At 39.0% G+C, this 144,179-nt stretch overlaps 2 protein-coding genes across 2 annotated transcripts; one reads left to right on the top strand and one right to left on the bottom strand.

The window, feature by feature from the left end:
• The first annotated feature begins 6,026 nt into the window (after nucleotides 1-6,026).
• LOC140237132 (uncharacterized) lies at nucleotides 6,027-46,174 on the top strand. The gene is made up of 3 exons (XM_072317078.1): nucleotides 6,027-6,550; nucleotides 21,581-21,956; nucleotides 45,149-46,174. Exons 1-3 carry the CDS (start codon nucleotides 6,027-6,029, stop codon nucleotides 46,172-46,174), a joined length of 1,926 nt encoding a protein of 641 aa, XP_072173179.1.
• A 15,987-nt stretch (nucleotides 46,175-62,161) lies between these two features.
• Nucleotides 62,162-143,824, bottom strand: LOC140237122 (protein sel-1 homolog 1-like). Its single transcript, XM_072317068.1, has 18 exons — nucleotides 143,758-143,824; nucleotides 139,633-140,763; nucleotides 138,227-138,286; nucleotides 137,502-137,562; nucleotides 136,783-136,945; nucleotides 134,385-134,498; nucleotides 131,142-131,223; nucleotides 129,604-129,758; nucleotides 128,764-128,820; nucleotides 128,145-128,213; nucleotides 127,093-127,233; nucleotides 126,144-126,231; nucleotides 124,951-125,099; nucleotides 123,211-123,376; nucleotides 117,696-117,770; nucleotides 115,836-116,008; nucleotides 94,306-94,428; nucleotides 62,162-62,629 (listed from the first exon to the last, which is right to left on the bottom strand). Exons 1-18 carry the CDS (start codon nucleotides 143,822-143,824, stop codon nucleotides 62,495-62,497), a joined length of 3,009 nt encoding a protein of 1,002 aa, XP_072173169.1. The 3' UTR covers nucleotides 62,162-62,494.
• Nucleotides 143,825-144,179: the final 355 nt, after the last annotated feature.

The raw sequence follows: 144,179 nt of genomic DNA, 5'->3' as shown, positions 1-144,179 counted from the left end.
TCTCCAAGTGCAGCCACCGACGGAACGGGGTCCTTTATAACGCACAGCAGTAGTGTACCAATTCTTACCGGCCGGTTTAGCGCATGCTCAAAAACAAAAGCAGCGACAGGAAGACTGACGAAAATGCAGTAATAAGAAAATGCAGCCGCACAATTCTTTTGGCAAACATTACAAACAATGAACCGAAGTTAATAGGTGATACGATGACAGAACGCTTTAGATACATGCAGTGAACACGTTCAAAACGAACTGACCAAACGCAGAAACAAACGGTATACATACTGAATATCAAAATGGGACATCAATAACTATGCTATGCGGCATGAGAGAATATGCAAGAGCTGCTATCGTACTTCTGTAGGGAATATCTGTATAATAATCACTGCATTGGGCTCGGAATTTCAACCCTATCCGTGTTGGGAGCTTGAAGATCAGGTCTACATCCCAACCAGGTTGACGTCAATATTTTTTCTTTGGGATTACACGATTATGATATTATATACTCCAACACAAATGATACAGAACCGAAATAACGTACCGAGTCGTTTGTAAAGTTTTCGTTGCCGAAATGATGGTCATCCTCCATGATGTCATGATGAAAAATAAGATTAACATGATCAATAATGCTTTTATCCAGTCATAATGATTTAACGTGGAGTGAAAAAGAGTGAGATGTTAGGGTATTAGATAATGATTCATTTAAATAATGATGAATAAATAAATAGATAAATAAATCGAGTTTGTTTGTTTGTTTGTTTGTTTGTTTGGTTTATTTTTGCATTTTCTTTCTCCGAATACAACTGCAAATGAAAACAGAATGATACAGATAACATACAAATCAATAAAAAAAAAATATCATTTGGGTAACAACATTAGTCTGAAGTGACATATGAATCAAAATAACTGTATCTATTAACAAAGGAGAAATCAATAAAGGGGACCATCATCATAAGCAGAGCTTGACGTGGATGAGGCCCTATCTGAATATGTGATACCAATATAATACAGCACCAATCATATATGTACTCATAAAACTCTTAATCTTAATACACGAAACACATTTTGCTAGAGAAAAAAGAAAAAAAAAAGAAAAGAAAAATAGTGACTTGGCGCTTTAAAACAAGAAAAAAAAAACAGCACGCTGCACCATTGACTACTGCATGGTATAGTAGACAATAAAAGTGTACGTGTGTGCGCGTGACAGTGCGTCGTGTGTGCAGGTGACAGTGCAAGAGAGAATAAAGGCTGTAGCATGCCTATTCTGGGGGTAAGGTATATGGGCTTTACTGAATGTATGCAATATCATTATCAAAGAAGGGAACGGGAGGGAATGGAAAAAATCGAAAAAAAAAAACATTTTGCATGGATCAGGGCTGACTGAGACTTAAGAAAAAAAATACATTGATCAAAGACTACTAACTGGAAACATATTTCAATAATAAATACTTTTTTAAATGAGCTTTAAAGGAAAAAAAGTGAAGTACACTGCTTTAATTGATCAGGTAGGTTATTCCAAACATCGGGACCGTAATGTCTAATTGATTTCTGAGCTAAGACAGTTTTGGGGTTTACAAGGTGAAAGTCTGTCGAACGGCGAGTTGGATATGTGTGTATATTCGAATTTAAGTGAAAATATTATGAAATAAAGAGGGAAGTTGATTTTGAGTTAAATAATTACGTTCAGTGACTTTGACAGTGATTTTGAGTTAAATAATTATGTTCAGTGACTTGAAATGTCTGTCATTTTTAACCATCAAATATCAGTGAATCAAATTAATTTGAGGTCAGAGAGGAGCTGTTTTTGGCTCCATGAAGATCTTACCGCGTAGGTGGGTGAAAATCTGTCGGCACCTGAGGGCAAGACACCTTTACCCCTGCACGACAAGGAATGGTGATTGGCATAAATCAATGGATAACTGGGTCGTTGTTCCTCAACAAAGCCAACCGCTCAAAAGATTTATACCAGCAATGCCCGCGGGGAAGATGATCATGGTTAAAGAACTTCGACTGGTGAGACCAGAGGTATGGAAGGAGATATTACAGTGGAGTATTGTCAGCTTCCTAGTGTGTACATGAAATACAACAGTGTGATTATACGGTTACAGTTCGTCATTTCGAAGTTTCGTTGATCCATAAATGAAAAAAAAAATCCTTATTCCGAAGGCTTGTTGATCCGAAAATGAAGCAAAATTCGTCATTTCAAAGGTTCATTAATCCGAAATGAAAAAAAAAAAAGGTTCGTAATTCCGACGGTTCGTTTGAATGCCTCCTGTTCGTTTTTGGTTTAATGAACCTTCGGAATAATAAACTTTATTTTATTTTCGGATAAACGAACTCCCAGTAGAAGGAACATTATTTTATTTTTGGATTAACGTACCTTCGCAACGACGAACCCTATTTCTTACTCGGATTAACGAACATACAGATAGAGGCACAACCTTTCTTCTTTTTTTTTCATTTTCGGATTAACAAACTTTCCGAATAAACGAACATTACCAGTTTCGCCACATTTATAAAGCCGAAATTTGGGTTACATAACTCCATATAATATATAAATGTTAATCGACATGACTTTATCTCGTCGATATAGTGAACAACTACAACTGGCATATTGATGAGGGAGAAAGATTTGCGGTGACACCATGTGTATGTAGTCCTTAACCGGATCGTTGTTTGGCAGGAGAGCCTAGAAAGAGGAGAAATGAAGAGGGAAGCGACATATGGGGGTTGTGAGGAGGACAACAAGTGAAGAGTGGGGGACAGTAATGGGCTAGAAGTTGAAGTTGCACTAGTGGAGACGGTAGAGAAAGGAACAGAGAGAGTGGTAAGGAAGAATAGTGTGAGAATCAAGTAAGATGTTCGGACATCGTTAGAAGGGGAAAGATGAAATAGAAGGGAAGAGGAAGAGGAAGGAGTTGAATGTTGTAGAATCATGGAGATGGGGGAGAGAAGTGAAGATTCATGAAACCAAGAGAAGAACGAAGTCGGCGAACAGTGTGGCTATGGAATGCGGAATCAATGGAGAAAGAACGAATAATCCCTCGAAGGAAGGGTAAGAGGAGAAATGAGAATATGTTGAGAGAAGGGAGAGAGAGAGAGAGAGGGGGGGGGGACAAAGAAAAGAAGAAGAAAAAGAACAAATTGAAATTCAAGACGTTAATTAGAGGGAGCTAGTGTGGATCCTAGAAATAAATGCTGCGGAGGAGAAAAAATTTTAAAATGGAGAGGAAAATTGATGACAGTTAAATCCTGAAAAGGTTCTTGTGGGAGAAATGCAAAAATGAGAAATTAGAATAAGGTTAAAATGTAGACCTGAGGAGAGAAGACAAGAGAAATAAGCTGTAAAGAGATGTGTAAATTAATACAAATGGCATATTGATATTCTTCATTGTTCGAACTGAAGACGGAAAACTGAAAACAATATAGGAAATACAAGTGGTACAACAATAAAGGTGATATTCAAAGGTGTTTTGTTTTATTATTAAGGAACGTTTATGAGCTATTCAAATTGAACTTCTATGAGATGCGTAAAGATGGGCTGAGAGTGTTATCTCTGACCACTTAGCCTGACCGAAGATACTAATTCAGTTTTGTGATTGACTACCTGTTACAGGTGGCCGGCTAACTGCCCTCTTTCAGTCGTTTGGTTAGTCTTTCAGTCGCGATGGTCTTCATAAGTTCATGAATTAGTTCGCCTGCCGTAAAAGTAATAATGAAATAGCATCATATCAAAATTAATAAACGTGTTATGTGATAACAATCTCCACGTCGCAACTTTTGGTTTGTCATCACGACATTGTACTCTGTGTATGAGCCTAGAGAAAAACACGTCATCATGTTTTCCACCGAGAATGGACTAAGGAAAAGGCAATGATTATTTTCCCTTATTGATATAGATTACTCGCACGGGTTAAAAATACGCTAAATGGAAGATCTTAAAACGATTTCATACGGTGCAAATAGAAATCAATTGGTACCATTTCCTTTCGACAATGTGCATTAAAATCATTGCACTCTCAATGTATGACAATAATGACGTATTGAGGAGTATAGATTCTGTCTTGACGTCCGTTAGAAATGTCAGGACACAGATAAAGAGTCAAATAAATGAGAAGCGAGAATGAGGACAGCTTATTATTTCTCTTGGTTAGTAAGAACAAAATCGCCTCCGAAAGGTTCCTCTTAAAACCTGTAAAATGCGGCTAATTATGCAACAGATCGTCTTTCGACATATATACCTTCCGATGAGAAGTGATAGCTGTTTTGGGGAGTTCGTTATTTGAAAGGCGCTTGAGGCTCCAACCTCAATCCATCTCTGGATTCGTTTTATTTTATGTTTTCAGATAATTCAGACAGTGATTCTAACAAACTTTCTATTCATCCGATGCACCTGCCACCTTTATGCCCAGAACGAATCAACACAGTTGTTAAATTTGTCAATTGTTCAAGGAGCCTTGACACCATGTCTATCATATCCCTAATCTTCAGTTATTTGCAGCATTTAACTCTGTTTTCATTTTCAGATATAAATGCAACCCGGCAATTAAATGGATTCGAGACAACACCTGCTCTTCCTGCTTTGGGATAATTTGACGCAATAGCTCGGTTCATAGTAAGTTGAACCTGCCGAGTATGAACGTAATTCAACGGAACAGACAAACCTGATAATTGTGTCAAAGGAATAATCTATCAAGATGCGGTGTAACTATCCCAGAGAATTGGCTTAGGCGATGAAACGGGATCCACCCTCATAATACGGCTCGTGCACTTTGATATTATATGCTGCCTCTGGTCAAATATGAACTATATTCCATAAGAGCCTACAAAACAACAACAACAACAACAACAATTAACAACAACAACAACAACAACAACAACACACAAAAGACCCCAATGCCGAAAATGATCTTTTCTTCTCCAATTACCTCGTTTTCCAATTTGCGGGTTCATAGATAGTGACAAATGAATCAATTAAAGTATCAAATCAATGTAGCGGTAATAAATTGGCTTTCAATATGATACATTATACTTCTTACAGTAGTTTTCCGTATGATCATCTTTAAATTTGGTACGGAGTATACAAAGCGTTCTTTTTCTTTTTCATGTTAACCATATTCAGACAAGATGCTGTCGTATGTGTCAATATGATGATATGGGAATGGTTAATATTCGCTACTCTAAAAATCTTCTTTGTGTTGTGCACGGACCAGCTATATTACGTACTCGAATTGCATCAACATGAATGAGAAATCCATAATTGTGAAACTATAGTTATGCAGTGGCTATTCAAGATGTGTAAGTCTTTATTTAAAAGGTATTCTTCAAATGCAGGAAACAGCAGAACTATTAAGATTAAACCATACTTTTACTAGAACTCCACACAAACCACAGGCAAAGTAGGCACTTGTGCCATAACATTAGCGCATCAATTTAGAAGTTATTACTTAATCAAATGTTAACAATTTGAAATAAAATAAAAAGAGTATCGTTGTGTAGAAAGATCCCCTTTAACATAATATTCCACTGTGCTGACGCACGTAACGTAAATCACAACTAATGATTAACCTCACAGTAAAACAAAAAGGGAGATAAACATCAACGAGTCATATTTCAGCGAGAGAAGGAACGGAATCAGGGAGAATGATATGTAGCAAGATGGACGAGCCGATACCATAAATATTCATTATTTTGTTTCAGTGTTGTCTGTATAGTGATCTCCCTCTTCTCACACACAAGCACACACACAGACACAGACACACACCCACGCATGCATCATCACACACAAACAATACACACATACAACCACACACCCCAACTCTTCCTCATCTTCACTCAGTCGCTAACTCTGAAGTTGTCGGGAGTTCGCGACGCGCGCAAAATTAGAGGAAGCTTGTTAGTATCGGGCCAGGCGTCAAGGGGAAAGGACGCGCGTGAAACACTCTGGGATTCAGTGCAGCATAGACTAGCAATCAGCAAGCGTCTGTGTTCTCTTTGATGGATGGTGGAGGAGCAGGCTAACAGTTAAAATGGCTCATGGATCATCGACAACCGCCTCGCCTGTCTACCCATCGGGCATCGCCACGCCAGGGGGACGCTTCATCTCGTCCGATTACATCGTCTATGCGAACTCGACCGCGCAGGTCGTAGCAGACGATGGCGGCAACGAAACGCGGTGCTTCTCTGGATCTGGGGAGTGCGTGTGGTTGTTCTACGGTCATTACAGCGACCTGACGCAGCTGGCCAGCGTCCATACCATCTTCGTGGCCCTTTTTCTCCTCATCATGGCCTTCGGGATGGCCGGCAACGCCATGGTCATCGGAGTCGTGTGGTCACACCGATCGATGAGGACGCCCACCAACTTCTACATCGTGAGTCTCGCCGTCAGCGACCTCCTCGTCATCACCTTCGTCATGCCACTCAAGCTTGTCGAATACGGCGCGGACATTGACTACTCAATATTCAACACGGTCCTGTGTTCCTTCACGGCCTTCGTCATGCCCGCTTTCATATTCACCAGCATTTGGACCCTGGTGGCGATATCCGTTGATCGGTAAGATACGATCCCCTGATCGACGGCTTTCAACAGGTTTTACAAAAATCGTCAATTTCTTTGTTTGTAATTTCCGTTCGGAACTCCCCCTTTTTTAGTTTACGTCATTTAAATACCTTTCGCACAGCTGAACTTTTGATTATCCTTTGATGAATTACCTCCAATAGATTCCTTTTTTTCGGCCTCTTTCACATTTTTGTTTTTTTACAAACGCTTCTCGTCCGCAGCTTTATGTGTCCTTTAAAAGATTGCATGGGATAAAGATTACTCGTCTTCATCCTTATTTTGTGAGCTTTTGTTTTTCTTGTCTTTTTCTTGTGCTAAAGTTATGTGCCAAATGCTATGTCTTTGCAAAAAACACAAGTTTGAAACCTTATTTCCAAGAACTCTCGCTGCAATGTATTAAGACACTGCATATAGGATCATGGTGTGCTATAATATTAAGACCAGAGATCCTACACCCTGCTAAGACTAGCAGAAATAGCATACTTCGGAGACAACCGGTTAATATCCAGTCGGTGGTGGGGTGGGGGGGGGGGGGTGGGACTTACTATCCTCTTAGCTGGTAGAACTCTTTGGCATCGCACAATAGCGTGATGAAATTTCACCCCGAGATGGCATTCAGGATGATGCACGCCTGTGTCCAATTTCAGCTAAAATCAATTTTGTCAGCATCTGTGAGAAATAGAGGATGTTTTTATCCAGTGTTTTCGGTAGCGTACACAGTCCCACCGATGTCTAAGAGAAAGGGTGAGAGAAAGAGAGAGAGAGAGGGGGGGGGGGGGTGGGTCGGTGGAGGTGTGGGGAGACCGGTCCTGTCTTACCTCTCTACAACATGAAGTCCCACAATTACATTGTTGGAATTTCATGCACCACGTGATCAGCTATTCTTTTGAAGATGAATAGGTACATTCCTGGTCCAATTCCCCTACGATGTTTATATCATCATGATTGTTACAATCCATGACACAGTTACAGTAATATTTTACATGAAATGTAAATTGGCATTGGTATTAAGATGCATTCACCGCTTTGTTGTTTTTTTTTCTTTCCTTTCTTTTTTTGATATGCCATCACGAACCTTTGTTTTTTTTTTATAAAGTGAAAGCGATGTTTTTCCTCAGGATCCAGAGTAATGTCTAATTTTTCATGGAGTCATAGGAGTAGAAATAAGGAGTGTACTGTGGGATGCGCTTTAAAGGAAAAAGCCTATGTTTCGAGTTCTGCTATGCCATTGAATAGAGAGGACTCCGAGTCATTCTTCTCTTTGGAGATGTACAAGAAACACACACACACACACCAAAAAAAAAAAAAAAAACAAAAAAACAAATGAAAAAAAAAAACAACAACAAATAGCTGCTCAGGTGAAAGTCGAAAGTTAGTTTGATAAAAGTAAGGACCTATACGATGTAGCTCCATGATAAAAGCATACACGAGCCTGCAAATAGTTAGCCAGCCGGAGTGCACCCCGGGGAGTACGCGGGCGCACTGCCGTGGCGGATTTTCATTCCAGTCCTGAACAGTAACATCTGTGTGCGTGTTCTAATTCTCCACTGCACGGTCTCTCCCTGTTCTGCGAAGGTTAAACAGGACTCTCGTTATCAGTTAAATCATTATCATTAGTACCACCATCCTTATCCAATATAATAACTATTACCGAGATTATTATACATAATCATCGTTAAGTAAGCTTTTGATTGATGACCAATGAGATGTTCCATTACTTTGTCTTCAGAAGTGTAAGTTGGCATAACCAAAAATGACTCGATTACGATTAAGGGAGATCAGTGCTTTCGGTCTACAAGAAATAGGGTCTATACTTTCGGTATGATGTGCTAGTCAGACTATCATAGTAATAATCTGTGGAACAGCACTATAAACGGCAGCACATACAACTTGAAAAATTCATCTTGAATGCGACCACTCGCCGGACCAGCTGTACACACAAGAAGAGATCTGACGTACTGACATTTAATATTGGCCGCAACTGATTCCGGCAAAACAGACATATTTTTTTCTCTTTTTATTTTATGAGGAACTTTATTTTCTATAGAACTTCACATTTTACATCATACACAGATCTACCAAATGCACGCTACAAAATTATTTTGACAAAAAACAACAAGAGTACATCAATGTCACCAATTGAAATAGTTTTTATTCTTCTCAATCTACTGCCATGAAATATTGTCTGATTGCAATTTAAACTGTTATAAAATCTGAATTCTGCTGTCAAATCTTTTATCTTAGTGGATATTGAAAAGCAATAAGTTTCTTCATTATTTTCTTTGGCATAATTCCAATCAACAATAAATTGAGCATAATTCAGAGTAAAGTTTACTGTATTTCATCTTTTTTGGTAATTATATCATATCCAGTGACAATTACTTTTTCATAATTACGCATGAGATCAGTTTCCAGTACATTTTAATTCTCTTGCATGTCAGAAATAAATGACATGTAATTTCTTTACGATTACAGGACCGGACTATCATTCAAACTTTCCTATTTGAACAAATTTCTTTACGGGAGAATGACACAGATAATTAGTCTTTAGAAGGATTCAAATCACACCTCGCCGAGACCATGGTAACTCATTAACCAAAGATTAGTTCTAGCATCAGAAATACATAGAATTATACCAGCAAAATCAGCAATCCGTGAAAATCTCACAATACGTTTTACAGAATTTCTCGATGTTTTGGAACACCACATGATACTTTTAGACCAGAATTGTCTGTCTGTATGCAACACTCTCGAGAAAGGACTTGACACTTAGCATTTTTTGATGGATTTTGATTGTACCTGTCATGTCTCCAAGAGCTCAATGCAACCCTCAATAACACTGCAAAACTGAATTATAAAGAAGGAGATAGAGGGGGAGGGTGGGGAGGAAGAAAGAGACCAACAGATATGTGTACAGGCAGCAGCTGATGGTTTTCTCTGCGTTGTTGTCTCTGAGTTTTGGATACTTGGTAGTTGATGTCAATTCGAATAACATTATCACAACAAAAATCACTTCCTCTAAAGGTCAGTCTCAGCCATCTTTCATAAAGACTTTACGAATAACAGAAAACAAGTCTGATGACATTTCAGTCATAATGCAGTTAAGACAATAAATGATTGAATTCATAAAAAAAAAAAAATCCACGCATGGACACACGCACACGCATACGCAGAAAATTGATATTACGGAAACATCATCTTGTTCCTTCAAAGCCCAGGTAAGTCACGAATGCTGTGACTCCGACAGCGCTGTACTCCATTTTCCACAGTGTAGTAAAGCGACGACAAGTCTGTTGTTTGGATGTGACAGACTTCATTAGACCCGATATGGGATGGAGATTGATGTATATTGGCGTTACGGTGACTGGATCTCAACAAGTGTTTGAGCACCGTGGCAGAGTAAGCAAGGCTCTGGATTTTTAAACCGGAAATCATGGGATCATTTTCCCCGGCCATGCACATTCTTGGACAATGTCTTTCGTGATAAAAGCAGCACTAAATGCGATTATGGCAGGACCTTTGGCAAAAAGGTAAAAGACAAAGAGTTTATACCATAAAAACCCCTCAAAACTCTTTTGTTCAAATAACTTTTACGTTTTGCTTTCCAATCATGGCTCTTTCCTAAAGAAGCGATGTTACAAAGAGAACTCATTTTTTTTTTCTGCATCAGGAGTGTCACCGTGTGACAGACATCGGAAGACTCCATCGTTGTTATTATCATTATCGAGATTTTTGTATAATTTTCCGTCACTTCTGTTAATGTATTCAAGTCGAATGCGATACAAGAAGTATCGCTGACATTCATATCGAGCCCAAATCGCCCCGAAGCTCATCTGACCACCTCCTCATCGGATCTTCTTTAGCCTGATGGAGAATGCCCACAACCCATTTCAAGGCATTCGTCATTGTATTCTTTGCCAACTCGTTTGTTGTCAGGGAAAGTAATTTCAGGAAATTCAGAGTGGGGAGGTTTTACGATGAATGCATTAAGCACCAAAATATATATTGCATATAACGATACCGAATCTTGTCAGAGTAAATTACCAATTCGCTCTTCCTTCACTGTCTTGATCAGCAACGAACATAGAACGTGTAGAACGCCCACAGAATTACCCAGATTCATCCTGTATTTCACTTCATGCTAACAGTGACTAGGCCTACTGTCAAATTTGATCACATACAAAAGACGCACCAAACATATATCCCAGACAGGATGAGATAGAGAAGAGGGGGTGATTTTAGGAATTGTTGGAAATAAGATACCCATTTGTGTAATCTTTGGATTTGTGCGTGGCATTATTACATTATTCAATAACGCCGTAAGAAGAAAAGAAAAGAAAGGGAAGAAATACATCAGTCGTTCTCTTATCAGTTCAAATTATTGACGTTACTTTTGATTAAAAAAAATAAGGGTAAAATCCAATGATTGTGCATCTTTTCTATAACATCCTTATTTTCTAGACGTGATGTTCCTTTATATTCAGGCAAACAAACAAACAAACACACTAATTTCTCCCCACAAGTCTACATTATATTACAAGGAGCTGCGTGAATACTTTGGCAGATTAAAAAAAAAAAAAGAAAGAAAATTCGGCTCCCAAAGAATTCCACAGCGGAGCCATCGTCACCACCCCGAAGCGCTTATTACGTCAGAACCATTCTCCGTTTTCCATCTTGTCCGCACTGAACGGACAACACCACCAAGTATCCAAATTAACAGCAATTTATTTTGCACGAGCAAAGTGAATCGATCGGCCGCATGGTGTCTATAGTCTGATATCCCAGAAGGCATGGCATATCCTCTCCCTTATTTCTTTCTTCATCCGAAAGAAATATCCTTCAGGTTTGCTAACAAAAATGGACAATTAAGTCTCGAATTTGGACACCTGTCGCTGTTCTTCCCTTTACTCCTTGACAAGCTGCAGATGAACATGATTTCCAGTAAAATAGAGAGCACCGACGTGTTTTCATCTCTTATCAAGAAATACACAAGTCCTTCATCTGGAGCCACGTAAAAAGATAAGACATCGTTGACGGCAGCGAATATGCCGTGATCAAATTACAAAGCTCGTGAAACTTCAATACAAACAGGTAACACATTACATTATGTTATACATGGGTCCTTCATACGTTTTGACGTATATCTCTAAACCATTTACCGACACAGTGTATAAAAGCTGTGAGCATATTGCCGTCTCACAAAAGCCCCTTATTCAGTCAATGATGGGGTTGTAAGGTCTACGGAAAACAAGGATGATGGACGACGACTCCAGTGGAGAAGAGTGATGCTCTTATCAATAAAAACCAAAGGTGCTATAAATGAGAACAGGAGAGTTCGGTAAAATTTTGCCATTTTGTCATGGTGACAAAACAATAGTAGTGGCTGTTAATTGGGTCGTAAATATTAGCAATACTTAATATCCGTGGCACACAGACACTTTTTTATCTAAAAGCCGATGGGATGCGTGCCGTCAGAAGATGTGCAAAGCATGAAATTTGAACTTCGGAAGGGAAAATAGCCTGTCGTGTTTAATGCGATTACACGCAGTATCACTTGGTTTGGCGAGATGTTTTCGTATTTTTGTTTTCGTTTCGTGCTTCCATTCAAAATCGGAAACAGAATACGGGAGGAAAAAAAATGAGATCACGTTAAATTGGATGGGATCTATTCTAACCCATGCAATATGTAGGTATTAAGAATTACCGGTATGCCGCTTTTTCATGATTTTTTTTTTCGTGTAATGTATTGTGAACATGTCAAAATTCTCTGTGGACAGCCTGGTCACTTTAGAAAAGTGCTATGCTATGATGTTCGCCATATGGCATATAGCATAAAGATAATGGATTGAAATGTTGCCAGGAAAGATGTCACCCGTTTAGCTGTTTTTGGAAAATTACTTGTCGGAAAGGTTATGGAGTCAGTCACTAGGCTGTTTGTACAAGTAGCATTTTCTTTAATTCGGAAGAACATTTACCCAGAGGTCGAAGATTCGGGTGTCTATATGAACACAATGTGACCAAAATGAAAGAAAAACAACAACTAAAAAGCATATTAATCATTTATGGCATGTCATTCACGAAAAGACAGTGCAAGGCACCTTATATCCCGTTTAATTTATCCGCACCTTGTGAATATTTTTGTATCAACTTCGATCAAGATGTAATCTCTCTCGGTTGAAAATAAAGTATTGTTCAGAGGTGAGTCATCAGATTGAATGGCAACAGCATATATTTCCCACTAGAATGATCAGGCTGACTGCCGTTGAATCTATTTTCCTGTCATACAAGTCCTAACAGCAAGCATTGTACTATTCACGAACATGGCAAAGCATTTAAAAATGATTACGAGTATATATTTTATGTAAATATAGATATACATGCATTTATGTATGTATGTATGTATGTATGTATACTCATATGACATTATTGTTACAAGTATTAGCACTATTGCTGTTAGCAATTTGCAAGATTTAACTTAAAGGACCATGTAAATGTGAGTCACGCCCAAAAGTTGTCAAGCTGATCTTTTAACGAACAAAATCAATAACAACAACAGCAACAAAATCTTTTCAAGGGACCATGTTCCACTGCGTGTATAGACCGATTCGGTTTCGATGCCGTTTTTTTTTTTTTTTTTTTTTTTTTTTATAATGCTAATGTCTATATCAGTCATAACTGGGGGCCTTCGGTATGCATAACAATAGTTAGTTTATGCACTGACAGAGCAATGCACCTGACTCATTACATAACCTATTGAATCATTTTTTTCTTCTTATGTTGGAAGCACCCCAGTGATGGCTGGCATAAGTTACATTGTTTCAAAACCGGATTGGTCTACGTACAAATGGGCTACCCTCCGTATGTTTTTTTTTTTCTTTACTGACCTTTATGTATGAAATGTGATGATTTTTTAGTACGGAAATAAAACAAATAAACAAAAATACATCCTCTCATGGGATCAAGCTCATTTCGCTACGCAAACTAGAGAGGGCGCGAAAATGATTGACTATAGGAATAATGTGCACATCGTTCAAAGCTGAGATCGCGCATCAAGAAAGGAGCATTCTAGTTGTTAAAAATTTGGTTTGTTACAAACATTCTTTGTGAGATACTTCATCTGCACACACACACTCAAAGGCTTCAGTCTTACAGGGTCCGGCTACTTTATTCATCATTATTTTCGTTAACGCTTGAAGTCATTTGGTACATTTTCATCGACTTTCAATATCAAAGATATACACTAAAAAAAAAAACAACTTGACAAATGATTCTTGTCGGCAAACGGAATTGAGTTAAATTCTAACGCCCCAATCAATTTGTTACTTGAGTATCAATACAGGTAGTTGAATCAATTTAGGGGAATTTCATGTGAGATATGACTTCTATCCTAACTATCGACACAGCTCGCTTTAAATGTCAAAGAACACCTAATGCTGCAATTAATCACAATTGTGTCTCAGAGCTCAGTTTCCTGACAACTCCATCATTTCACCCCGCCGCCAAGGGGAGAATACATGACAGTAGCAAAATGTCAGCACAATACCTAGATATCCATTTACATGCCAAATTGTCCTTATAGTTACGCCCGATCGATTATGTGAATCATAGAGTTTATGAAATTAATATGACAAAAACAATAAGTAAATCAAACCGCATGGGATCACTCGATGTAAGAAGAATCCTGTCTAGGATGCATCAGGCTAAAATCACGACTTGCACGACAGCGAACGAGTCTGTTTATTGATTTTATATTGTGATCTTTGAAGTGAAGACCAAGATTTCTTAAGATGAATTCCTGTGGACATTTAAGAAAAAATCTAAACAATGAAGGGAGATCTGATTAATTCGGACTCACACGCGCAGACGATCTACCACGGATATGAATATATTCCGCTTCGGCGCGCGCACCACGGAGGCGCTATATTTTCATGGTCGCATAACGCCAGTCAACACGGCCGCATATTGGCGGGACAGCTTCGAAAACAATCATCCGACAAGTTCGGTATTGCAAATTGATACCTACTCACAGACAATGAGGAGTGAAAAAAAAACACATCGCCAGCTTTGCTGGTGATAGATCGATTTCTTTTTTTTTTTAAATTGCAATTCGGAAACACTTCCATTGAGTGCTTTACCATCCCGGGCTGGGGTGGTGTTTGGGGAGGGCGTTTGACGTTTAAGAAGAGTAATCATTGTTGTTGAAAGCGTTGACAGTCAGCTGCAAGAAGTGACACGGATTTCATTGATGCTTTCTGTTCTGCAGATCGCGTTAAACGGAGGGTCTACTTATTGGCCCACTTGCAGAAAAAGCATAAAGCAGAGGAGCGATGAACAACAAGCTCTTATTACGCAGGCCTGATCATAATCTAGACACATGCTCAACAAAATCGTGGGTTACATGGAGCAATTTTCTATGTGTCGATGTTACTTCTTTTGTATGTAAACAATGTACAAAGACTGCAGATCCCTTGATATCTATTTGACTGTTTGGCAAAGGTTACCTGAATCCTAATTCCATCGAAACAGAATATTATTTTCGAAGAAGTCAGATTGATCTAACGCTAAAGCCGCCACGAAATTATAGCCTTTATGCAAGCTTCACGAGTTACTAATCAATTTAGTATCACCAGTTTACTAAATCAAAATACTATAAGTGCAGATTATTGAATGATAAAAGGAAATAGCCTAAAAGAAAGAGTATTCTTAGATAAACTGAAAAACGGCTCAATAAGTCATTTGAATTATTGGTCAATAGTAGACAGCAGTGGTCCAGGCCATCGTCACGCATTACAATTATTCGTTAAGTTGAAGTTTGAAATTCAAGCCATGGAAATAGATTCCGCGTCATATGAAATATATTGGTGATTACAATCATAATTGACTGATGTAGAGAACGCATATAGATTCATTTGGCTCTCATGGTATACCAGATGCATGGGCCATTTGTGCGAATGTTTGTCATTGCCATAGTAAGTGTAATTATGCAACTATGTACCTCACGATAATGCCTGTCTATGAAGGTGAAACATTTCTCAGCAAGTCTTGTTTTTAATGATGCTACCTAATTTATGCTGATCAATCATGCTGTGAGAGTATTTTGACTTCATATTTTGCGCACGATTATTCAGTATTTCCCGCTTCATTCATCTAACATTCAGTCATTATTTTGCTAATCGAAGAGTATTTGCTAATGTGACAAAAGGGAGTGCGAACCTACTGATACTTAATAGCATAACATGTACTGCAGCAGATGTAAATGAAGTACTGAAACCCTTTTTAAAACCAGATATTTACAGGGATTTAATTCAATAAAGGTTCTCAGATATAGTTTCTAAGTAATGCCAGGAAAGTACAGGCACGCATTTAGCCTGCGCAAAAAAAAAAAAAAAAAATGCAAAAACTTGAGCGACAGCTGAGAGGGGTCTTGCAAGCGATAAGTTTTTGTCAAATGGTGGATCGTACTTTTTGTTTTGTTTTGTTTTGTTTTGTTTTCGATATGTGGACAAGGAGTTCATGCCCGTTGGAATATTTATGAGCAACCATCTCTTAAACTCAAATCTCCAATTTTCTCGTGACTTGCCGGCTCTGTTTGGGGATTTGTGATTAGGTACGATGATGAAGATTTCAGGTAGGCAATCGGGCATAATTCTCGTCTTCTTATTTCCCATCTAGTTTTCAGCTCTACTTTTTTTTCTTCTTTGATGACCAAAGTACTCCGTATACATTCGGAAGATTGCCAGCCAAGCTATACGAAAGCAAACACAAAGCTGATGAAAAGTGACGTGCGTATAAGTGCCTGCTTGATTGAAGTACATCAATCGAGGCGCCCGTCACTGGAAGGTGATGTCAGAGGTAAGGTGGCGGGTGAATCCAGGCGGTGCAAGCCAGATTATGGTAGATAACCGATGACCTTGGCGGCGGATAGGACAAATTGCCTCGCTCATGTATTCTAAAGACGGTGTGGAAGAGCGAATGATGTTGTTACCTCCTCGAACGGACACGTGCGCTTTATCATTGTGAATATGCAGCATACCAGTGTTTCGGGGGGAAAGGTGGATTGTGGAGCTCGGGTGAAATCCGACACGAAATTGATGCTGGCAATGTACCGCGGCGCTCGTCCGCAGAGAATGCTTCTCACCCGAGGGCTTGGCATCTGTGATACGACCGTGTTTTGACAGATCAGAACTTTATTACCCTCTTATGAAATCGAGTTACACTCATTTCTTGGTGTCCCAAGCATACTTCGCCGGGTTGTTGAGGGTTAACAATGTTGAATTACCATGAAGCCGACGAGATAAGCTGTCTAGAAGCCACCAATGATCATGTCCCTCCAGTCTAAAAATGTCTGGAGACGATGTGATACGAAACCTGAATGCGCTGTGACTCGGACGAAAAGACGCAGACACATTAGAATCTATATAACTCTTTCTATCACCATCTTACAGAACAACAATGATCAAAGCTTGAACCCCCCCCCCCCCTTTCACAAGCAAGAATGTCTCTTGAACTTTACTTCATAGTCACAAGTCACAATCGGCTCCGATGAGTGGGTAGAGCCGAGCCCAGCTCATCATCCCCGGCGTCCTCTCGGTCCTCGGCCCTGGAGCTCTGGATGGGCGAAAATCAGCATTTCTTGTTTGGCGGCTCGTCAGGGAGTGTAGTCATTAAGCAGCCGAGGATTCCCGACTGTCTCAGGTGTTCTTGTGCAGCCTCGTCAGAGTAAAACGTTTTCGGACATGCATTTCTCAAGGCAAGGCAAGGCAAGGCAGTCGCCGTTAAAAGGGGCGATTACCGCACGTCGAAAGGAGAAATTACTCCGGTGAGGAGCTGATGTGGAGTGAAGCATTACAACAAAAGCACAATTACACTAATAAAACTGAAGGCAAAGCAAACAGACATCCATTTTTTTAAAGGACATGTGAATGTAACTAAGTTGATAGGAATGGTGTCCTATTTATGCTGATATAATAAACCAGTAACCGGTGTCACGACATTTATACGAAACTCTGTCAATACATGTACACAACTATGTTTATCCAACCTCGGTCTCTTTCTCACCTACCCCCCCCCCCCCATCTCTCCCAGACACACACACACACACACACACACACGCTTCTTTGTATACATGTGGATGTATACCACATAATGAGCATACTGTCAGCACATTCGTATAGAATACATAGTGCACATGCACCCGATCCATTTTCTGGGAAGACATTCAGCCACCCTACAGCCTGAGGGCACACAATCATACTCGACGTTCAACCACAAGTGGCATCAGTGCCATCCATTTCGACTCATTGTTTGTGTACAAACGCCTTGAGTGCTGCGGGGCATAAGAATTCTGAGTGATCTTTTTAAGGGCGCAATGTTTCATCGTAAATTATCTTCTTCTTTTTTTTTGTGGTTCTTATCCACTCGGTTATTTACAGCTCTGCTGCTTTCTTATCTTAGTTTTCAGTCCTGAAGCTTTCTCTGATTCATAATGAATTGTCCTTCCATGATTGAATGATCATTAAACGTAAATCCCTGAGTAAAGCAAAGTTTTAAATTAGACGCTAAGTGGCAGAGTATGCACATCAGTTTCGACGGGCTTCAAAGGATCAAGATTACAAAGCGAGCTTTTAGTTGTTTTGATGTTTGTTTTGTTTTTGTTTCGTTGCCATACAAAAGAGAGCAGATAAGACTGATATAAGCTATTTGAATATCAGAGGCCATCTACGGATTAACCCTTCAAGTGCCGATGAGTCTAATGTGCACACATTTCATACACATACAGTATTGGACGCAGGAAATAAACGTGTTGCAGAGAGGGTTAACAATGTCATTACAATTAGCACAGTCTCGCTGGCAGAAAATGGTCATGAACCTTTCATCGCCAGATAAAAGCACAAACAGAGTATATCACAACAGCAATGAGCAAAAATGAAAGAAAAATGGACCTGTATTTTTGCTAACTTTGTCGCTCCTAATCCCGTAAGCGAGAGAGCGCGACTCGTCACGGCTTCAATCATGTCGGCCGTGAACTTCACCGGGGAATATATAACGTCGGGAATGGGGGAATGGAATCATTAGACATCAATATTCATTGGCCATGATTTTACCCCCCGCCGTTCACGCGTCTTGCCTGCTCGTCTTTCACTGCTCGCTGTTTGCATAACGCCAATATATTGGGCGTTCACCCTTTTTTTTTTCTCTCTCAGACCGGCGTTTTGCAACTGTACTGTTTACACCTCGCAATGATACCCCCTCTTCTTCTTCTTCTTCTTCTTCTTCTTCTTCTTCTTCTTCTTCATCATCATCTTCTTCTTCTTTTTTCTTTTTCTCTTCTCTTCTTTCTCTCTGGCTGTCTTTCTAAAAATAAATAATAATAATAATCAGGCACTGGCCTCCTGCCTTTATAGTTTTGTTTTTGACATCTCTCTTGAAATTCATTGCTGGCCACAATTTACAGATGAACATTAATCGTCAAACGGTAAAGACAACAAACAAACAACAAACAAGCATATGTCGTTGCATCTGCATATGTGTGTGTGTGTGTGTGTGTGTGCGTGTGTTTCTAATGTATGTGTACGCATGCCTCGTACATGGACTTGCTTTCGCTCTCTCATGCCAACTCCAAAGCTATTATAGCATCCCATCCAGCAGTGGTGGCGCCACGAGGCATTGTCCCGTCCAATCCCAGCCTCCCCTACGTCACACCACGAATTCCCCAACCTTTTGTGGTACGCCACCAGCGGGGAAGGGAAAAAAATAACCCCCAAACGGGGAGTGGCAAACTGGGATGACAGAACGTAATCGACACGGGACGTAGCCGCAGTGGGGTGGCAAAGATGGACCGTCGAGGTTTGTTCCCGCATCGTGAGGGGTCGAAACGTGTGCTTTTATCATCATCTTCAGAGCGCATTAATTCTATCTGAAGTTTGTGCACAGATGGCTCTTTGAGGAATAATTTTGTACTTTATTTTTTATTTGTTTTGTTTTAGGGACCGGGCGATCATGCGTAACTGATGAGGAAGGGATGGTAGTATGATATCCACGTGCATAGACAGGCAGATATCATGCTTGATAACATTAAGATCTCTCATGAAGATCTCTCTTTTCCAATAATACAATGATTTTTAACGAATAGTTTCATAATCCAGCATGTTTCCACCTTTTATTTTAAACTGTATCTGGAAAATATGTTACATTGGAAACAAAACTTGATTTAAATATGAATATTGAATTGAATATGACCAGCTGCAAAATACGCGAATGATCCATGTTACAATCTAAGTCTCGAAAATACTTTAAGTGTGAAATGAGGGACAATACTTAGAATGTTGACAATAACAGAGAATGTTGATAAACACTGAAACAAAATCAAACTTTACATGATGATGAAGAGTTTGGCCTCGTTATACTTTTTGTTTATGTCTTAGGGATGTTTCATACCCCGGATTTTGCTGTCTTGTTTATCTTTTTTTTTATTTACTGTACCATTTTCATCTTCGGGAAGTTTCAAACCTGAAATAGAACAGCCTGTGGTGTGAAAGCCATGAATGCATTGAAATTCATGGATTCGTCTTCGTTTATCCGAAACGTAGTCATAGACCATGTAAGCCCCCATTTCACTGACCATCGGAGTCTCTTGCGATCCCCAAAATGCAAAAATTTCAGCGCTCCAACGAGTTCCGATGAAATCTGATCCGACAGTCTCCAGAGAATCGCATAAAGGCTCACCGTAAGGCCCCAGAACCAAGACTCAAGTGAACCTGTCCGATGACTGTTTAATCGTCGGAAACTCGTCATCAGTGTCAGACATGTCGGGTGGTGATCCGATGAGGCAAGATGGTCAGATGAGGATCACGTGCGACATGTCTGACACTCACCTGATAGTCGACCAACCAAGTCGGATTCATCAGACTGCGATCCGATACACTTCGGTGGGTGACCGGAAGCAACAAACTTTGCTTCCGAAGGGTGACCGATGAGGGAAAAAAATCTCTGTGGAATGGGGGTATTAGCTCTGAGCTGTATCCCTTCATCGGACGATCTATAGCCTCATCGCATTACGCCTAACATGTAGTACATGTCTGACACTGACCAGATAGTCGACCAACATTGTGTCGGATTCATCAGACTGCGATCTGGTACACTTCGGTGTACACTCTGGTACACTTCCGACGAGTGGCAAATGAGAAAGAAAAATCTCTTTGGAGCGGGGGTTTTGTGTATACAGCATTTAATGAATCCTCGATTCTGATTGGCTGCAATGGAGTTCTGGAATTCAACGATTGCCTGGGGTTTCATAGTACCCAGACTTCCCCATAGTACCAAACCGCCCCATATATAGCATTTAACTGACCTCTATTTTGGTACGTACGCGTTATGACACGGACGTGCGTACATGGCGTGCATGTATACTGTAAACGCTTGCTTCCATTGCGCGAGAGATAACCCTTGACCGACGCGATCGTAATGCAAACGTCTATGGCAGCGAAGGAAAAGTAACATCTCTTTAAATTCTTTTCCGCAAAGAAAAGATATTTTCAGCTTTTATTAGGTATATTGTTACTAATATTGCCCCTTGGGATCTCAACTCGATGGCATGATTCCTGGAGCAAACTCCTCGGACTATAGCATGGAGTTGAGATCCCTCTGGGTGGGGCAATAATGTACCACAATGCCCTGAGCAGTTCATATCTGTGTAATAATACCATATCATAAAACGCTGTTGTATGATGTTTAAGCTCTTGGCTCGTAAAGAAAAGTCTTGGGTTCGAATCCTGATCGGCTCGTGAACCCATGAAGATGATATCTTACATTATCCATCTCGACCAAAGTGTATAACGTTTGGAGGTGGCCCATGATGGTAATCTCGGGGCTCTCTGTGAAAACAATACTGGCAAATGAAGGGCCACCCTAAGTAACTAATACATGTGCCATTATTACTATCATCAACAAAGTTACAAATGTGATCTGTTTACTCACTTTTGCAACCCTATTTGATCCTTCATTTTTCTCTTCGTTTCCCTGCAGATATCTCGTCATTATCCATCCACTGAAGGCGCGGTCCTTCAACACCCGATCTCGGGCTCTTCGCACCATTGGTATCATCTGGTTTGCCCCCTTCGTCCTGCTCTCCCCCTACTTCTACCCGTATCAGACCCTCCGCTACTACTTTCACAGCAACATGGGCACCATCCGTCGGCTCGTGTGCACCGACCGCTTCTCCGATTTTGGAAAGGTGTTCGGGATCTGCTACAACCTCTTCTTGTTCGGCATTCTCTTCGTCATCCCCGTATTTCTGCTAGGGTTCAGCTGCGGCTCCATCGCCAAGCGGTTGATGAGCCTCACGGAGGACGAGAAGATGCTCAAGAACTCGGTTAGAAAGGAGGAGGCCAGCCGTCGAAAGGTCAGTAATTACTGCAGTCCCCTGCTTTGGCCACCGTTTTGCGACCTCATTCATGCATTTTGTCCTTTCTTCCTTTTTTCTTTCTTTCTCTCTTCCTTCCTTCCCCTATCTCTCTCTCTCTCTCTCTCTCTCCCTCTCTTTAAATGTGGATCACATACAGTGCTCCCAGAATGTGTGTCACTGTAATGATGCATAAATTTGTTACCTATAATCTCTAACTCTAACCTGATTACCTGTCGGGAGTATGAAAACAATCATCGCGGCGAAGCTCATGGTGGTAGTTTGATGGGGCCGTTTTATGCTTTATAGCAAAAGGTAACGACGTTACCGTTACATTTATATAAGCATGAAAGTCATCAGACGCGTATGAGGTTTGAACTAAGCGATCGTGCTTTGCACTGAATTACTTTTACCTGGAGACGTGGGTTTGTAAATCGTGTTATGTGGGACAGAAACGGGGACAATTATTTCTTCCTTTGTCTTTCGCACTGTTAAATCAAGGGGTCTTGATCTATGTTGCCTGAAGGTAACGACTCCTGAAGCTTGTCAACAGCTTGATGGCATCAATACCGTGAGTTGATATCCCAATTCCTTGGTGATCTAAAACGTGACTAGTCACTACAAAGTCGCCGAGGATTGATAATCTGATTTTGGTACACATTTCCAAGAGTCAAAGTGCCCCCGCGATATGCACGTTGCAATTCAAAAGAAAAACAGCCTTTTTGTAGAGATAGGAAGAAGGGGATAAACACACCTGTGCGGAAGTCGGCTCTGACGCTTAGATGCAATAGGAAATGGAGGTGATTGCGTATTTCAAACGCAGAAGGTCATTTTAAAACGACACAGTTACGTGCTTCTTCCCCGGAAATATTTCAATCGCAAAGTATCCTACCATTATGAAATTTGTACAGGAGGTAGTTAAGGCTTGACGAGTTGATCAATATCGAATAATTTATTTTTCGATAAATCACTTAGTAATATATTGTTACATTATTAGGAGGTTTGGGTGTATTTCTCATTTTTTTTTTTTTACTAATCAATGCAGAAATGGTTTACAACCTATATCTGAAATAAAATATCATTTCAGATAATTATTTTCAGGTTATTTTCATATTTCTCACGAAAATAGCACACACACTGAGAGAGGGAGAAAGAGAGAGAGAGAGAGAGAATACAATAATTATGCAATACCAAAATTATACAAAGCATAAATTTGATGAAACTTCATCGGAATATACAACAATCCGTCTGAGTATAATCACCAAGGTCTCTTTAGAGTTGAGATATGGTCATAGCACGAGAACTTAGATGGGGCTTATAACGTAAAAGTAAGCTTGTTCAGTCGCAGGTCGCAGATATTTAGATGTTTCCTCTTCCCATGCATCTGAGAGTATGCACTACAAAGTTAAGGGTAGAAGTAGTGATGCATCGTATCGCTGTGTAAATTTCGTCTCTGTCTTACAGTCCAGCTTCACTCACGATGGTGGTCACGTGCTATTTTATCCTCCCTCATCACAATAAATCAGTTTTGATAATGTGTAAATAGGAACAATGCCCGTAAAAAGTTAGGGAGTATGAGTTCAGATAAAACATTTCCCACTATTGTCATTTGTCGCAGTGCCAACGGGCATGACACTCGTGTTTTGCTTTATTCGTGTTCACAATGCATTTTCTAAAATAAAAAAAAAATGCATGAATGAAATGAAAATGAAATGAAAGCCGATAGATCAACCACATATTCATCTAAACGAACGAAAATTGTGTTACGAAATGTCTTAGGTAACGTGATATCAGGGGTAATACAGAAATATCACACATTAAATTGTCCTTTACATGACGTGCATTCTGCGTGTTACCTCATATGACCCAACAGCAAGGATTCCTTCTGTGTTCAGCGTTTAAGTCCGACATGGCGTTGCGACCACTGATTTCTATAAGAAGTATCTGGATTTCTCATTCAGTCATTGGCCCATGCACTCTGTACGAACAAGTGGAGCCACCACACCGCCATCTTACCAGGCACACTCTATGGGAATTTGCACGTAGTTTGTTGTTGTTGTTGATTTTTTTTTTTTCAGCAGAGACTGTTTCCCATATCAAGTGATGTCACAGCGTTAGTGTATGGGCGATGTGCGTGGTAAGATGGCGGCAAGGTGGCCTCAAAGAGATTGGCCAATGAGATATCCAGATACCGCATGTTCAGATCAGTGGTTGTGACCCTTCTTTTTTAATTTTGTTTTTATGGTGCAGGCAACACCATGGCATTACCCCAAACATACTCGTAGAAAGAAAGAAAAAAATCGTGAGGTTTTTGCTTTTATTTTAACCTTAACGGGCAGTTCCTCACCATGCTCAAACTGACATAATATTGATAGGTAAAAATAGGTGCCAATCCAAAAAGAAAAAAAAAAAACAACAATAGAGAATCACATGTTTCAATTGCTTTCAGTAAAATTTAATGTTACTCACAACTGCACATACAACATTGGAGAGGGGACTTTACCAACACTTCTTTTTTCATTTGTTGATTTTCAAACAATAAATTTATACTGAAAATAATGTTTTTCGTCGAAAAATTGGCAGCTGCATCTATTTCATTTGATAAAGCTAGTGTTACTAGTTTGCTACAAGACAGCATGATTTGATGAGAATGATACAGATCACTCTTATTGATTTCATGCTGCAAAAAAAGAAGAAGTACAATTGTAAGGAAGATTTACCTGTGGTATTGTAACGTTCCACTGGAGAGTCTGAGGTAAGAAATGACGTCATCACATTTGCCAGCGTGCATGTGGTTGCTGTGACTGATATTGTGTAAAACAACATGTGGAAATTCCATAAATCTCTCGGTAAGATCCAGTTTGTTTCTGTGTGCGTGCGTGTTGTTGGTTTTTTTTTTTATTTAGAAAACCTCTGTCGCACTTTTTCATAAGTAACGGTCAGCTTGAATATAACAAAGAATTCCAACTTGAAGGTTGGAATTCAGTCAGCGTTTTAAGTAGCTATATCCCGACAAAGATAGAGAGAGATGGTGAGAGATGGATTTATATGCAGGAGAGAGATAAACTGTTTCTGAGAAAGTCCTTATCTTATAAAATCTCCTCAAATTTGCAATCACTTCAAATGTGTTAAGTTCTTTCGTTTCGGATAAGGACCTGTGTAAGTACGAGTAGTGTGTTCCGAGCTGAAATGAGGCACATAGATTACAAAATTCCTCCAAGAAAAGCTTGCGTTCCTGTGCCTACTGTGGAGTTGAGGGTTTGATTGGTTTGATTGAAATTCGTGATTGCCGCCCACTTGCGTGTAAGATGAAGTGAGTCGATGGGGAACAGTGTTAACCCACTTCAAAACCCTGAACTAAAATATTATGGAGCGACACTGTCGTGTCATATATTACGTCAACACATTGTGGGAGAGGTGTGCTGTTTTGCTGTAATCATGGACGAGATGATTATCGTTATTTTTCTCCTTGTTGCAGGAAAGTAGTTTCAGCTTGCTGTCTTTTTTTTTTTGTCCGAAGAGGAATGCAGATTGAGCTATCGGTTAAAGTTTGCAATTCGGAAGGTTTGTTATTTCGAAGGTTCGTAATTCCTTTCCGTTTATTGTAATTAGTACTAACTTCTCTTTTTGTCGTCTTCGGATTGACGAATTTTATTTCATTTTGGGACTATAACCGAACCTTCGAAATAACTCAACAAATGTTTGGATTAACGAACCTTATTTCATTTTCGGATTAACAAACATCTAGCTATACTGATTCAATGTATTTTGGATTAACGAACCGTTGGAATAACGAACATCACTCGAATTATCAACGTGATCACAAGCGAGGAGGAGGCAACTTTGCAATAGCAAGAAAATTCAGACGCGCAGTCATCTCTAGGCAACGCAGCCTCTTGGAGTGCCGGAAGTTAATTGTCCCCGACCCCTTCCTTTCCTCCCTCTGTCTCGTGCGAAAAGCACTGTCGTCAACGATACACTGTCGTTCCTTCACAGAAGCAAATGTATTAATCATGAAGTTTACATTCTGCTGTGATCCTCTGGTTCAACAAAAAGGAAAGCATATTGTATATATCCGCATACAAGGACGGAAGACACAGCAAGTACCCAAACACAGTGGTCATGTTGATAGGGACATAATCTCTCCAAAAGATGTTTGAAGGATACAACATTGCATATAGATCAGCGTGTGGTCGGTCGGGCGGTCGGGCTGGCGGATAGGTGGTCTATTGCAAATGTTGCCATTCGAGTTTCCAAAGGATTCAGAATAAATTTGGCACACATTGGGCTCAACGTAAGCTTGTGCAACTGAAGACATGAAAAACTCGATGCAAAGTTGTGCAAGACACATTTTTCAAAAACTTCTGGAAAGAGCTTTGCTATGGTAGCAAGAAAAAAACCATGCACATTGAAATTCTTCTCCACTTAAAACGCACATGATGGCTGTAATATAAAGTTGTACAGGGCAAATTTGCGTTACCACCGTAACAGACTCAAATAAAGAGTGTAGCATGGCCGTAGAATCATGAAAAAGCCTTGCAGATTGACATTCTTCACTGTGTTAGCGATTCAGAAGAAGACCTGATTTAGCACAAGTGGTGATCATGATGTGAAGTTATGCAAGATATATCATTATTTTCGACAGTGTACCGGTATTACACAGATGTGTTAGGTGAGGGTGTTAATTACATTCAGTGTCATTTATAGTTTCCATCAGTAAAGTTCAAATACAAGACAGTGTAATTTGCGGAGACGTATATACACTTGAGTTGTTTGTTTGGCGAAAGATTATTAGAATCGATTACACGGTGACGAGATGTCATGATTTTAGTCTTTCTGTAGTTCCTCTAGCTCGTTGCTGCTTGATGCCTTGGCGAATCAAATATACTAGAAGAGAGGAATTATATAAACCTATACCACTCATGTTCATTTCCTATCTGGAGATTCAATTTGTGGATACACCCTATATGCTGCAGTAACACGAGATCCATTTGACGTGACAGTATATAGTGGGCAGTCTAGAATAAGTTATTGAAACTATAGGAGTCTGTGATAAACCCAGCTATTTGATTTTTTTAATGAATGTCCAGGCACGGTGGAGCACCCCAATTTGCATCTCATTATGGCCCCGTTCTATTTGAATTTCCAACGGGCATCCACGGCTGCCCGAAACTGTGTGCATGAAAAAGACAAATCTTTACCTTCTCCTTGTGCCGCTATGCGTGCCGCTAGTAAAGTCAAACTTCCCACACTATCTAAGTTTTTAAAAACCTTCCTTTTGATGAAAAAAATTATGAAATTTGCTGCACTAGAACTTGAGATATTAAAGCGTTTTGAAAATCACCTCTCGCAAAACATGCTCTCTGTTTTTTTCCGACTGGACTATGGCCGGGCTTCAATGTGTCCGAAATTGGCAACATAAGTTTATCAGGCCTCAATCCATATGTGGTGAAAGTTTTCACTTGGTTCCACCTGTACTTTTTGAGAAATCAACTTGTTTCTACAGGGTTTGGAATAGAAAATTGTAGTCAGCGAAACAATTGAAAATGACGTCATTTCTTTTCCCGTAATATTGGGCATGCGTGGTACAGTACGTGAGATTCAGGATTTCGTGCTCATTGTTGGTTTGCATGTGACGCAGTCAATTTTGCTGAGTGTCGCACGGCGGTGACTGCTGAGCTGCTGCCGCGCACGCTGCATGCAGCAAAGCGTTGTGTGTGCTGTGACATGCAACGCTACAGTCACGCGATTACATATACATGGGACCGACCTGTACGCTTTGCGTTCGTGTCATTTTTGACATCACCTTCTGTTTTTTTCCGACACAACCATGGCCGGGAATATTACGGTATGACATTTAAAATGCAAGCAGATAAATAAATTTCGGTGTACTTTGTTCGAATGGCGCTTTGGTTCCGCAATCACACTTCGTGAATTTTAGGATGATTTTCGAGGCATATTTTTGGCAATTGTGCTCGCCAGGTTTTCGCTAAAATTTCACATTTTATCATTGTCAAATCCTTTAATATGTTATATGTGCATATTCGGACATGTTTTCAAATTCAAATTAACTCAATTTTAATCCGAAAATAGGTTTCCTTAAATTGTTATTAGCTTGAAAAGTTGTTTACTTTTTCTCAACTACGCGAGTACATGTTGTTTACTTTATGCAAATGAGGCTCGGCTGCCGATGGATTTCTGCGAGATAATTGGGGTGCTCCACCGCGCCTGTGTCAAGATAAAGACAAGACAACTGGTAATGATGTGAAGATACTTCGTTCCATTGGGTGATCGCGTTCGTGTCGGGTGGTCGCGTTATACGACCTTTCGTAGATTATATGTCCTTGTGTACGAAGGGTCGGATGGAGCGTTCGAGAATTAAATCTCTGTTGTTTACGAAGTATCGGGTCCAGCTTACCCGAATTTTTGCGAATAAACCAGTTACGAATGTTTGCGTGTTTTACGCAATAGTATTACTAGGCTTTTACTTGGTAAAGCGACCACCCGACGTGAACGCGATCACCCGATGGAACGAAGTAAACCATAGCACTCGGATATGATTGAGTCTAGTCTTACACTTTAAAGGGATGGTGTAGTATTGGTGGAAATGAGGATTGGGCTTTTAACTTTTTGCGAAATACCAAGAAACCACTTATAAAATAATACAGTGCACATCATTCTAGGAGGAATTCAAAGCTTATTAGATTCAAATCGGATTTGGAATGGCTGAGACATCAAAAAACAGAGTAAAACAAAGCGATTCTAATAAACGGTGGGACTCACCTTTTATCAGAATTGCGTTGCTGATATCTCGGCCATTTCAGAACCAATTTTCATCAAATAAACGTTGAATCCCTCTTGGAATTACATGCTCTTTCATATTTCATGAGAGATTTTTCATTATCTCACAAAAAAAAAAGAACGTTAGAAACTTGAAGTTAGGTCTCAGCCAAAATTTTACGATCCCTTTAAGCCCAGCAGTAATTATAAGCGTGCTTCTTGCATCATCTGGCACGTGGAATTATTTTGCAACCACACTGATTGACCGGCACCGATCGTGGACTCAATCGGGACTATCCTATCAGATCGTATTTGAACGGGAGACCAGATCGTCACAGATTGTATTGCTTGAAATAGACCAATCGTGACAATATCGCATCCAAGCGTACGAACACGTATCGACTCGCATCAATATCTTGTATCCAAACGTGAAATTTCAAAAGAGTTGAACAAAACTTCCACGATCAGTTACGAACGTCCCATCGTGGCGTACGTAATGGATCGCACGATGGTGGGAACGCCGCTTTCTGCAATCATAGCTTCGTTCGCCATGGAATTTCTCGGAACAGCAGGAGATTGATATAGATAGGCTGATCCGGAGAAGTAGGCCTACGAGCTCCCACGAGCTTTAAAGTAAGTCACAGTTCAATATGGCGACCTGTCACGAGTTGTATTCCTCCAAGAGACTCGACACCTGGGGGGATACAACTATTCTGTCTCTGCATTTTTGCACCACACGTCACTAATGAGTGCACACAAGAGCAAGAATGGCATTTCCGTACTGCAAAACACTCATTCCTACAGCAGTGATTGACGTAACTTACACATCCTGATTATCTGACATCATCTTCATAATCAGGGAATCTTCAGCGTTCACGCCAGGTCCCGTTGCTATATAAAAGCGTAGTATTTGATCACGTCTCTCTCTCCATCTCTCTCTCTCTCTCTCTCTATCTCTCCCTCTCCATCTCTATTTTCTGTCTCTCTTTGCTATTCTCGCTTCTCGCTTGCGATTCATCTAAAATGCGCCTCGAGAATTTCCCCGCATTCCTATTAATGCGGTAAAACGGTAAAGTTATGAGGGTCTGTCGACCCTAGGGCCCAATTATCTGGTGCAGCTCTTCCTTCATGTACCGTCAATAGACCTCGCGTGCAAAGTTAAAAACAGACAAACAAACACACAAACAAGCCCAACACACAACAACAGTAAAACTTGACCTAGAAATCTAAAAGCAGTTGAGCTTCGCACAAATAATGATTCCATATGAATATGATTACAAACTGGGGGCCCATGGGGACATATTGTTTATCGAGATCAATTGAGTAATGAGCATTTTCTTGCTGAGTTTAACTGGGTGCATAGATACCCAATTGGCAATCACATGGGGAAAATGTGATACAGAAGCACTAGGTTATGAGTGGCAAGTTATACGCTTTTATGCATAATGAGTGCGGCTGCGATAGTCTCACTCCAAGGCACTTTAGAATCAAATAAACTTCATGATAATCACCCTCAGGGGAGTATAATGGCTGTTTGTAGTGCGAACCCAGCGGCACATAGACGACTACTTCGCACCGCCACTTACGCTTGATATTGTTCTTCATTCTGTTTGGGCATTTGTATGTGTGTTACGGGGACCGTAAGATTGTAGAACGATAGAATATCCGAGGTAAGCTATTTCCAATGATACTCAATGGTATACAATAAAAATCAACATGAAAAATGTATGCATTGCATAGCAAAGACTACGAGTAATTCAGTAGGCCAAGTGATGAGAGCGATCCAGTGGGTAATATGTGCTCACAACGACGTCAGAGATAACTGTATGATATGCGACGTTGTAAAAGATTAAAAGAGGTAAGAGGCACAATTAAAAAAAAAAACGACAGCAAGTGGCTTATCCTGAGTTTTGCTCGCTGTAGGTATAAACGTGATTCACCTTCAACTATAAAACAGGCGTACTGGATATTGCAAACGACTGACAATCGTCATGACTTTTCCCTTTTTATTTAGTTCCGCCTATTAGTCATCGTGGACAGAATGCTTACTAATGTTTGTTGCTCGCTAAAGGTTTTTGTTTTTGGAGGACTATCGCGCTGTCAAAATCAAGGCATTCTACATCAGATCGTGAGTCCATTTCCGATAAAAATAATACGTTCTTGGTGCATAATCATGTCTGAACGATCATGACAGTATTGCTCCTCAAATTTTACAAAATATGGTACACTTAACATTCAATTTGGTGTTGCAAGATAAGGAAACTGTCAATAACTGTCTGCGTCTGATTGCAAGCACAGTATATAGATGAGCCATTCACGTCACTTCTGCACAACATAGGCCTAACCTTGTATCGCGTGAAAGATATACATTATAATAGAGTGATGATAACAATGCCATTGTTGATGTTACCTGCTTCGACGCTATAAAGTATGCGAACTTAGACAAATACCCCATTCACAGATCGCAGAGTGGCAAGTTATTGGTCAGTGGCAACTGAAGAATGAGCAATAACACAACATGGCTGTACCCCAAGTATAGTCACCCTGATTACCACAAACATTTCCAATTGACTTTCTCTTAGAGAGTCGCTCTTAAATCCAAGTTTAGATGCCAGATTGAAACATCACTAAACATGCACTACACTGGTTAAGACGTTTCACAACGATTAAGTCGTAAGAGTTTGGGTTTGTTCTTCTTTTTTTTTCCTGATCCGAAAGCACGTGATATCGAAAGATACTGATACTTTTCTTCGAAGTGAAGTTCCTACTCTTTCAGCCAGATGTCATTCATGCCATACGAAAGACCTTGTCTTGTAACAAGTCATAAGCTTGGATCAGTTCGAGTAAAATGAATCTGTATATTGAACAGAGACACGCACAACTTTAAATATAAATCAACTTCGCTTGAAAATTGTAGAAATGACTCTCGGGACACTATTTTTTACTTATGCGCTTGTGCGGCGTTACATTATCCCCACTTAATACCAACTTCTATCTTTAAATGAATAATCTGGCATTCTCAATGAAGGTATGCAGGTATTAATCTTGTTGTGTAACATCCGACAACATCAAATTCTCCCATGATCTCCTTAAAAGTGTATCGAACCCAGCGTTCGGAGAGCAAGGTATAAACTACCCACGTGACCGGTTGCCTTCAGAAAATAAGTATAGTCTACGCCGCTGTGGCGCCACTCCTGCTGCGAAAATCACTGATCAAAGAACTCCCTGGAACCCCCCTCCCCCCAAAAAAGGTTTGACTTAAACATGCACATCAAGATGTTTTTTCTTTCTTTCGTATACATGGTATAAGCAAAACACCTGTCTCTATTACCCATCATACACAATCCTTGAGGATATACACTCGATGATTATTCACCTCAGACTATCACTGAACAGCATGACACAAGCTGTATAAGGAAATGTTTTTTATGTGTTTTTTTTTGGGTTGTGTGTTGTGTGTGTGTGTGTGTGTGTGTGTGTGTGTGTGTGTGTGTGTGTGTGTGTGTGTGTGTGTGTGTGTGTGTGTGTGTGTGTGTTTCCTGTCTGTTCCCTGTTCTGAAACGAATGTAAACCCACTCACACACAATGTGTGGACATAAAGTTTTTTTTTACACAATTGAGCCTGGAATTCGGAGATGGGTAGTGCTTTTATTTCCAGTCTAAGGTGTTTATAGATTTAAGTTGGAGTCGGAAGATAGATAGGCTATACAGAACTATCAGTTTTCTTCCTTGATATTGTCATTACACCAAAAATATTGATACGAACCATAAATTCAGGAGACAGTGTTGTATTCCTTCATTATTTCTACATTGAACTATACCTGAGGAGGATAGATCGATACAGTGAAATGCATGCATGGGACTGAGTAATGTTTAAGAATAAGAATTCTCGGGGTATCGTGACACACTTTCTTGGCTGATTCAATATTGTCTTTCCCGTGTCCTCGCCCAGACCATCCATCAGAGCTTGAAAATCAAGCGGTTTTCTCTTCTCTCTGTCACTCTCTTTCTTTGCAACATGCATGTGCTTACTTCCGTTAACCTTGTCCGGCTTAACAGAAACCAAAAAAAAAAAAAGTGTTAATGTTTATATACTTTGTGTGTGTGCGTGCATATGTGTGTGTGTGACGTGTGTGTGTGTTTGTGTGTGTGTGTGAGAGAGAGAGAGAGAGAGAGAGACTGGATGAGCTGTCTTGGATGAGAAAAAGATATTAGGAAATGGAAGATGTAAAGAGGTTAGGGTGATAAAGGCGGGGCGCGGAGTGTAAGATATCTTGCGCCCTTCAAAAATTGCCCATACGTTCTCCTTATGTTAGGGGTAATGAAGTGGGTAAATCAGACGACGACTGCAATCAATCCAGCTGAAATGAAAGGCGAGTAAGCTAACATTGATCGACCCGAGCTAAACTCACACCTATGCATGTTTCTTCGAAGCCCTGGCGTCGGGAGACCCGAGGGGGGCATTTTGCACCGACACCGGCGGTGCGGGATTACCTGACCAAACGCTCTCTCGCCCTGCAACTTGAGCTGGCACCGACAACGCGAATGGCTGTATTTCTTTACAAGGTACACAATACTCGTCGCAGAGAGGCGCTTCGCCACAACGAGCAATAAATTGGTGCGCCGGAGCTTTGGCGGATGCCGTTGATCCTCTACGGCTGCAGAGTGTCACTAGAGGCTTTAGGCGACCAGGCCTCAAGGCTTGCAAATCGACAAGCCCTGAACACGTATCGCTATTCAGCCTCCAGGCATTGCCATATAGCGCCCCTCCTTCGCGCGAGCTACCCTAAGAGCCACCATCAGAGCCAATTCTTGGGAAACAGAGCCGTAATGACGATGTCTCGGGTCGGCGCCCCTCCTCATCCAGCTTCTGAGAGCTCTGCCTCCGACAAGAAACCAATATCGCCAGTAAACGAGAAAGTAATTTGCGACAAACCGTAGTGAATTAGTCGTGGTCTTCGAGTTGATAGTGGAAGCAGTCGGATAGGATATCAAGACCGGGGGCCAGTTGGCCAGTGAGTAGCAACTTGACGCTAGCTCACCCCTTCCCTGGATTTCCCAACCAACCCCCCCCCCCTCCTCCGCTCTGCATTCCCTCTCCTACAACCTCCCGATGAGTAAGACGCGTTTGCCCTATCCATACCAAATTAATTCTATCGTGGTACAATTTCTGTGTGGGTAGGCAGTTTTAACTGTTGCTTTTTCTTCTTTTAAAAGTATTGCCTTCCTGTATGTTATACATGCATTACCTTTACAGCCACAACCTCTCTCTTATGTAGGATTATATATGATTATTTCCCTATATCTATTTATCTCACATGAAGTATATACTTGTAGGTGCTTTGAAGAACCAATGATGGTGGTTCTTAATGAAACATACAAAGAAAAGTTCGGAGGTGAGCTCAAACGCTCACTACCAAACTGAAGCAACCCCCCCCCCCTTCCATTATACACACACACACAGACACTCGAATATACACGCAAAGACGTCCATGCCAAGGAAATTAAACTTCGGGTTTTACTCTTTTGGCGAATGCATAGGTTATTTCATGAATATTGATTTGAAATATTCTTACTTGTACTCTGAGGCGAGAGCGAGAATGAAAGACAGTGATCATGCAGAGAAGTTGTTATTAGGTCACTAATTACCTGCTAGGTTAATGAAGGTTGTTAAAGTCACCTCCATTTAAGTGTAATCTCACCCCATGATGTTCAGCAAGCTGTCTTTGATAAGTTGAGCCAACTCAGATAAACAGGATGATAAAGGTTTTATTACGATTTGGTATAACACATTAGGTTATGGAGATATTGTTACATTGCACATAGGCCAACGTTTCTGTGATGATGTAATCGCATCGTATATCCCCGTTTATCTACGCATGGATATTCACTTAATAGGTTCCTGCAATCCAAATGTATCTTGATCGCTATTGATGACTTTACCTGACCAAATTACTAAATACTTCATTAAAGCATTATTAAGCATTTTCTTACTCTCTCATAGAGTAGGTGTTTCTACACCCTGTTAAGCCCCACTGCTAGAGAAAAATCCTCCAGATCATCTTTATTCATATCCCAGTTGCGACATCTACTATTGCTATCTGTTATCACTACCTGCACTGCCTCAAAACAGCGTCACATCTTTTTCTTTTTAAGTCACATCATGTAATATCTATCACATCACATTCCGTATACATGGTGAACGATCACCGATGCGCCCTTAGTGTTAATTCACTCATTATCGGCACATCAAAATATCGTCAGCACTGTATACAGACAAATTGCCAATGACGTCGACAGAGGTAGCCTGCGCCAAGAGAGCACTACAAAACAAAACAAAAAGAAAAGCCTGATTAAAATGAAAAACAATATACGTTAACAGGGTTAAGGTGGCTTGCTACCAGGTATTAGAGTGAAGATTAGCAGGTTATTGGTAAATTTGTGGATAAAGTGATGCACCGCTATATTGCAATAATGATATGAGGCTAAATCATAAAAAACACAACTGATTTATAGTCTTGCGAAACCCGTGCTTATTATCCACAAATTCAGAATATAATGTGCATGTATTCTGAATTTGTTATTTATTATAACAGCGTCGGGCGCTATTACAAAATGTTGCTAGGCGTGATACCTAAAAAAAAGCAGGCAGCAGATTACTGAACAAAGCGGAAAGTGAAAGGCTCTGAAAACTAGAAAGGAAAGCTTGTATTCACGAAGGGAGAGGCATTCAGGAGCAGAATGAAAACTAGTGACATAATTCAACCCAGAATAAAGTGTAACCAGGGGAAAACAAAGGGTTGGAGGGATCATGTTCAGATTAAAAAAATGCTGCTAAGTTGATGCATATAACATGAAAGTCTTCTCTTTTTTTTTTGTATTCATGGGTGGATGGCCGTTCACGGGATAATGATTTCAATATTAGTAGAAAATATGGGCCCATGTAATACAATAGTGATGTTTTTGCCGAGGGAATTCAAGTTGACAGAAGAATTACGTTTTGTTGAGTTTTAACTGAGTCCCTGCACGGTATCGCATTGAGCAATGTAGGTCTTTAGTTCAAAAAGTCAGATATAAAAGCTCTTACGTCGAATTACATTTATTATAACGGTGTAAAATCATTAAAATGTTTCGTATCATGCAGGAGAAGTGCGTATGAAAGAGGACTGGCGTATCACAAAAAAAAAAGCACCACAAACATGATATCTGTGTGGGATGAGAATTCGATCGAACATGAAGCTTGAGTATGTCATAATGTGTCTCCCAACGTGATGAAAAATGTACGACAAGAAAGATCACCACGCCATTCTATCCTATCATCGATTATGTATATTATAAATCTTTTAGCCGCGCTTGTCCCCAAAAATCATGATTTATTGCTCTGACCACTTTCTAGAGGGAGAGAATCGACCTGCCCGTTCTTTAATTCATCCGGAATATTGATCTCTGAGACCCGGTACGTGTATGATTGTGTAATTCAAATTTGAGCGGAGGAATCAGGGTGAAAGGGCTCGGGTGTGTGTAGGTTAGAGAAAGAGGCTCTTTTTAAAGGAAATCGAAGACGGGAGTCAACTTTCCCGTCCTCCAGTTTTCGGTCTACCTTTTGAGCATGCATGCATTAAAACCACTATTAGCCATTGGGAGCAGTGATTTAAAGAAGATGTTTGAGTTCTCACATTTGATGCATAAAGAGATATAGAGGAGAGTTAAGTTGTATCACAAAACATCCTACCATATCAAAATTTCGCAATAAAGCCACAAATAATTAATATAAGGAGATATCACTATTTTTCTCAATAAACAATACCTGTAAAGGGCTTATTCTATAGAAATGATTTGATAAAACTATCGTTCAAAATTTTTATATTTAATAGTACTTAACATTGATTACATGCTCATTAACATTTTTACATTGGTTATTTCTATCTGTAACTCACATTTTAGAACTATTTTGAAGCACTAAAGCTGTTTTTTTTTTAATCTTCAAAAGGTAAATAGTAGATTTAAGCGCGGAAGGATATCTGGGTAGAGGTGACGAAATGTCTCTAATGCCTGAGTATGACGGTCAAGGCACGGTGGCTGACTGAAGTAGACGGAAAAGAAATTAAATGAATTAACATTAATCATTACCGCAATCATGGATTAATCAATAGACGAATAGGCCCATGGGTCGATGTTTGCACTGATGGATGGATAGATAAACAAGATAAGTGAATGGTAGGTGTAATGTGCATTCGTAGTGTTCCGATCGTTTGCAATCAGGTGATGCCTGATTGAATAGTGGAGATGTGTTTTTCAACTGGCATGCACAACCGAAGAATGCTCCCTAGCTAACTTAAAGTATTTCCTGTCGAAATTCAAGAAAAGTTAGATGATTGATTGATCGATCAATCAATTAATTGATGATATCTGTAGCAAATGTATTTATTTATCTTTTTTTTTCATTTTGACCCTTCAGGAGGGATGGAAGTCAAAGAGAGAATTTGTACATAGGAATAATAATGACAGTTCTACAGCACAATCTGTGTATGTATAACATGAACCAATGAATTAGTAAGAAAAGCGTAATTATATATTTCACAATGATATGTATAGACATTATCCTTATGCACCTTGTGTAGTGTGCATTCGACAATAAGAGGCAAAAAAAAAAAACTTACAACATGTCAACAGACAGTGCATCTATCATGACTATATTGTGATCCCTATTGGTAGACTTGTTACAAAAACTATTTGATAAAGAGTCTCTTCGTAAGAAACAAAGGAACAATTACAGAAAGAAAACGAAGTGCAGATGACTCCTTGCAAAATCCAAGGGGAAAAAAGGTTACATCCACGACCACGACAAACCCGCGAATTACATCCACCATCAGAGGTGTGCCGAACATTAGCCACCTTCAGGGCACTGCGGGACATTTACAAACTTGAGTCCGGCAATGCACACGTTACATTCTCCATGCACAAGAAAAATGCTGCAAGGAGTTCAAGGGTGTAATCAAATACTGAAGGAAAAGTGTCGAACAGTTTCCACAGAGGTGCACGATAGCATACCCGAAGGGGCCATCGACTGAGACACGTGGCTACGTGATGGACATATTTGCACATCAGGTAAGCATTCGTGGGAGACTGTTCGAGAATCATTCAGGAGGAGGAAGTTTGGAGGATAGCATCAACCGGGAAGATGCACTCAGTGTTTTCAAACCTCCACTTTTTGTGTTTCCCCCATTACGTCTGCTGGGATAAAACTCCCCTGACTGGAAGAAAAATGGGCGTGGATAGTGAGCATGCACCGATTGACAGGTGCGCTGGTTTCACGAGAACCTAAGGAAGCCAAATATGGAAGATCATACTGCTTGCCTAGTCACACTATTCCTTGTAATACATTTTTTAAGCTGTTTAGTCTCTATGTGTCTTGATTGGCCATACCGGTGTTTGACATGAAAAAAGCAGACACTTCTGGATCTACCGTTATCATTTCATGCATTGTAATCATTACTAGTAGTATTATCATGAGAATGATAAGCGTTCAATCATTACTCGTGTATTAATAATTGTACCATTTCCATTATTGTAATGAACATTGTTATCATTTTCATTCCACGCGAAAGTCTCGATGATGAAACCAAACTGAGCAAAAGCGTAAAAATTGATTGCATTTTCTCTTTCGAGAGCTGTGGATTAAAAGTAAAGAAGGCATGCTTCATCAGGAAATGAATTAGATTTCCTCAACTCATGGTGTATGATATGCAATAATTTACCTGTAAACCGATAGTTTCGTAACTCGCGTGAGATTGCTCAGTTCGAGCAGGGAGGTGGTATCTTCCACCTCCCTGGTTCGAGGGCCTCATTATCAAAACTTACATGAGATGGCTCCTGCTTCCCTCCAATGGAATCAATTATGCTGTGCAATTCGAATTTTCCCCTTGAAGAATGTGTAGAGATTTAAATTAGTGTCGATTCAAGTCAGCTAAAGTAGTTTGTCTTTCTGATAATGTCAATTAGGTATTTATCATCAAAAAGACAGATTATCCAATGGTATGCCTGAAGGCTTACACTTTAGTAAACAGCATCAGTATACGAAGCCTTTGCGATCGATAAAGTACAATCAATAGATCAAACTGTTTCCCCCCACCACAATCACGTGATTCCCACGCCTCTCACAGAGGGTCTGTCATCAGAATGCACGAGCGACCGGGGGTGAAAACCGCGACGTCGATGTGCAAAGGGATGCCTCGGTTTATTCACGGCGTCCGACGGGCGGAACCGAGGACGGACCCTGTCGCCCGTGTTCTGGCATTGATCGGTGTCGGTTTACCGTCCCCTTCCTGTCGAGATGTTGACCCCCACCCCTCTGCCATGCATATCATACACCAACGATTTTATAGAAATAGAAGAGAAAAAAGAACAAAGGGAGGAAAAGAAAGAACAAAAGAATTGTAGGGATTTTCTCACAATGAAATTACTATCCCCAAAATAAATATGTGAATCTAGATGAAAACAATGTCGACAGCAATACAAACGGGATGAGCTGTACAGAATATCAAATAAAGAAATACACAAACGTGTGCTAACGTAACAGGTTAAATTTGTATACTGGTATGTTTGTTATCGCGGTTGTGAACTAACGAAGGAATATTTGATGTGGACGCTTTTTGTTAAAACAACAACAACCAAGAAACACAGCTGTCATTATTATCAGTGAGAGTCAAAAATGCCACATAGACCAACACATGACACTCTTCGTTCTGTTGCATATTTCACCATATAGAATAACTCTTTTGTGAATAACTCTTTTGTGTAGCAAAGTCAGTTCTTATTCGTGTCTCGAGGTGTCAATTTTCAATGTTTTCGGAAAACTCGGTTCACAATGTTATGAAATTAATAACCCTTGCTGATAGCATGATGCATTATTTGTGGAAGATGTGAGTTGTATTACGAATGTAACAAATGTCTTTCATCCAGTTTAAGGAAAGAAATTGCGATGCCTGTTGCCAGTTAATATTTGTTGGAAAAAGGATGATAACAGTCTTCGCTGTCAACGTAATCTGCTGCAGGGCTGGGAAAAGAGACAGGGGGATGGTACTCGGTGGTATTTTGCCCTTTTTTATCATTGCTTTTATGTGATATAGATGTCACACACGTTTAATTTACAAGTGATACTGACAGCGTTAAACAAAGCAAGTAAATTATAGTGTCAATCCGCAAATTTCAAAGGCAATAGTTCAATAGTTACAGCGAATCACGGTGTTGATGCGCCTCCTAATAGTGAAGTCTAGCCCATGGTAGGCGACATGCATTCGCGTAGTAGAACAAGAAAAACGTTCAATTCTGAGGTAATTGATATGTCAAGTGGGATAGCAAAAAAGACGATCGTGGCTTTGGGACGCCACACCAGCCGCCGCGTGTGAAGGATTGCCAGCGAGCTGTAAGCTGCAATTTGCCGGTGCGTAAGTAAACAGGACGTGCCCCGTCGACACGCAGCGGCGTCCGGGAGAAAAGCCGAAAATAACCCTCGTTTTTCTTCCGATTACAAATTACTTCAGGGGTACAAATCATCCACACAATAAAGCTGTCATTTGGCTGCAAGAGTTAAGTGCTCCGAATTCTGGGGTCCATCTGTTGTGCGGCTTCTGGGGAACGATTTTGAGTAAGAACCGGGCGATTTGAAATCCATCATACTCGAAGGAAGTAGACTCTTTCGACATGGGACTCTCCAATCACTGTCGTCACAATGATTATATCTTCTTCCAACTCCAGTTTTGTTTTGCTAACACTTCAGGAAAGTCTGGATTCTCTATTTCTCTCAGAACGCAGGGATATTCAACATAACGGATAGAAAGAGCTCGCCTGCCAGTGCCTGCAACTCTCTCGGGGAACATCAGACATGGGGAATGAAGTCTGATGTGTGTTGTGTGAAAAAGAGAAAGTGAAGGCTATTGAGAGGTTAGCTTGTATAATGGATCATTTGGATATGATAGACGGATACTCTCCCCCTGTACGCAAAGGACTTCATTTCTTTGGAGTGGGTGTTTATGTACAGTATATGGGATGGAAGAGAGTCAGGTATCCGAAGGTCAAACCCTTTAATGCAGCGAATAAAGAACATACTGAGAAGCTCTATCATGGTCAGCTGCTATGATCCAGATACAATTCGTAACTGAAAAAGAAATTCAAATGAGTAGGTTAGGTATATAGTGGTAATTGGTTTGAGCGTTTCTACTGCTCAAACTGGAATTCAAATTGAAAATGAAGCTCGAAGCGCAACATTGAAACGTTGACGAGGAAGAGTCTACATACAATGTTGCATTTTCAAGCATGTTAGTTGTCTAACCATCAACGTACGAGGTTGGGACCCATAGCGTCCTTTTAATATCATGTGAGTAATTGCAGTGACATTTTTCACTTAAAAGAACGAAGCACCAAGGTTAGCAGACAAACTCATAACAGCTGTCATGTTGAAAAAAAAAAAGCTTTGTTAACTGAAAGATTGTGGGGTACCAAGGTTATTGGACATACAACAGTTGTCATGTTCTAAAAACAAACAAAAAACGTTTTATTAATTGAAAAAGTGTAATTATTGTGCGGAATTGACTGAACACTTAATGCCCCGTTAACTGGCATAATGCTGTTTGCGCGCGCTTTCACTTTGGGTATTCGCAACAGGTGTTCAAACCTTTTATCCAATTAACGATCATCCCGTGCGTAAATTAGTGCACGTACACCATGCCATGAGACCTTTCGTGGGCCTAGAAAATGTGTTCGAGTGACCAGACGACGCATTGGTAATCAATGGTAGTGTCAAGCCAAATTTCGGCCCCTCGTAGAGTCTTAAGAAGGATAATCAACACGAAAAAAAAAAAGTAAGACGAAGAATTCTTCGCATTTCCTGTATAGATTTTCTCCGTGGAGAGGAGCCGGCGAGTGCCCCACCCCACGAGTCACCTGGGGCGGTAGACTGGCTTTGTTGAATCACCTGCCCCGAAGGTGTATCGCTACGGAGAAATCGAGAAAGTTCAAGTGCAGTCATTTTCGCCATGGAGACGTTGTCAATCGCCAAACGCTTTTACCTCGCGGCTTTATTCACCCCAATTGCATGGCATTAGCCCTTGCGTCTAATCCCATATGTCCCCCCCCCCCCATCTCTCTCTCTCTCTCTCTCTCCCGCTTGTTCTCATTTTCACTTTCTGTATCTTTCTCACTTTCTTCCGAAACTTGGATTAAAAAAAAGAAAAACAAGATTACTTCATAACGTAATCTATAGTGAAGACTATAGAATTCACGTACATAATCGCCGCATGAATTAATCTACAAGCTCTAAGAAGCGGTACTCTGAGGGATGATGGTATTCTTTTATACTTATTGCATGATGGTGGAAATCATATATAATTACGCGTATATATATATATATATATATATATATATATATATATATGTTCGTGTGTGTTTGTGTGTGTGTACTTGTATTTGGACGCGTGAGTGCGTGTATGTGACATTTTCGTATTCCTGTACTGACTCGTTGACTGTATGTCTGTTTGGATCGAAGTCCATGGATTTATACCATCTTCTCCAGAAACATTTTGAGATTGACTTCATTTAAGAAAAAAAAAATATACCTGTGAGGGGGAAAAAGATCCGGGATCTATACATGGTAGCATTATATGACTGTAGCTCTAGAAAAGTATGCTAATTTGCAAGGTTAGAGGTCATCCCAAGACCCGAATTGTAACGAATCAAGAAATGTTCTTTTTTGTCTAGAGGAGCAGTTTGGAAGTATAGGATCATCAATGTTTCAAGCGATTTCTGTCCTTTTCCAAGTCTTCAATATTTTGTTCGGAAGATTGGCCATCGCTTCACTCAACTCAGCCTATCCTTGTTACGGTCCGTCTGTGTAGTAAACATGTCTCTACCCATTTACTGTGTAAAATTTGGGTGACCGAGAGGGTTTTGAATTGACATGTATTTCTGTCACGGATCGATCAGCGCAAGCTGTACGCTGTGGCGGCACATTTAGAAAAGGTCATAGGCCTACAATTTGCGAGAACGTGCAATACAGTCAGAGAAATATTACGGATTCGATTTAAGATGATAAGGTCAGGCAAGAATCTTATGCCATGATGGCCCAGGCTGTCGTAAATGCACTTTTAAGTCACCCTGCATAACGAACCTCTTCGGGGTGACCGTCGCTGTGTATCGCATCTTTCTGTCGGGAAAGATTTAAAGATCGTAACTCTCAAATGTGTCCGTGCACGGAAGTGAAATGGTATATATATTTATATATATATCTTTTTTTTCATTCAGAAGAAAGAGAAACGGGAAGATATAGTGCTAACATAACAACGGTTGATGACAAGTATCCTTTGCACGGCAAGATGCCAACTAATTTCTTATCACTGTTACCAATCCCTTCACTTGAATCTGGTGTTGTCGGGCTGGATAAGAGAAGTCATTCTGAATACAGTCATTGCGCGTCATTTGAGAAAGAGGAGTTTATTACAGATTATGTGGCAAAGATGCTTGATCGTCGATTGGTAATGACTTGAAATTTGGCGCTCTGTCGCCTCTCTAACGATGAACTGGTGATTATCTAGCTGAGCGCCTCGCGTTGTACGACCATAGCTTGTATTTTGGAAATGATGGGTAAGTGGCTATTTACCACCTTCAGCCGCTGGTAAGTGATCAAAATGCGACGTGAAGTTTTGGAAATGGCAAAACGAGGGAAGAAACGGAGGATTTACCCAGGAGTATGTGATATTGGCACATCCAGAACTGTAAACTTTTGATAATGACTTTTTCGGAAGGAATGAAGTAGCAACCAAGACTCTAACACACACACACACACACACACACAAACAAACAAACAACAACAATGAAGAGATACCTTTATGTGAACTCACTTCGTCGAATAGGAATTTAGGTAATACATTGTACTCAGAGAGTAATCGCAAGAAAATGCTGCTTTGTATGAAATCTTTAAATCTGAAAGACACGGATCAGATGTGAGCAATATCGCACACTCATTAAGAATTTGGGCCATCTCTAAAACCCAAGTCGATTACGACACAAAGAGACCTCGAAGCAGAGCTCTCGGTGGCCGAGACGTCTTAGTTTGTATCAAATCGCTTACTGTATTCCATGCTGAAAATGTTATGGTTCGAATAATTTTCTGCTCTTTCTAGGTAAGGAAAGCAACTTCTTCAAGGGAAAGCATGGCATTTTGCATGTCTCAGAGGAGAATGATGAAAGAAATTATCTTAAAGACACGTGAAATCAATGATATTTTTTGCACAAAACACGTCATGTTATGACGCGAGAGATACGTAAGAAGGAAGACTCATTTACACATGATGAATGGCTTGCTGACGTTCTATGATCATATTTTGATTAATGCTTATTTGTTGTCATTTTGTATCCTTTTATACGCGACAATGCCTTCCTGATCTATATATATAAAGTTTCCTAGTGGTGTGTTCCATTTTCCAGATTTCCGGATTCTGGATTGAAAATTGTAAATGTCAATCCGAGAGCCGAGTAGCATTGTTGATTTTTTTATTTATTTTGTTTCTTTACGGGAAAACACTATGGTGACGAAAAACATTTGGTTTCGTCAAGAGATGTAGTAATATCCTACATGAATACTCGTCTACAGAGTGTGAAGTTTGTGTAGTTGTTTAGTTATACTTTGTCGGTGTTGTTAAACGACATGATTATACTTGTCATTTCAGATGAATATGCATGACAAACGTTGCAGAAATCTTTATTTCATCTGACTGGCTAATATAATCTAAGAATTATTTTCAATCGTTTCTCTCTTCCGCCTACATACAGTAATATTTCCACTTTTATGAGGAAAATGTTGACAAAAGACCGCAAACGAATTCAACGGCATGTCCTTCAATGCATTTAGAATTTGGACAGATTTGTCTCGCTGATCCTTCGTATTCCCCTCTCTGCGGGGGTATTATGCGAAATCGTAACTCGATATCTATGAAGATGATTACGTTCAAGCTCATTCATCCAAACGAGCGTTACATTTCTGGCCGAACCGCATTTTTAGTCGCGGGTACGGGTTGTTCAGTGTTTACTCCGGGGATTCGTTCTTCAGGTCGAACAAGTAAACTCAGCAATGTGCATTAGCCTCGTTTCAAGCCGCAAATCCCGTCCTGTCCTTTCCTGCATCTTGTTACTTTTTGAAGATCTCTACAATGGGATTATCGTGTCACCAGGGTCAGCACGAATTTGTTCGTAAAGCATTAAAAATTGGTCATGCCACAAGTGACGTGATTAAAATGATGTTAATCGCAAGACTGTATTTAATTATTACATTCATTGTTACTTCTAAAGAACAAAAAAGAGAAGAGAAATCTATTTCCTCAATCTTTGACCCATGAAACGCTTTCCTTTGTTCTTTGCAGGTGGCGAAAATGGTGCTCGTCGTAGTCCTGTGCTTTTTCCTGTGCTGGTGTCCGTTTTTCATCGTCAGTGTCACGGCCAACTTTTCCCACCTCCTCCATAAGCGCAATTACATGTTCTCGCTGCTACTGATACACCTCCTGGCTTTCGCCAACTCATTCATGAATCCTGTCATCTACGCCCTCATGAGCCAGGCCTTCCGCAGCGGCTTCTGGGAAATCCTCACCATCTGCTGCCCGCAATACCGGGACTTGGTGGCACCGAGCAGACATCACGGTGAGCGCCGGAGTGTTACGGCAGTCTCGCAGACTGAGGTGGCTCCGGAGCGCAACACTCACGCTAAGCGCGGCTACAACCGCTTCGTGCGTCGCGAGAGCACACAGTTCTCCGCCGTGTCAGACCATGACGAGGACCACATTGGAATGACGAAGCTGTCCAAGTCTGGAAACAACTCCAACAATAACAATAGAAAGCCAGTGGCATCAAGACCGAATCAGCCAGGACCAGATGCTGAGAGGAAGCAGAGAGCGGAGCGACTGCTTCACAAATTTCTCGACGAAGAGCCGCCGGAGAAGTCATCCGATACAGACGGCATTACCAAGGAGGACAATGAATGTGAGACGCCCCTCATAGGAAACGATGAACAGGAATACCAGAAGCAAAATGGCCCCAGTGGCATGCTCTTAAACACTGGCGCTGTCTGCCGTTGCAATGACCCGGATGAAAATGCAGTCAGAGTGGTCAGCGAAACGTCACACGGCACGGAAACGGGAACGCCAACCGGAGCTCAGACGAGGACGCCGGACACAAAACCCGAGCTGATCCGCCTCAGTGCCGGCGAATCAACAAGTCCAGCCTGGAAGTCAGCCAACGACACCACTTCCCACGAGAGGGCCGATCTGGGTGTACACGAAGGCGACACCGAGGCAAACGCGCACTTCTCGAGTAATATTCCGGAGATCGCTATACACTCCACATCTACTACTGATGTGGAACAACTCATGGACTGTGAGCAAGGCACCACATAGAACGCGCTGTCACCAACTGGATGCGGGGCAACGATTGCAGTCATCATAATAACAATGGAAGCGTTACTCTAAAATGCCTCTCACCTTGGCACGGAGATTCTTGCACGCATGCGCTGACGTCACTACCTGGACGATGCAACTGAACAAAAAAATGTGATTGATCTTGGAGACGAAACTTTCTTTCGAAGGGGTACACTGGATTTGCACTCGATTTGCACTGCACATCATATGCAGACTGAATACTTGGTACGCGGAAGGACAATGGCAGATGTACAGATCGTTTAATTTCTTATTTGGAGAGAGAAAGCTGTATTTTGTATACAAATCATCGACGTCGGGTTGAGATGATCTGAAGAGAGAAAATTGTAAATAATAATCACAATAGGCTTTCTAGTGTTCACTATTCAGTCCACGTTCACTTAATACAGACTAGTCTTGAAATTGTCACTATTTTGTCAGTGTCTGCATCCTTTGATTTCGAGTAAAACACAAATTAACGCAGTGTGACCATAATCAAAAACTGGTCAGTTTAACTTTTTAAATGTAACTGAGCCTCGATTATGATCCAACTGGGAGGGGGAAGAACAGCGATTAGCCATATTTCGTTGAAACGTGATGCATTGACTACCGTGATGGTCTCTCGTTCGGTAGTTTACTGCTTGAAATAATTAACTACGACTGTAATATATAGGACAAATTCCTCGTGTATAAACTGGGATTGTGGGAGCTAGAAAGAAGGAGGAGTACAAGTATGTGTCTGATTTTTGTAGATAATTTTGCATCACAAAGTAAAAGTAGATCACTGTATATGTGTGATATGTGTGTGTTCATTTTTAACAGATTGCATTGTTTGATAATCACTAAAACGGGTAACTTGGGCACCAAATCTAAGCGATACGAAACTTTAATGTTTAGATGTTCTCTGTTTGCTTCTTCATCACATCTGTGCAAACTCATAAAAATCAATGTGTGTTTACTGTTTGGTAAAATGACGCCAGATAACAAAAGAAAAACGCTTGTAGATTTTAGTGAAGTTCACTGATCTAACACTACGAACAATGCAATGCTTTAATAGCACACATGGTAGCATGGTGTCTTATCAGCTTGTTCATCTATCGAGAACACGTAAGGCAACATTCTGTCCTTGTTCAAGGATTTTGATGATATCTAGACTTAATGGAAACCTTTGTCGTTTCTTTCACAAGTATGTTTATTGGTCATTTTACTATTTCTGTTTCGCATGTTTAGTCGATACCACGTCAGTGCATATATGATAGTGAACGTGTTACCCCATTGAGCAATGCAATCGTATACGAAAATGTCAACAGCCTTCTTGCAACTGCACGGCAGATGTTGTGGTAGTACATTAAAGTCACTGCTAAAATTGACGGATGGGACTGTGAATTATAGTTAATTTCAGTTTATCTGAATTGATCGTAATGAGTGACATTTGCCGAGAGCCAACTAAAAATGTCCAACTCTCCTTTCAATTTTCCTCCAAATGCAGGAATTCCCCTTTATTTCTTTTGTTTCGCCATCTTTCACCAACTCATGAAAATAGTCACCTCATTATTAATTTTAAAAAGTGTACAATAAATATAAACGTACGTCTTATTTCACAAAATTTGAAAAATAATTTAATATCGTCAAAATACTAATATTTTACTTTCCGCTCTAAATTTGTCATTTTGATTAGTGGCTGTATCCTGTCAATGTTCACTCTGCTAATGCCTATAATTCAAGAAAGGGACATGTATTACCAAATCCATTATCCTTTTGTTTCACCCCTTCTTGATCGATTTTATGAAGCTGTAATTCTTATGATTTAATGGCGTAGTCAGCGGCAGTATGGCATTATTTAGTGTGTACAGCATGTAACATAACTTTCAAAGTGAACTTCACGACGAACACCTTGACACGTTTCCTATGGTCGAGGAAATCAGCATGTGTGACAAGTCCGTCAAATTGTATATTTTTGTGCAATCTCTTCTCGATGTTACTGAGGTCCGCGGCGAACTCTTATAAGATGAAGAAATGTTTCCTGTCCATAGTAATTCAATTTGATGAATTAACGTATTGTTACATGATATTATGCGTACACATGTATATATCATATGTAGAACATACACATTATCATTATCTAAATTATACACCTACATATGACCTGTATCATACACACATTCACACACACACACACACACACACACATATATATATATATATATATATATATATATATATATATATACATACATATATGTATATATATATATATATATATATATATATATATATATATATATATATGCGTGCGTGTGTGTGTGTATGTGTGTGTGTACCTGATTACCCCTATATTGATTCTGGAATAGCGCCTTTTTTAATTCTATACAGAGCGACCTCTTTTCGAGATATAGTGTCAATAAATCGTTGTTAAAGAAGGTGAACATAATTCTTCACTAATAGGCACTCCTACTCTAGGTCAACAGACAAGCATTGCAAAATTCGATCAGATTTAGGTAAGATTCACTTTCAATCGTCTCAAAACCAATGCGACCGAAGATGTACAAGTCATCGTACCTTTTTTCTTTTTTTTTTTTGCAATGTATCATTTTGTATAGCTCGTCCTTACAAAGTCTGCTGAAATGTCCTGTTTTCATTGAAATAAATGTATAGTTGTCGAAACATCACGTGCAGTGTAAAATCTGTTTTCATTCTCCAATTACCTGTCCACCACCCATGCATTGAAAAAAAAAGGAAACAAAAGTTCAAATCTTCTCAACATAGCCATGAGCATAGAATCGTAGTATTAGGAATTAGTCTCGACATTTGCTTGAGTAAGCATCTTTAACATGCCCCCATCAAAATATGGGCATTTGCCTCCCTCCCCAATCAAAGAGAGAGCGAGAGAGAAGAAGAAGTATAAATTGCTATTGAAAGAATACTTTTCATTTCCTCGAAGCTAGAAACATTCGTCGTATCGACATACGAAAAGAATATAACCTGGTTATTATCATCATTGCTCTTTTCATCCAATTAGAGAGTCAGTGTGAAATCCAGAAACCACCTCTGAAGGGACATGACGAGGACGTGTGAATGAATAGGGGTGCATTAGTATACAAGATGGATAGGGCAGAGTGGATCGGAGAGAACAGGATACCTACCTTTAACTCTGGAACTGTTTTAATCTATTTCCAAAGTTAAACGAGAGCATCCAATTCTCACTGATCCACAAAATAGGCCTGTGCATCATTCGTTTTATAAAATGGGCCCGTAAATTCATGAGATTCAACCTTTTTTTCCCATCATGCGTCCGGTTACAGGGCTTGAGCCATACGTTCGGATTTTACCGTACACATGGCCCAGTGTAGATCAGTAAAAATCAATGCATGATAGTTGACCAATCAGATTGCAGAGACTCTGCACCGGTTTTACTCTTACCGGTTTTAATAAGTTTGTTATCGACTGTCACACCAAGAAATTTAGTTGAGCAAATTTGGTCGAAATGTAAATCTTTAACTTTAATCGTAATTTCACTGATATCTTAATACCGTGTAATTTATTTTAATGTACATTGAACTTCCTTGTATTTCACGTTTTCCCTTATTCTTATTTCTGTTACCCGTCTAGCTCTACTTGAAATTATTATGAGACCTAAATAATGTCATGAAAAATTCCCTCCATATTATATCACTGACGTCATTTTGCATAATTGCGTTACTTTTCAACAGATCAAGACAGTCTCAGTTGAAAACAAGGGAAGATTGATATAAAGTAGCAGGTATAAAGTATAACTACCATTCCAATTTGTTGTTGTTATCATTTTTTTTTCTGGTGAAATGATTATACATGACTTGGGTTTGGAATAAAGACATACACAAAATATCTTGCCTGTTTATGTCGATTCGATACGAAGAAACTCAACTAGAGCAATGCTTGAAAGTATAGATCATTCCAGAAATATCTTTGTCTAGGTTGTCGTTGCAGCAGCCACCAAATGTTCCTAAGCGTTTTGTCGTTTGTGATGATTCACCCCTTAGCGTTTGATTCTATCAAATTCGTCACATTATTGCTGTGTAACAGCTGCTGCTTGGGCGTTCTGAAGAAAAAAAAATCAACAACGAATGAATAAATTTAGAAGTAAAAGATCTAATGATTCTCAGCAATCATATCATATTTGGCCTACCTAGTCTGATGGGATGGCAAAAGAGCAAGACATATCCGTAAGAGAGTGCCGCCTGAGGATGACGAATGTAAACTTTCATCGTCGCAATGACTGTATCGCCCGAATTGAAAAAAGAAGAAGAAGCATAATGTGACACAAACCATGAAACATAGATATGAAGATGAGAAAAACGCCTTTGTTGTTAGGGGAATCAGACTAATATCATTAGTATATGCAGTATGGAGAATCCCTGAACATCAAAATTAGAAAGCAGTGCTCGCGACGGCATCGATCTGTACTATACACAATCATGCATTAAGATGCCTTTATACAGAAAGCACATGATTATTACCATGCTTCTATATTCTGCACTTGTTTTTCAATTCACTCCTTTCCTATATCTCTTTTTGTTGATCCGAGGCAGCAGCAAGATGATCAAAGCCCTCCAAGGTTTGTTTCCTTGAATAGAACATTTGAAATAAGAGTTTTATTGAATAGAACATCTGAAATGAATATTAAAGGTATGGTATAGTTTGGATTGAGGTGAGGATTCAGCTTTTAATCTTTTGCGAGATACTTAGAAATCACTTTGTAAAACGATAAAGAGCATGGAACTCAAAGAAGAATTCAATGCTTATTTCATGGAAATGGGTTTTGAAAAGGATGATATATATATATATATATATAAAACGAAGTAAAACAAAACGACCCTAATAAAAGGTGGGTCACATCTTTTGTTAGGATTGCTTTGTTGTGGATATCTCAGCCATTTCAAAACCAATTTTCATCAAATTGTATAATCTGTCATATTTCATACGAGGTTTCTCATTATCTAAAAAAAAAAAAAAAAAAAAAAATCTTCATCAAAAGAGATGGCAACCTGTAGCCCCATCTCAACCGAAACTGTACCATCACTTTAACACGAGAAGTAAGGATGATAAAATATGGGGGCGCTGTGGCATAGTGAATACGACTTCCGACTCCCGATCGGAGGACCCGAGTTCGAGTCCCGCCCAGCGCTTACGTCCTTGGACAAGATATTTTTCCCACCATGTCCCTCTTGACCCAGGTGTATGAATGGGTACCTGGCAACGCTATAGGGTAATAATGATAGCAGGGCCCTTTGGCAGAGCAGTGGTAACACTGAAGTGGCTACCCTGGATAAATAAGACCTTATTATTATTATTATCATCATTATTATTATTATTACCATTATTATTATTATTATTATTATTATTATTATTATTGTTATTATCATTATTATTATTATCATTATTATTATTATTATTATTATTATTATTATTGTTATTATCATTATTATTATTATCATTATTATTATTATTATTATTATTATTATTATTATTATTATTATTATTATTATTATTATCATTATTATTATTATATTCTGAGATCTTGGCGACAGTTATAATAAGTCAGGTTATGACAAGTACATACATTTGCCGTCTAACAAGACACTTTTCCCTTCTTCCAGTTGGCTTTTTACGATGGTTCCACGCGCAATTTATTGTAATTATGAAATATCTTTCACACACGCACACACACACACACACACACACACACACACACACACACACACACACACACACACACAACACAATACTTGATCATATATAATATTGTTCATATTTTGGTAAGTGTCAGAATATTGCAGTTTACATTTTCACACAAGATAATGATACCATATGCATCACCGGATTATCTTAACACCATCACTAATCCCACCATTTGTATACAATCATGATACACTCTGGTGCATTTATTCTTCATAAAGTTTGAGCAATCTGGCAAAGAGCAACGCTGGTTGTCATAATAAGCTTGGTAAATGCGATCATGGGCTATCAACTTTGAGACGCGTGGTTCTAATCACCTCGTTCTCTTCCGACATCATTACAAAAGAATGTAGTACAAAAGTACAAAGAAAGAAAAAAACATGGATTAAAGTATCCCGGCCAAATCCCGACAAAGTTGCTGGAATATGAGAGAGAAAGGGGAAGAGAGAGAGAGAGAGAGCTGGAAAAGGAGGGAGAGAGAGAGAGGGGGGGGGGGGAGAGTGAGGGGGAGTTGAGAGGTGAGATATGAATCTTCCATGTTCAGCTATCTTCGCATCTTAAAGGGATGGTACAGTATTGGTGGAGATGAGAATTGGGCTTTTAACTTTTTGCGAGATACCCAGAAAGCACTTATGAAATAGTACAGAGCATACCATTTTAAGAGGAATTCAAAGTTTATTTGATGAAAATCGGGCTTGGAATGACTAAAACATCCAAAAAACAAAGTAAAGCAAAGCGATCGTAATAAAGTGTGGGTCCCACGCTTATCAGAATCGCTCTGTTTTTGGATATCTAAGCCGTTTCGAAACCAATTTTCATGAAATAAATGTTGAATTCCTCATGGAATTACATGCTCTTTCATATTATTTCATAAAGAGGTTTCTCATTATCTCACCAAAAAATGTTAGAAACCTGAATATAGATCTCAACCAAAACTATACGATCCCTTTAACGTCATGCTCCGTCGTACCTTGCCCCTCTTCATAGTTCGTCAAGATGGCGAACGAATCATATTGGGTTGCTGATAAACAAACAGCGATAACTGCGCATTGTCAAAAGGTGAGGGCGTAAAGTGGATGTAACCAAACACTCGCGGTGATCCAAACAAGCGATATCGTCCTATCCTATGTTCAAAAGACTTTGCGCGCCTGGCGAGACGTTTTGAAAAGATGGAAAATCTCATTTTTTTTCTCACTTCCTTCGTAACCACATCCCTGGACAGTTTTATTTGTTTTATTTTTTATTTTTAACGGCGTATTGAATACATTTTTTAAGGATGTACCATGTCGTAGATGCATTCCCTTTTCAGGGCCTGATATGATGAATTTCATAGCACAGTGTTAATATTTGTGAGAAAAATCATACAGGCTGCAAAATCCAACATGCCAGTGTTAAGAAAAGTTAGCAATCTTCACACATTATAGGTTTACAATACTGTCCAGAGATTTCTCTACGTACTTTACCTCATGTCAGCCTATCTATTGATCTATCTCTCTATCCATCTAAGAGACTGTTTGTATCAATGTCTGTGCTATCTTCATTTCCTCGTTTCTTCTTGTAGGTGTATTTCTTTTTTTTTCTTTCTTTCGTTCTTTCATGCGTTCTTTCTTTCTCTCCTTATTTTGACCGACGACAACCGAGGGGAGAACTGGGAGATCCAACAGCCATGCAGATATCGGCTGGAAAGTAACTCTGTAAGAAAACCGGCAAGAAAAAGTCAACCACCAAGAAAAAACCTCATGTTGCTCGGTCAGTGCTTCTGCGTCTGGTGCTCCTACACGTGGCTCCCGTTCTGGCCGAATCTCACTCGCTGGGCGTTTCGAACGGATGGGCACAGAGTGATCGCGACTCCGCGCATCCATTTCAGCAACAAACGATGCTTAATCAAGCTTTGCGCACCACTGCCAACTAACACGTGATTCAATAACTTGAGATTTTAACTATTTGTTTAAAAAAACAACAACAACCAAACTTCCAGTATAAAGACTCATGCTGTTGTCCTCTCATTCACGCCGTTTTATTTATTTGCAAGGATAATTTGAATAGTCGGAAATGTCTCTCTCCAATTGCTACGGCAAATTGGGCTTCCTGCTTTGTTGAGCAGAATTTTCACACTTACCTCATGTAGAATGATTCGATAAGACACTCCAAAGTAGAGTTGAGTTGTACTGGTTGTTGTTGTTTTTTTTTTAATCTTTGATTTTCATTACCATCTGCTCACCGGCACATCCCGTCTTCGTGCATACAATCACGGCAAACAGAGAGCGGATGATGGCGGGGTGGTGGTGGTGGTGGTGGGGGGTGGAATTCTTCCCCTTCCGACTTCACGAGAGAAATGTGGTGGTGGTAGTGGGGGAAGGGGGAATTCCTCCCACTTTTTGTTCAATTCAATTTAAGTCAATTCAATTCAATTCAATTCAGTTCAATTCAATTCAATTCAATTCAATTCAATTCAATTCAATTCAATTCAATTCAATTCAATTCAATTCAACTGAGCTCCTATTAGTATCCAACAGAAAAGTAATGCAAATACAACATACATTAATGAATCATAATCATATTGATAACAATTTGTAAGCAATGCAGATCATAAAGTCTTTATACAATGTTTTTATACAACAGAGTTATATATGAACGAATAAATATAGACAATACATACTTTGCAGCGAAAACCAATAAATAAATAAATAAATAAATCGATGGAAAAGAGCGATCTACTGAAAAGCGGAGCTTGCAAAGTGTACATCCCTCGAAAAACAAAATGTCAAATCATGTTATATATCCAAATATATCTATTTATGACATACATGTATATATATTGCAAGTTAAAAAAGAAATCAATTTTAAAGTATCTATATAGAGAACATAGAAACTTAAAATGAAATAAATGTTGCAGCACAGACCGACAGACACTATTCACACAACATGTGCTGCTGAGTGTTGGCAATAATATCTGACGTTAATTCTTTCAATAGCCTAAACTGAATGAATTTTGCAGTTTTATGAGGGTTGAACATAACCATTTCCCCCTAAAATTGTGCTCACCCAACAGCATCAAAAGCAAAAAAAACATGATAAGTGTCAAGGTAGGTGTAATTGAGTCAAACGATGGATGATAAAAACGACATCACTTAAACATACACAAGAGACAGAATGTAACTCTTGTGACTTCTGAATAGAGACCATCTGTGCCTTTAATATGCGCTCATTAAAGCATGACTCAACAGATCATTCTCATGCAGAAGTTAGTAGATGTAGAAATTCCCTTATCAAATGATTTTTATCAAGAGATAGATATGGATACATACATACTAACTTATGAAGAGTTTGATTCGTGAACATGATAAAGAAAGTCCATCATCAGACAGAGTAAAATAAAACCTTTAAAGGGATACCACGCTCTGTCTTGTTAAATAACAAGAAATAATCTTGAGGTTATGATTAAAAATATCCTATGTTTACAGCATTTGAGCAGGTTTACTCGTATCTCAACTCGGCAAGAATGGAGTTATGTCGTTTTGCGTTCAAACTCTCCATACTGTAGATACATTTACATCCATCCATCCATCCATCCATACATACATACATACATACATACATACATACATACATACATAGGTAAGTATCCACAAGTCTTTGCTGTCGATCGAAGACAATTCAAAAAGAAAGGAAGGGGCAGTAAAAAAGTCACATCTTATAATAATTGATTTGTACTGGCCTCGTTTGTTTGTTTGTTTTTCTCATGGAGAGTACGCATCGAAGCTCGATTAATTGCCATGTGATGGAGTACCCCCCACCCTAGCTCACCCCTTACAGGTGGTTTGAAGAAAGTATGACGTGACGAAGGGCGATCGCGTAGGTGGACTTGTCGCGGTAAGGTCGATCGTTACGCATTTTCGAGCAATTAAAGTACCACGGGCTTAATGACCTATTATCGGCCTTGCGGAAATGCCGATCCAAGGCAGATTGGGAAGCTTCAAGGTAATGAAGCGTTTTGTTGTGATTTTCTCATTGTTGTCGTTGTTGTTAAGTGTTGCATTTGCTGACATATTCCACTTGAGCATAGGAAGCCGAATGCGTTTGAAATAATAATAAAAAAAGAAAATGTTGGGAAACCTGCTTTTAAGAGATGCGCCGACTCTACTGACACAAGAGACCCAATTCCACCCTCCCTCCGCTCGTGCATGCTGCCCGAGTATAGACCTACTCCTTGCAATCGATTCTGTCATGATGGGGAGGTGGTATCTCTTTCATATTCGGTGTTGTGCAAAGCTTCCAATAATAAAGGTAATGTTTCTCCCTCAAGGAAGCTTTAGGCGCACGAACGTGTCTCATTTCAGCACATAAAGATCCGTTTCTGGACAAATTAGATGTCGCAGATACTTCAGTGTCCAAAATAATCGAATCCAATTTCGGTGTAATGCAACTCATTACGTCCACATACCTTTGGCGTGTCAGCGTTGCTCCGAACCCGTACGAGATTTCCAGTCTTTAATGTGGTGACTATATATCCGACTGAAGATAGAAACCGAACGAGACATATATATCATAATAGAACACTGAAAGGGAACACCACGCTGTTCGCAAAAACAAACGAAGGACTGAAAAACAAACCTCGAGCAATTCGACTGATACACATTTATTCAAACTACGACGGTTCCCCTAATCACACGATCTCATTATTTGGCACAAGAACAGGATGTATATATACAGTTACGGCCCTTCGTTCACGCTTTCATAAAGCTCGTTGATCTTGAGTACGGATCAACAAGATTTGAACACGAATAATGAATTTATGATTATCAAATTTCACGCACAATTTCATTCACGCTTCGTCTTGGATTAAATCTGTTCATCCTTATTGCCCGTTTTTCATCACCAAATTATACTCCCTCTGTTCAATAGGCCTATAACGGGTTAAATTTGTCACTAGATAAAATGGTCTAGTTTTTTTTTTGTGTGTGTGTTTTGTTTTGTTTGTTTTTGCTAAGGTTCAGTAACTTTTGATCTTGTATTAAAGGGATATGTCCAGAATCTTCAATACGCGCATGTTCACACTAGGCAACGTAAACAAGCACGCAGAAGTATAACAAACAAACAAACAAACAAGCAAGCAAACTACTTGAGTATCTCAGGTGCTTTTTTTTTTTTTCGTAATTGTGATACACAAGACGGTCATGAACTGGCAGACGGATGAAAGGACAGATGGACAGAGAAACCAACAACCAGAAAACATTGTGTTTCAGACACATGTCAGGAAACAGACAGACTAACAAACACACAACCACACGTTTTTTTGTTTTTTTTTTAAATCATACATCGCGTTTCACTGAAAACAATTACGCCAAAAAAAAAAAAGCGAACGTAGACCACTTTTTTGATGGATACACACTTTATTCATCAAATCCATCAGAAGTACAATACATTCATGGTATATTGCAATCTGTACATACCAAGTATAGACTCTGTATGATTTACACCTTTCATTCAAACAACAACAAAAGAAATAAATGTCGCAAAGATTCTTTACACAGATAGCTTATTTCCGACACGAGGTACATGTATTGGGGTTACAAGAAAGCAACAAAGAAAACGACTTCTACAATCATACTCATGACACTTGTTTGAGGCCGTCTGGTACGGGGAGAAAGTCTATAAAGTGAGTACCCCTTGCTATCTAACAGCCAAGCTGGGTTTAACACGAAAGTCACAGATATCACTGTAATCAGATATGGATTGCAGAAATGTGGATAATACCCATCCAGAAGACACAGGTGGATCATTAACAATATCGAGCTCTATTTTGTGCTGCATTTTTTTTCCAACTGGATTAAAAGTCTGAATCTGGGTAATGGGGAATACGCACAGAGTCGCCAAATCAAAGTTCAATATTACAGATTATCATACAGTTACAACAGCATTCATAATCCTATATCCTGTGAGCTTATACCCCTCAACATTAACCTGCCCACACAAAAGCTTTGTGCAATCTGAAATGACCCCGTAAATTCAAGATTGTGGGTGCGCTGATAACAAATTTCTCTGGGGTGATTTGAAAATGCGTCTTCAAAGTCAGCCACTTCAAATTATTAACGGGACTCGGATCCATAATTCTGCAAATACGCTAAAGACTGGTGATTCGGCTTTCATTATTTTCTTGTTGTTGTTACCTCTTGTGTGTGTGTGTGTGTTTGTGTGTTGTACGTATCATGTGTATATACGTGTGTTAGTCATTTTATTACAAACGAGGTATTTCAAACTACATAAATTTTACTCAGTCGCACAATCTTCATATCTACTAAAGATATATAAAAGGGAAAGGGCGGAACCAAGGCTTGAGACTTGTTGTTGATCAAAATAATGAAGAGTTAAGTTACAAAACGAATTAACACCATTCTCGCTGAATTTACATATCTGTGATTAAAGCAGCTAAAAACAAACAAACGAACAAACAAAACAAAACAAAACAAACAAAAGAAAATAATAAAAAAATGTGGGATATTTGAAACTTCCAAGAATATTCCTTGTTGAGTAACAAGTGAGGTATCACTATAGGAAGGTTTTAGTTTGGCCTATCATGATGGACTTGTGTTAAAATGTTAACAAATGACACTTAACCCATTTTGCCACCAAACTCTTCGGATGGAAAGGGGCATTACAGCTAATGAATAAGTCACCCTTTAACTCACTGCTAAATGAATTCAACACCACTACCCTTGCACGAGCATGGATTCACATCTGTGAGCTCTTCACTCCAATAATTCGCTGTACCAGAGATTCTTACAACATGCAGGCAAGAAATCAACGCCTTTGGCAAAATGTACCCTGACAGCACTAAAAAATTATGAACAGTTTCCTGTAATTGGATGTGATTTTGGAAGGCATGCCACACTCTGCAGTATACTAATCCAGTTAATTAATCTATCTTTGACTACTTTGCACTTTCTATTATGATTTTTGCACTCTCTAGATATTTCTGCATGCTTGAAATAAACTCATGCTATCTGAGTAGATTTTCTTCTATTCCTCTTTTTTTTTTTTTTTTTTTTTGCTGAAACCCTCTACAAAATTCTGTCCATGTCGTCCCCCAATATGATATGCAACATAAGTGATTTTGGTGGGTTTATGGGTACAGCAAAAAGAATATGTGACTAAAAAATATGTAGCATATGCTGCAAAGATTGATTGTATTTTGCTATTTAATGCCTTACTGTCAAAGGAAAGGAAATATTAAGAGCTAAAACACATTTTGAATTTGACGTAACCTAGTCGACTGAATGAAACTATTGTGAAGGGTTTTTCTTCTTGTTTTCCCTAATGGTATACTTTAATCAAATCTAGAAACGCAAGTTCAGCACCAGTGTACGATGGATGGTACTTCAGATCATAACAGAGCAGAGAATGTGACTACAAATGCTTACCTTGAAAATACCATTAGACATGTTTCTCATAAGAAAAATCATTGTGAGTCTCTTAGGTTTGCACAACAATTCTTGTCACAAAAAAGTAACAACAAAGGTTTTTAGTTTTGATGACAGTTTGAAATAATTAATGTAAGTTTTCCATGTGTTGTTTTAAAATGAACACACAGCTGCAAAGTGGATGACATTTGAGGAAAGACTGATCAATGTAACTATCTCATAAAATGAAGACCAAGCATTACTGCAACCTACACCACGACAATACCCCCACTTACAATCTGTTAGAATCAATAAATAGGAAATTATGAACAATAACACCAAAATTGATAATTACATGTTTTGTCAATTTTGCTACATGGCAAGTCTTTGAATTAACAATATCATTGATCTTCATAATCATTTGTAACTTTTCTCAGTTGACATCATGCTCATTATCTTTGTTAAGGGCAGAGGCCTAAATACTACATGTACATGTCTTACAACATGTTAAAAGATTTGCATAAAAGCAGCTTTGGGAGACCACAGACTGCAGTGTTTGGCTATTAGCAGCCCCCAAATCTTGTTCGCCCCACCTCCCTACACTTAGTCTTCTCACCCTTCACCATACAGATAACAACCTAACCGGACTACGACCCCCAATACCCATCCTACACCTTCTTATGAATATAGAAAGAACAAAAAGACATCAAATGATATGAACCAAAATCTAATAAAATCAAACCAAAAAAAAAAAAAGAACATTTTTGGTACATTTAACAAAATACTGTACTGCTGAGTTCAACTCAAAAAAGAATACACTTTTTTGTTTTGTTTTAGGTGACTGGCATAACAATTTTAACTCATTTATAAGATACATCTTCCAAAAAACAACAACAAAGAGTCACAACACAAAGCTTTACACATTGTTTTTGCATAAGGCACCTCATTATGCACAGAATACTTAAAGATTGTGTATGTTCACAAAAAATTACATCAAACACCCTCTGTATATGAAAGGAAACAAATTAAGCACATTAGTAATCACTGACAACAATGCAATATTTTCCCCTAAAACTTCAACAAATATAAACATGGACATTTCATGAACTTAAACAAAATAATGGAGATCTAATAACAAATAATTCACTAACTTCATTAAGTTAGCTTTGAATTAAGTCTTCAGGACTGGACTTAAGCTACCAGAAAGGTAATTAAGGATACTCTAAAATACTTTGTAGAAGTACATAAAAACACTTGCTAACATAAAAAAAAAAAAAAAGCGGGTGACTCAGTTTGAAGGCCAAATATTTTTTTTTTTTTTTTTTTTTTGCGAATGCACACAAAAATATGAGGGAATCAAGTTAAACATATATATTTTTTTTTTTTTACATTATTTTCTGAGGGACTTATGTCTTGTTCTAACAAATTGAAGACATCTTCCCAAACATTTATATGTATATAGCACGGAATGAAGAAAAAAAGACATGTGTAAATGAAGACATGTCAGCGTAGTAAGGAGTACAACAGTAATTTTTGATGTGGAAAAAAAAAAGACAGAAAAAAAAAAAACCCTGGGGGTTCAATGTAGCGTAGAATGAAGTGAATGTGGCATGTATACATAGCTCCACTGCAGACACCCTTCAAAATAGAAACAACAAAAGTTGAAACAATCTCCCTGTTAAAATGCCAAATATGCAACTTTCATGCATTCTGTTGACAATAAAGCAGCTGACACATGAACATTCAAAAAAAGAATGAATGTCTTTCAAAAATTCTTGCTAACAAACACCCTACAATATAATACTTAAAATGTATTGACTTATACATTGTGCTCTATATTTTTTATTATCTTTTGCTAGGTACATAAACGAATATGACAAAGGAAAAACTAAAACTCAGGAATAATTGTTTCACTTCTATTTCTGTATTTTCTATTTCTACAACAAATAAAGCTGCAAAAATATCCATCAACACTCCAATGAAAACGATTCACACTGAAAGAAGAGTGGCTATCTACAAAATGCCACCTTATTTTAGTTCTCTCAATTCAATCAATAATGATTAACTGAAAAGTAAAAAATAAAAAATCAACTCACACTGAATAAAGTATAACAAAAACTCTATAAGCTTTACCCTTCTTCAAAAATCTGATTGCGACATACAATTTGTTTCCTAATCCTTCAAATTATTATAATGAATCACACGCACTGATGCATATATCCAGTTACACACAACGCCTGCAATTTGACATTTTATTTCAACATAATACGGTGATGGAATATTGAAGTTAGAGCTTTTCCATCCCATTCTAAATTCAATAAAATTTTCATAGTAATGAATAGTGACACAATGAAATTACAACTGTAACTGGATATTGCAGTTTAAATACATTTCTATAGTGCACTCCCATTATCACAAACAAGGTCATGACAAAATTCTCAGTACAACAAAGAAAAATTCAGGTCAGAAAATCATTATCTAAATATCTCTAGCTTTATTTTACTGTCTGGCTACAACAAATCTCGATATAGCGAAAGGAAATTGCCAGTCCAGAGGACTTCATTATAACGGGATTCGCCTGTATTGCCTTATTATGTGGGTCGTGTCTCACTGAATGCTTGCTAAAGTGGCAAGATCATTTTGAATTGTAGTTCATGCATGGACTTTGCTACAAAGATTGACTGTATGTCAAGAAATATATCTTGTTCACTTTTACATTGGATCAGATCACAAAAGGGGGGGGGGGTGAATGATGCACAACATATCAAGCATTTGTCAGTAAAATTTTAACCACATACAGGTATGGAATTTGTCGACCTATCACTTGGGAAAAAGGGGGGGGCAAAAGCACTACATCAGTTTACTTTCTGCATGTTCTCCACTTAAACAATGAAAAAAAAAAAAAAAAAGGATGCAGAGAACCAGCAATGGAGTACTTCAGAGTACTGAGTATTGAAAGTGCACAAAACAAACAACCAAACTCACTGAATCAAAGTCATGACGGATCATCCATAGAGGTGGGCGATAAATGGGTCACATGACAAATCAATGATCTAGGAGACAGAACATGTAACGAGAAGCTATTGAAGAAAATAAAAGGTAAAAACAAACAAAAACAAACAAAACAAAACAAAACCCAACCCATAAAGGGACTTGGAGGCGGTGTCAGGGATGTAATCTGAGGGTCTCAGATGTAGTTCCGCCTTGCCAGGACCAGTACGCCCAGCATGATGTTGAGACCAAGGAGCAAACTGATGATGTAGACGTCCCAGTACTGGCCGAAGAGTGCATCCAGATCGACTCTCTTGAGAATGTCTGAATTCTGAAGGAGAAGGAGGAGAAGGAGGAGGAGGAGGAGGAGAAAAAAAGGAATACTGGCATTACCAAATTGTGACTGAAATCAGGAGAAATTGTCAGTAATGTCATTTGAGAGTCGCAGCACGCATCTGCAAATGATGAATGACAGAGGTATGATTCCTGTCGTGAGCGTAAGCACAAAATACGATAATGATGTCATGCGAATGTTCTGAACATGAAATAATGTCATCCATAGCTTGGTAATATTCACTCAATTCTGGTGAGATCATGTTTGGTTCACATTCTATACCATCTTTCATGTACTAGTACTTACATATTGTATGCACATCAGCATATCCATGAGTTTAACTTGTTCTTCCCACAATTCTCTGAGAGCCTTCAATGCCCCAAAACAAGATTCTTTTTTGCCCATCGACAAACAACAGACAAGTTGATACCTGCCTGTGCAAAAACAGTCACACAGTACCCGGTACATGTATCCCTTTTTCAGGGTCAACTGCATGTGCCATCAAACAATGTAAAATGTCAATCAGATGATATGAATAGAGCTTGTGGTGATGATGGACTCGCAAACTCTTTGGTTATACACTATAAGGGCCCCTGAGGGGTCACTGAAAGTCAAAGTCTAGTGAGCTCACCCTTAATGGCTATGTATGTCTTCACACAAGTTTTATAGCAAAACAAATGCACTACAAAGTTGGAAAAATGTAAATTACAGGCAGACAAAACACACAGTTTTTAGACAGAAAAAGAACATATATTTATAGAAGAAACTTTTGATCAAAGTCATTTTTCTGGCCAGCATAACACAAACAGTAGTATAAACATGAATTTAGGCCATGAATGCAGACATGCTTGTCTACATTTGAGAACCTGGCATATCAGGTTCCCATAAGGAACAGGTTTCTCTACCAGTTGCCAAGGTTATTCTAAAACCGATTTGTCTCTGAAGAGAGTGACATTAAAGGGATAGTACATGGTTTTGGTTGAAATGGGGATTCGGGTTTAAACTTTTTACGAGATAACTAGAAACCACTTATAAAAATATTAAAGAGCATACGATTTTGAGAGAAATTCAAAGTTCATTTGATGAAAATCAATTTTGAAATGGCTGAGATGTCAAAAAACAAAGCAAAACAAAGTGGGCCCCAATAAAAGTTGGGTCCCAATAAAAGGTGGGACCCACCTCTGTTTTCAGATATAAACAATCTCAGTCATTTAAAAATGGATTTTCATCAAATGAACTTTAAATTCCTCTTGGCATTGTATGCTCTTTAATATATTTCATAGCCAAAGTGGTTTCTAATTATCTCACAAAAAGTTAAAACCTGAATCTCAATCTCAACCCAAACTATACCATCCCTTTAAGCTCCTAGAATCCTCCTGTACAGCAATGACTGTTGTATGTGTGGCAATTCTGCACCTGTTGCACCTCAGTGGTTTGCCAAATTTCAATTCAGGAAAGAAAAATGTTTCATTTGTCTTGTTCTGTTTTGTTTGTAAACCAAATGCTACCACAATGACAAAGCAAGTTAAATCTAGGTGCATGGGCACACAGTAGGTTCGACATCTATGATCTCACATGTTTGCAATACACTTTGAAATTCATAAAATCCTGTGCAATAAGTCTCTCCGTAATTCAATGACACTGCATGAAAGGCAAGTGCCGACAAATTAGATTCATTACAAAAACTGCCTGCAGCGGCTCCTAGTCAGCGATATTGCTACCTGCACCTCATTACAATCCATGGTCAATGACCACTGTCCATTTGCCGACAATATAAGTCATATCTGGTCAAACAAGCGAGATTAAAATCTTCCAAAAGTCCCTTCACCAAGTCCCTCACTATTGATCTTCTATTGATCTACTTGCGGGTGCATCGCTTCAATTTGCATTGTGAAATATCCACCAGCTTCGCTGACATTGGGGCTCTTCTACAAGTAATATTTTGTGGAGAGTGTGTTGCCCCCGGACATGAGTAATTCATTCATACTTAAGTCCCATGGATATCTTCTCCAGTTGGATAAATTCAATTACAACAGCATTCAGTGCGATATCCCATCATAAGGGGAACAGTCAACAAAGAAGCAAGCCCAAAGACTCTAAAACGGGTGTTTAAAAAAAGAAAAAAGATATGTAACTGCAGTCTTCATATCATGCGGACATTGACAAAATTCTCTTTATCTCAAATACTGTATTGATACATTCTGAAGTATGCTTCAAGATACCAATACAAGACTGGAAAGTAATGGTATGAGGGAAAGAATCAGGAAGTTGCTGACTGCACACTTTCAACGTGCCTGGCAATGACTGATGCTGATAACGTTTATTCTCCTGGCCAACAGCATACTTAATGTCCTGAAAGAAGTTAATTATTATCCAAAAATGTACCTGATTTCAACGCACAACTGCAGTCCCAGCCTACCAGAGACAGGACAGAGAATGTAAGTTTGCATTTCCTGTGCTATGAAAGTACAAAGGACAATACAGATGATCACCTTTTAATCAAATACATGTACTTTCCATATCACTTACCCGACAGGACTATGTGGAAAAAAAAAATAGGTTGTACGCGTATTAAACAAAACAGAGGGCACATGACAAAGCAAGAGATTTACAGACAAGTCTTTTGTAACGAAAAATACATTCAGGATTATTAAAGCCAAAACATAATTCTTGTATGCCACCAGAACTTTCCATTATTGCTCTGAAATGTACACATATGCATAAGAAATGTCTGAAATGGCACTGTAATAATATTTTAGTTGGGAACTGACCAAAATGTGTAACATTAGCCAATAAGGTTCACAGCAAGTCCACAATCTGGGAGCTTACCCCATCACGGTTGCAACATAAATTTTCACAATGAATTATCGGTAATTAACAAATTGGGCCACAACGATATCTATCAATCTTCCATGCCAGCATGCAGCTTGTTTGAAATAATGATTGCACAGGCACGATCGATCATCATGTTACATTCTTTTGTCCCACAATGCTGAACGCGGGGTTACTAATGTCATGTGGCATGATCGAAAGTATTCTGCACTTGTGGCATCAAAACACTCCATCATCCTGGCAAATTGCATCAAGTTTCTTGGCAGTCCCTCTGGATGTATTAGAGGCAAATTTCAGATGATGGAAGATTAATTCTTAGCCCTTCCAAGAACTACAATATGGCTTCAATGCCTTAATTAATGTGGCACAGACAATCCACAACTCTGGACAAGTTGAAGAATGTGCAAAAGATACTAGGAAATTATTGTTGATAATATTAAAAAAAGAACACCATCAATTCTGCCTGATAAAAGACTGAGAGGAGCTTCTTTTTTTTTTTGCTTTTTTTCCCTGACAAAGCTTTTGGAACTCTTGGTAGTTTGAACTGCAGGGTATTGTGGTCTTATGTCTGTGTTTAGTGTCTTGACTCATTCAGTTTGTTTAATATCTCGGCACATGCCTTTCATGCAAAAGCTTTAATATCAAAGGGATACTTAGCAAATCATGCAAACTTGCTTCCACTCCAACTGATCTAGCAAAGAAATGTACATGTAGTTTGGTAACAGCACCTACCATAACGAGCACGATCAAAGCAAATCTTAGTGTAGGCGCTGTTCTATGGAATTTGAAGACAGCCATTATTTGCCCACCTCACCCTACAGAGGGGTAAAGTTAGATCCAGAATCCCTTCACATTCTCAGCAAATCACTAGACCGAGCTGTTTCTAATCAGTTGACTACTGGGTACATTAGGGAGCTTTAGATTTTGACGCGCGGACATTTGAGACAAGTGCGCCGGCACGTTCTCCTCTCCCCTGCGTTGTGCTGAAAAATAGCTTTAGATTAAGCTGAGACGCAATGTATAAAAAATAAAATCGCGCCCCCATATGATCAGTGTATGAAGTAGTTCTCTACGTTGCAAACTGTGCGGACGTAAAAATAGCCCAGTACGCGTAGTGAAAAACTCAGGCGACGCAAGCTGAAAATAGATCGACTTGACGCGCACTTCTGCGCACGCTCAGAACATGTTTTTTCCCTCTGAACGTTCGTGCGTCTAAAATCTAAAGCTCCCTATTATCTCAAAACAACATCCCTTGATTCCCCTCTGTCTGAAAACAGGTCTCAGCTTACAAACTTAACTGATCAAATATTGAGAGATATGGATCAAAGAAATATCACTCCTCCTGTTATGCTCTGATAAATGTCATCAGCCTTTCATATTCTTGATCAAAAGATCATAATACTATGTCTGAAAGCCATGGGTGTGGGTGGAACTGCCCTAAACTGGTTTGATATCAAAGCTGACTGACTAAACTAAGTGTGCTAATGCGAAGGTTAGTGATTTCCCCTCGGAGCAGCTTACTAAAGTTAAGTTTGGTGTACCCCAGGGTTCGGCTGGTGGCCCACTTCTATTATTTTTCCATTATATGTAACACCAACTGGAAATAACCTCCTAAAGCACTGCATCAACTGCTACTGTTATGCAGCTGACATCTAATTTTTCACTTCTACCAAACTTTCATTCCCATCACTCTTGGAAGCAAGAATTAAACTTCACTTATGTCTGGACAATTTCAGACTGGGGTTGATGTTTAATGATCAGACAGACTCCAGTTATATTTAAAGACAAATTCAAACTGTGGTTGATATCAAAAGGTACTAAAATTGAAGGGGGAAAACTAGAAATGTCGCTATGGCGACTGGTATGCCTCCGCAATAATGCATGATTCTCCTAATAGGTCTAGATAGTACATGTGGACAATGTCTGATTACATTTTCACAAAACTGGCAAAATATTAAAATGACAAGTTTGTCACAAATGTGTTGAATGTTCACCTTCCTTGACCTAGGTTTAATTGGATGAATAGGGGAGCATGTATTTGGGATTTAAGGACTTTAACTTGACTTTGACCCATTCATACATTTATGCATTGAGTAATTTTCATGGTATGGAGAAAAAGTGCAATTTCTGTATTGAATAGTAAATTGTTACCATTTTCATCTGGCTTTTGACCCTAAGATTCATAAGATAATCACTGTCAGGCAGAACATGCATAAATATGAAGTACATTTCAAGATAACTTGAACCACTTCCGAGATATGGAGGAAAAAGTTAGTTCAGCACTTTCACTTGATCTTTGACCTTTTGACCTTTGAGGCAAAAACAAAAGAAAAAAAAACTTTCCAGAGAATCTCTATTAGGTTATACATGCATACACCAAGTGTTACAAAAAAATAATCCTGCTGGCATTGCATAAACATGAGGGAAATAGTAAAATTTTGAAGTGTTGCCCTTGACCTTTGACCCCATGAACCCTAAATTCACTAGATAATCACTGCCAGTCAGTACATGTATATATACTATGTTCCATGAAGAAACCTTGAACAATTTCCAAGGTACAGAGAAAAAAGGTGAAGTTTTAATATTTCTACTTGACCTTTTGACCTTTGACCTCATGACCCAAACTTTCACCAGAGAATCTTAATTGGGTAATACATGCATACAGTAAGTTTCAAGAAAATATATTCAGGCATTGCATAGATATGATGGAAATAGTGAAATTTTATGTATTTGACCTTGACCTTTTGACCTTTGACCTTGAGCATGTGCACCCAAAAGTTGAAAGGCACAACTTCACCCCCTAATACACATACAGTTGAACCTCTCTTATCCGGCCTCCCTTTATCCGGATCTCTCTATTACACGGACGCAATCTCGCCGTAATTTTTTATTTTTTTTTTATAATTACGGGAGGAAAGGGGGATTCCCAACTCCTTGAGAACTCCTACACAAACACCCATGAATTACATATTACTTACAACATTAACATACACCTCTATTTTGGGGTCTGTTACTGACTGTAACAATGAAAAGGTTGCAGTATTTTTGCTATGTGGACCAAAACAAATGCTATCTTAAACATATAATGATGATAATAATAATAATGTCTTATTTATCCAGGGTAGCCTCTTCAGTGTTGCCACTGCTCTACCAGAGGGCCCTGCCATTATTATTACCCCAGTGTCGCCAGGTACCCATTTATACACCTGGGTCGAGAGGGACATGGTACGTAGGTAAAAGCATCTTGTCCAAGGACGTAAGCACTTGGTCAGGAATCGAACTCAGATCCTCCGATTGGAAGTCGGGAGTTGCATCCACTATGCCACAGCGCCCCCAATTTATCATTTACAAATGACAAATGACTGGAATGATCTCCCAAATACCCTTTGTCAAATGTCTGCACATGAAAATTCAAACCAAACTTGAAATGTACTTTATTCAACCTTTAGTTAGTCATGCCTTACTTGTATTTCAATTTGTTTTTCAAGAACCCTTCTGTCCCTGTGTTTCATGTCTATATGTATTATTATTAAAGTGCAATGAGCATCAAAAGGCAGACCTGTGTGCCATAAAAGAAGCCACCATCCTTAATATTATCATAAGACAGTGAAAACTGTGTACAACAACAATGTAATACAGGAAGCAACACCTCATACTTCAGTAAGAATCAAAAGGCAACTATTCATTATCTCAATTCTATGAGTATTCTTCATTTTACAGACACAATTTCCTCAGGATTACAATTCAAGAGCACACAGCATGTGACCTTCAAATGCTTGCGGATTTTGAAGATTTCTATAATGAAATACACAAACTATGTCTATTGATATCATGTCCGATGAAATTGGTGAATCCAATAATCCCTGCTAATCATTTTGGGTGAAATGCATTACAAAGTGAATACATTAGTAAGAGATTGAGAAAATTATGGCCAGTATACGCAGGAAAAACAAAAACAAAAGAGAAATATTGGGAAAACAAGCAATTATGCAAATTGTAGGAAACTGGATGACAAAAGAGATGAAAAGATATCATACAATTAGCAGAATATAATCTCTGGAAAAATTGCTCTTGCCATCAAATATACTCCTGTACTAACATGTGCCTGTCTTAAAAGGGACATTACTTGCGCTGCATATTTGTCTCAGTAATCTCTACCCATTATTGTACTTGTCTTTACCCTGGTAGTTCTGTCCATTCCACTGTTCAAGTGGTATTTTCATGGGTCCTCGATCATAATCACAGACTGAAGAAGCAAAGACCATTAGCCGGTGCAATTTATCAAACATATTCGTGGGAGATTTTGCCAGGGAAAAGTATACGATGATAATGTCATAATTTCCAAAGCGAACCGCCAACGCACATCAGAAACATCATCGCAGTAGGCAAAATCTCTTACTTGTCCCCGGGGCTTAAAGATCCAATGACTTACAGAACAACAGCACCAACAAAATCGCCTCAAGAAAAACTTTCTCATGCATAACACAGTGGCCAACCACTGCGCATCTATTTATATTCATCCTACAATTTTCACAATTTGGTGCCCATTCCAGCACCAACAAAGGACATAGATTTAAAAGAAAGAGAGAAAAAACTGCACCTGGCACAAAAATGTGTTTTGAAGGAACAGCATTAAATTCAGATTAAACATTTCAGACATGAAAAAAAGTTTAAAGCCAGTCTCAAGCACTACCCAAAGTGCAATATCAGATAAAACTGATGTCATAATGAGCATTTAATTCCCTCCATCAGACAACCCCCAACCCCCTATCATGTAAGAGAGAGAGAGAGAGAGAGAGAGAGAGAGAGAGAGAAATATATACGTATATACATATGTATCAGGAAATAAAGGTGCAAATATGCACATTTTTTTTTTCTTTACTGCAGAATTCTAGAATCAAATTGAGTCAATCTTGCTCGGGAGATCATTGCCACCAGGCTATTACATCTCTCATCACATGTGCATTAATGCAGGCATCATAGCTGGAACCCGTGAGTACTAGTACAACTCTGTGGGTAGGACTGGGGGGTGCCCGGGGGCCCATGTGCGCTGCTCGCTGGTAATGGTCTGCTGACAGGCTGAGTGTTTTCCATAAAAGAGGGCTTCTTCATTATTCTTTCTTGAGTAAACAACCTGACTCACTTCACTAAATTTGAGACCGGTCGCAAACTCGTGAGCGCTGCAGTTATCAGGTGTTAAATGGGGAACTGAAGGGGGGAGGGGGAGAGGTAGGAGGAGTTGATGGCAATGTGAATATTGATTTATATCTTGTCATTTCTATCAACATGTTACTAGTTGAAAAGAGATTTGAGACATTTCATATGATAGAATATCTAATGAAGATCTGAAGTCATTGTATGCAGGCAGAGAGAAAATAAAAAATTATCCAACATTACATTTTGAATGGCATATATATTCTTCTTTCACTACACAATCTTGATTATTTGTTTAGAATACATGTATGTACAACCCCCCCCCCCCAAAAAAAAAAAAAAAAAACAACACACAAACAAAGAACATTTCAAATGACACATCGACATTGATATCCAAGACTTATTTGCAGAAAGCCTTTAATCCAACTATTTTGTATAACACTATAGTATTACTTCACAATTTTCAAATATTGGCACAGCTGTAACGACTAACTCACTACACCGTCTCACCAGTGCATAGTACAAATCTGCAAAATGAAAGGAATTAATGACCTGACTTGATGATAAAATTGAGTCTACAGCAAGTCAAAGACAACTAAAAGGCAATGACCAAAGAAAAAGACAACAAAAAGAAACAAAAGTTCAGCCAAAGAGGTTACAGATGAAAGGAATACACACTGTGTAGATCTTGGGTTCTGCTGAGCCTGATTCCACATTCCTGACCTGCTGCTTTGGTAAGTGTCACATGATAGTGATTACTCTAATATACGACTGCATTATAAATGAGCAATAATCCAGAGGGTAACCAAGCTATATGGATGTGGTCCCATGAATGCCAAATAAGATCTTCGATACCCAGCAGGCAGGATTTTCTCCTTGGACAAAAATACAAATAGGACAAATTAAAGCGGCTTTTCTATCCAGTTTGCTCACAAACAATTCACCGATTGTGATTTTTCCTCACAAGAAAAAATTTCTTTGGGCCTGTTCTTGGTATATAATAAGGGTGATACATTTTTGCAAATTACTGCCAGTGGATAAGTTCTGTCTCTGCCCAAATATTTGAGAAAAATAAAAATTAGTGAAATTTTGTGTACAAATCAAATAGAGAGCTCTGCTAAACACCTAGATCACACAGAGATGCCAATTTGCTTTACTCTCTAAACTTTTACAATTCATAACTTTTTTGTTTGCATGTGTCTCATTTTTTTCTACCATATTAGCACTGATATTATGGTTTTCATACAAAGCAACACAATATCAGGCTGGATTTTTCCCCCCTTTAAAACATAGATTAAATGCCATGTTTTTAAGAGCAAAGCCATACTCTTAATCAGCCAAGTGATCGGGATGCACAATGCTTGTGATGTCAACTTCTCTAATGCACATATCAAATAAACACTTATGATCTACGATTACGATGTCAAGAAATCCAACATGGCCTCTCAAGAGTGGGTGGCAGAAAGTCGAGACATTTACAAAAAAAGAAGAAGAAAGAGGTGGGGGTTAAAGAAAAAAAAAAATAGTTGAAGGCATGTTCTTCCAAAAAAGAAGCAAATGCAACATGACACTTGTATGTCTACGGCCAAGCCATCAGCTTCCCGCCAATAGTTCGTGGAAACCACCGCCTTCACAACTAATGGCTACTTGTATACATCAGTCTTCTGATGTTGAGAGGGTGAATGTGAAGCACATAATTGGTTAGCTGATTATAAGTCTGGAGAGCAGAAATGCAGAGTAAATTGTCGTGATACTCTAAAAACCAGCCTTCATGTAGCTATTTACCTCTGTAATATTTTCTCATCTCTTCCCTTCCCCTCTCCACATTTATCAATCTATCCATCTATTGTTATATTTGTCTATCCATCTATCTTGACATCTGTCTAGATCCATCTGTCACATTGGTCTATCCATCTATCTTTACATCTATCTATCAATCCATTTTTACATCTCTATCTATACTTATAACTTCCTACAATGTTTCAATTCAATTCAATTCAATTCAATAGTTCATTCATTTCCATCGAAGAGAAAAAAAAAATCATTCAAAGCAGCACAAGTTGTCAATTAGACTTTCATTCATCTGATAAGGACAGTTCATCGAACACAATATAAAGTATGTGCACGAATGATATCATTAAAAAAAAGAAACAATGCACACTTTTCATGTTTTAAAAAAAAAAAAAGGTAATCATAATGACATTCAAAGATCTACACTGCTGAAAAATTTCCCTCAGGGAAATCATGTCTGCCCTTGGTGACAGGATGTTCATCTTTAATGCTGCTCCCAGATTGTGGAGTAATCTCTTCCTGTTGGTATTAAGGCAAAACAGAGTCATGATTGTGAGACCAGGTTGAAAACTCAAACTACATAATTTGAATTATGAATCTGTCATGACTGTTATTTTGTAATGTGCAGTAGAGCACATTATTATCATAGCCATGCAATATAAATGTCTTTTATAATCATTATCACTATCATTGCTGTTACTATCAGAGCTATCATCCTTACATGCCCCCCCCCCCAAAAAAAAGAAGAAATACAAGAGGTATGTCTGTATCACTGGGTTGACGTAGCCGAGGGATGATGAGATACATATGCTACATGGTCTGCTTGCAATTAGATCAAATCTTCACAGCACAGCGTTTGTTCTTGGTTAAAAGAACTGTATCATGGGGAGACTATTTATTGTGTAGGTTGGCTGGTCTCAGAATATTGGGAATCTCTTTACGACTTCAGAAAACACTTGCACAACAGGCTCCTAAGAGTGGCCCAACTCGGAGAAGAATGTCTAGCGGTTCCGGATTTCTTTTGGGCAACCTCCCAGTCCATGCATAACATTTGTACCATATTCCCTTTGGTGAACATATTCGCTGAAAAGCAATAATATTCTGGCAGACCTGCACTCATCGTAGTTTTCAAATTTACTGCAGTGGGAACCAATGACGATTGATTTAATCAAAGAACCATGATATATATGTCAATAATTAGTGTGGTTCTTGCTTGTGTGCAGTGGGACAGATTTTTCAAAACCTCCTTCTATAGAATACCCACTGCCCCCATCTCTTGTAGAGTTAAGTGATTATGACTTCAAAATAGAAGTTAGCTGCACTGTTGCTCACAAGCGATTTAACATCAGTATATTTGCAAATTTATGCCGACTTTTTTAAGGGGGTCAGAAATGTTTGCTTATCAATTAAATCAACCTCCCTCAAAAGAACAAGAGCAATGATTATTGCTTAATGCTCTGATTGATATTTTGTGATTAACTCTGCTACGATAGATTCCCCCATTAACTAGCAAGTCCGTGAACCACTCATCAGCATCATCCCATTCCAAGGAACCTGTCTAATAGCAGGGGAAAATAGCAAGAATAGAAAGCTTTAAGCCCAATGAATGCATTTTCTGTTCTACTTCATTTCTATCCCTATCTCTCCCTCCCTCCAGCCATATATTGTGCAGAATGAGCTCTCTCTCTCTCTCTCTTTTTTCCCTCCCTCTCTGCTCTTTCTCTTCCCCCACCCCCCTTCTGCTCTCTGTCCGTTTAAATCCGTGATAAATCGTGTAGACCCATCTCGAGTCGGCAGCTTGGGTATCCAACCAGAGAGGCTCTGGAAGGACGATGCAAACAGCTCCGGAGAACGTTTGAACGACGCTCGAGAGCCATTCCTCTCCGCTGCATCCTCGGAAGAAGCACTCTGTGGAAAACTGTGGAAGACCCATCCGCCACATGTTCTGTTTCCAGCCATGATTTCCCATTTCTGCAGCCATTCTTTCCCCTCCCCTCCTTTCCTCTCCCCTTCCCCTCCTCCTCCCCCTTGCCCTCCACCCCCCCCCCTTCCCAAATTGATCCATCCATCCATTGACATACACATCTGAGGTGTATTACAGTCTTGGCATGTAGATCCAAATGTGTGGTCCTCTCTGCTGACTTTAAATTCTCATGTCCTACACCATCTCCCTTTAAAGGCACATAGACCCGGTAGTTTAGTCGAATGCGTACACGGAAGGACGGCGCAAGTTCCCTACACACACCTACGCAAGGACTCCTCTTTAGCACTTACGCTTAGACCCATTCCAACAAGTCCGCTGAACCGGGTCTACACATCTTTAAAAGAGAAATGACCAGAATGACAAGAAATACACATACAGTACATGCCATATTTTCTTTTTGTCCCTCTTGAGAACCAGATAAGACAGATTCTAAAGTAAAATAAATACAATCTGTGTTAACACACACACACACAAGAAAAAACCACCAAAATCACATTTTGTGTTGCTGTTGTTGTTGAGCATCTTTCACGATTTCCATGAATTAACCTATTAGTCACTGAAACACTTGAGAACCGCCTTTCCACGTCTAAAAAATAGATTCATGCTTTACCATTTTTTTTTTCATATAGAATATATAATTATGTAATTTTGAAAAGGTCAACAAATGTATGTCAGAATTACGTCAGAGACACCACTCTCTTGATAAAGTCTTGGGCTTTCAAATAAACATAACAGACAAAAATAAGCACGCAGAGAGCTACTTCATATCATTTAGAACGTTGTCGAAATGAGAACAATATTGCTGCACCTTCCTGTGAACCACAGGCCATAATGTATTATCTTCAGTGGCTAAAGGATTAAGCATCAACTTTCCTGAATGGCAAACTCATGTTTCCAATTGTTTCCTTTACAACTGTGAAGGTATCAGCTGTATGCAGCTGAAGAACACCGGGACCTTTCAAATGTCAAGAAATCACCTGTGATAAAATGTTTAACTGCAGCATGAAAGACAGAGTATGATGCAGTTAAAAAGAAAAAAAAAATCAACAGTTGGTGAGTTTCATTAACGGTATACACTCCCCCTCAAAAAAGGATAAAGAAAAAAATAGATAATGGAACTCATAAGCATCTTAACTGGTCATTTGAGGTCATCAGCATTTATGATGACAACCCTAAACATGAGCAATGGCAAGAGATGGTGTTATCAACTGTGATTACCATCTCGCCAAGAAGTTAATGCACATAAACAATATTTATCTTCAGAATCACATTCTTGCATGTTTCCGTTGGTATATTACGGCCATTGAGATCTCCTCTTTGAAGGAGGCAGATTCAAATGTTAATGGTAGGAAATGTATGTTTGGCAAATAAACTAACCTAGCCTGCACCATTGCAGCTGATGTGAGGATCATTAGAATGATCCTGTAACATTAGCTCCTGCAACTCCCTCCAAATTCATTGTAAAAGCATCTGAAGCTACATGTAGGAAGTCTTGGCTTCTAACAGTCGGCATAATCCTGATTGCAAGTCATTATGGGACTCGGGGCCCATGCAGCATGGTCATTACAAATGGGAGAGAGTATGTCTGCCCCAACTGAGTGACCATTAAAAGAGGCCTTTGCCCGGGCAGAGCGACGGGGCAACTCTTCTTGCGGTGAGCCGCTGCGGAGGGGCTCTGTCAGATTTTCACAACTTCTGCCATATCACAAGATGGGTGTATGCACCTAAACTAGATCATCCTACCGAATCCCTTTCCCCTCTGGTTCATTGGAAGGAAAGGAAAACAACAACAACAACAACAATAAACCACAGTGCGCATCAAACAACAACGAGAAACCACAGTGGGCTTCAAACAACAACAACAAACCACAGTACGAATAATCTATTCACACAAAAATTTGGTTTGCATAGCAACAGACTATGTGGGCGATGGAGGTATGAATGGCAAGGCAGATCAGCATTAAACTATATATTTTTTTTTTCAAAGGGGGGTTCCCCTCCTAGATGACATAGACTAGTAGAAGGAAAACATAGCGTAACCACAAATTCAGCAAACAACAACAAAGAGAGAAAGAGACATTCACAAACTTGTGATAGTTGTCTTGAGTCAGTCCACATCTAATTCTAGCTTTAAAGGTAGGGAATCCCATTTGCATGCCTTAAATGAAGAGTTGTATAAATACAGTGGTATGTTGAAGAGAGTATCATTTTAGAAACTCCCATAAAGTATTGAAAGTGGAAGGTAACATTTAGTACATTTTTATTGACCGTTAGATTTTGAATTGATTTTTTTCGGGGCTCACCGTAAATTCCAGTACACTACTAGGCTACCTTTGCAGACCCATGCACTGCATGTGTGTCCATCATGTATATTTTGTGAAGAAAGTTCATCAAAACTTACAAACATTTCTATATACATTCTTGCCACACACTCTATTATGTTATTACATCAGCTCTTATACTTTTAGATTTGTGTTTATAGATAAAAAAAATACAGAAGACTGCAACAAAAAGGCTTAAGTGTGGCTGACACACAGAACTACTGAGTAGTTGAGTTTTGTGCATTATTCAAATTGTAGATAACTTTTGACTTCCAAATTTCTCAGCAGTGGCCTAAACAAGTCCCCTGAGGTTCATATTTAATGTTTTGCTGCATTTTGGGAGGTCTGTAAAAGGTATCCCCTACCTTTAAAGACCACAGCATCGCCCATGGGACATGCAGGAGTCAGCCGCGGAGTGGAGATAGCGGTGGTCAGTTTACGGCTACGCAAATAGAGCATACTTCTCCCCTAACCAAGTGGAAACCAAATGACATTTATAGACACTAAAAAACGATTGAAACAAACAAAAGAATATATAAATGTCAGAGGTTATGTTTATTAGTGAGGGGGATTTCAAAAGAGCAATGGGATTTGGGTATGGGAACTATGGGCTCATCAATGGCTGAAGAATCAACAGAGAAACTTGGAATGGCAAGTTGATGTGCTGTCCCCTATCAATCAGGGATATAAAAGGAGATGTTAAGAGCAAACTGAAGTGTTTTGGGATGATTGCTCCAGTCTCATGACCACCTTAATCTCGATAATGACCATATGATGATGCTGCTTTAATTAAAAAACAAAAGAAAATGCGAAGGGTAGCAAATCATACTCTTTACACTACTCATAAGCTCTGCTGTTACTCGAAAGATAGGTTGGTCAGTTTAGACTGACCTTAAGGCCCTTCTGACTATTCACATACATTTACCATGCATGCTGCTGCAAAGCATAGTTTGGAATACTTTGTATAAAAATAATCAGAAGTTTATGTACCAAACTCATGCCAGATATTATCTTTTTTCTTGGGGATCAATGGGTAGCAAGATACTCTCACTCTTGAAGGAACAATATGGCAAACTCGACTTCAAATGGCAGACTTGGTGCAACATGTTACGAAAATATGAAGCTATGAAAAAATTCCAGAGGGGAAAAAAATTTGCTTAATGCTCCCCCCCCCCCCCCGAAAAAGTGAAAATATGTACATGACAGAATTTACTGTACTCGATATTTACCACAGGCAGTAAATGGTTTATCAGTAATATGTGTTTCACCATGTAGTGATATTTCTTCACAGTTCTATTGACAGTTACAGTACCATACTCCAAATTGTATCTCTTTAATGCACTGGAACAGCATCACACAGCTCTGTCAGCCAGATTCAACAATACCTGAAACTGAGCCACAAGAATTCTTGTTAAAAGAGCATCTGTGAGCACAAACTGCACTTATATATGTAGTTTGAGCTGCATTAATATCCATCTATGAAAAACTATGTAAAAAAAAAAGAGGAAAACTCTAGTTTGCATCATCAAAACCATTTTCAGTATCCGCAAACTATGCAAAGAACTTCAATGCCTAAAACACAGAAATACCAAACTACCACAAAGATGCACACATTAAAAAAAAAAAGAAAAGTGGAACAGATAGTGTGGTTTTACCATGAAAGTATTCTGTACATGTTTCCAGTCGCTGAACTACAAAAGGTAGGGGAAAAGTACAGTTACCTGAACACAAAAGCACAGACTTGTGCATTCATTTTGAACATCAGTCTGCGGCACTCGGGGACATAATTGTGAATAGACGTAAAGGGGGGAGGAGCAAATCTCTATCAGCGTGAAAATCATTCCTTGAATCAAAATAATGCCCACTCATTCGAATACCTCTCCAAACCCCCCTCCGTTGCCCCCCAGCCAGTCAATCGAAGGTAGGGGGACAGCGATATGAATGCCCATTGTAAGAAATGGCTTCCAATGGCCACAAGCTAAAACATTTTACAATTTGATGAGTTGCGGCGAGAGGAAATTGCACAGCCTTTGGATGGGTTTAGGCATGCATCGGCAGTACACATATCACCTAACAAAGAGGCTCTTGAGAAGAAGACAAAAACAAAATGAATACAAGATAGAGATGACAAGACTGAAGATAGCCACAAGCATTGAGCATGAAAAAGAAGAAAAAAATGTGCATGGCAGTGTTGTCTTGGAAATGGTTACTTTTGCAATCCAGTTGTTCCCCCCCCCCCCCCCCATGTCAGTCATATCAGACTTCTACGAAGGGCAATCCATCATGGCTAAGAGCTGAAACAACAGAGACTTCAACAAATATCTGTCTCTGAAGGAATTCAGAGCACTTTGGGAGCCATCTGGTCTCTGAAACACCACAAATCCACCTCGATTTTTGCCATGGGACTCGGGGTGGGGGGCATAGAAGTGTCAGAAATTCCCGGATGGGGACGGAATGAGTTTGTTTGCCCCCTTTACCCACATATCGCTGGCCCCCTTTCAACGTCATCAGATGTGCGCTCCGTGCACAAACAGTGAGGAGACATCACAGGTTGTTTTTACACGAACCAAGAGTGTGTAATTTGAATCATGATTTCAGTGGTGAATCACTAGAATCATATTTCAAATGACACATTTTTGCTGTGTGTAGGCAAACTAGAATAGCTGCAAGTTTATTGAATTGTAATTCAAATTATAAAATTCAAACGATGGTCCGAAGATGTTTTCCAGTGATAATGTCTAAAATTACAGACCAAAACTGTTGTGAGTACGGACTGACCTAAAAATCATGTTTTCGGGGGCGGAGCTTATGGTGACCTGTCAACCGCCTCCACAGAGAAACTGTGCTTCTCACAGCTCAAGAGTGATTGATGGGAACTCAGAAAAAAACCACACCTCCTCTCCTTGCTCTGATATTCAGAACCACAGAATCTGCGAAGCGTTCCTTGACTGTGTGTATGGACAATAATTCTAATTGTGATTGTAATCGTAATTGTAACTCAGCATTCTTATTCTCGACCCATGTGAAAACGGTCACATGCATGGCTTCTTCCGTGCAGGCAACTGATTCAGTTTGCATTTCCAATGTAACCAACTCCCCACTCACGGCAGATGCGGTTGTACAGGCATTTTCATCGGGTTGTCGATCGGGACTGTAACACAAAAACTCTTACTGGAGCTAACCTTTGTGCCCCCTGAGGAAGTAAGGTATGTGACATGCACATTGCACTATTAACACTCAGCAACTATCTCAACTCCCATCGCACTTTCAGAACTACAGAACGGAAATACCACTAGCTTCTTCTTTGATATGGTAGTGGGGGTGGGGGGGGGGAGGGGGTGGAGACCAACTAGCTTTCTTTGAGGTCAGGAGCCATTTTAACACTACTGAATATTAATTTCTCATGCTCACACAGCACTTTTATATATTGCACAGTTACAAGATCAACCTCAAAGTAGTCCAAGTATTAACATATATCTGATGGATGCATCCTCTTCTCTCTCCCTCTCCCTCTCTCAATTAGCAGAAGCTTTCACCTGTATTGGAACAAAGGTTGACCATCAAGACCGGACAAAAACTGATGGGAGAAATAATGACTGATTGATTTAAAAAATCTCTCCATAATGTGACATCAATATCCACTGATTTGCCAACTATTGTATCTTGTATGAGACATTCCTGTGTTGCTCTTTCATTTCACATTTCAAAGAGAAACAAGGTAAAAAAAAAGGGGTGACTCTCTTTCGACCAAACGTGTTCCAGTTTCTGTTACACACATAATACTTACAGTAGCAGATAAAGAAACAAAGAGAAATGGGTTGCAGTAATGCGTGCAAAAAAGATGCATGACATTGCTGATGGCGTCACAGGCATTAGCTCAAATTAATATCATTTTCATACATCTCTATAGATGATTCTCCCTGGCACTGTGTCGCATCCTGTTCTGAGTTGCCAATTTGGCTTGATCGCAATTTCTTTTCTTGGGTGTATGAATACAACTCGCATCGTGTAGTGAAGATCTTCAATCGATGTTTACGAATACCTCCGCAACCCAAGATACCACTTAACATCATTAATACATCAAAACATCCTGCGCTTTAAACCACTCTGACAAAGCTTTCACAGATAACTTTTATTTACTATAAAGCTAGCATTTGTTGTATACACTTGTGGCTTTATATTCTGTGCCTATTTGTCAAGTCTGATGGCAGCTGTCATGTTTTATTCATTTCTCTTCAGGAAATGAGCAACATGTATGACTTATCCATTTGGGGATTTGGTCTGTCAGCAGAGAATACCTTTTTTTGAATAAATTTAGTATGTGGTTGAAAATCATATGTGGGAATTCCAAAGGCTTCTGCCTATTCTAGGCTTGTCAAGTGTACATTTACAGTAGGTTGCTTATGACGTCCATGGAATCATATCACATCAAAAGATGTTTGGGGGCTGACAACCGAGATACAGCATGTCAGTGAAAGTGAAATAGGCTTATTCTACTTTGAGAAAGCCATCAGAGGTTTCAACTGATTGAAGACTTGCCTTTCAGTGACATAAATAAACACCAAGTTGAGTAATAGCCATGATAAAAGAACAAAGCACAGACCTACACGAAAACATACTCTGGTGGAATACAAACCAATGACCTCCTGATTGCCGTGCAGGCGTCATGAGTATGACCATTTTAAAAAATATTTTTATGATGGCTATTACTCAAACACTGAATGATCGGTCTTTATATACCAGTGAAGGGCAATTGTCCATCGGTTGCAATAAAAACAACTGAATGCAAGAATCATTAATCTGAATGATCAAAGGTTTGTACCTTCACTACATGATGATTCTGGCCTGAGAGACTCTGCTTCTTCATCATATAACAATCGGAAATCTTCAATGTCCTGTACATTTCCAATCTGCAAGTAGATCTCCAAACAGGAAAATTGTAAAGAAATGCTGTAATCACTGTTTGTTGTCGTTATTGTTTCTCTATATACATGTGGATATATATACATTTATCTCACACACTATTTGGCTACCTTTGCCATGTCAAGCTGGTGAAGGTGAGCCTTCGTAAGTTGAGCATCAACCATTGCATTAATTGGTGGTGCAATTTCACCTGCACATGAAGAACTGAAATAATTATAGTGGGAATGCCAAGCACAACCCAATCACTAGGCCAAGAACCAGGAGTGCTTTTGGGGACCCTTTGGTCAGTTTCAAGGTCAATTCCACTTCAGCCATTAAAAAAAGAAAAAGATGTTGTTCTCTAAGTAGGATGCTAGAGGACAACCATGGTCCAATTCTTTACAACTGTGATGCCTGTGTTTTTCCCCACAGGAAGCGACTACAATGGAACAAAATCTGTTGAAAAACGTCCAGCTGAAAACATGTTCAGCAGCTGAAGTTGCACACTCAACACAAGGCCTCGAATCATTACACCACCCTTCCGCGCATCATGCTGCCGTGGAGGAGAAAGACTCACATCTTGCTCACGATAATTTACCTGAGGCATAGAGTTACGAGCCGTGGCTGCCAAAAAATTCTTGGAGGGCTCCGCTGATGGATAACGTTTTGCTATTGCAATGGGCTGATCGCATGACGACATGGACTCCCGTCGTGTCGGCCAAACTACCCCTAGTTCTTGACAACTGCAATCTGATCAGCACCCGTGAAGTGGTTTGGGGTGAAATGGAATCCCAGCTTTTCAAACCTCACACAATACCAGACACTAGCTTAAAAAAAAAAAAAAAAAATGCTGTTGAAATGGCAATCTCTCGATGTGTGCAAATCTTAACATGGCTGATTTGCCATCGACAGCACCATTCTAAACGGTAAGAGACCCTGCCGTTTCTACTCTTCCAATTGCCATAAAACTTCTCCTTTTTCTCACACTAAGTTATCAGAGTAAATTCCATTTAATTCTACCTCCTCCTTCTCTCTTTCTCTACCTACACAGGAAGAAAGGCAATGTCCTCGTCAAATCATTTTATTTTCACGGAAAAACTGCTGTATTTCTTGATAGCATACATAAATAAACTATTGAATTGAATTGAATTGAATTGAAGATAAATAAGTGTGCCCAAAATAACACAGTTGTGATGAACATAAATACTTGCAACGATGATACAATTCAATAAAAAAGAGAGCTCAGCTTTCACTTTGATTTCGACGTAATTTTATATCCATCAAAATCAAAACATAAATTCCAATGTACAATACCATTCCAGTATACATTAAACATTTTTAAAACTAAGAATCCAAAATATTTTGCTGCACCAATGACTACTAGTTGTTATTGTAACCTCTTCTCAAATCCTGGGAATACTAGTACTCCTTTTCCTGAGATTTGATTTTATTTCAAGTAATGTTTCCTTTTACTTGGAAAGTCACACTTTCTTTTTGAATTTTTGTTGTTGTGTCTTTTTGTTGCAATTATCATAATAATAAGAAGACCACAAAAGTGCAAAAGTAATAACTTGCATTGATGTCCAACCAACTGCCATTCACAAAAATATTGGTGCATGAAAGTATCAATTTTCGAAACATTGTTGAAATGAGTAAGCAGAGCATTTGTCTTCTGTCATCTATGAACTGGGAGGGCAGTAGCCTCAGATGTTATCATCAATACATGACCACTGATTCCAAGCAGAGCAACTCCATCACTGAAACACCAGAAAAGGAATATCCCGACAGTCACAATGTTGAAAGCAGGCCTACGATTTGTTGACATCCGGAGCAGTCTGCAGCACTTGATCAGGATATCAAAAAACAAGAGCAGGAGGGAAGTGAGGGATTAAAAAAAAAAGAGAAAAAGGAGAAAAACAAAGAGAAAAAGGATGGAACCTGCTCAAGGGCTCTATTCAGATGATGCACTTCGAGTTTGATTTCTGCCTAATTTATCAAGAGGAAGCCCAATCTATCATTCGATATCCTTGACGGAGAGTCATCCTATCCCATTACTGGTAACTCGACTGGACTCATCGTGGAAGAGACTTTGCATCATGAATGGGTGTCATGCGCATTTTTTCACAGTTCACTGACAAAGTTGAGAAAATGCTCTTCCCATCCTACCCTTCCCCCCCCCCAAAAAAAAATAAAAAAATCCAGCGTCTGCAGGAAAAACGAAATGTCTGGTGCCCAAGGTTATGTGTTAGTTCAACAGGCCTCAAATCATGAACGCTTTGGTATGAAGCCATGCCTAGATTACACCCGACATTTAGAAATGCTTGATCTACTTTCAAAGAAGTGGAAATGCACGTATGGCAGGAACATGTGGACGAAGCAGACTCTTCAACAGGCACAGCTCTCATGTCGGGTTAATGAAATCAGGATTGGGGGTGGGGAGTAATCACTGTATGTGGATCAGTAGTTCTATTAAATTTGAATTTTAGACATTTCTTCGTCAGACAGATAGTGCCTGACAGCCAGAAAGCCTCCCCGAGGCTCGTGCAAATCTGCAACGACTTGCAGACGCGTCAAGTCCGGATTCTAAAGTTTATGATCATGTACACTGTAAAAATTTGTTACAAGGCCCCGAGGGGACAAATATCCATAAAGACAATGAGAACACCAGCCCATTTCAGGGAGACTAACTGCCAGAACAAACTCATTTCTTCGGTTTGTTTTCAAGACTCTTATTCCTTCAATATAACTTTTGTACCGGTACTTGAAGGCTGACAGTAACAGTTTCCCTACTTGCCCCATCAGACAACGGCAACCCAAAAACATACACAGGGCAAGTGCTTTAACATCCTACTAGCCTGACAAGGAAGTTTGGTATGGTAGCGGTGATGCAGGCACACCTTCGATTGTGTGAATCACCCCATTACTAGACAGTACTCATTTTAGACTAAGTGCCAAGTACTTTGTTGTTGTTGTTGTTGAACATAATATGCATACATCTACTTGAACAGCACAACTCAGTCCCTTGGGGCAGCAGTTTTGTCCTCTGTTTGAAAGATGCCGCAAATTGAAGACATTGTTTTCCGTTGATTTCTTGAGTATTTTCCGGATAGCGGTGAGGTGATCAATCAAATATTATGAGCAAGCAAGCAACAATGCATCATAAGACTTCGTCTCCTTCTGCTGGGTGGCAGAGAACCATCCTCGGTCCTTTGTCAGTGGTATATAGCCACTGCGATGGTCAACAGCTTGGCAGACACCCCTGCGCCCAAAAAACAACAAGACGGACGAGTCGAAACTACGAGGAGTTCTCACCTCAAGATCCGTCATGCAACCACTGATTAGTGACGTCTTTTCCCGCGGGCATGATGACGCCACAGCCTTGGAACGCAAGACTGTCATTAGAAATTAATGCTGCACTTGATTTCTTCGGTGAGCTACTGGGATGATGAGAGGCATGCCTTGTTGCATCTGGTAGTGGGATTATGGGAAGAAATGTACCCAAAATAGTTTCTAGTGTGTTCTCACTATACAAATATCTGCAAATGTCTGAATATGTTTGTAATTATATTTCAACCAAGTGCAAAGTCGTAAAATCTTTTGAAGCATTTACGTTCAAATTGACATTAACTTTCTGTTCTTCTCTTTCTTCTGAACTTCAAAATACAATCTGAGCATTTACAGAAACAACAATAAAGGATGCACAGTAGCACTGATTTTAATGATTATGCACATGTGAAAAATGATTTCTGTTGTGAACAACTTTTGAACTTAGCTCTGTCCCGTGATGTCTGTGTGCATTACATCAAAGTGCATTCAAATGTATCACCAAACTTCAGTTATCAGGGGTATAAACGATAATCTTTTCTTTTTCCTGATTTACACAATATTTACATGATTCTGAGATATGCTCGCACACGCACAGCACTTTCTACGAGGCTCTGCTAAGGCGTAAAATAATACAATTATAATATATGATATATAATACAATAATTACAATTATTGCAATAATCATTTCTTTTTAATTGACACAATATTGGCATGATTCCTGAGATCTGCTCTCACACACAGCACTTTCTACGAGGCTCTGCTGGGGTTTAAAATAAAACAATAATCTTCTCTTTTTCTTGATTTACACAACATTTGCATGATTCATGAGATCTTCATACACACACACAGCACTTTCTAGCAGGCTCTGCTGAGGTATAAAATAAAACAATAATCTTTCTTTTTTTCTTGATTTACACAATATTTGTATGAGTCATGAGATCTGCTCACACACACACAGCATTTTCTACGAGGCTCTGCTGAGGTATAAAATAAAACAATAATCTTTTCTTTTTCTTAATTGACACAATATTGGCATGATTCCTGAGATCTGCTCACACACACAGCACTTTCTAGCAGGCTCTGCTGGGGTATAAAATAAAACAATTATCTTTTCTTTTTCTTGATTTCCACAATATCTGTATGATTCTCGATTCACACAATGCACAGATAAAATATGAGTAAATATAACCCCTCCTGTGTGACTTTGTGAGTTTGCTGAAAAGCAGAGATAATCAAACCTGCAAGGTCTCACCTTTTCTCTCCCATCAGCGACGCGCTTGTCCTTCTAGCTGCAGCACAGTGACTAATTGGAACATACATTGTGTCTAGGTAATCAGCATTTATTGCGGGGGGGGGGGGGGGAAGGACTTTTCTATAACTTAGTACTTGCAAGAGATTACAAGTACTGTTTTGTGCATTTTCTCAGTAAGATTTCGCATTGAAAATGCATGAAAACTTAATGATAGTTATGTGTCAGGTCACGTTCGGATACTAGAGAGATGTGGTAAAATGACAGCCGGATAATAGAGGTTGGACTGGTTTTCATATTTTGCCACATGGTGTAACAAAGCACAGAATCTTGTGTGAAACTTGCAGGGCAACAGTTTGGCATGGTTGAGATGTTGAATACCAGTTTGCAATGAGGCAACAAGCCACCTTGGGTAGCCTTAGACATTAAGAAGTCAACTGCACCTTGACTTGGCAATGCAGCACAGCTAATCACAATGCACCCACGTTTCACTGCCATAATGTGACATTCAAGAGCAAATTTAGGCATATCAGGTCCTCCCACGGGATGGCAAAAAAAAAAAAAAAAAAACTCTGCTGGAATCTGCGGCATAACTGCAGTGCAACAAACTTTGAGGAGTTGCTGATCAGTGCTCCGTATTTTTGGCTTATACCGCAGAAAATATCGACTGGACAGTTCATAGAATCCAAGGGATTATCGCGGGCTATCATGCAAATGTAAGAAGCCGGTTCTACAATCCCTCCATTTCAACCAAATCAAGTCAACAACTTGGGTCTATTTATGGCATACACATTCAATCAGAAATTGAGAGCACTCGTTCCAAACAGAAAGAACATTCCATGGAGCATTTACAATTGAAGTCAAGACATCGATGCTGATACAAGATGGAGACAGCGTGCCAATGCGTCCATGTATAACTGATATGTGCTAAATTCCCACACAGCAAACATCAGAAGACAATGTCTTTGCTACAATAAAGTAAGGATCGTCATACACGTACCCTTAAGCCGGCGACAGAAAACTTATCATACCCATCTACTAGCATTGAATGCTCATCTATCATTGTTGCAGAACTCTTTTCATACTGTTTTAAACTGCAGATTTTGGGGAGTAGGTAATGCACCTCACTAAGGCTGTAGGATGTACTCCAGGGAAATATCGCCCTGCATATGGTAGGACTCCATCACAGAAATATATATTTAAAAAAGAAAATGATGCAGTTAATGATCAGCTCTACAAGCTGTACGACGAAGCTGATGTGAACAAAAAATATCCGTCGCCATACTAAGGATGTGTATCCACTGGGTATTTAAATTGTAGAGGTTAAGGGTATTCCATGATGGACCTGCATACTAAAGAAAAAAAAAAAGTCAATAGTGCTTTAAGTAGAGTGCATAAAGTCAGTGACCTAAATATTACAAGCTTTGACCCTATAAAAGATGGAAGACTGAGGACACCATCACCCAAACTATAGTAGGGAAGATTTGACCAAATAATCAAATAATAAAAGGCAGAACATTGGGGGTATCATAACCAAAACTAGAACATGTCAAGATTTGATAATGATATACTTGCTGTACAAAACTTCAACTAAATCCATCAGGAACTGTAGCCAGTAGAGTGCAGACAAAGAGACACTAAAAACTCAACCATGTTGTGTATATCAAAGGAGGAGATTAGTGAGGGCACTACCAACAAAAGTTAGAGGCTGCTAGATGTTTGAAATATACACCTTCATACCACATTTGAGTGAAATCTGTCAAAAAAAAAAAAAACGTGGCCAGTATTGCGCACACAAATGTGATGTTGCGGCAGCAAAACAGTTGATTCCATAGTAAACTCCACAGCAAGTACTAGGGGATTCTGGCACACTGGCTGCATCTGCTTTATGTCAAAGTCCAAAAATTTAATAGCAATAAGAGTTCATAATTTTGACATTCATAGCATACTAATTTTCTTTTGTTTTGTCTTCTTGAAATCATCATAGCTACAGTGCGGCTACCTTTGACTTTTGACATAAGGCTGCTAAAAGCTGCAACACAGCAGATGGTTGCACTATCTCTTAAAGGAGAATGGAACACAGTATGTATAAAGTGGATTTAGGGAATGCAGCAATATTAGTAGAACACATCATTGAAGTTTCAGGGAAATCAGACAATCTGTTGAAAAGTTATTGATTTTCAAATTTCAGTGCTGCCATCGCTGGACGAGAAGAATACAACATTTTGTGACATCACACATGGACAATAATATGAAGAAAATATGAAGAAAATTGAACATATTTTCACTTTTCTAGCAAATTGAAAGACGGAATAATATCATCCTTAACATATACACTTGTATGTCAGTTAAAAGTCAAGGGAATGCGTACTTTTGATGAACTTTTCGAAAAACCACGACTAGCGTAGGCCTGCTGGAATAAAATTGCCTGTCGGCTAATCTGTTCATCGAAGCCTACGCTCATTGGTAACATTGGACTCCATATGTGTCATTCTTCAGCTGTATACGTACCATGTACTCACATAGAGACCAGCAATAAAGCTATTATTCATTGCGGGGATTCTCTAATATATACAAAATTTAATCCGAGTTGGGTCAGACTTCCCACAGCGTGGTACCACCACACAGCAGGTCTTTCAAATAAAAAAAATAAAAAAACTACATGCAAACTCAAAAGTGTAGAGTTGAAAAAAAAAGTAGATGATAATAAATCACAAAAAGGGAGAAAGAAATCTTGATAGTGAGACAGATAGAGACTGAGACAGGAAAACATGTAAAGGTTGCCAGAGAGATAGAAGCAGGGCAGAAAACCACAGTCGTGTGCAAAACCCATTAACCATCATTATATGCCTGGGTAGCTTCAAGAGTTCTGGAATTTTGCTGTTGCGGTCAAGCATTTCATGTAACTACTGGCAGCATGTAACTATTTCAGGGGAATGTTATGTAAAACTAAAAGGAAGCTGCTCGAGCTGTTCTTATACCCCCGTCACACTAATTCGGTATCAGCATGAATCAAGCAGAACCAGTCGGAATTAAGGATTTTCAAACTTTGCGCCACATTCGGGAGAAAAATTCCAATTCTAACAGCTAACCCTAACCCTAACTCTAATCCTGAACCTAATCCTAACCTAAACCCAAACTCTAACTCCAAACCTAACCCTAACTCTAATCTTTACTCTAACCTTTAACTGGGGGTAATTGAATGAGCATTTGAGCATTTGATGACATAAATGGTATCCCGGGGTACCAAATAGAAATCAGCCATTTTGTTGAATTATTTATCTTTTTTAAAAAGGTTGTACCCTGGGTGCCAAAAAGTGGAAATTATTTTGGTGCTGAAGCTAATGCTAGTGCGCGCTAGTCACTGCACTGCACTGCACTAAAGCACATGCTAGTGGTATCACGCATAGTATAACATGCAGTGGCATGGGAATGACTATGTACACGCACACACAGTGCATGCATTTTTCTCTGGCTGTCCTCGAGTGGACGTGAGGTGGCGCTACACAACGCGGTAACCCGGGGTACTACGGTATCCCGGGGTAACGCGTGATGCATCATTTGAGATATTTTGGCAGAATTTGAGGTGCAACACCGTTCCGATTCTCCCTCAAATGAGGTCAGATTGTTTCAAATGCTGCTAGCATGCCGTAGGAATATTTAGAATGCAATCAGAGTCCAATTAGAATATCCATCCAATGCAGATCAATATTTCTCTACTTCAAATGTTTTAAGCATCGGTAAAACATTCGGGCTGGCCACAAGAATGGGCCCGAATGTTTGGAATGCACTCAGAATGTCGTCAGAATTTTTAGAATGCACTTCGAATATGCAGAAATGCAGGAAGAATTTTCATTCCAACAGCATTCCGGCTCATTCCGCCTCTAGTGTGACGGGGGTATTATCATTGTCAACTTGAAATCAGCACTGCAGTTATAAGCACCACATCTTCAGTGGGATATTTTATAATACCAGTACAGACAATGTGGCTACAGGTGGAATGACAGCAAAGAAATTACAACATGGAATGCAAAACATCCTGTGAAGTTTTCCTGCCTTGACCAATACTCAATATTAGGAGATTCACATGTACAAAAATTAGCAGGATACAAATCTCAAGATTTGAATTGGGACTGTAATCTCAAGATTCTTGTATTACGTGTGGGCACAAAAAACCCACAAACTAGCGCGATCAGCATCGTGACACTAATCCAGGGAAATCTTGTGCTTAAAATTTCTGAATTTTGCCCTGCGGTGATGGTGTGAATGCTGGACCAAATGCTCTCGATATTTCATTTCCCATCATTCAAAATGCACATCACAACAGCGTACGCACCACACCACTGTGGTGTGCAAAAACAACAGATTTATCGATTTATCTATCAGCAGTTAGTGAGCTATTTCTGTTTGAGTAAACACTTGCAAAAAATCGGAGATTTGGAGTGCGATCGCTATCCCACTATTTATGAGCGTGTGAATGCTTGCAAAAAAAAATCTTGATATTAGGAGTTTGAATGTCATCCCATTATTTTGTATGTATGAATGCGGCTAAATCATCTTCTACCGGTACTGGAATTTGAGTGATATTTAAGTAGAACACAAGTAAATGTGGTCTAGCAGTATAAGGCTCCGAAGCTTTTGTGATCAATTTTCTCATTTGCTTTCAATTTTTAGAAGTAAACCCTTATCACTTTGATTTATTACTCCCCAGAGAATTCCAGTGTCAATATGCTATAAAGAGTCCTATAATATAAATCATTAAGAAATGATCTATGCTATATTCTAAGGGTTCCCATGACAACTTGACTTTACATTCAGTCTTACTTGCCACATACCCACACCCACACCCACACAGCACACATCCACAAGATAACAATGAACATCCATGCACAGGGTGAAGATCAAAATGGTTTGCATGGACTAGCTGTCAATCATATTTGATGTAACCCATGCTAGTAAGCGGATAGCCAGATAGTCGAGCTGCGTATTGAATTCCACAGATGATTTGTTCCATGCACGCACTTTGGTTTACTCTAAACCCAATCTGGACGGCTTTGAAACTGACGACAACTTTTTTTATTCCTCTAAGCTTTGGCGAAAGCGAGATTCTGGCCCTTGCGGAGGGATACACCATGACTGGGTCTTTCCACTCTCTTTGGTTCGTGGAAAAATAAAAGTAAACAAGCGAAAGGGGATAGCAGCTCTTGCCACACACCACTGCAAAAAGGTAAATATTGCATTGCGAGATGGGCGAACGGAGAGCTAACTGTAGGCACTCCACTGGCTCAGTGGGAGTCAGTGATCTTCTCTAGATATGGATACACTGCAAAATATTATTGTCTTGACTGTACACATGATATATGGGACATGGCTAATGACAGATAAAGTGCCCTGATTTTTTTTTTTCCCCACAGTTAAATGTCAGCATGTTGTTTCCTTTTTTTATCTTTCCTCTTTCCTGGTGCAAACACTTTTTCTTTAAAAAAAAAAATGCACAAAGAAGAATCAGTGCTGTAAATTTTGTGCCATTATCAGATCTTTAGTTTTAGTCAATAGCACGACTTCTATTCATTATTAATAACTGGACAGCATGTCCAATGTGGCATGAAGTGTCAGATAAGATTAGAGGCACACTGTCTTGGCCCACGAAAACCATCTCAACTGTTATTCACACATACCATTGAACATGCCCTACAAATACAGAAATATATATATTATATTATATTATATTATATTATATTATATTATATATATATATATACTCAGCAAAAAAAGTAAGTTCCCCCCTAACATTTTTGGATATATCTCAAAAAGTATTTTACCGATTTTCATAAGTCATACGAAAGTGGATAGGGAATTTCATTACTCATAACATGAATGGCATATCATTGCCACCAGATATCATTATTGGTGTAAAAAAAATGCATTGTATGTCAAAATGCATGGGAAAAAAAGTTGCACTTCAGGCTATATGAATAATATTGCATACATTTCCTATGTAAGTTAGCAAATGACCTTTTTAAATAGTGTAATTCTCAGGAATTTCTTCAGGTACAATGTGCTTCCCTGTTAAACAGATGTTATGCATACTTTTTAAATAGGCCTTTTCAATATGAAAATGTTGGTAGAAGCCATGTGATTTGTAATTCCAATTTGGGTTGATCACATTAATGTGCCTATGGCCATTTTGCATCATGCTCTCAAGTTGTAGATCAGTTTGTTGAGGGAAATGGCATCAAACGTATGGAGTGGCCTGCAAGATCCCCTGACTGTAATCCAGTAGAGAATCTTTGGGATAATCATTAAGCGGAAAGCGAGCAAGAAGGTGAAAGATGACACTTCACTGCAAGTATTTCAGTGCATCTTGCAGAGAGCATGGGCCAACATTGAGCAGCACCAAAAGTACAAACTTTAGTTAACAGTATAAGGAAGAGATGCCGGCTGGTCATTGAAGCGGATGGTGGACATATCAATTATCAAATATACTTCACTGTATGCTCATGAAATGAAAGAGATAGAGAAATATGCAATAAACCATGCTTAAATGTTCAGAATCATGAGTGATTGTTTGATTATTTGTGTAAAAGTCATTGCAAATCACCGAAGTGCAACTTTTGTTTCCATGCATTTTGACATGAAATGCATTTTCTCACACCAATAACGATATCTGGTGGCAATGATTTGCCACTCATGTTATGAGTAATAAAATTCCCTATCCATTTCCGTTTGAATTATGAAAATTGGTAAAATACTTATTGAGATATATCCAAAAATGCTACAGGGGAACTTACTTTTTTTGTTGAGTGTATATACACACATATATATATATATATATATATTCATACTGTAAAACGAGGAATGTTCGCGCGCATTTTAATTTTGCGAAATTCCCTAGCGCCAAGATTCGCAAAATTAAAATGAACGCGAAAGTTCTTGGGCCCGTTGCATAAAAGTTACTATTATGGTAACTTTGCCATCTAGTGGTAACTACCATGGCAACAATACTCAACAGCCAATCAAAATCAAGAATTCCATGGCAGACACCAATGGATGGCAAAGTTACCATAATTGTAACTTTTATGCAACGGGCCCCTTGTCTACACTATGTGCGTTGAATGCCAGTGGCAGTTCGTGAAAATCTCATGCCGCAAAAAAGGCTGTCTGCTCCAATTCGCTAAAAATTCATGCCATGATTGTGTTTTACAGTTTGCATGTGTATAACAATATAAATATCGAATATGGGACATTTTTAACACCCCAAACCCAGCAGTCCTACCTCATGACAGCAATAATGGTAATGGAGAGAGTGACCCATTTCTTTACTTGGAAAAGGCAATGCACTTTCTCCCATCATTAATAAATTTGATAGAAATTATTTGATCATCAATGCCTCAAAACCAATATTTGTGTGTGCAAAAATTTCAATTGAATCAAATGAGACTGGCAACCTTGTTTGCTCCATAACTGTTTCTTCTCTAATGTTCTGGTTCTAATATACCATCAGAATGGTGACAAATATTTTGCCACTTTCATTCAAGGTTGTCTTGAACATCAACTGGCCATATCAAGACCAATACATGTATCAAATATTACTTCTTTTTTTTTTACCTACACAAACCCACTGTGTGATGTCTAAATGGTAGATAAAGACCTTCTCAAGAATATTTTCATTCGTTACTCCTGATTGCGTTTCCATTTCTGTGAGTTTGTTAGCACTCTGAACATCATGGGGTGGGTGCATTAAAAAAATGATTGTATTGTATTTCATTCAGATCATCCCAAAACTTTGGAAAGCAGTTTGTTTTACCAACTGTTACAATGGATCGCCAGACAATCGGCAAACTAAACAGAATGCCCAACTGACCTACTGCCTGACTGACCACACACTGATTCTGACATTGCAAACCCTCCTCACACTTCATTTTTGCAGGGCTGTAATTAACGGAGAAAGGGCCCTAAACCCCATCAATTCTGTTGCCATCAAGAGTTGGTCATACAAGAAATGTTGACGTGGAGGTCCAGCACACATCGTACAAATAAAGGTGGTGCACGTCATCGTGCCTCACATTGGTGCACTGACCCAGATGGGCGACTGGTAAAAAAGGAGACTTACTTCTTGCATGTACTCCCAGGCGTAGATCACCCCCAGCTTGCCGAGCGCCAGCATCACCGGCACGTAGGCATCGGGGCTGGCCTCCGCTGCCATGTCGTAGAAACGCTTTGCGAGGTGAATGTCCTGTAACAGGAGCAGTGAATACATATGTATGAAATTTAGGGTTTGCATTCGGATGTGATTTCGGCAAAACAATACCAACAGTACACCGTAAAGGTAAAACAATTCAAATACACCAAAAGATTGAGTAAAGTGATCATGGTGAGTTTCCATTCTCTGGTAGAAAGACAGTACTCCTCAGTTAAGTTGGTTAGTTTACTCTATTCATGGGGGGTGAAATGTCTCAACGATGTTGTCCAGTCTGTATTTCACAAATTACACGATAAATCCTACACAGCCATACTTAGGACAAGAGGAAATCACTTTTAGGTGAGACTGAGGTTTATTTTCTTTCCCCACCTGGCGCTGTGTGATCAATAATACAAGAAATTTTGACTGAATGCGGGAATTCTATATTACTTAAAATAAAGTAAACTGTACAATGTACACAAAAGAAGCAGCAGCAGTTCTATCTCCTATCATCTTTTATTCATTGGGGAGGAGGTGTATCATGAGACAAGATTGTTGTATAATCTGTCTGCAACAAAACATGGTAATAACCAAAACCTTGTTGCTTGTATGTATTCTTCCTATGCACTAGGAAAACCAAGGCTCTTGAGACATTTGCAACTTCTGATCACACAAACCATACATATATAATGTAAGTAATGTTAAATTGTGGAACTGATTAACAGAGTGATGGCATTGTACCATTGTAGATAGATAATGCAAGCATTAAATATGAAGATGGTGTCCACTAAAATGTGACTTTCAATTTCACCTTTCAAACTGTATCAAAAGAACAATTTGAAAACTCTCAAGACTTGAGGGAGGTCATCATGCTTTAACCCTTTGTGCACTTTGAGTACCAACTAGCAAAGACAACCCCACAGCATTGTACACACTGTCAAAAGTCCCTGATGCAAAAAGGGTTAACCCACTGATTCTGAGATTAATGGTAATTCCTTGCCGACTTGACTCTGAGTGTGCAATGTTTGCATGCCAGACTCGGTCGATGGTTTGCCAAGTTTGCATATTTTGCTCAAATGAACAACCTTGAAAAACTGGTCGATAAACCGCCAAATACCACAGTATAATGAAAGTTGAACTCGCGATTCAATTCCTCACACAGAAAGGTTGCATTGCATGGTGATTGAATAGTGTTGTTTAATTATAGTTGTTGTTGTTTTTTTTTTTTATAATCAAATTCAAATTATCTGCCGCGATTGTATCTTCCAAAGTCATGTCCCCCAGTCCCGGACAACAGCATAGCTACTAACCATTTACAAGAAACATTCTCATAACTTTGTCATTAAATTTACATCACTGCAAAAAGTGTGCGATTTTCTCTGTAACATTTCTCACTGCATGGCTAGCATGAAAGCTTCAAAAAAAGAGTTACATGGCTTTGAATGACGGAATGCTTTCCCAAAGCATTCAGGTGTTGAGGCCTATGAATGATATGGCATCCAGAGGGTTTATACCACTGCACACATACATGTAAGATGTGGCACACCTGGTCATGCGTGCTCAACGGGGTTAATTTCTTATGTGTCTTACGTACCTCCCATCCATCACATCTTGTTGCTCAAAGAGCGTGATAACATACGCTACAACTATAATAGCAGAGTCACTGGAATCAAACCTGCAACCACAGTGCATTAAATTCTCTCCCTCTGGAAGTGGTTTCAGGCGGGATTCCACTAAACAGCACAGAAATGCTAAATCACATTAATTCAAACCACATTAAACGCTCAACTTCCAATCAGGCACCCCAGTTATACATCAGTACACCTGGGTAAGAGAGGAGCTTTAGGTGTGCACGATAAAGTAAAGTGACTTGGCTTCTGAATCTTCATGTCGAAGGCACAGCATACAATCATCAGACCATGTGCCCTCGTCTATTATAAATGACTTTCTTCGAACATGCTGGCAATTTCTCTAATACACTCAAGATAAATTCTGCTCATAGAGGCTTTAATCTTTGCTGACAGGCAACAAAAAAAAAAAGAGGAAAAAAAAAAGATGACTAGTTCTGCATATGATGTGTAACTCCCACTTTTGTGGCACATCAGGTTACATGTGACAGTTCTCCAAGCACAACAGCCGCCTCCATTCGAGAGTAATTTGCAGAACAAAATGACCAAAAAAACTGCCACGATCTCAACATGCTCTGAAGAGAAACATGTCACCGAGGACACAGGAAAAAAACAAAAATCATGTCACTTAGCAGCAATTATGATTGACTTTGACAACCGCTGGTGAGATTATGTTGCCCATGATGGAATCTACGTAAAATTCCTCGAGCAAACGTCACTGGTGTAAAGAGAGACGGACCAACTCCTAACATCAAGAGGACACTTCTTTTGAAAGCTTGAAGCCATGCACATTTCTGACATCATCAATATATATATATATATATATAAAACCCTCTGCCGCGAAACAAATGCAAAAATAAGATTTTCTGTTCACATCCGAAATTTCAATCTTTCATGCAAACCACAAGTCATGACTCGAGTACATTCATGGGGCCAGAAACATCTTTTGACCATTCAGGCCAACTGTAATGCAAAATGGTACTCCGTGTTCAAGTCAATATAAAAAGGGTGAAATCAAGCAAGTAAATGTACTGTATTAAAAGGGTTCATGAAAAAATATAGACACGACACATGGAATTTCGAAAGCTTTCTCAGTCTGAGATTCATTCAATCAAATAAACAAGCTCCTTTGTGATGGTAGACTTCCCAGTGGTGTTAGTTTGCTGGTGTATTCCTGACAGGGTTAACCCGTTGAAGTTTAGAGTATACTCGGGCAGGTACATGGGAAATGCGTATTGTAGCAAAATCAAACCATCCTCAATGGGTTAAGGGATCTACTTCTTAGGAAGAGGCGCATGTTTTGGTGTTGACACTGTTCAACAGAGTTTGGAATGCAATTTCCTAATTTTAGAGCAAAGGTTGGTTTCAGAAGCCTCTTCGAGTTGAGCCTCCAGCAGCCTTTTAACTCAGTACAGACAGAATACTGCCAAAGGGGGTCTGATCAAATCAGTATTCTGAAACTACCTACAGGGGGTGGTTTCAGATCATCCTACAGCAGCCTTTGAGAGGTTCAGCTACAGTATGAACTCTCTGGTGTCATGAGAGGCGCAGCTTCTTGCTGACCCGGAAGTTAATCACTGCAGGTCATTGCCCACAAATCAAACATGTGATTGACCTAAAGCGAATCATAGAGCTCCAGCGAATAAAGGTTACTTTTCGGCATGAATGTGGTGTTCAAAGGTGCATGCCGTTCATCGGAAGGGGAACTTGGGTTACCATGAGAATGGAGCCAGTCAGGGCATGCTCAGTGGGAGAAGAGTGAGAGCATGACCTGAGCACTATAAACAGACAAGCAATGACTTTTTTGAAAGGGTTTTGGCATCAGTCATGAGTTTTTGAGGAGGCTCCAAATTTTGGCCACCACATAAACAGTTTGAGGAAGCTCCAAATTTTGGCAACAGTATAAACAGGGTATATGACATGAACAGGTGCATAGGAGGCATCAGGCGATTTTTATAGCCTCTGGGATCGTGGGCAACAGAGACAGCATACTGGTGTCATCCTCCTCTAATGCATTCTTACTCTTGCCACCACACATGCACGAAAAAAGAATTGAAAAAAACATCTGAATATAAACCCGACAAAGTGACATTTGAGCTAATAATGGTGTGGCTCCTATCTAAGGATCTGTCACAGAGAAAGGGCATTCAAGTTCTGGTTGATCGACCTTCAGTCATATCCAATAAAATGTTTTTAATGAGCTTTTCACAATAGCCACACAGTTTCATAAATTGTTTTGGCACTAAACAAGTTATTCAGAGTCAAGGAAGTGTAAATGATGTCTTGACTATTGCCACCTACTGCCTGTGATATGATGTGCCAAAAAATACATTACGATACCCAAAGGGATTGATATAATGTGTGCCTAGGAGACAGTTCTGGTCACATGATTTTGTAGTGCTAGTCTCACTTCAATCCGCCACACCGAGAAATTTAATTCTGAAAGAGTATCCATCAGGATAAAGTCCTATCACAGAATGGTCATGAGGGCCAGGGTACAATTAACTACTGTATATTACAGCTGTTATTTTCGCGAATTAGGAGGTCACAGACATTTTCGCGAGATGTTGCTCTCTTGTTATGACGCTATCATAAACGCACTGTTATCCTAGTGCATGGCAACATTTTCGCGTGCTGTTAAATTCGTGATCCAACTGTGATTCGCAAAAATAACAGCTTGTACAGTATTGAAGAACAATAATATACAAGGGTATAATAAAGTACATACTATGTACTTTGATATCTATTGTGTAAAAAAAAGGTAACAACTTGATATTAGATGAATGTTATTGCAAGGTGATACAGTAATTGCAGATCTCTGACCACAGCTTTTCTCTTTGAAGGACAAGGTTATCTTCTTTTTTTTCAAAAGGGAGATATCATGGTAGTCAAATCATTGTTATATATGACAGGTTTGAATTGATACTGGGCATCTTGACAATGAAGGGTAACAGCATTGATGAAGCACTATTCATACAATGATGTTTAAAGCAAATCCTAATCAACTGTTTGGATAAGAGCATACACGTGACCAGGCATTTATTTTGCCTACCGCATAATTTTACTTGTGACTGGTCACTAACACTTTTGCGCTGTGATGATGACCAGGCGAGATTTCATTGTTTTATTTTCTTGTGAGAATGGCTGCCTCAATTTTTAAAATACCTGTTTTTAAATCTTTCCCGCAACAAGGATTTGCTTCATCATTTCATGGAACTAATATTTCACATCATTTTGTTTGGGCAAGAATATAATCACTCACACTTGGTACCTTCAAAGCGGTCCAAATGCCCTCGGCTAACACATTGTGCCCGTTCCAAAGGTACCTTGTGTGGTTAAATCTTACTATTAACGCCTCAACAGATGTGTATCATTAACATTTTGTGTAATACATTCCACCTTTCTCTCTATAGATATTCCCTAAAGTCCATGATAAATTCTTGTTAATGCTTGATGACTGAATTTTCATGCCGATACCCCTGTAAACTACCAGTGACATTAACATTCATCTTGATCATCTTGCTGCTGCAAACACTACAAGCTTAAATATGGAATTGACCATTAGTTATAACCACTGTTTACCATTGAGAGCAGTGATTAAAAAAAAAGTTTGAATTTTCACATTTGATGCTTACTTGATTGAGAGCATAGAACTCTCCTTTATTTCTTTCAACATTTACAATTTATACAGTTAAAAAGATGAAATACAACTAAACTTGCAGTTCAGTTGCATCACAAAACATCCTACCATGCAAAAATTTGGCAATAAAGCCGCAAATATACAGATATCATTAATTTTATCAATAAACCGTAACTGTACATGGTTTATTCTAGAAATTTATTTTATCTATCTAAATAAATAAATAAATATTCTAGAACTGACTTAAATTAAACCATTGTTCACATTTTGCATATTTAACAATACTTAACATTGATTATACTGATTACTGTTTTTACATTGGTTGTTTCTATCCCTAACTCACATTCTAGAACTATTTTGAAGCACTAAAGATTTTTTTTTTTCATCTGCAATGATAAATAGTGGCTTAAGGGACTTGAACAGCATGTAATCTCACCCATCCGTTAAAAGGGAAATACATGTACTGCTGATGCTATCATTATTCATAAGCATCAAAGCCCTCTTCTTTCGTATGTCCAAGTACTGTATGATATGCCTTTAAAAAATGTTGTGATAGGGTATGAATATGTTCTTTAAAAAAAAAAATTGTGTGCAAACTTCATGAGAGTACATTCCTGAAGACACAGACAGACTGTTCCTCACTGTGTGTGTCTGTGACAATAACGATCTAGATAGAACCCTTTCCACTAATCCCCTGTGAGCGATAAAGTACATGGACATAAGTGGGTGATCCGGTGTATCAATTTGCTTTGTGCCCGGAGGTATGGATTTGCCTGAACGTGGCAAATGATGTATGTGTTTTTGCGGAGATGGGAGTGGCGATAACAAGACTGATTCTGGAAGACGGGGAAGGAGAGGATTTAACTGTCCTCCATTTGCCTTAAGAAACCGACATCCTCATCATCAATTTGAGGTGGCGAGGGGTATCGGGGGGAATAATTGCTATTTAGTCACAAAAGTATCTGTACACCTTGTAGCAGTAATACATCACAGCTCACAAGACAAGGATTTCAATACTGCCGCAAAAAAAAAAAATAAATAAATAAAAAATCAAAGTTAAAATCCTACCGTAAATCTTGTTTCTTCATATGACGGTCTACTTTCATATGAAAAGAGAGCGAAAAACACTGCGAGACATTGTTTTCTCAACACAAATATCTGGCATGATGGATGCTGGGAGGATAAAGAATGGATGGGAGATTGCTATAATTCTCTTTCCTTCCTTTTGAATTTGTCATCGACATCCATCTTACACTTCATGCACCCTAAATACACTAATCATCACAGTTTTCAGATTCTAGGTGCCGATAGTCAGTAGATTCAAGTGATGTTCAAACTACCCCTTTAAAGCTTTTTGATATGGCTGAACAGTTTTCTGGAAATTTTCCATGAAGAATTGTTTTGACTCTTAAATAGACACCAACCTTGAAGCAGAGATCATACCCCAGAGAATAATTTCTGTTCTAAAAACTGAATAGCTATTTTAGTTGATGGACATAGGTTTTGAACAAAATGGTACCAGTATTCAATTATTCGTAATTAGATTGCTGCACAATCTACAGCAGTCACATCCAAAATCTATTGCAAATTGTTTTGTGATACTAGGGAAATTATTCATCGTACTCACAGTCAATGTGGTTGATTAAAAAAAAAAAAACATTTGGAAAGTAGCCAAACTGTAAACAAGAACAATGACAGAGATTTAAGCAAAGTAAATGGGTGATTTCAAGTTCGGTGCTAGTGCTAGTGCTAGTGCTATGTCAGCACTAGCACCGGCAAGAAAACCGAACTTGAAATCACGTCAGTGTTGGGAGTTGACCTCAAAATTATGACGTATTTCCGGTTGCTGGTGCTGGGCTTGGTGTTGAATATCGTCTGCTGAACCGAACTCCACCGTTTGTGTTAGCGATTTATGTGCTTTTTCGCCATTGACTAACACTAGCCCCTAGGGATTAACATTTTCGTCATTTCAAGCTCGGTGCTGGTGTTAGCGTTGCTGTGCGAAACCCACATTCACGTCCATAAGTAGATATTTGTTTTACGTGCAAAGTCTATGCTAATGCAGTGTTCGCCCACGTAAACGTACATGAACATTCTAGACATGGCTACATAAATCTGAGCCTGGGAGCAAAATCAAGATAGTTGTATTTTGGGGAAGGGGTGAAATTTGTGGCATTTTAATCCGTCTTCCTCACTACGTGTCTAAAACTAAGCAGCAATGGTTACATCTTTTAATATTTGACTGTAATCACGCGCCATCACTTTTTTCCTCGCGCAATTCCCGCGCAGCTTGCCGTGCTGTGATTTCAACACCTAGTGCTGGTGATCGATAATTTTGATTGTTATCGCCTCGTTAATCTGACCGTCGGTGTTGGAGCTCGATTTAACGCTGTTATTAGGGAGCTAGCACCAGCACTAGCACCAAACTTGAAATCACCCAATGCAGTACAAAAAAAGAAGTACTGCATGCCTATTTGCATATATCCACATCAGCTGACACACGGTCTCTTGATCATCTTGGTTATGTGAATCATACCTCTCTCATAGAGTAATGTGTAAATTGATTGATGAAAGAAAAGGCTACAATATCATCTTTCCTGAATCTACAATAAAGCCATGTGCAATCAAGACTTACTCTAAGAGATTTTTATATCATTAGTTGATGTGAAACAACCAGAATTTTGGAAATATGCCCATGGCTGGTCAGAAATGCGGAGTACAATGCCATGAATGCCCTGCTAACTTGATAAACTAGTCCCTCTTGAGGTGCCCATATAATGGTGCTTTGTTACCCAACTTTTTTTACTGACATCATACCAGGGCCCTGTTTTATGAAGAGTTAAAATTGATTTTATAATTGATTTCAACTGTAGGTCTATGGCAGGAAATTTAAAATCTATTTTATGTTTTGATAAAATGGGGCCCAGGTAAAGGCACTGATAGTACATGTCAGTACACTCACAGGAATCTACTTTGTTGCTGGGATTTATTCTTCTTTAAAAATAAAATGAGAGAAACCAGAACAATCATGTCAAATTATTTTTGATGTAACAGTCATAAAATCTACCTCAAGCAGTGGGAGGTTTGATACAGGTCTTTCCTCTCCATCAGTGTTAAGACTTTACTTTCGAATAGTAATTATTTTGATGTTATGTAACTGAATCTCACAACATGATTGTTTGTAAACAGTGCATACAGAATTAGTCAATTCGATAATTATTATGTGCTATATAAATCACAATTATTATCATTTATTATTATTTATGATCCCCAACCCTCACAAAACATCTTGCGTCTGTATCATGATGCACTGTTGCAAGGTGGAGATCAATTAACCCATTTAGGACGGGTCCTGAGTATCCTCGGGCAAGTGTCTATGGGAAATGTGTGTTGTAGCAAAATCAGCCCGTCCTCAATGCGTTAAAGGTGTGGTTCCATACCAGCAGTCAAGCTGAACTGATCAAGCAGAATGGCCAGGCTTTAATCAAAATCAGAGCCAAGGTGATAAATAATGTGGAAACCTACAGTTTCATGTTTTTTTATGAAACAGTTAAAGGGATGGTATAGTTTTGGTTGGATCAGGCTTCAGGTTTCCAACTTTTTGGGGGATATGAGAAACCTTTTATGAAACATAAAAGGGCATAGGAATTCTAAGAGGAAATTTAATATTTATTTGATGTAAACTGGTTTTGAAATGGCAGAGTATATCAAAAAACAAATAGGTTCTAATGAAAGGTGGAAACCTTTTGAGGACCTCTTTTGTTTTTCCTTGTTTTTGGATATCTTGGACATTTCAAAACCGATTTTCCTCTAAAAAACTTCGGATTCCTATTAGAATTGAATGCGCATTGATATTTTCAAAAGTGGTTTCTAATCATCTTGCAAAACATTATAATCTTAATTCCCCATCTCAACCAAAGTATACTATCTCTTTAAAGGTCCAGTTTACCTTTGGGAGCAGTGATTTCAAAAATGTTCAAGATATCACATTTGATGCATATGTGTAGGTCTGTTGTATCATAAAACATCTTACCATATGAAATATTTGCAATAAAACCTAAAATATAAGGAGATATCACGGTTTTTCTCAATAAACCGTAACTGTATACGGTTTAGTCTATAAACATTTTTGTTATAACTATTGTTCACATTTTGTGTATTTAACAACACTTAACATTGATTATACGGATTCAAATTTTGACAGTGGTTGTTTCTATCCCTAACTCACATTTTAGAACTATTTTAAAGCACTAATGCTGGGTTTTTGTTTCATCTGCAAATGGTAAATTATGCCTTTAATATCAGGAGAGAAAAAACTATGAAAAATATGAGATGATGATGTCACGGTCTCACAAGTCTACCACTGACTTTACACACACAATTTTTTTTTCCTTTTATACAAGGAAGAAAAATAATTCATCCATCTGTTACACAAATTTTTTATTACATTGCAATAACTCAGCAATGATGAGTCTGTAGAGGATACAAGAAGGAACAGTTACCACCAAATCATCACCAAGCAAGAAGATTTTTATGATATTCATGTTCACACCAACGGCAGAGCTTGAGCTCAATATATCATCACTTCAGGTAATTTGTGTGCGGAGGGTAGCCATCAATATTGCTACACAGGGAAAACAATTCTAATGCATTCATACGTCTCACAATTTCGGCATTTCAAGCCTCAGTTCCTCGAATTTTCAACCATTCTCGTCATCTGATTTCACACCAATTCTCTGGAGTAACATTTGAAGACGGTGTTGAATTGCATTTAATATTTCATCAAAGAAGGTCTTCTTTTAAACCCATCTTGATGCCTGTAGAGACTGAGCGGCTGCCTATTTCATAGAACACTCAAGGGACCTCCACTCTTGGAAGATTGAGATCAATACCGCGATCAATCAGCGTTAGTTGACCAATTAGCCATTCTAGACAATAACGAGACTTCACACACACACAGCACCAATATCAACTCTTTAAATTCATTCAAAAGGCCTTGGAAACAAAATGCTAGTACACGTCTGATTTTCATGGAAACAAAGGGGCTTCCATTTCCAAGGCTGCCACTCAAACCAGAGCAGCCATCATCAATATGGATTTTGAGACTTCAAATACGTGTCACTTAACTTGATTCTAGAACTTCTTCCAATAGGCACAGAGATGCAATGATCATACATCTTCTTCCCAGAGAACAAAAGAACATGTGTAGATTTTTTTTTTTTTTTTGCTTTTTTTTGAGAGAGGGTGCATCTTTAATTCTGAGCAATTGTCATTTTCAACTTGAATATTTGATACATATGGCTTTTTACAAGTCAAGAGACAATATGTTTCACTAGGGCCATTCTCATTTGACTAAAAGAAAAAAGGTGTGACTTAAAGGTAGGGAATCCCATTTGCATGCCTTAAATGAAGAGTTGTATGAATACAGTGGTATGTTGAAGAGAGTATCATTTTAGAAACTCCCATAAAGTATTGAAAGTGGAAGGTAACATTTAGTACACTTTTTTGACCGTTAGATTTTGAACTGAATTTTTTTCGGGGCTCACCGTAAATTCCAGTACATTACTAGGCTACCTTTGCAGACCCATGCACTGCATGTGTGTCCATCATGTATATTTTGTGAAGAAAGTTCGTCAAAACTTACAAACATTTCTATATACATTCTTGCCACACACTCTATATGTTATTACATCAGCTCTTATACTTTTAGATTTGTGTTTATAGATAAAAAATACAGAAGACTGCAACAAAAAGGCTTAAGTGTGGCTGACACACAGAACTACTGAGTAGTTGAGTTTTGTGGATTATTCAAATTGTAGATAACTGTTGACTTCCAAATTTCTCAGCAGTGGCCTAAACAAGTCCCATGAGGTTCATATTTAATGTTTTGCTGCATTTTGGGAGGTCTGTAAAAGGTATCCCCTACCTTTAAAGGTATTAGCCCACATTTGTAAACCTGCAGCAATTGGTCTCATAGTTAGCATGGAGTTTGGGTATGATTGCAGTAACATCTGTGCAAAATTTCGTTCCAATTAGTCCATTACTTTCATAAAAATAAATGAAAATGCACCGTATGCATGCGTATGAAAACGCTCGATAGCTCCGGTCCACGCGCGTACTACATGCATGCGATGCATGTGTAAGTTAATGTACGTAGTTACCCGCCCTCGCAATTTGATTTTGGGTTGGGTTGACCCGGTTTGAAAATTGATTTTAAACCGATGATTTTCTCTCTTTTATCGAATGGTATAGACAAAGAGCAACAGGTGAGGTATGTTACTGTTATAACTTGTACTTGAAGTCATATTGGACCTGTTTTATGCAGTTTTGATTTTCGTGGGTTTGCAAATGTGGGCTAGTACCTTTAAAAACTTGTAATGTTTCACACTGCATGTTCTTACTCTTCCAAAAACTTGGTGTTATCTCAAGGAAAAAAGGATAAGGTCTTCTTTATCCAGGGTAGCCTCTTCAGTGTTGACACTGCTCTACCAGAGGGCCCTGCCATTATTATTACCCTAGCATTGTTAGGTACCCATTTACACAACTGGGTCGAGAGGGACACTGTGGTTAAAAACATTTTGTCCAAGGATGTGAGCACTGGGCGGCAATCGAACTCGGGTCCTCCGTTTGGGAGTCCGGAGTCTTATCCACTATGCCACAGCACCCTCACAAAAAGATCATGAAGTTCCTGGAAGTACTGCATATATATAATATATACCCTGTTCAGTCATTCATCCATTCCCAAGATGTTATTTGGATGCTGTTTTTTCATTAATGTACAGCTGTACTATACAGCCACTCACATGTTTGGTTGTCATGCACTAGAATAAAAAGTGAAGTCACCTCAGTATATACATACCACAATATTTCTGCCATGTTTGTTGTTCTCATGACATATTAAACACAATAGGAAGTGAGCGCAAAGTTAGAAAAACTGCACTTCAACATGTGATTTTCATAGCAAAAATTCAAGTGGAATTTGGTACAGTTGCTTGCCAACTTCATGGCAACTTTGTGATACTTCCAATATCACAAATTTTCTATCACAATGAGAGTGGTCCTAATGTCTGGTTTCCAGAGCATACACATAAGACTTTAAGTTTTGAAGGCTGAATCTACTTACAACCATGAAGACCCCTTATCACTTTCAATTTCAAGATTTCAGGTACATCACACTCTTGTTAAATCTCAAAGTAGTTCAGTGCCCTTAGAAACATACTTATATTGAGTTTCCAATGCATATGGCGACCTTTATCTTACTATTTCTATCAATTCTTTTGACTGCCTCTCATCCATTGATTAATTGTCCACAGTCATTTACAGCTGTACATAACTCCAAGCACTTGGCATAGATATAAATTTTAACGGTACCATGTACGGCTCCAGACAACAAAATGTCTCACTAATCTAACAAGAAATGGGGGACAATTTGAACACACAATAATTCAATACAACCACAGGCTCAGAGCAGCCAGGTTCATTATGAATAATTCATAAATCGAGACAGGATAAATGACAATAAGCACTCTGAAATAAACCGTGAAAATGAATGTCGTCTGCTTAACGTCCTCTTGTGATTCTATCACTATGCACAGAAAGTTGGGATTCTGAGGATCACCTGCTGAGCTTTCCCTATCACTGGCAAAAAGTTCATGAATGCATCTTTACCATTTGATCATCACTCCGCACAATATTTTACCTGATCAGATGAGGGCAATGTTCGATAATGGCCCTGTCAAGCTCTCGCTGGGTTCAAACCAGGTTTGAGTCGTCAGCATGAATAGCAAATTTTAGAAAAGCTCTAGTGACCTTTACCTGATGACCAGCATCATTTTGTACCATATTCACTCAGAAAAAGATACTCTGTTATGTCTAGACACTCTATCACTTCAAGATTAGTTGTAAATCCATCACAGTCTTTATGAATTACTGCCTCGACCATTATTTGAATACTATGACAAAATAGAACTTACTTTTTGTTGACAGCACTAAAATTTTAACCCACTCCAGTCTAAAAGCTGCCGCAGCTAAATAAAGAATAAAAGCTGTAAAACTAGAAGGCAATCCAACAGCTGTGCGCAGATGACTTGGATGTCTCCTGTCTATCAGGCAATCACTGTATCTCCCAAAAGTACATGACTCTTCAATATACTTTTAATTAGGCACGGTCAGACTGGCAAAAGATCAAGAAGATTAAGTTCGCGATCTTTAAGATCTCGAAGTTTTGCTAGTGTGACCGCAAACTTCCCGCGAAACTTCTCACGAAACTTCCCACTCCAACTAGGGATATTTCCCTCACCCCCGCCAAACTTCTCGATCTGTTTGTGGGCGGTGTCTCATAAGCGCGAGGCCATTGTCATGTACAGATGTGCATTGCTACGTCATAATCACAAGCCATCAGATGGCGCACTCTTTCTTCTTTCTTGTGCGCGCATACCAATGACCCAAACTTCTTGATCCAAGTTTGGCTGCCAGTGTGACCACACAACAAAAGATCGCGAAGACTTCGCGATGTTAAACTTCTCAATCTTTTGCCAGTCTGACCGCGCCTATTGATGAAGTTCAATGACCTCGACCGCTGTCCCAGGTACTTTCTAAACAAAGGAAATGGCTACCGTCTGCTTCTCAGCCCTGATAACACGTAACATTATTATTTGACTTTAATACCTAGTGCATGTTATGAGCAGAAAATTACACAGTTAGCTGTATTTCACGGACCTTTGACCTTTTGACCTTTGATCTTCACCACTGTTATTTCAGGGAACTACTTTTTGTTAATTTCTGTGTTCCTTTTGAGATGATGATACCATTGGACAAAAATAGAAGTTGTGGTGAGAAAATCACTTGAGTGGAAAGCCTATGGCTTTGGTGAGGAGGGTATTTTGATACCTGGCAATGTTAAGGACACAGAGTGAGGGAGGCTTCTTTAAGAGAATATTGAACAGGCTACAACGGTTAAAAGTAGAGCTCTTGAATGGGAAGTCTTGATGTTTGCCGTTGTTACCTCCTAAATATGATGTTAACATGGATTTAGATATATTTTCAAGTCTCTTCTTATGGTCCCACATGTCAAGCAACCTTTTCTGCAATATATTTATAAATAAGTATATGTGACCCTGCACCACAAAACACACAAAAAGTCGCCAGACATGGTTTATTAGTTAAGGGCAGTTTCTGAAAGAGCAGACTCTAAGCTTTGAAATGTTGTATATTAAACTCAATTCAAATGGATTCTCCAATATTGGAAAGAAAGTACACACTCTGGAAAAGTTTGAACTGAGAAAAGAGGCTGTGAAGTACAGGGTCTATTCAAGTATTGTACCTAATCTTTACTTAGCCGTGCTACCCGTGCCATAAATGGGACAAAAAATCTTGATGTAAACCACTGTGGCAACAACAATGAAGGAATTATCAGATTAAGCTGAAATTGAGCATGCTTGATTAACACACTCTGTTCATAATAAATGTCAACTTTCAAAGCACTAGCATCATCCCTTCAAAAGTTATTAGAGTTGAAAGTGAAGAGTGTGCAAAGGAGTTGCAAAAAATTAAAAGGGGCCTCTAAAGAAAAACCTGATCACACTACTTTACCAAAAAAGGGTTGTAGAAAAACTGCTGAAAACCCACTTTCCCATTCAAATTATGATCCCAAACTTAGGGATAATGTAGAAGAAGAATAGCTCTCTCAGAAAATATGGAAACCTCAAAACTGACTCGGTGGACCCGTTTCACCTTTCTTGAGTCCTCGCATAAAATCAAGGAGCGCGACTTTTTGTTTGTTTTGTGATGCACGGTCACATAAGATACACATACATGTATATCATCAGAAAGGATGCTTCATTTTGTACTCAATAGGCACATCTGATAGAATACAGTAGGTTTAACAGAGCACCTGAAATTTCCCAAGAAATATTCCTGTAATCTGTTATCCCCAAATTGCCCCTAGAGTATTGAAGATTAAGTACACTGATGAATTCACATCCACTCCTCTCAATTCAAATGCAAGACATAGAGGAAAGCGTACCATGGAACAATACATACTTCATTTCAGATAATGATAATACAGGGGAGACTTAAAGGGATAGTATAGTTTTGGTTGAGATGGGAGATTCAGATTTTAACTATGTGCGAGATAATTAGAAACCACTTATGAAATATTAAAGAGCACACAATTGTAAGGGGAATTCCAAAGTTTATTTGATGGAAATCAGTTTTGAAATGGCTGGAGGTATCCAGAAACTAGTAAAAACAAAGTGTTCCTAATGCAAGGTGGGACTCTATTAGAACCTCTCTGCTTTTCAATATCTTAGTAATTTCAAACCAATTTTTGTAAAACAAACTGTTATATTTCATAAGAGGTTTCTCGTTATCTCACACACAAAAAAAAGTTGGAAACCTGAAGTCCCACCTCAACCAAAACTATTCCATCCCTTTAATATGACATTCCTGCATTCTTGGGAGACGCCGCTTCAAGCCGGCAATTGCACAAAATTCTGAATTCAAAAGGACTCGTTTAGAACACACAGAATACATTAACATGTGACTGGCATGTATTTTGCAAGATACCGCACCAGTTGGTGTTTGCGTTTCCGTGGCCTATAAATCAGCTGACGCCGGGTCCAGTGGGTGTGAGATGAGTTGGTGAGCCCTACATCTGCAGTGATTTACACCCTTATTCACATTCTCAGACTGGCTACTTGTTAAAGGCGGAAGTCCTCTGAAACCAGTTGGTTTGATTTCCATTATTCCTCACAGCTGAACATTTTTAAATTGGAACAGCACCAAAAAAATTAATCATCCTTCACTTTGACAAGCACTGACTTATTCCTCTTCAATCTCCCCCCCCCCCCCCCCCCCATGAACTGAAATTAATGACCAAGAACAGTGGATCAAAAAAAGGTTTACATCAATGTCCAGAGACTTTTGGCCTCACACACACATACACACACAAAAACCAATGATGTTGAGAATGATGAAAATCTCGCCCCCTAACAGAAGCACTGTGGTTGGAGATGAAGGTAAGGATCCATTGCTGACAGAATCAAGACGTTCCTTCATGTAACAAGTCTTTGGGAAATCATCATTATCTTGGAACAGAACGGGGTCCACTTCACAGTGCCTGTATATCTGTGTGGTTGTGCATGGCAGCTGTTGGATGTGAATGTGGTACTTTTTTAGGAGGCCAGAGAAGAAGACACAGTAATGGATGACGTAGAACAAGAAGAAAAAGTAAAAGAAAAAAATGGAGCAGAAGGAGAAGAAAGAAAAACAAGAAGATGAAGATAAAGTAGAAGTAGAAGGAGGAGGGGAAGATGGAAAATGAGAAGTGGAAGAAGATAATGAAGAAAGAGGAGATGAAGTAGAAGAAGATAAAGAAGAAGAAGGAGGAGGAGGAGGAGGAGGGGGAGGAAGAAGGATGAGGAGGGGGAGGAGGAGGAGGAGAGGAGGAAGATGATGAAAAAGAAGATGGCAGAAAAAAAGAAAAAACAAGCTGACTGGAAAGGAGAAAAAAAAAAAAAAGAGAAGAAAGAAGAAAGGCAGGTGTGTCACGGAGGGCATAGGAGGTATCTGCTTGACTGGAATGCGCTTTGCCGAGGATTGAGCAGTCAGGCCACAAACCATTCCAATACAAACCTCCCACACCCATCCAATTACCCTAACGGGGAAAAGAGATTCAGACCGACACGCTGGCCAAGAAATGCAAGCCATATGAATAAACATGGTTTGACTGCAGGGCAGAGCCTCAGATTACGTGATTTCCGAATCACTGGGACAAACGGAAATGTATGAGAGTGTGCTCAAACACAAGACACACTTCTCGTGAGTTGTTTCTTCACACTACAGCAGTCACAAAACAAAGAAAATAACGTCATATCTCATTGAAATTGGCAAAATGATATAGATACCTTACTAAGTCTACCATGTACAAAAATTACTTTGTTTCCATTTCCTTTGAACATCTATGTAAAGCACAATCGAAAACTCATCTAGCTGCTAAAACTCTTCAGAGAGTAAACCTTTACAAGAATTAATGTGTCTTACCTTTACAAGAATTAATGTGTAACATCTACATAAGCACTGCAATCCAATATTCTAAATGAATAAAACACACAGCGTATCTCACTGCCTTAATGCATGGATTATCGGGATCATGAGATGACATCTCTCCAACAAGTGGAACTTGGAATGCAATTACACAGTTGATATACAATGTAAAATGATATGTAGAAGAGACGCCCTTCACCGCATTTCATGGTCATGAAGCGACTATCACGTAACCACTCTGCGTAACTCGCAATCTGCCATGTTTACTCTTGTACATTGTGTCTTACAATGTATCCTATCACAGATAGTTTCACACTATTCCGAGTTGGTGTGTTTTCTCTCCACATCACAGTAAACATCAGGAGTGAGTGACATATCAGAAGATGATGGTCCAGACCTATTCAAAATAACGTACGCCACAAAGTTGTCATCCTATTTGACACTCAACCGAGAATATATCAGGTAGTGAAACTACAAGGAATTTTGATCTCCAGAGGGCAGCACACCACTTATGTCACTTTTTTGACATTTGGAAAGGATCCTCTAACACTGCATCTTTCCAGTTACATAGGAAAGCTTCAGTTATTAAGATATCATACATAGCAAGCCCCCAAACCACAACAATCAAATTACCAAACAAAAGACAACAAAACAAAGATACTTTTTAACTATGTTAATAATGTAAACAAATACAAATTAATTGAAATTTTATCCAAACAACAACTGTCATTTCATTTTTCTAACTGCCGAAAGTTCATTGACCCCGCCTATGACCTTTGACCTTGTGGTGATCTTCAACTCCCCAAGGGACATTTACCATCCAAGTTTGGTCACAAATAGACACAGGGGTCAAAAGTTATGAGCCATAATCGAAATGCGCCGTAAAAACTTAATATTGGGCCCTAAAAGTTTGTTGACCCCTGTCTGTGACCTTTGACCTTGAGGTGACCTTCAACTCCCCAAGGGACATCTACCATCCAAGTTTGGTCACAAACGGACATATATATCAAAAGTTATGAGCCATAATTGAAACACGCCGTAAAAATTTAACATTGGGCCCTAAAGTTCATTGACCTCTACCTGTGACCTTTGACATTTTGGTGACCTTCGTTAAATGGTAAAATGTGTAACTTTGTATAACCACTCTTCCCTCCAAGTTTGATTCAAAGTAAAGTCCTCAGTAGAGAGTTATTCAAGTTTCTGTAGTGTTACGGACGGACGACGGACGGACAGACGCCGCAGGCGATCCCTATACTGTAAAACATGAAATATTCGCGGCATGAATTTTTCACGAATTGGAGCCGACAGCCTTTTTCGTGGCATGACATTTTCGCGAAGTGCCACTGGCGTTCAATGCATATAATGTAAACATGGACTTTCGCGTGCATTTTAATTTCGCCAATCTTGGCGCTCGCGAAATTCGCGAAATTAAAGTGCACGCGAAAATTCCTTGTTTTACAGTAGTCTCCCCACACCTCTGGTGGGCTCGACAATAACTAGGGACAGAATCCACAACTAATATACTGTTTAGGAAGAGGCTGAAAATCATGGGAAACTGACCAAAAAGCTTTCATTAGACTGATCAAACTGACAGGAATGCTACGGCAGTCCACATGCTAGTTATAAAACATGTGAAAAACAACCTACACATGTAAGAGATACATGTACTTGTAACACATTTTGCCAACAGTACTAGAAAAACCGAAAAATAGCCATATAAGATATGCGACATCCTGTTCAATTTAAGTGTTGCTGGTCTTCAAAAACAAACTACAGACGATAAAGTCAACACACAAGTCTGGATATTATGTACACTCTTTAACCTCTAGTAATTCTGCCATATTTAGCCATGTTTTATTGCATTAAAAGCTAGCAATGTTTGCCATGAGGTATTTTTAGGCATCTCCACATAATGGCATTTCAGTTTTAATCTCTACTTCATATTGGCTAAAAATATAATCACATTGCTGAGCAAACAACAGTAGCAAAATCTAATCTAATATGATATTAAAACAAACACTGTGTGAGTACACTGCATTACATATACGCACGACATGGAGGAATACATGTACACACAAACATACACAGACCCAGACACAGACACACACACACACACACACACACAGAAAACAACCACAACCTGAAATGGATTACATGACAAACACTAAAAAAGCCAAGGGTCATAGCACTATAGTGATCATCAAAAAATACATAAATAAATAAATAAGAAATAAATGAATCTCACTGCCCAATCACAAGTTTCAGTCTGAAATAGATTTAATTTCATTTCACAAAAGGGCATGTTACATAGTGCAAAAGCACCCTCTCTACTGGAAACAAATTTCCAAAGGTCAGGCACATCAAAAGACTACAAATGATTTGAGTTAATCTTTCCCCTTCTACTCTAATGAGATGAATCAAGCATGCCAATGACTTTGGCTTTTAGCATGATAAAATGGCTCAGTATGTCATATATCTTTAATAGCAGAGAGGAAATATTTCCTGTTTTACTTCTAACGTACAAATTCATTCAAATAAGAGTTTCCACTTGGGCATTTATCCACCACGATATGTTTAAAGGGTGTGTACAGTTCTGGTCGAGGTGAGGATTTAGCTTTTGATATTTTGAGAGATATTCAGAAACCAGTCTATGAGATGTCAAAGAGCATGCAATTCTAAAGGGTATCAAAAGTTTATTTGATGAAAATCGGTTTTGAAATGGCTGAGATATCCAAAAACAAGGTGAAACAAAGAGATCCTAATAAAGTTGTGGCCTGTCGCCTTTTATCATTATCACTTCTTTGGATATCTCAGCCATTTGAAAACCAATTTTCATCAAATAAACGTTGAATCCTTCTTAAAATTACATGCTCTTCCATATTTCATAAGAGGTTTCTCATTATCTCACTTAGAAATGTTCAAAACATGAATCCCGTACCTCAACCAGTACTGTACAGTCCCTTTAAGCTTTAGAAAATGACAATTTTCACTGAAAGTCTGCAACTGTTCCTCTTGACCTTTCCCCCTTCACTCCTGGGATATCACTCACATCATTATTTAAATCTACTTTTCCAACAAAGTGAGATAAACACTAAACATAACTTGCTGAAGCTGTGGCTACAAATTGACAGTCTTAGCCAAAGTATAATGACCAAGACTTCTTTTTATGTCATTAAGATAATTGTTTAGTTGCATATACACTCCTAAAATTTTACCCGCAGATATTACCTTCTGAAGTTGAAAACATTTTATCTCATGAACAGTGACCCATGACATTTTGCTTCAATCTCATCATGCAAACTAGGATCTTATTATTTTTGCCATTTTACATCCCCACTTGACATTCCTAGCAGAAGTTGAGATGACATTTTGAGTTAGTTCATTAACCTTTGACATTTTGACCTCAATGAATTTTGACAGATGAACCCATAGACAGAGGGATTGAAGGACAACTCAGATATATGCCTCGATCACTCTTCTGGAGGCGCAAGCATAACTAGAAAAGCACTCTGAGAGCGCAGATCTACACCAAGCAGCTAAGTTCCACCTATATACACATGCTGAAAATCATCCAATTTCCTACTATAGAAGCCTTTTATTTACGTCATCAGCTTCCAGCTGCATGGCGCTTTGCCTGAGCAGAGCATGCACTTTAGAGCATGAATGCAAGCCTCAACTACGCGGAGCTTGAACTCCCAAGTTCATTGACCATATCTATTAACCATATCTATCTTTTATAAAAAAGATTAAAATCATTCAAAAATCCAAAAATCCATAAAAATTCCTGAATCACTACTAAATTTTAATCACCTGTTCCTTGTGTCATTATCAAATTTCCCTGCAAGTTTCATCCAAATCCATCAATAACTTTTTCAGTTACTTAGCACACAGACAAACAAACAAACAAACCAACACAGATGAAAACATAACCTTCTTCCTTGGTGGAGGTAATAAAAACACAAACCACACAGGCTTTACATAATTTCAACTTCTTATCCAATCATATGACATTACATTCATGTTCGGGGGGGGGGGGGGGGGATGTGGGTTAAAACATTCTAGTTGTAACCTCAATATCTTCGGCAATTTAATGTCTGTAGAGGGTTAAGCAGATCCGTATTGGAGAAATGCACGCAGAATTTTCTTACCCTTTTTAGTCCCAGGCCTCTCTCGTGCATGTAGCCCAAGTTGAACATGGCCTGGGCATTGTGCTGCTGCTCAAACGCTAGCCTGTAGTGCAGGGCGGCGGTCTCATAGTCCACTTCAGTGCCAAAGCCATAGTAGTGGTAGTCACCCAGTTTTACCCTGGCATGTGTGTAACCTGGGTAAAAGTGCAAGACAGAAAATGACCATAAACAACCAGATCCTCGTATAGAATGACACACAGGTTTACTTGTGAATGGTCACAGGAAATAAAGTGTCCTGCTTATTCAATCTTTCCTACAATTTCGGCTTTGACATCAAATTTTGATGCAGCATACATCATTGACAGTGAAATCATTGATGAACAAATGGCCATAGTCTGTACTTCAAGGTACTGACAGAAACAATATTTTTGGTTTGAATTTTGTTAACTCAAATCCACAACAAAATAAAATATGAGGATCTCTATTCTTGTTTCTCAACAGGCTACAGTCTCTAAAGAAAAAAAAATGCAAACTTCAGCATCTAACTTTGATGATGAAAAAGTTTCAGCACTCCTAGAGGTACATCACTTGTGTGGATAAAATAGATACAAAATTTCAAGGTAGCCACACTATGTTTTGAAATGGGCAAGATAATGGGGGGGGGGGGGGGAATGATGTTCAGAAATTAGAAGGACAACTTTAATATCCAACTAATGGTATTTATTTCCAAATTTCTTCCATTTACTTTACTCCCAGGCCTCTCTGCTGGAAAGCAAAACAAATATGCATAATCATGTTGCTATGAATACTAGGACCACTTGAAACATTATTTTGATGTTCCTTATTGTGCATCCCAACTTCTTCCTTCTTGGACAGACAAGTGCTGCCATGTGTCTTGAAGGATACAGGATAGTGATGGAGTTGGACAATAACAAGCTATTTCTTACTTGTACCAGTCATCAACAATGTCTTGAATATCCCAGTAGCTTAGCAATTTGTGAATTCCATCTTCCATTAATTACTGAGCAATTAAATGAGAGGTCTCCTCACATGAAGAAGTGACATTCTCCTGCAAAAAGGCATGCATTTATCTTCACAAATCTAATTGCACCGAAAAGGAAATTTTGCCTGGGCACAAAGTCTATTTAACATTAATGTTAGTAATGTCATCTATAAATCATTCAACAAAAGTGGGATACAAAGAGGCTGTATGCAGCAGCTCCAGGAATGACAAAGACAAAACATGAATGACGTGTCAGTATATACCTGTCAGTATGAATGTGTGTATAGCGACCGGTCAAAGACTTCATATACTGTACCCTCATCACTTGAAATCCTTGACGAGGGGGCATTCAACCTCATATCTCTACAGTAGCTACATTGTACATCATGTGTAGAAAGGTTGTCGATTTCAAGGTGGATTTCAAACTTTATTCAAGATGACAGCGTTATCACTGTGACATTCTAAAAATGGAGGTTGAGGTGCTTGAAGATGCCAAAACAAATTCATGGCATTTCCTGATTCTCAACCCCAACCCTAACTACACTAAATTTCCATATCCCACTGGGACAAAGGTCATCTCTAAGGAACACTGGCAGTAAAATACATTTTAATGAAGGGGAAATTAAAAAATAAAATATAACAGCTGTCCTCCTGTAAAACTAGAAATATTGACAGCATGAAACTTTTGCGAATTGGAGCTGACGACATTTTTAGTGGCATAAACTTCGAAAATTGCTACTGGCACTCAGTGCATTACGCAGACAAAAACTTTCATGTGAATTTTACTTTCGCGAATCTCGGCTGTTCATGAAATGAACAAAAGTTTCATGCATGCGAAGATTTCTTCTTTCACAGTATCTCCTGACTTGAACTCTCACCTTGTGCTGCCGCTCTCTGCCACTGGAGGAGGGCCCGCTGGTATGTCTCATTCAAGCCAAACATGTTGGCCTCACCTACAGAAGGGAAAAAGGTACAATCAGGGGGTGTGTCACATGTCATACGTTCCTTTGGCAAACATCACAAAATTTTGCAAGATTACGGAATATCTCCCCATATCATGCATGAAATCTTAAGGGAATACACCTCAGAGTTTTTCAAACAGCAATGAAAAACAAACCTTATGTCAGTCAAGAATATGTCCCTGTTTTGTACTGAGAATGACAGTTTGAATTTTTTCAAGGCGTGAATAAATTTACTGGAAATCCAGTATTGTTTCCCCCTCCATCAAAAGATTCCAGTTTCATTATTCTGAGAATTACCTTCCTCTACAATATACCAGCTGATAAAATGAATCCAATTTTCATGGTTACAAGAAGGATACATGAACTTTAAGTCCATCTTCAAGTTTAATAAGATCAGCATGAAATGACAGTATCCTGTGTTTGTGTTTTCAAGGATATTTCAATTTCCAAATAAAAATGAAAAAGACAATTTCAGACTTTTTCATCTAGTCATACGTATGCAAAATAAAATAAGTGATAAAGGAATTTGCCCTGTAAATTTTACTAACAATATGAAGTGAAATCTAAAAACATGAAATAGAATTAAGCAGGGAAACCAACAGCACATCATAATTAAAAGTTGATCTTAACTTCAGATTGTCTTAAATCCTTTGCTTAAAAAAAAATGTACCACTGCAATAGTAGGTCATCCTACATGGCTTCCACCTGGCTCATGTCAAGAACTTTTTATCCTTTTTTCATTCCACCCACTACTATAGCATCTGTCATCACTGCCAACATCACACCACAAATTTCTTTGGAGGAATTTTATAGGGGGATTTATAAGATTTCATCATAGTGTTATCATCAAGGTATTTACATTCCTACAATTTTTTCATTTTCTCTCATTTTTAGGCCATGCTTGGTTGTTTTGGCTCTATTTGTTTTTGTTTTGTTTTCTCATACTTGTCTTTTGCCTTTCTCTAGCTGGATGGGGGGGGGGGGGGGGGGACACATGGCACCTGTACATTCAGACGGATCCAAACAGGCTTCTTGAAGAGAATGCTCATAAATGTCTGCCTGCCTATCATGACCTGTCACTAAGATGGTGGCATTTATGGGGGGAAAGATAAATCAGAGCTGTTTTGCCCGCCCGACGTCTGCAAAGTTGAAACACGCTATGAAAATCCATCAGCAGCCCAATCTAAACAAACTGGAATGCCGGCGGACACATCATTCTTTTGAAGTGTACGCGTATGCAAGACCTCCCAAAGGCACGGAATATACTCTTCCTTGGCTGTTGATACAGGTATACAGTCGAGTTGTAAATCAACAATTGCATTACAGCGCGCGGATGCTGGCAGAAATACTACACTGGCATTTGTCTGTTTACACAGAGATAAAAGATGCATAAAAACTTCATCATTTCTCTTCTTCGCAAGTAGATTAAAAGAATATTTACAGGCCTTGCTAATCTATGATTAAGGAGGTATTTGTCTAGTTCTGCTTGAAAACAGCTGGAATGTGGGATGCACACAAGAGTAGAGGAAACCCCCAACAGATGCCAACTCTCACTATGAATGATGTGCCTGGTAAATATTGCAACCTTCATCATTCACCCAGTAAACTCTCCTAATCTCATTGAAAATGCAACATGGAAGGCTCCAAGGATCTACAGCAAAGGAAGTCTACATGCCATTGTGTTCTCCTCTGAGGGTTCACACCTCTAACAAACTTACGAATATATGCCATAATGGCAAGAGTGTTATGGATGCCTTTCCCATCATTAAACCTATCAATTGAGTCATTTAAACATGACACAAAGTTTCACTTCTTTGCCACATCACAATAGACCAATTTGCAGTATCAAAGAGATGGTTCAAATGACCCCGAATCTTAAAAATATTGAAACAAAAGTGTTGCAAACCTAGATATCACCCACCTGTGTAATCTAACTTGCTTTTATACCAACATTCAACAAGCTCCCTTGAATGTTTAGGAATGTTCTTCCACTGCAAAGTTTAAAGAAACAGTTTAGGTGCTATCCATGCAATTGCTCATTTAAACTCTGTGCCTCATTATGTTGTTTTTCTCACTTAACCTTTTATCTGCTCATGCACAGATATGTCACTTCAAAGATCTGGCTCATTGATTCATGCATGCAAGCTCACTTTGTCTCTCTACATTGTACTTGATTGCAATATTGAAGTCATGATTCTAAAGAGCATAGGAAACAAATCAGTTACCATGTTTCATTTAAGGGTTTAACCCTAACCAGGCTGGGCTTTTTGGCCTGTTCTGTGGCAGGGGGAGATTTGATTCAACACCCCCCCCCCCAGATCCCAGCTGTAAATCACGCAATCACCCTGAAAATTGGCACATACATTACCTGTCACGTAATCTACCTAACTATAAAAGAAAAAATTGATTAAAAAAGAAATATATTATATCAATTAATATGCGTGAAATTTATGCATAATGTTGCATGGAATCAGATTATTTGGTATAAAACACTAAATAAAGCTCAAAACAGGCACATTTTTGTGTAAATATTCTTTTTAGTGTCCTTAGCAAATGTAAGAGAAAAAAAAAATGTGCCTATCAGAAAAAATTTCTTAGGTATTCTATTGTTTTCTGTATTTCTTATGTATTTCTTTGTTTTTCGAGTAAGTAGTGTTTTTCGTTTAAGTATCATTACTATCATCATTATGGACAGTCATTTGACCTTTTTTTTTGTGTGTGTGTGTGAGTGTCAAATGATAAGACACTTTGAGACATGGACAGAAAATAAATGCATTCATTGAGGGGCAATTATTTCTGTCACAACAGTGCTCGGGGACTAAGATGCAGATGTGTGCACTGAGTAATCAATATTCAAAGTCTCTAATTTGCTGTTAGTGGCAGTAAACCGATTTTGGTGTAATACCGACAATGGGTTTGCATACGCACACTTGCCGTTATCAAATTCTGGAATTTTATTTCCCTTACAACCCATAATCTAAATGATGAAAGTACACTCTTACCCAGATTGTTGCCTAACAACAAATAACTACAAAGACTGATTTGTGCAGAATACACCATACTTAATGAAAAACACAATACTGCCTTTTTCATTGCTTATACCAATATTTTCTGAAAATCTGACGTCAAAAGGTAATCAATAGATGCTCGCAATGACATGTACACCTATACCAATGCCATTCACAAAAATCACTTAAGATACAAACAGGCAAGCCTGAAGAAAGATTCAAAAGGAGGTAATATGATGAAAACTCTTTGAATTCTGTTAATAATGTAAGCGCATTACAGGTGGCTACTTTGTATTTCGCTATGCTTTCGTATATTTTATTCCTTTCTTTTGCTCTTTTTGCTCTCTTTTCTTTCACGTCCCTTTCCTTCCTTTCATAGTTTTCTTTACTAGGTTGTTTAAGAAGACCAACACTTATAGGGACCTATACATTACAAGCTTTGCTTTTTAGTAGGTCCCCATATTTCATGTTTGTTAATTTGTCTTCTCTTGTATTCTTTGTAATTACGATGCTATGTTCAATCTTATGTTCAATCGATCGTATCATGTTTGATGTTTTGAGATGTGGAACAATAAAATCAAATCAAATCAAATCAAATCAATCCCTTTCCTTGCTTCCTTGCATGAATTATGAGTAGCATTATCATTTTTTTTTTCTTGATGCATTCATTACCCACTACACATTCCATTGTTCCTATTCATTCATTTCTCCAAAAGACCCGCAACTTAAAAACAGAATCACTGGTATTGTAATTGGACTTCAATGTAATATAATTACTTTTCTCTATGATACTGATCAAGGTCGAAAGACAAACAGCATTACATCATTGACTAATATCTCAAAACCCAATTATTTGGTCAGTCACATAATGTTTGATAATGAAATTAGCTAGAGATGCAAGGTAACCAGAAGAGAGGTTATCAGACAAGGAAATAGCTACAACTCTGTGCAGTGTAAAGAACTCGACAAGAAGAGTCACAGTTTGGGCACTTTCTGTCCTGTTACACCATCCTTCCATCCAGTAAGCAAAGATGCATGGGTGATTGAACTGGCCTTGCTTTTCACAAACTATTAGGTGTGATTAAATTTAAGGTCTGAATGAAACTGTCAACTTGACAGCTCCTCTGAAGCACACACATCATCTGATATTTATCAAGTCTAATTTTCTGCAAATTGGGACTTCCTGACGTTTTCGCTAGTACTTAAATGTGCAATCGTGGAATACAGTAAAGGACAGCCAAATCAGTATCATTCACTCATTTTCACGGAGACGTGTATGCATCCATTCACACATTTTCACAGAGAAGTGTACGCATCCATTCACACAGTAGGCACCCTGAGATTTAGGTACGTATAAACTGTATCATCAGGCAATTTGTTCATGTACTGTGTAATGTATACTAATACATGTATGTGTGTACATCATATTCCTGGTGGGATCACAGTTGATATCATTGTGTGCTATTAAATTTGTAAATAGCACTTAACTTGTGAAATTCATAAATGAAAAGCCATCAAAATGTATGGAATATAGAGTACTTGCTGGATAGAGAAACATTCTCCTCAGAGCTTTTACTCTTTGTCTGTTGAACATTGTAAACATCACTTGCAAATCATGCAGGGAAAGGGGGGGGGGGATAAAACAGTGTCATTATTACTTCTCATAGTAACTTGCCAAACTCATGATATGATTGTATCAGATATAATACTCTTTCAATACTAAAACTTCACCAAGTATTCACCATGTTCTTCATGAAAAGTTAAGTGGAATCAGGAGTGCGACTCTCTCAAAGGCTTCCATTTTCTGTGTTTTGCATTCTGAGCTGAGAGGGCTGCATGATAACACACATTAACTTGCCCTGTCTCATATAATGGTCTCTTGATTGTAAGGCAGAACACTACTGTCTGAATTACGTCACAAGCATGCATGCTTCTAGTCTACCATATTATCTCTACACACTTGATTTGCGTATAAATCTACTGGGTTTATAAACAGACTAGAACTACAGATCTTCACGACTCAGCTGCCTATTCACCAGGAAACAGGAAAATTTGTTACTGAACGCTTGCATTTCTTGCTGGCTGAAACCAAGCTTGACTGCAAATCTTACTGCTCTAAAACACACACACACACACACACACACACATATACAAAACAACATCCAGAGAACAGACACAGTCTCATACTCAATCTGTCACTGGATTTTCTCTTAAATACTCTCTTTGCTACTGGCAGTGCATCGAGCCAAGATATGTTCACTACATCATGGAAATATTAATGGTCTTGATAAAGTAGCAAATGGGCAGTCACTCTCACTATCCAGAACAATCATTCCACTACTTTCTGTATCATAAGCCTGAACAGTATACAGAAGTTCTATCGCATTCTCTTGCAAGAGAAGACAGGGGGCGCTTCATCTCACCTTTGTCAAGGAGGAATGCCACGTTGCTCTGGGCAACCTCATAGCCCAGCTCGGCGGCGAAGGAGTACAGCATGAGTGCTGATGGGATCTTCCTCTCCACGTAGGCCTTCCTGGCGGACTCTAGGAGACGACTCCACTCCCCCCTCTCAGCAACATTCTTGTACAGCTACCGTTTTGGATGGACAATATAATAAGACACGAGTCAGAACATGAGAACTGATGGGTGTACTCCCAGTCAGGTCATTGAAGTCTGTGAGCAGTCAGTGCATGCAATATGCACTCTGTGTGATGGTCAGGCAGCAAACATGCACGAGCTTGTTGCCTGCACACTTCACTGAACAGCATCACATTGTGCACATACACATCACACGGGCATGGTGAGTTTTCTGATGTGAAGCCAGCTACAGTGGGAAGTGCTGTGGATGTGTTGATAGTCTGCAAAAGGCTCTTAAACATGCACCATTTTGAGCTCTACAAATACAGTCCATGATATGGATACCACATATAGAATGTAATTCCCAAATGAATGTATCTCATGATGTCAAATGCATTCCCAAGCCACGAGGAAATATTCATACAGAAGATTGTCTTCTTTAAATATAAAAACCAATTTTCAGTTCCTGATAAGAAGGCAAGACAAGTTATTACTGATGGAAGAGATACTCAGCATGATGAGTCCCTCTACAAGTCACATCAATGTGAATACATTCACACCTGTACCACATCACCCCAATATTCATAAATGTGAAGTATTAACATATCATTTACATATCTGAATATGCATATGATAACTCGGTCGGAAAAGGTGATAAGCCCATCATCACTGAATATATCATACATAAGTGACAGAATGTCTCATGACCCTTGAATAATTGCACATAACATACTACATATGACATGAATTTTGATTGTTTGATGCATAGAGACATTCAAAATCATTTATCAGTGAAAAGAGACCCTTCATACATGTTTGTATTCATGTACTGTGCATTTCCTCTCTACAGAATAAGACATTACAACAAACATCTGAAAAAGATTACCCACTGAATGCACATTTTGCTCTTGAGGAATGTTTGGATCAAAATAACTCTTTTGTCACTATGGAGACAAAACATATCGCAAGGATGTTTCTTTGTTGTCACATAACATCACATCAAAATCACTCTCAATATACTTTACTATTTTCTTTCCAACCGGTAAACTGAGGAAACTAGAACAGCATGTCTGAGAAGAGCGACAGTTGCACTTAAAGGGGGTGGCTAGTAACTGATCAGTGGGAATATTGGGGGATGATTGTTCCAATCCTTGTGGGATTCATTTAAGAGTACATTATATACATATGTATTGTTGTGTGAAAAGTGTTTGCTTCAGAATGGTCTCATATTCAAGTAATGTGCAGTTCAATGTTTCCAGGATCGTTAACGGGCCCCGTTAACGATTGCCCCGTCACTGTACAAGCATGCTAACCTGGAAACATTAAACTGCACATTACTTGAATATGAGACCATTCTGAAGCAAATAATTTTCAAACGACAATAGATATAGAATGTACTCTTAAATGAATCCCACAAGGATTGGAACAATCATCCCCCAGCATTCCCAGTGATTCCCACTGATTCAGTTACTAGCCATCCCCTTTAAATGTAATGTCTCCCTGAGATAAAGGCGTTTCCAGTACCACTTTGTAACAGTGGAAGGAAATAATCATGCAACCTGCACATGTGACCTCATGCCACTGACCTCCACAGCTGTGTGACATGACCTCATGACCCCCGTCCCCGTGGCGTGCATCTGTGCCAGGTTGTAGATCCCCAGGATGTGACCTGACTGGGAGGCCAGGTTAAAATACTTCACAGCCATCTTGTAATCCCGCTTCACTCCCAGGCCACCTGTTTGAAAGCACAGAGAGAAAGAAGAGAGAAAAAGAAAAAGGGAGGGGGTAGGAGTTATAGTGGAGGATGAGAAATATGAGAGACAGGTTACGAAAGGTGTGAAAGTAGGCAATATGGCTTTGAAGGGGAATACATCCCAAATACAAACACGGATTCAGTTCAAATGATGCAGAACACTGTAACCCGACTAGCGTCATACCCCACGATGGGGCATTGTGTAGCGCCATCTTATGTTTGTAGGATGTACAGTTACACACTGCTGTCATGGCGGCCAAATTTTAGCAATTGGTGATAATGATCCCAATGCCAGTTAAGCACTGTTATGACATGTTTAATGTAATTTGAATAATGATAATAACACTCCTTTAATAATTTTAGATGAACTAATAAGAAAAAGTTTGGCCTGCTTATTCAATCTGTGCAAGAAGTTGTAGGTAATTTCTTATCTTTTTGAAAATCTCATATCAAATTTACTTTGGGAGAACCGAGATCCATAATTTAAAAGTAATTGAAATATTTGTTGTTGTTGTTGTTCATTGGTGCTTTATAATATTCTTGCACAAAGCAGCGAAATTGCTCTTACCCACTTTTTTTTTTGGTACTGCATGGTTGTTGTTGTGTTAAAAAAAAGAAACTACATGGTACACTGCAAAAAAACAAAAACAACAACAACAACAACAATTAAACGAAATGGCAGATTTCTACTTGGTATCCCAGGGTACCCCAAAAATGCATAAAATGCAGAAATTTTAGCAGTACATATCTGTGAAGTTGGGGAAAATAAGACAATCCATTAAAAAAATATGAATTTTATGAAGTTTAGGTTATGCTTTCATCATTTGATATCAGAAAGCTCTCCCCGCCCCCCGGGAAAAAAAAAGTTACAAAAATACAATTTTTACAGTACCATCCTCATCAAATGAGAAGGCCAACGCTATTTGTCGACAAACATCTCACAACCTAGATGAGTCATTCACAAATAATGCAATAAGAAAGTGGACACGAGAGGCTGTGGAGCATCTCATTGTTACTAGTACTCACTGTAGTACATGGTGCCCAGGTGAAGCTGACCATCCACGTAGCCCTGGTCTGCTGCCTGTTGGAAGTACTGGAAAGCTCGGGTGTAATCCTAAGTGTGGGTTGGATTGGGGTGGGGGTGCGAGAGGGGGCAGGGGAAACCAAAGGAGTAATCCAGGGTGACACAAGTGATACAAGCATAATGCAGCACATCTTTTTCAACATTTTCATTAACACTGAATAGTATGGTGCATTGGACAGGTAAAAAAAAATTGTGACTCACAATGACTCACCACAATCAATCGCATTCAAGACACTAAAACCTGCCACACGAGGAGGATAGGGAAGGATATTACAGAACTGCTGAGCACTGCCAGTTATATCTTTCTCAGTGTCTCAGTTTTGAGCCTTTCTGATAATCACAACAGAAGGGGGAATGACTTTGAAGCTGACATCAAGTCCTATTTGAAAAGGGGAAAGCAATTCAACAAAGCACACATATCATATACCCATTCATCCATTCATTACATTATTACATTCATTCATTCATCTATTCATTCATTCATTCATTCATTCATTCATCTATTCATTCATTCATTCATTCATTCAGTCAGTCAGTCAGTCAGTCAATCAATCAGTCAGTCAGTCAGTCAGTCAGTCAATCAGTCAGTCAGTCAGCCAGTCAGCCAGCCAGTCAGTCAGTCAGTCAGTCAGTCAGTCAGTCAGTCAGTCAGTCAGTCAGTCAGTCAGTCAGCCAGTCAGCCAGTCAGCCAGTCAGTCAGTCAGTCAGTCAGTCATTCAGTCAGTTATTCATTACTTTATGGTCACAACTGGCTACATACACACTGATTGCCTTCTTTTTGTCATACTTCACATATCCAGCTAAAGCCTTGATGCCTTTTGAATTTACTTGAGTTTCGTGATCCTTTTTTTTTTTTTTTAATATTCCTGTACAGGTGCCACCTTAACCTACCCTGTCCACTCCCTGGCCATGCAGATAAAGGAGACCAAGACCATTTTGCCCAATGGGGTTGTTCTGATCAGCGGCCTTCTTGAAGTACTTCATGGCTGTATCATTGTCCTGCTTCACCAGAGGGCCTCCTTCGGAATACATCTTCATGAATGAAATAGAGATAGACTTATGACAACAATAACACTAACAATTACAATCAGCTTATCTGGGCAAGAGAGATCCTAGGTTTTCATTCATCATTGTTACATACAGTTGAACCTCTATTATCCGGCCTCCCTTTATCCGGATCTCTCTATTATCCGGACGCAATCTCGCCGTGATTTTTTTTTTTTTTTGATAATTACGGGAAGAAAGGGGGATTCCCAACTCCTTGAGAACTCCTACCCAAACACACATGAATTACATATTACTTCCAATATGATTAACATACATTGCATCAAATTTCCTTCCAAATTGCTTACCTTCAGACATTTCAACATCCCGAAACATCCCCAAATGTAACAATGAAAAGGTTGCAGTATACACATTACTACATGTGGCACTACAATGGGCTAAATCAGTACATGTGTATGTATATGTACATGTATAAAGCATTGAGTCTCCCGTATCCGGCCAAATCCCTTATCCGGATGAGCCCCGAACCCGACTTGTCCGGATACGAGAGGTTCAACTGTAGTTGGAATTTGGATGCTTTCATACATTTTCACATAATATACACATACCTTTGGTACATATTCAGTATACAGACACATGTAATATTGACTGAAATTGATGAAGGGGATTTGATAGTGATTTACACCATTACCAAAATTTCAATGGGCAAAGAATGAATAGTACTAGCTATATGCCATATAATTTTGTGTTCTTTTTCTTGAGACTCTTGTCAAACAAGAAATAGATGTGAGGGGAGATGGTACTGTAATCAAAGTAGCCAACTTTTAACATGAATTGCGTGCAGAATGTGTTTCATCGTATCATGAAACACTCTATATAATTGGATTACCAAATGTCATGGCTAGAGCAAACGATAGATCTTGTTCTTGGTCAATTACCTTTCCTAAGTAGGCCTGTGCAGTTGCATCCCCCGTCTCGGCAGCTTGGGTGAAGTACTCGAATGCTCTCTATGTGTTTTGAGGGAGAAAACAAGGAAAAACTGACAAGTGAGAGAGTAGAAAACTACATGACATTATTTTGTGCACTCTCTCTTTAGATTTTTACAGTGAAAAGTTTGTTGTGGTTTGAATTGGTACAATACAGCTTCACACTACATTCAAATCATAGCATCACACACAGAGGGGTGAACTAAAATTGCACAGTCTACAATCTAATGGCAACCGATGATCACTGACGATGTAGCAGAGAAACTTATGCTCATAAAAGTACATACCCCTCTCTCACCATTGAATTGACAGTGTAAAACCACCATTTCTTCATGATTCTAGAATATATGCTTCATATTTATATATATTTTCTTTCCTCTCTTTTTACAAAAAGCAACATAATGTTTGCTGTGTACTACATGCAAGTGTCCACTGCATGTGACAAGATCTGCATATAAATGCAGATTAATATCATCACTGGTACTGAAGGACATTTTGGATGCAGGGGAGGATATTGGTTAAATTATAACACATCCCATATGCCAAAAAAAACTTATGGAGACACACTCACCCTATGATTCTGGAGGACTCCACGTCCACCTTGGTAATTCAGCTGTCCTAATCCAACCTGCAGGAGGTCAAGGAAGGACAAAATCCAGATTATAACAAACAAGAGACCTAGTGGGTCTAGCGCTTACCTGTATCTCTAGTTCACCTTCCACACATTCTTACAAAAGAAATTACACACTATTTACCTTGTGGAGGGGCATTGTGTTCATTTGTATATTCTATCAAATTAGTGGTAATACCTGCCATGTTTGTAAAATTTTTAACTATGAATTCAACTATGAAATTGTGATTTAAAATTTAAGGACTGGCAATAATGTTGGTCCCCCTCCCCTAGTGCCAGGGGGCACCCCTTGGGCCACTAAGAACATACCTGAAGCACAGTCACCATTGGATTCACTCATAGCACTAACCCAGCCTTATCAATTATAGTTTGAGAAGATTTTTAAAGATTCGTTAATATTGGGGTTTTGGTATCCCAATGGGGGGGGGGGGGGGGGGGGGGGGGTGGGGGGGGGCATTTCACCCATTTCAACAACTGAAGATCCTGAAATAGCTCATGCACATGCACAAAGCAGAACAGATGTCACACGATGAATGATCGCAATAGCTCAGTTTAGCCTTCAGCTAAGCTTGGAAAAAAATTAATTCAAAACTCTTATTTCATGAAATGTAATGCCATGCTGACTGGATCTTGTAAATCACATAACTTGAGTTCTTGCACATTTTTACATCGTGATCATTTCAATCAAAACCACAACTGAATGGGACAATTTAGTGAGATAATGTTCCCTCCACATTTGCTCTGACAGCATTAAAAAAAAAAAAAAAAAAAGAGACTAACCTGAGCATTGACATCCCCCTTGTCGGCCAGGAATTGGTAGTACTGGATGAGATCGTCATCGAGCATTCCTGCATCCGCGTCAGGATCCTCGTTCTCATCAAAGAGGCGCACACGCATGGTGATTGAGCCACCAGCTGTAGAAACATTAGCAGCCACTGTGGAGAATAACCAGGAGGTGCTTTTAGTTATTTCATACAAATTTTTACTCTCAAGCTTTATCATCAGTCCTCATCATCTTACATAAATTGACAAATTTCTGAGATGATATTTGATATTATATTCCACATACTAAGAATCTTGCTATAGGATCGGTCAAGAGCTGATCACTTGATAAAGCGTAGTTTTTCCCATCACATCACCTGAGAAGAAAAGTTTGTTACACTCAATGATGATAGTCATTTTGTTTCGCTGATCTTTTAGTCCACGCAGTCCGAACACGTGATATAACTTACAATTTTGAGTACGTGCGAAATAAAAGTGTGTTGCACTGTGGTCTATCATTTGACCTGGGTCAAGTGATAGACCACAGTGCAACGCACTTTTATTTTGGTGCCACACGCCGGGCACGGAGCAAATTCGTTGTTTTGTCATCTATGCACATACATCAAAGTAATCTACAATTGTATGTACGTAACCTAAGCCCTGAGGATGCCTAAAGACAGCTAAAACGGTTTCAGATGTGGAAAAAAATGGGAATATCTAGGACCATGGATGTGGAATATAAATCAAATATCAACATTTAGTTTCAGGCAATGAGACACTATCACTTCCTCGGCGTTCTGAATGTGTACGTTACCTTTCCTCAAATGCGCTTCGGAAAGATAGCTACATCCAGATCGCCTCGGAAGTGATAGTTTGTCCCATCACCTTCACCAACGTTGATTATTTGCTTACTGGATACATTTGCCTTATGGCATGTAACTGCAATCTGCTTCCAGTGTTCAATGATATTCTATATATATATATATATATATATATATATATATATATATGTTTTCTTCTTTTTTCTTCAAGGTGCATTTCAAACAATACTACGATGTTATAAAGGAGACTGTTCCTAACTGTTCAAGAGCATTTTTTGCTGGAGTGTGGGCTGTTGGTGGTATAGACCATAGGAAATGTCTTGATATTGCCTGACTTTTATGTTCAGCAGCAGAAGTTCCAATAACAATAATTTCTTGCAAATTTGCATAGTGTGTTGTAGAGACATATATTTAGTTAGAGCAACAACAAAAACAAAAATATGAAAATCATACAAATGCTTTCACCTTTACAACAATAATGATAATGTGCAAAATGATAGTAATTATCATCAGCAGCAGCAGCACTAGCTAAAGAAGAAGTTGAAACAGAAGAGGCTAGTTCAAAGTTGTATAATTTTCACAATGCTGCTGACAAGATAATTCTAGATGAGTTAGAATGAAAGAATTAAAAAAAGAGGATTAATAAGATATTTGGAGCAGAATAACATGTCATTTATCGTACACTCATGCAGTGGAAATAATCAGTTGATTATTTTGCCATCAAAAACTACTCACCTTTACTTGCCACTCTCTTGTAATAAGTCAGGGCTGTTTCACAGTTCTGTGCAACTCCAACTCCTGACCAGAATCTGTAACCCTATTCATATCAAAGCCACAAATCATTATCCTCTTCGTATTCTTTAGTTTCTCATTTAAGGACTCTGACTGCCATAAAGCAGCTCAGACTGCAACACTTTAAATCTGACATCCTAAAAAATAACCAATCTCATACTCGATAAAATTCTGACACAGTTTCCAAATTTCCAAAGTTTTAGACATACAAGCCATGCCAACGGCCTCTATAAAAAAAAAAAAAAAAAGAATGATACTTTGACATTGTTCTTATGTTTCACTCTAGAATCAAAAGAAAAAAACAAAATCAGTATTTCCACGTGAGAAAGTAATATCAACTGATTATGTGAAATCAATGTAAATTAAGTATTGATGATCTACCATAACTAGGTATCTATGTATGTCACTAAACTATATGTATATATAGAAAGGTAAACAGGCTTCATAGTTCTCTAACTTTCACATGATGAATGCCTACAACTTAAAGCCCTTTAAACTTCCACCCCCACACCCCCCATTCCCCTCCCCCATTAAAGGGTGTGTACAGTTCTGGTCGAGGTGAAGATTTAGCTTTTAACGATTTGTGAGATATTCAGAAACCACCTTATGAGATGTCAAAAGCATGCGGTTCTAAGGGGTATCAAAAGTTTATTTGATAAAAATCGGTTTTGAAATGGCTGAGATATCCAAAAACAAGGTGAAACAAAGAGATACTAATAAAGTTGGGGCATGTCGCCTTTTATTATTACAGTGAAACCCTGTTATAACGAGGTCCGTGGGATTGGCGATATTACCTCGTTATAACCGGTACCTCGTTATAACCGTACGCATCAAAAACAAAGAAAAGCATAAGCACGACGTCATAATATACCCAACAATGAAAGTTAAGAACATCCTTTGCGTTGTTATTACACAATTATGGATCATTATTATCGAGAGAATAAAGGGAAATTATTTGTGAATTAGGCGAAAAAGTCGGGGTTGAAATAGGTTAATTCTTTATTTTTCTTCCGAAAATCTCTTCGCATAGTGCACGTTATGTTCTTGAGTAAGTATAGGCCTATATCATATTAAAATCACATTGTATAAAATGCGTTGTTTACCGTAACTTGCGAGGTATTTTTACGCTGTTGGTGTCAAGCGGGAATGCGATAATTTCATGAATCATTTCGGCTGTATTCTTATACAATGTATGATCGTTACGCCCGAAAGGATTAAAATGCGTTGTTTATTTTCTTCCGAAAATCTCTTCGCGTTTTGTACATCCGTTCTTGAAAAAGTAAGTGACAGGATTGAATTTAGAAGGTTGTGATCCTTTTTACGCAGATCTGTTCCTCATAGACCATTCTGAAAGAAAGAAAATCTCCATTGTGAAATGCATTGCTAAAATTGTGATAATGAACAGCCCCAGATCTATTCAAATTGTTAAATGCATTTGTTTCTTTTTCTGAACACCGACTAAGTAGCCTAACATGCGTTATTCAACTATTTTTACGCTACTGTCAACCGGCGAGATCGCGATGATTTCAGAGCAACATTCGTGCGTCGTTTAGCGTAACTTGCGGGGTATTTTTACGCTGTTGGTGCCCAGCGGGAATGCGGTGATTTCTTGAATCATTTCGGCTGTAATCTTATATAATGTATGTTCGTTGCACCCGAAGGGATTAAAGATGCGTTGTTCATTTTCTTCCGAAAATCTCTTCGCGTTTCGTACATCCGTGCTTGAAAAATAAGCGACAGGATTGAATTTATAGAAGGTTGTGATCCTTTTTACGCAAATCTGTTACTCGTAGACCATTTTGAAAGAAAGAAAAATCTTCATTGCGAAATGCGTTGTTAAAATTGTGATAATGAACAAACCCAGATCTATTCAAATTGTTAAATACGTTTGTTTCTTCTTCTGAACACCGATTAAGTAGCTAAACATGCGTTATTCAACTATTTTTACCTACTGTCATCCGGCGAGATCGCGATGATTTCAGAGTAACATTCGTGCGTCGTTTACCGTCGGTAACTTGCGAGGTTATTTTACGCTGTTGGTGCCCAGCGGGAATGCGATGATTTCATGGATCATTTCGGCTGTAATCTCATACAATGTATTATTGTTGCGCCCAAAAGGATTAAAGATGCCTTCTTTATCATCTGCCGAAAAATCCCTTTGCATTGTATACATCCGTTCTTAAAAAAATTGCGACAGGATTGCGTTATTCAACTATTTTTACGCTACTGTCACCAGGCGAGATCGCAATTTCATTAATGATTTTGGCTATAATCATTTTCATACACACGCATTTGCTAACCAGCAAAAGAACTGGAAGTCGGGACTACAAATGGAAAGGATATAATGTTGAGTTGCACACGCATTCCAATTTCCACATTTGCCACAAGTGTCGCTACATGAAAAGTTTTTGAGTGCGTTATCTTTTTTCCCTTGTTGCGCTGTGGTCTGACCTATAACATTACGCACGCGTGTGATCTCGCGAAAAAGAAAATTGAGTGATTATGTTTAATAATTTAGTAGGAACATCGAATGGTATTAATGTGTTTTTTTTGCGTGGTTTAGAAGAAAACATGGAAGGAACCGTTCTCTGCAAAATGGGAAAAAGACATGGATAGCGTGAATTCGATTTTCAATGTTTCATTTGTCTCGTGTTTGAAAAGCGGCAAGTCAATAAATGGTACCTCGTTATATCCGATCAAATTTCTTATGTTTCTCTTTATCATGATGCGCCGAAAATGTCCTCGTTATAACCGGAATCTCGTTATAACCGAACTCGTTATAACCGATTCGTTCTGCCATAGGTTTACACGCAAAGGAAAACGGGACTGACGCGATCACCTCGTTATAAGCGGTTCCTCGTTATAACCGAACTCGTTATAACGGGGTTTCACTGTAGCACTTTTTTGGATATCTCAGCCATTTGAAAACCAATTTTCATCAAATAAACGTTGAATCCTTCTTAAAATTACATGCTCTTTCATATTTCATAAGAGGCTTTTCATTATCTCACTTAGGAATGTTCAAAACATGAATCCCTATCTCAACCAGTACTGTACAGTCCCTTTAAAATGAGAAAATCATTTATGTCTACACATTAATGAATTTAACCCATGCACAAATCAGTCTCTTTTCTAAATGATATTTTCATCTCTATCTTGCTGCAAAACATGACACAGCCCACTTACCATCATCATCTGGCCGAAGGAATCCCCACCTAGAGCTGAGAAGGTGTAGTAGACCAAAGCTCTGGACTGGCTGGAGTTAGTACCTATCCCTGTTGCATGGATAAACCCCAGACCCTATAATGCATTGTAAAACAGATAGAGAGAGGGAAGAGATAATTGAACAGGGATATCATATTGATTGAATGAGAGGGCTTAAAAATACACTTATAAATGTGAAGCTACTTGGTACAAAAATGGGTCTGAACACTGATACTACCAGGGCATGAATTTAGGCTTTTGCCTTAAAACTGGCATCCTTAATTGAAATACCACAAATGTATAAAAGGATAGAAAGAACTGACAAATGCACATATACCTTTACGATGGAATCGTAACATAAACCCCATGCACATAAAATGCTTCATCACTTTACAACACAGCTTTAAAAATAATACAACAACAATCATCAAGACAATTCTCCCAGGTGGCCGGGTACACAGGATATTTCTCTCACAGCAAAAATATGTTCATGTTCAAGTAAATCTCACAAGAAATACCTGTTGAAGTACAAAGTGTATAAATCTATATTCCACATTTAATTTGATGCATAGATAAACATCAATTACAGAAGGCATCCTTGTATGAGAAGTTGTCTGGTCTGTAGGGAAGAAGCAACCTCACTTAAAGCAAGTTACTGGACGAAATGCACATGACTATCAAAATGAATACAAATGACTGTAACAAATATCAATGTCAGTTTACAAGGACTATCTTTATGCTGATGACAATCTGAAGGGTTATATGACGTGAAACTCCCAACTGGAGAACTTCCAGTATCAGTACAGCAGATGACATTATATTGGTAATACTGGCAGAACAAATTGCTATAAACATTTATCACCCAATTATAGCTAATCCCACACTTAAAAAAGTGTCAGCAGCAACTGTTCAAGCTAACAGGACACACATAAACATAAATACTGTAGCACACATTCAATCTCAATATTTCCTGTCATAAAGAAAGGATTATGTGGCATATGGGATACAAAAAGATGCTATGATGATATTTTATGGCTCACCTAAACAGATAATAAAATGGAAAATCAACGTTTCTATGCTTTTTTTATCACTACCTGCACACACAAGCACACAGATCTATAAATTGCAGCAGTAACTCACAACCCATCTTTGTTTCTAAAAGAGGCACAAACATACCAACCTAACCTTAGGTGGCAGCGATGAATCAAAAATTTCTGCTAATACACTTTTATGACCAATTGTAAAACACGAGATTCATTGTTAGAAAGCGCATAAAATCATCTCTCCTCTCCGAAGAATGTAAATCTACATCGTTATGGATAATTGCTTTCCCACAAACACACACACACACGCACACATGATTCATCTTGATTTATGGCAATGACAAGGCATCTAGCATCTCCCCCATCCCCTTCATTACCTTCCTGCACTAGTTATAGGCATAAATGTTTGAGGGAACCTTGAACGCACTAGATAAGCTCTTAAACCTTCTGTATTGGCTCAAATTGTACTCTGCTCTGTGGAGCTTGCATGACAGACATGCTTTTGGGAGGTGATCATCAATTGCAACTTTTACTCTTTTTGTCTCTCAATTGTACACACTTCTTCAAGAATCAGTTCACATGACAATTGGTAGCCTGCCAATTATGCAATCTGCCAGTGCTACAAGTGTAGTGTGACAGAGTATGACCTGAGAAGAGGTAGAATCTCGGATCATATCTAGGCTGCATTTATCACGAAAAAATGTTAACAAAATCCATGCTATTATACTGCCTCATTGCTAATTTTTCCCCCTTTGTTTGGCTGTGTTCTGTTATCTTGTGCTGTATTGTAGCATGTTCAGTGTCGAGCTATGCTGTGCTTTTGCTGTGCTGTGTTATGTTTTGCCCTATTTCAATATATTTTGTCTTTGGTCAGGCACTGTATCAATCATGCACCAAATGAAGAGACCCGTTACACACCCTGCTTCTACCATTTGTTTCACAAAAGCGACCGGAGCCATTTCATGATCTTGATGAGAGAACAATAATGTGAAGAAGGCGCATCACCTGCACGCTGCATGGCTACTTTAGATATGAATGGGTAAGTGTACCAAGAGGTGCAGGGCCCTGTTTTACTAATATATGAACTATATCCTGCCAAACAATGAACCCAAAGTTGGAAAAGATTCATATCAATTCCAGTTGGAAAGAATAAATATACCTGCAAGATGTACTCCAGAACTTGGCAAAGGTGGATTATACATTATTTCAAGATGACTTAGTGAAATAGTTCCTACCTTCTGAGAACTGATTGATCCTAAAATTGTCCTTGAGATCAGTTGAATTAAACTCAGGATTGATTTCAGAGCTCAGTGAAACAGCCCCAAGAAAACACTTACTGCTTGCCCTCGTGGGTCTCCCAAGTTGGCCAGGCGGCTGAAGAGGTCGTGGGCCCCTGAGATGTTCAGCGGGAGCTTGTCGCCAAACAGGAAGTCAAATGCGACCATCAGCATAGACTTGGGGTGGTCCATATAAGCTGCTTTCACAAGAATTTTGTATGCCCTGCAAAATCATTGGTGACAGTGAACTAGAGTTTCTCTTGCATTCATTCATAATATTGGGGTTTGACAGTAATGCAAGGATGTAGCTGCAAACTAAAATGCATCATGAGCATTAACACCAAAAAAATAGTGCTTTTAACCCATTGAGGACGAGTTCCGAGTATATTCGGACAAGTGTCTATGGAAAATGCATGTGGAAGCAAAATCAGTTCGTCCTCAACAGGTTACGAGAACGTCACCGCATACAGCACCAAATAAGACTCATTTACCTCATCTTGAGAAATCTGGGTGAACACTGCATTTATCAAAGGTTTATCATCTGCATTCAATATGTTTGCAGTCTGAAAGTTAAAAAATGCCATTCTCCTGCTTAATCAATTAATAAGAAAACTTTTTTTTCTCCCTGCTGGAGACTGACATCAATAAAATAAGTTATGGCAATTGTCAAACACCTTGAATGCTGATCACAATGCAAGATATCGTTTCCTTGGAGCTTACGTTTAAAAATTGAGGCAAATAACAACATACATGGTTACATGTGATGTTAATGAACTTACAAATCAGATTGATCATCTGTAGAGTTGATTAGTTCCAGGGCTTTTTCATACAGCTGTTCACCTGAAAGATAAGGTAAGATGGTGAGCAGAAGAAACATGTTAAATCTATTTATAACATATACTCAATACCATCCATAACACACAAAATTACTCATATTTAGCTCACGTTTACAGCTGAGACTGAGGTATATTTTGTTCATAGGTGTTCAAGACATAGCAAATCAGGATGTCTCAAACACTTGTAAGATAGCCATAGCATAACTTTTCTTGTCAAAGACTTCTAACATAAACGTGTGTCAAGAGTGTCCACATTTACCCATGGTAAATTTTGTGAGCCGTTTCTCATGCGCACTAGCTCTATTTTCAAATATCCCAATCTTTCAGTACAGGTATTGTGATGGAGTCTATACCTTTTCTGGCCTTTCAGCTCTGTGTTAGACCAGGTGTCTCTTTTCCTGGAAAAGAAAAGGCTGTCCAATATTCCATAATGCTTTTTTTTAATAATAATAAATCCTTTCTTATATTAAGATCATTTACTTTGAAAAAAAGAATTGGTGTAGTGTTTCCTAGTGGACGACACACAGCAATTTGCAGACATCTGCTATTGTCTGATTGTCAGTTTGTCTATTGGAGATTCAAACAAGAAAATCTAAATGATTTTTAACCACCACACTCCCAAGCAGAAGTAATAGCAGAACCTAAAATCGACTCTGCAAGGCACTCACTCTTTTCCAATTTTTGCTGCTCTTCTGGGTCCAAGGGTTTTGCTGATGCAGGGCTGGTTTCTGCAAAAGAATAAAATTTGTCCAGACAAAGACTAGCAACAACAAATTCATGTAAGTGAACAGTATCCTGAACAATGCACATCTTTTGGGGGTAGAAAAGTGGTCAGTGACAATTTTCAATGAAAAACAAAGAAAAAACAAAAGTTGAAAAACAAGGAAATACATAAGAAATTCTGAAAACAATAAAATACATAAGAACTGAAATGAGTTTTGGAAGTTTTTGTGATGTACAATTGTTGAATATGCTAAAACAGATTTACAGACCAAAAAGTAGACTCTAAATGCTCTTAATTACCCTAAAATATGATCTTGAGCTTAACTTGCATAATCAATTAATCACAATTAGAAATTAATTGTTTCAAAAATTCTATGACACAATCTTGTAGATTATGACGTGGGTGTCACGCATGCCAAATTTCATTGCGATCGCACCACTGATGGCCAAGATCTCAAGGGGGGGGGGGGGGGTGGGCAGAATCCGCCCCCCTCCGGTTTTAGCATAACCAAAAAAGCCCAGCCTGATTAGGGTTAAAAAAAGGTATAACATATAGTATGCATCCCCATCATATGTGACAAACACAAAACAGTGAGAACAAACAAAAACACTCCACTCCTACCAGTCCCACCACCTTTGATACCAACAACAAATGTAAAGCTGTTCTTAGTCAACTTGACCTTAGAGCTCTTCAGTCACTTTTCAGCTTTTTATTCAACTGGACTAATGAAGACATGCTTTGTCATCTAATGCCAGTCAATCCTTTTACAGAGCTCTGACTTCGTTTAGTAACTGGTGCACTGTGCTAGTCTGCCATAATAGCGTACCAATATCCAATTCACCCTTCTCAAATTTTTAAAGCAGTATGGTCAGTGATGCACTCATGAAATTCTGAATAGAATCCTGTTGAAAATGGTACACATCACTCTGTGATACCTATGGGAAGAAAATATGCACAGATCAATACACAATGACATTGCCATAAATCAAGTCCAAAGTAAATGAGACACGACTACATGTGTACATTCTCATAAGAAAGAAAAAAATCTCACTTGAGGAAATACTATGTAGATATCATTTGTCTTCAAAAATGAACAGAGTGGGGTGGAATTGATGGCTACATGTATGTATGGCTTACATCACAAGTAGGTAAAAACTAGTTTTTGCAAGAAATCTTCATCAGCTTGAAAAAAAAAAAATATGAATTTGGCCTAATAGATGCACTTTTAGCTCTCCTGCGCATTATTTGGTCACTTTTGATACAACATATGTGTATAAATACAGTATATCACGTATCATATATTATTATCTAGAGCAAGCACACAGCCTCCCGTGTAAATATTACCCATACCTGTTTGGGATTCTTCCTCGAGAGGAGGACTAGAGAGAGGATGCGCATCATCAGACAGCATCTGCTCTCCGCCTGAGTCATCTGTCCCAATGGTAGCAGTGTCACCCTTAGTGACAGGCATCCTCTCCTCTTCTTCTTTTGCTTGGGTCTGAATGAATTCATCATCAGCGGGTACTAGATCACTAGCATCTTCGCTCTCCTCAACAAAACTATCATCAGTCACATCCTCCTGAGTCCGTGGCATCTCTCGAGATAACCCTGGGGGATTGGCTTCGGATTGCTCCATTGGTTCTTCCTCGGATACTTCTGGACCTTGGTCTCCCTCTGGTGTAGGTTGGTGCACTACAGTCCTGGAGCTTGCATGGTACTTGTTAGACTGCCTCACTGGGTGTACTCCGACTGGCTCGTGTTGTGGAGGGGTCAGCACCTGCTTTGGTGAATGCCGCTGAGGGGCTTGCTGTTGGTGTTGCTGTTGGTTTTGCGTTTGCTGTGACAATTGGGCATGCTGTCCGCCATGAGACTGCACAGGTTGTTGAGCATGCTGACTGGCATGTTGCCACTGTTTCTGAATGGGTGGCTGCTGCTGTTGTCCTGCACCTGCATGCGCGTGTCGCCCCTGTTGATGCTGTATGTGATTTGCACCCTCTTGTGCACCAGTGACTCCTGACCCAGTATTTGGGTTCTCCACTGACCTGTGAAGATGCTTTGTGGAGTCTTGTGTCCTAAACTGTGATTGCTCTCCATCATTGACTGAACTGGAAGCCCTAGTTGACTTTTGACCAATAATATTATCCCCACTTGTCTGTTGAGGTCTTTGCCCAGCTACAGCTTGCTCATGTACCTCCTGTGCTGCTCTAGCAGTGTCTGACAACCCAGCACCAGAAAGACCTGCATGTTGAGCATTGCTTCCAAATGCACCATTGTCTTTGGAGGGAACATTACTTGATGGATGACCATCACTTCCGACAGAGGTCATCTGCGGTGTTTCAGATTGCACATTGTCCTTTCTCGAGTCATGAGCATGGTGGGCTGTTGTTTGAGACTCTTGCTGACTGCCACTTGCGGTGCTGGCTGAACTCGGGGAGGAGCTTGAAGGCCGAATTTCATCTGCTAGAACCCATGTTTGGGAGTCTGTGTAAAGGAGAAAATATTCAGCATGGTCAAAAATACTCTGTTTCAGAAATGTAAAATAAATTACAATTGGCAGTAAACTTGGCAGTGTGTTTGAAATGGACCAATATGCATGTATCACAGTTGATGACTGCAATCTCTCAGTATCTATGCTATTCTGACTTTCGACATGACACTAAAGTGGCTTGAACAAAAACACACCACAGTAACTCTCTATGGAATTATCCAATACAACTGTATCAACAGCTAATGAGCTGTCTACACTCTCCATGTTCTTGAACATTCATTCAAGTCATCAATAATATTCAGTGAAGTTCATATTGCTAGAGGGAGGCCATCTTGAAGTCAAATATACCACCTAGGATTCAATATTTTGCTGATAAATAAAAATTCAGCAACCATAATAAGTACATTCATATCTGTATGCCCCTGAATGTGTCACTATAACAGTTTAAAGGCATTTTTTACCATTTGCAGATGAAATAAAAACCCAGCATTAGTTCTTCAAAATAGTTCTAAAATGTTAGTTAGGAACAGAAGCAACCAATGTAAAAATTTGAACCAGTATGACCGATGTTAAGTATTAAATATACAAAAATGTAAGCAATAGTTACAATAAAAATGTTTCCAGACTAAACCGTCTACAGTTATGGTTTAATGAGAAAGATAATGATATCTCCTTATATTTTAGGCTTTATTGCAAAAAATTTATATGGTAGGATGCTTTGTGATACAGATGCATCAAGAGTGATATCTTAAACATTTTTTAAATCACTGCTCCCAAAAGTAGACAGGACCTTTAAACAGTTTGAAACTCTCAAATCTTGGTGCTACATGAGTGGGACTTGAGCTACTTCATCTGTATGATGCTCTTCATTTCCATTAAAAAATAAGTTTAAATTCCATTTTTGTGTATTACACTATAAGCTCTGTTTTAAGGTCACTCAGCACCCCCCCCCCCATTCCTTTTATCCTGTGTTATAGTTGTCTGATCCAAAAGATTATACATGGATGAATCAGAACCTGCTGTCACGCCTGCTGCAATTCATTGCAAGGACAATAAAATGTCATACTTGGGCAGGGGTCTATGGGAAATACATTGTATGCGTTGTAGCAAAATCAACCCATCCTCGGTGGGTTAAATAGCAATATTGATATACACACAAAGTCACCTAGGAATTAAAAAAAAAAACAACAAAGAAACCATGTATGCAACTCAATGACCACCACAATAAACTGGCAACTCTGTGTGATCTAGGTATTGAGCAGCTGTCCATTCAGTTTGTTCACAAAATTTACAAATTTTCATTTTTCTCCCATTTTTTTTTCCAGCCCTGTTCTTATATTAGTTTGTACGATGAGATTAACATATCATCTGGTATCCTCCTCAGCTGTTATATTTGTGCCTAAATGTTTGAAGAAAATCAAAATTAGTTAAATTTTGTATACTAAACAAATGGAGAGCTGCTCAACTGCATCACACAGAGTTGCCCCTTTGTCTTACTCTTTAAACTTTAAATATTCATAACCCCTTTGTAGGTGACAAATGTTTTCCCTACATTTACAGTGATCTACTTTTGTTATTTTTTCTGTTTTCACACAAAGCATTAGGATGTCCAGAAGGAAGTGTTTGAATAGACTGTTTCTATGCTGGCAGTCTGCTCCTGCAAGTAATCTGGATCTGCAATGCAACAATTTGGCAAGTCTGTACAACTTATAAATTTCTGCCCACCACAGGTTTAAGGCAATATATGTGCCGGACAGTCAAATGGTTTATCCTGGCCCCATTTCATAAAAGATGTTAGGACAGCAATTCTTGCTGGAGTCAACTTCCTGCAGCAAAAGCCAATCAGGAAGCCGGATATACTTGTTGTTACCATGACAATTGCCATTCCAGTAAGAGTTGTTATCATACCAACTTTTAATGAAATGGGTCCCCGGAGTTCCTATTTTTCTGGAGAGTGGCATACCCAACATGGCTTCATCTATTGAGTGATTCTCGCTTCAAGAGACTTCAATATGCTTCTTTGAGTATGCTGTGCTTGCCTTAAATTCAATTCATATCAACAATTTACTGTTTCAATTACAAAAAGAAAGATCAGGAGCTACACACTGAGCAGCCTAACTGCGAAACACAGCCCGAACGCCGAACTGTGTACAAGGAGCGCCCCAGGGTAATACATACTGCCCTACAGCTACACTACAGATTGACATTTATAAAGAACAGACCATTTAAAGTCACCAGTTTATGGGTACAACGATATTTCTTGAATCTTGGTCTCTCTCTAAACTTTTATTTGCTTGACTGAGTGCTTTTCATGCATTGAAAACATCACCATTCAATTCAGTTATTAATAAAGTCGGCAAAATCGTGAAATAGGCCCCACCGCAGTGCGCGTGCACCCGTGCGTAAGCAAGCAAGGGTAGGTCCTAGGGTTAGGGTTTAGGGTTAGGGTTAGGGTTTAGGGTTAGGTAGGGTTGTATTTATGGTTAAATTGGCCGTTGAATTAGTCGAGGGACATTAGGGAGTCCTTCCGAGAAGAAAGGGAGGACGAAAGATGCTATGCTGTGGAAATCGGCCCCACCGCTGTATCAATTTCGCGTAAACGCCGTTTGGTGGGGCCGCATTCACGAGTATCATACTGTGGAAGGAAGCCCCACCGCCGTGCTTACCTACCGATGAACGCCACACGGTGGGGCTGAATTCACGAGTATAAATAGGCGAGCCGCCGTAGTATTAGTACGGACACGCAGCGGTGGGGCCTGTAAACACGAGTAATTTACCATAAAGTCAAACATTTCTGGCGCTGAATCACCACAAGCACAACTCACACAACAAATAGGTTTCGATGTTCAAAATTATCATCATTCTCGTGAATGTATTGATGAAGTGATCATCTACATCTAGGCTGTACTTCACACACACACACACACACAAAATGCTAGCATTTGATCTAGAAAATGCAGGTTACAGTAACTAGTTCATGTGCTCACCTTGCCATCCCCTCAGTGAGATGCAGAATATCACAACAGTCAGGTGCTTCACACACCGCGCTTTCATCTTGAGGAAGATAATGAATAGGGCGGCGATCCCCCTGTGCGCAAACTTGATTCTTCTACGGTTGAATTAATTTACTAACGCTGTCAGAGATGGTTGATTTCCATGGGTATTGTTAAGTCAAAAGACTATAAAAATGTCTCTCCTTCGGGTAGCAAAGCGATGTGGACTTGAACACTCACATCACACGAGTCACACACTGCACTGGACGTTGTGTTGTCGGTCTAACGCAGCATGTGGAAAATGCGCATCTAGCGGGACGGCAAAGTTCCTCCGGTCGGCTGCTGCCCGCCCGGTAAGCAGCTACTGCCCTGCCCGAGACCTGTGTTACGCCGTAGCGTCAAAAAGTGCAAGTAAA

The sequence above is a fragment of the Diadema setosum genome, chromosome 1, assembly GCF_964275005.1.
Source record: "Diadema setosum chromosome 1, eeDiaSeto1, whole genome shotgun sequence".
Taxonomy (NCBI): Eukaryota; Metazoa; Echinodermata; class Echinoidea; order Diadematoida; family Diadematidae; genus Diadema; species Diadema setosum.
This window is presented reverse-complemented; position numbering and strand designations above follow the sequence as displayed.

Coding starts and splice junctions, on each gene's coding strand:
- LOC140237122 (XM_072317068.1), bottom strand. CDS start 143,824: ATGAAAGCGCGGTGTGTGAAGCACCTGACTGTTGTGATATTCTGCATC. Junction 116,009..117,695: donor GCAGAGAGCGGCAGCACAAG/GTGAGAGTTCAA, acceptor ACTTTTACCCAG/GTTACACACATGCCAGGGTA. Junction 94,429..115,835: donor GAGGCCTGGGACTAAAAAGG/GTAAGAAAATTC, acceptor CTCCTGTTACAG/GACATTCACCTCGCAAAGCG.
- LOC140237132 (XM_072317078.1), top strand. CDS start 6,027: ATGGCTCATGGATCATCGACAACCGCCTCGCCTGTCTACCCATCGGGC. Junction 6,551..21,580: donor GTGGCGATATCCGTTGATCG/GTAAGATACGAT, acceptor GTTTCCCTGCAG/ATATCTCGTCATTATCCATC. Junction 21,957..45,148: donor AGGAGGCCAGCCGTCGAAAG/GTCAGTAATTAC, acceptor TGTTCTTTGCAG/GTGGCGAAAATGGTGCTCGT.